General features: G+C 42.9%; 16 protein-coding genes across 34 annotated transcripts; 8 read left to right on the top strand and 8 right to left on the bottom strand.

The window, feature by feature from the left end:
- The first annotated feature begins 4,627 nt into the window (after positions 1–4,627).
- On the top strand, positions 4,628–8,024 carry fads2 (fatty acid desaturase 2). 2 transcript variants are annotated; one of them, XM_062462454.1, is made up of 12 exons: positions 4,628–4,872; positions 5,101–5,211; positions 5,399–5,596; positions 5,666–5,767; positions 5,896–6,021; positions 6,319–6,379; positions 6,499–6,551; positions 6,648–6,745; positions 6,849–6,945; positions 7,033–7,112; positions 7,370–7,495; positions 7,612–8,024. In XM_062462454.1, the coding sequence occupies exons 1-12, from the start codon at positions 4,657–4,659 to the stop codon at positions 7,661–7,663; spliced, it is 1,320 nt and encodes a 439-aa protein (XP_062318438.1). In that variant the 5' UTR covers positions 4,628–4,656; the 3' UTR covers positions 7,664–8,024. The 2 variants fall into 2 exon arrangements, with proteins under 2 accessions (XP_062318438.1, XP_062318437.1); XM_062462453.1 differs by having other exon boundaries at positions 6,475–6,551.
- A 2,449-nt stretch (positions 8,025–10,473) lies between these two features.
- Positions 10,474–27,200, bottom strand: eps8l2 (EPS8 signaling adaptor L2). 3 transcript variants are annotated; one of them, XM_062462450.1, is made up of 21 exons: positions 26,855–27,200; positions 23,306–23,356; positions 22,628–22,674; positions 17,924–17,988; positions 17,201–17,362; positions 16,535–16,684; positions 16,361–16,440; positions 16,138–16,247; positions 15,914–15,990; positions 15,633–15,759; positions 15,198–15,286; positions 15,033–15,107; positions 13,800–13,948; positions 13,466–13,628; positions 13,329–13,363; positions 13,132–13,237; positions 12,628–12,759; positions 12,382–12,445; positions 11,999–12,185; positions 11,751–11,883; positions 10,474–11,627 (listed from the first exon to the last, which is right to left on the bottom strand). In XM_062462450.1, the coding sequence occupies exons 2-21, from the start codon at positions 23,338–23,340 to the stop codon at positions 11,550–11,552; spliced, it is 2,064 nt and encodes a 687-aa protein (XP_062318434.1). In that variant the 5' UTR covers positions 23,341–23,356; positions 26,855–27,200; the 3' UTR covers positions 10,474–11,549. The 3 variants fall into 3 exon arrangements, with proteins under 3 accessions (XP_062318434.1, XP_062318433.1, XP_062318436.1); XM_062462449.1 differs by lacking the exons at positions 23,306–23,356; positions 26,855–27,200 and having other exon boundaries at positions 22,628–22,843; XM_062462452.1 differs by lacking the exons at positions 22,628–22,674; positions 23,306–23,356; positions 26,855–27,200 and adding an exon at positions 20,750–20,777.
- Positions 27,201–28,370: 1,170 nt separating this feature from the next.
- tmem216 (transmembrane protein 216) lies at positions 28,371–30,863 on the bottom strand. Of its 2 annotated transcripts, XM_062460724.1 has the most exons (6): positions 30,809–30,860; positions 30,453–30,469; positions 30,206–30,299; positions 30,019–30,111; positions 29,481–29,682; positions 28,371–28,883 (listed from the first exon to the last, which is right to left on the bottom strand). In XM_062460724.1, exons 1-6 carry the CDS (start codon positions 30,825–30,827, stop codon positions 28,871–28,873), a joined length of 438 nt encoding a protein of 145 aa, XP_062316708.1. In that variant the 5' UTR covers positions 30,828–30,860; the 3' UTR covers positions 28,371–28,870. The 2 variants fall into 2 exon arrangements, with proteins under 2 accessions (XP_062316708.1, XP_062316710.1); XM_062460726.1 differs by lacking the exon at positions 29,481–29,682 and having other exon boundaries at positions 30,809–30,863.
- Positions 30,864–32,261: 1,398 nt separating this feature from the next.
- myrf (myelin regulatory factor) lies at positions 32,262–52,716 on the top strand. 4 transcript variants are annotated; one of them, XM_062462446.1, is made up of 27 exons: positions 32,262–32,936; positions 40,658–40,748; positions 40,859–41,116; positions 41,995–42,056; positions 43,050–43,272; positions 43,613–43,713; positions 43,903–44,017; positions 44,648–44,843; positions 44,944–45,020; positions 45,119–45,229; positions 45,437–45,527; positions 46,350–46,550; positions 46,788–46,896; positions 47,095–47,204; positions 47,287–47,447; positions 47,603–47,675; positions 47,785–47,867; positions 48,031–48,099; positions 48,223–48,306; positions 48,562–48,626; positions 48,796–48,912; positions 48,989–49,219; positions 49,398–49,488; positions 49,609–49,671; positions 49,786–49,891; positions 49,997–50,071; positions 50,167–52,716. In XM_062462446.1, exons 1-27 carry the CDS (start codon positions 32,891–32,893, stop codon positions 50,254–50,256), a joined length of 3,099 nt encoding a protein of 1,032 aa, XP_062318430.1. In that variant the 5' UTR covers positions 32,262–32,890; the 3' UTR covers positions 50,257–52,716. The 4 variants fall into 4 exon arrangements, with proteins under 4 accessions (XP_062318430.1, XP_062318428.1, XP_062318432.1 ...); XM_062462444.1 differs by having other exon boundaries at positions 45,437–45,536; XM_062462447.1 differs by having other exon boundaries at positions 32,263–32,936; positions 43,613–43,692; positions 45,437–45,536.
- A 350-nt stretch (positions 52,717–53,066) lies between these two features.
- Positions 53,067–54,728, top strand: tmem258 (transmembrane protein 258). The gene is made up of 4 exons (XM_062462443.1): positions 53,067–53,276; positions 53,806–53,915; positions 54,242–54,370; positions 54,570–54,728. The coding sequence occupies exons 1-3, from the start codon at positions 53,274–53,276 to the stop codon at positions 54,366–54,368; spliced, it is 240 nt and encodes a 79-aa protein (XP_062318427.1). The 5' UTR covers positions 53,067–53,273; the 3' UTR covers positions 54,369–54,370; positions 54,570–54,728.
- A 684-nt stretch (positions 54,729–55,412) lies between these two features.
- On the bottom strand, positions 55,413–58,775 carry tmem138 (transmembrane protein 138). The gene is made up of 5 exons (XM_062462442.1): positions 58,644–58,775; positions 57,356–57,947; positions 56,767–56,938; positions 56,318–56,393; positions 55,413–56,216 (listed from the first exon to the last, which is right to left on the bottom strand). The coding sequence occupies exons 2-5, from the start codon at positions 57,481–57,483 to the stop codon at positions 56,104–56,106; spliced, it is 489 nt and encodes a 162-aa protein (XP_062318426.1). The 5' UTR covers positions 57,484–57,947; positions 58,644–58,775; the 3' UTR covers positions 55,413–56,103.
- Positions 58,776–59,243: 468 nt separating this feature from the next.
- cracr2b (calcium release activated channel regulator 2B) lies at positions 59,244–66,006 on the top strand. 2 transcript variants are annotated; one of them, XM_062462425.1, is made up of 18 exons: positions 59,244–59,292; positions 60,994–61,238; positions 61,326–61,437; positions 61,565–61,721; positions 61,877–62,023; positions 62,124–62,214; positions 62,372–62,467; positions 62,621–62,808; positions 62,902–62,973; positions 63,080–63,134; positions 63,982–64,061; positions 64,161–64,287; positions 64,469–64,595; positions 64,677–64,758; positions 64,860–64,974; positions 65,263–65,370; positions 65,475–65,551; positions 65,654–66,006. In XM_062462425.1, exons 2-18 carry the CDS (start codon positions 60,996–60,998, stop codon positions 65,739–65,741), a joined length of 1,965 nt encoding a protein of 654 aa, XP_062318409.1. In that variant the 5' UTR covers positions 59,244–59,292; positions 60,994–60,995; the 3' UTR covers positions 65,742–66,006. The 2 variants fall into 2 exon arrangements, with proteins under 2 accessions (XP_062318409.1, XP_062318410.1); XM_062462426.1 differs by having other exon boundaries at positions 59,250–59,319.
- A 144-nt stretch (positions 66,007–66,150) lies between these two features.
- On the top strand, positions 66,151–70,708 carry cd151 (CD151 molecule). 3 transcript variants are annotated; one of them, XM_062462437.1, is made up of 9 exons: positions 66,151–66,305; positions 67,519–67,600; positions 67,769–67,960; positions 68,685–68,759; positions 69,113–69,133; positions 69,502–69,606; positions 69,744–69,899; positions 69,984–70,070; positions 70,162–70,708. In XM_062462437.1, the coding sequence occupies exons 2-9, from the start codon at positions 67,520–67,522 to the stop codon at positions 70,219–70,221; spliced, it is 777 nt and encodes a 258-aa protein (XP_062318421.1). In that variant the 5' UTR covers positions 66,151–66,305; position 67,519; the 3' UTR covers positions 70,222–70,708. The 3 variants fall into 3 exon arrangements, with proteins under 3 accessions (XP_062318421.1, XP_062318422.1, XP_062318423.1); XM_062462438.1 differs by lacking the exon at positions 69,113–69,133; XM_062462439.1 differs by lacking the exons at positions 68,685–68,759; positions 69,113–69,133.
- A 136-nt stretch (positions 70,709–70,844) lies between these two features.
- Positions 70,845–73,036, top strand: gatd1 (glutamine amidotransferase class 1 domain containing 1). The gene is made up of 7 exons (XM_062462440.1): positions 70,845–71,105; positions 71,272–71,348; positions 71,457–71,562; positions 71,693–71,800; positions 71,927–72,018; positions 72,313–72,406; positions 72,497–73,036. Exons 1-7 carry the CDS (start codon positions 71,057–71,059, stop codon positions 72,610–72,612), a joined length of 642 nt encoding a protein of 213 aa, XP_062318424.1. The 5' UTR covers positions 70,845–71,056; the 3' UTR covers positions 72,613–73,036.
- Positions 72,709–76,343, bottom strand: chid1 (chitinase domain containing 1). 2 transcript variants are annotated; one of them, XM_062462436.1, is made up of 13 exons: positions 76,076–76,343; positions 75,903–75,976; positions 75,557–75,700; positions 75,222–75,354; positions 75,076–75,120; positions 74,869–74,975; positions 74,683–74,744; positions 74,509–74,598; positions 74,304–74,405; positions 74,056–74,205; positions 73,876–73,956; positions 73,677–73,719; positions 72,709–73,571 (listed from the first exon to the last, which is right to left on the bottom strand). In XM_062462436.1, exons 2-13 carry the CDS (start codon positions 75,963–75,965, stop codon positions 73,473–73,475), a joined length of 1,119 nt encoding a protein of 372 aa, XP_062318420.1. In that variant the 5' UTR covers positions 75,966–75,976; positions 76,076–76,343; the 3' UTR covers positions 72,709–73,472. The 2 variants fall into 2 exon arrangements, with proteins under 2 accessions (XP_062318420.1, XP_062318419.1); XM_062462435.1 differs by having other exon boundaries at positions 75,903–76,342.
- ighmbp2 (immunoglobulin mu DNA binding protein 2) lies at positions 76,236–81,989 on the top strand. Of its 2 annotated transcripts, none has more exons than XM_062462419.1 (16): positions 76,236–76,436; positions 76,840–76,918; positions 77,088–77,257; positions 77,398–77,593; positions 77,689–77,783; positions 77,988–78,151; positions 78,351–78,551; positions 78,677–78,824; positions 79,134–79,308; positions 79,419–79,601; positions 79,850–79,968; positions 80,109–80,203; positions 80,296–80,419; positions 80,507–81,400; positions 81,516–81,715; positions 81,795–81,989. In XM_062462419.1, exons 2-16 carry the CDS (start codon positions 76,842–76,844, stop codon positions 81,987–81,989), a joined length of 3,036 nt encoding a protein of 1,011 aa, XP_062318403.1. In that variant the 5' UTR covers positions 76,236–76,436; positions 76,840–76,841. The 2 variants fall into 2 exon arrangements, with proteins under 2 accessions (XP_062318403.1, XP_062318402.1); XM_062462418.1 differs by having other exon boundaries at positions 76,836–76,918.
- Positions 81,990–82,143: 154 nt separating this feature from the next.
- On the bottom strand, positions 82,144–84,254 carry LOC134021514 (zinc-binding protein A33-like). Its single transcript, XM_062462431.1, has 6 exons — positions 83,727–84,254; positions 83,458–83,553; positions 83,146–83,376; positions 83,027–83,049; positions 82,798–82,916; positions 82,144–82,706 (listed from the first exon to the last, which is right to left on the bottom strand). The coding sequence occupies exons 1-6, from the start codon at positions 84,126–84,128 to the stop codon at positions 82,144–82,146; spliced, it is 1,434 nt and encodes a 477-aa protein (XP_062318415.1). The 5' UTR covers positions 84,129–84,254.
- A 1,071-nt stretch (positions 84,255–85,325) lies between these two features.
- rapsn (receptor-associated protein of the synapse, 43kD) lies at positions 85,326–92,392 on the bottom strand. Of its 2 annotated transcripts, XM_062462433.1 has the most exons (9): positions 91,142–92,392; positions 90,000–90,338; positions 89,127–89,285; positions 87,726–87,824; positions 87,487–87,609; positions 87,324–87,377; positions 86,806–87,005; positions 86,535–86,583; positions 85,326–86,475 (listed from the first exon to the last, which is right to left on the bottom strand). In XM_062462433.1, the coding sequence occupies exons 1-9, from the start codon at positions 91,364–91,366 to the stop codon at positions 86,428–86,430; spliced, it is 1,296 nt and encodes a 431-aa protein (XP_062318417.1). In that variant the 5' UTR covers positions 91,367–92,392; the 3' UTR covers positions 85,326–86,427. The 2 variants fall into 2 exon arrangements, with proteins under 2 accessions (XP_062318417.1, XP_062318418.1); XM_062462434.1 differs by having other exon boundaries at positions 85,326–86,583.
- A 151-nt stretch (positions 92,393–92,543) lies between these two features.
- Positions 92,544–95,651, bottom strand: kbtbd4 (kelch repeat and BTB (POZ) domain containing 4). 3 transcript variants are annotated; one of them, XM_062462428.1, is made up of 5 exons: positions 95,602–95,651; positions 94,823–95,304; positions 94,530–94,671; positions 94,279–94,385; positions 92,544–94,030 (listed from the first exon to the last, which is right to left on the bottom strand). In XM_062462428.1, exons 2-5 carry the CDS (start codon positions 95,282–95,284, stop codon positions 93,170–93,172), a joined length of 1,572 nt encoding a protein of 523 aa, XP_062318412.1. In that variant the 5' UTR covers positions 95,285–95,304; positions 95,602–95,651; the 3' UTR covers positions 92,544–93,169. The 3 variants fall into 3 exon arrangements, with proteins under 3 accessions (XP_062318412.1, XP_062318413.1, XP_062318411.1); XM_062462429.1 differs by having other exon boundaries at positions 94,823–95,300; positions 95,602–95,647; XM_062462427.1 differs by having other exon boundaries at positions 95,462–95,602.
- A 1,299-nt stretch (positions 95,652–96,950) lies between these two features.
- On the bottom strand, positions 96,951–100,089 carry ddb2 (damage-specific DNA binding protein 2). The gene is made up of 11 exons (XM_062462430.1): positions 99,865–100,089; positions 99,599–99,721; positions 99,400–99,515; positions 99,106–99,297; positions 98,824–98,990; positions 98,550–98,649; positions 98,180–98,357; positions 97,882–98,027; positions 97,614–97,769; positions 97,485–97,530; positions 96,951–97,386 (listed from the first exon to the last, which is right to left on the bottom strand). Exons 2-11 carry the CDS (start codon positions 99,714–99,716, stop codon positions 97,130–97,132), a joined length of 1,476 nt encoding a protein of 491 aa, XP_062318414.1. The 5' UTR covers positions 99,717–99,721; positions 99,865–100,089; the 3' UTR covers positions 96,951–97,129.
- A 33-nt stretch (positions 100,090–100,122) lies between these two features.
- Positions 100,123–108,806, top strand: kif23 (kinesin family member 23). Of its 4 annotated transcripts, XM_062462420.1 has the most exons (24): positions 100,123–100,305; positions 100,538–100,604; positions 100,736–100,864; positions 100,959–101,064; positions 101,185–101,321; positions 101,420–101,532; positions 101,779–101,949; positions 102,207–102,251; positions 102,532–102,644; positions 102,760–102,881; positions 103,000–103,102; positions 103,184–103,263; positions 103,574–103,693; positions 103,818–103,977; positions 104,227–104,385; positions 104,477–104,643; positions 104,750–104,923; positions 105,451–105,636; positions 105,912–106,241; positions 106,583–106,816; positions 106,918–107,006; positions 107,918–107,999; positions 108,095–108,165; positions 108,257–108,806. In XM_062462420.1, exons 1-24 carry the CDS (start codon positions 100,292–100,294, stop codon positions 108,270–108,272), a joined length of 2,988 nt encoding a protein of 995 aa, XP_062318404.1. In that variant the 5' UTR covers positions 100,123–100,291; the 3' UTR covers positions 108,273–108,806. The 4 variants fall into 4 exon arrangements, with proteins under 4 accessions (XP_062318404.1, XP_062318405.1, XP_062318406.1 ...); XM_062462421.1 differs by lacking the exon at positions 102,207–102,251 and having other exon boundaries at positions 100,125–100,305; XM_062462422.1 differs by lacking the exon at positions 105,912–106,241 and having other exon boundaries at positions 100,130–100,305.
- The last annotated feature ends 27,731 nt before the right edge of the window (positions 108,807–136,537 follow it).

Raw genomic sequence — 136,537 nt, 5'->3', positions numbered from 1 at the left:
GTGAGGGGGTGTGTCCAGGGTGAATATCAGTGTTCAAATCCGTTGTCATCCACCAGACAGACACACCCCTCTCTCCATTGTCTGTGGATCACACACACACGCACACACACGCACACACACACACACACACACACACACACACACACACACACACACACACCCACACACACACACACACAACATAGTGGCAACTGACTATGAGCCTACAGCTGAATGTCACCATGGCACTTTATAATTATCTCCACTGTTTATGGGGGGTGTGTGTGGAGGAGATGTGTAGTGTATTTTATTGTATTCTGTGCATTGTATACACTGTATATTGTACATTGTGTTGTGTAACAGATGTGTAAATAACAATTTTTGCATCATTGTTATACTGTCATGTCACCTGGAACTGCACCCAATACTTTCACCCACTGTTGCACTTGTGCATATGGTTGAGTGACAATAATATGATTTGATTTATTTGATTTGACATTCAGGAACATTCGCATGTCTTGTCCCTGGACAATGCAACAAGTATCCCGCAAAACATTCTCGAACATTTAAAACCTGTTTCTGCAACACGTAGCTATTTGAGCAAACAAACAAAGTCCAGAAAAAAGCTTAGGATAAGTTAACTGTATACAGATATATAATAATAATCATAAAATACAGTTTCAAATACTGCTGCACATAATGTAAGTAAGTAAGACTTTATTTATATAGCACATTTCATACAAGAATTGTAGCTCAAGGTGCTTTACATAAAATCAATAAAAACAATAATACAAGTGATAAACAATTCAAACAAAAATAAAAATCCCAATAAGATCTCTGTTCAAGAGAGAAAACAACTTTAAAAAGTAGGAAAACCCTTTTGAGATAAAATTACTTAAATGCTTCTGTAAAAAGGTTGGTTTTAAGCTGTCTTTTAAAAATGTCTAGAGTGTTTGCTTCCCTAATATTTATGGGTAATTTGTTCCATAGTTTTGGGGCGTAATTGACAAAGGCCGAATCACCAATCTTCTTATGACTGCTTCTGGTGACCTCTAATAGGCCTGCATTTGATGATCGCAGTGTTCTAGCTGGTGTGTAGTTTATAAAGGAGTTAGCAATGTAGCTAGGTCCTTGTCCGTGTAGAGCTATGTATGTGAGGAAAAGGACCTTAAAGTCAATTCTGAAGGTAACAGGGAGCCAGTGTAAAGTAGCTAGGACAGAACTAATGTGTTCTCTCCTTTTAGTTTTGGTTAATAATCTAGCTGCAGAATTTTGAATGAGCTGTAGTCTTTCAGTGGTTTTCTTGGGAAGACCAGTGAAAAGTGCGTTACAGTAGTCCAGCCGGCTGGATATAAAATCATGAATTAACTTCTCTGCATCATTTTGGTTTATGAATGGTCGTACCTTTGCTATATTCCTCAGGTGAAAGAAAGCTGTTTTGGTCACTTTATTAATGTGAGAGTTGAAATTCAAATCTGAGTCCAGGATTACACCGAGACTCGTCACCTCTGGTTTAAGACAGGGGGTTAAGCCTCCAAGATTCTTAATAAGCATCTCTCTTTTGGATTTGGGGCCACATAGTAGGACTTCGGTTTTGTCTTCATTTAATTTAAGAAAGTTATCATTCATCCATTTGTTTATTGCCAACAGGCAGTTGGTAATGGAATTGATGGCCGTTGCATCGTTGGGTTCAGTGGATATATATAGTTGTGTGTCATCCGCATAGCTATGGAAATCTATGTTATGTTCTCTGATTATGTCGCCGAGTGGTAACATATAAAGAGAAAAAAGTAATGGACCTAAGCAGCTTCCTTGAGCAACCCCATAGCAGTTCTCATGTTTCTTGGACCTATGGTCACCTAAACTAACATAAAACTTCCTTCCTGTGATATATGATTTCAGCCAGTTCAATACACTATCCGTGAACCCAATAAGCTTTTCCAGTCTATTGATTAGGATGTCGTGATCAATTGTATCAAATGCTGCACTGAGATCTAACAGGATAAGGATAGAGACTTTATTTGCATCAGAGTTTAGTCTGAGGTCGCTAATTATTTTGGTGAGAGCAGTTTCAGTACTGTGATATTTCCTGAAACCTGACTGCGAGACTTCTAGGATGTTATTTTCTTCAAGAAAAGAATTTAATTGGACTAAAACTATCTTTTCCAGTACTTTACTAATAAATGGAAGGTTTGATATTGGTCTGTAATTTGCAAGTAGACTGTTATCCAATTTGGGTTTCTTTAATAGGGGCTTTACAACAGCTGTTTTGAAGGCATCTGGGAAGACGCCAGTTCTAAGGGATGTGTTTATAATCTCTAGCACCGGACCTGAGACACTATCAAACACTCGCTTAAAGAATGTTGTGGGTATAGGATCAATATCTGAGGTTGTGGAGTTAGATTCGCTGACAATTTTGGAAAGTTCACTAAGTGTGATACAGGTAAATGTGCTCATGGTTATGTTGCAGAATCTACTGATGTCAGTTTCGACCCCACTATTAATAATACTCGCTCTGATCAAAGTTATTTTGTTCTTGAAGAACAAAGCAAGCTCTTCACATTTAACTGCTGAGGATGGAGGTGGGGCAGGGACAGTGTTTAGCAGCTGGTCAATGGTGGAGAAAAGAACTCTGGAATTTCTGGCATTTTCTGTAATAATGTTGGAGAAATATTCTCTCCTTGCTAGACGGATGGTTTTGTTATAGGTGGTTAGTGTATCTTTGTAGATATTGTAGTGGATAGTGATCTTTGTTTTCCTCCATTTTCTCTCTGCTGCACGGCATTTTCTTTTCGTTTCACTAACATTTTTATTTCTCAGCCATGGGGAGGTTCTGCTTGTGCACTTCTTTTTGGTTTTCAGTGGTGCAACAGAGTCTAACACAGATAATAGTGCATCATTGAGGTTCTCTACCATTTCATTCAGAGAGCAATCATGGTTAGTCGGCTCATATAGAGCAAATTGTTCAGAAAATGTCATCATAGCTGTATCGTCTAAATATCTTCTATGGACTAAGAATTCTTGCTATTTGATGTAATAATAAAGTATTTCACAAGTATTTTTTTTATGTAATAATAAAGTATTTCACAATAACTATATCCACATGTCCTAGACATTGTAATAATCATCAAAGGCATTTTACTAACTTAAATTTGGACAAATCCAGTCCAATAAAACAAAGAGATGAGCTTGAAGGAAAGTTTGCAAGTTGTGTAAGTTCATTACCAGATGGCCTGAGATACAAGTACATCATCCAAAGGCACTGTGAGGAAAAACAATAGGACCCATTGACTATGTAAAAGTGATCTTAAAAAAAATGTACAAGACAACATGTTAAGGACTGCTGAAAGAAACTGTTGTAATTTTGCTACTGTGGGTTTACAGGGTTAATAGATAAGTCACCCCACACCAGTGCTACGGTACATCACCTCCACTATCGCCAAAACATGCCTAATATATTTCAATGACGGACAGGTGCCATGATAATGAGATAATCATTGTTATTTACTTTACCTGTCAGTGGTCATGATGTTATGGATGACTGGTGCATACAGACGTCCACTAGAGTTATTGCTAGTATCGCTACAAGTTCACATTAAATATGTTTTCCTTTTGTCCAGGACCACACCTGTCCAGCCTACTTGCCAATGCACCTGTCTATGTGTTGGTCTGCCTGCCTGTTGCCTGCCATACCCCACTGCTCTTCACTCTCTCACTCACTCTCTCTCTCTCTCTCTCTCTCTCTCTCTCTCTCTCTCTCTCTCTCTCTCTCTCTCTCACTCACTCACTCACTCACCCACTCACTATTGGAATATAGGCCTATAGTTATTGCAACAAAAATAGGTAGGCTTATTAGTATCTAATTCAAATGTCTTACTAGTACAACCGAATTAGATACAAGTTACTATTCTAAGAGTTGTAACAAAAAATAGGAACTAGTATCAAAAACAAGTAGGCAACACGTTGAGGATTAAAGATGAAAACGGATTGCCATATCATATGCAATAGCTGGCTAAAGTTTTAGAACAGCCCATCCGCGTGCTCGTGTGCATCAACTGTACAAATTCGGATGTTTTTTATAAGCCAATTGCAAATGCCAGCAGTGTTGGAAATACGCGGATTGGACCAGGGACCCTCGAATGATCCGCTTGGAATTTGGATGAACTGTCTGTGCACTGTTCACGCTATGAGACACTATGCAGAAATGTTAGTGAGAGACCGTTCTCATAGAATAGCGAGGCAAATCTTTTTGAATATTTCTTGTATATTTGTGTGTACTTTAGAGTCAACGGCGTTGTGAGAGGTGCTAATATTGTTCTGCATGTATAGCCCAAATTACAGCATTTGTATTTGTTGAAATGGTACAATATTGGCTTTTTTTCTTTTAGAACACGAATGGAGTCTTGATTGTAACGGATAGCTTGAAGATTATTTTTCATTAGGCTCTATTTTACTATTTTTACTATCTTTTTAAAAGAAGAAAGTATTGAGTTAAAAAATATCCCATCAAAATGTCGCGTCTCATTAATTGATGGATACATCAGATCACGCCATTTCATCTGATATAGGTGATCGTGCAGTCTGATATAGGTGAGACGTGCAGCTGCATCTGAAATATCTTGACTGACCTGCTGAGGACTGGTACGTTACCTCAGACCTGATCCAGTACGAGTAAGGATGGGTCTCGGGAAACATTTGAAAGACCCAGACTCCACAAACAATGACAAGCAAGGAGGTGGTAATGTCTTCACCTGGGAGGAGATACAGAGGCATACGAACAAGAATGATCAGTGGCTCGTCATTGACAGGAAAGTGTACAACATCACCAACTGGACCAAGAGGCATCCCGGCGGAATAAGGGTCATCAGTCACTATGCAGGACAGGATGCCACAGTAAATATGCTTCTTGATATTTGCAATGTTTTCCTGCTTTATGTTGTGACCTGACATAGTTGTTGGCATACAAGGTTAGAAAACAAATCTTCCATAAAACTCTTGTCCTGGTTGCACTCTTTGTAAAGATCAGTCTTTTTAGTCTGCAAATCTGTTTAGACTCATTTCAAAGCCATAGTATTTTAAACAGGATTAACCTGTGTTTTAATATATATCCCTGTTCTCTAGGAAGCATTCACGGCTTTTCATCCTGATTCAACCTTTGTGAGAAAATTTCTGAAGCCCTTGTTGGTTGGTGAGCTGTCAGCATCTGAACCCTGTCATGATCACGACAAGAGTGTGAGTCCCTGCAATGAAATACTGTAGATTCTGTACTGTATTAAACATGTGAAATTGCCCATGATTTATATCTTTAATTCTTTCTTTCTGTCATCTGTTCCTCTCCCTCCTTACCCACTTCTTAACCCCAATCTTGTTTCCTCGATCCTCACTCAAACACTTGTTTTCTTTCTTTTATTCTATGCAGGCAACTATTGTTCAGGACTTCCGTAACTTGCGTGACCATGCAGAGAAAGAGGGGCTGTTTCAAGCCAAGCCTCTTTTTTTCTGTCTCCACCTGGGGCACATATTGCTACTGGAAGTCCTGGCTTTGCTGCTTCTGTGGACCTGCGAAACCAACTGGACTTCAACACTGCTTTGCTGTGTCATTCTGGCCACGTCCCAGGTAAAATGTCTCTATTATAGTAAGTCAGTACTATAACCACAAGCCATGCTGTTAATTGATTATTTTCAGTCCCAAGCTGGATGGTTGCAGCATGATTTTGGCCACCTGTCTGTCTTCAAGAAGTCCAGATGGAATCATTTACTTCAAAAATTTACCATTGGTCACATAAAGGTAGTGAACAATGACACATTTCTTCTAATTTATGTCATGCATAAATGTTTTTTTTTATTCACCATTACCCATTAGTATTGCGTCCTCTAGCAGAGAAAATCTAGTGAACAAAACAATTGTGTTCAAAGGGAGCTTCTGCCTGCTGGTGGAACCATCGTCACTTCCAGCATCATGCCAAGCCCAATGTGATCCGTAAGGACCCTGACATCAACATGCTCCATATGTTCGTATTGGGAGACACACAGCCAGTGGAGGCAAGTATGTGATGTAATAGATTTAATAAATCTAGGAGTCAGGTGGCTGAGCGGTGAGGGAATCGGGCTAGTAATCAGAAGGTTGCTGGTTCGATCCCCGGCTCTGTCAAATGATGTTGTGTCCTTGGGCAAGGCACTTCACCCTACTTTCCTCGGTGGGAATGTCCCTGTACTTACTGTAAGTCGCTCTGGATAAGAGCGTCTGCTAAATGACTAAATGTAATAAATAGGAAAAAATGTATCCCATAATACTTGGGCAGTAGAAAACGTGACCATCTGATTCTCCTTCCACTTTAGTATGGAATAAAGAAGCTCAAGTACTTGCCTTACAACCACCAACACAAATACTTCTTTTTCGGTAACCTTCTTATGTTGATGCTGTATGATTATTTTAGTGTCAAAGATGATCAATTTAAAAAATATCAACATTCAATTGTTTTCTCTTTCTCTCAGTTGGCCCCCCTCTGCTTATTCCAGTGTTTTTCCACATTCAGAACCTAAAAACTATGTTTTCACATCGGCTCTGGGAGGTGAGATTTAATGGCAACTGATGGGGATCATCATTTTATCATAGTTAATAACTGATTTCTTATAAAAATGTATGTCTCACCTGCTCTTCTATCAAGGACGTAGCCTGGTGGATAACCTTTCAAATTCGCTACTTCCTATGCTATGTTCCCTTCTTTGGTTTTCTTGGTTCAGTCCTTCTATTAAGCGGTGTCAGGTAAAGAATAATCTGAGATGTTCCTCATAGAATATTTAATACAGAACATTTAATATAAGAAATAATTGCGATGCAGTGATGGCCACATGCTTGATGTATGCAGGTTTCTGGAGAGCCACTGGTTTGTATGGGTGACACAGATGAGCCACATTTCAAAGGACATTGAATATGACAACCATCAAGACTGGCTGACCATGCAGGTACCATTGTCAGTGAACCCCACATGTATCAGTCTAGGTACATAACTGTGCATGTACATAATGTGTGCATTTCTCTTTCTGGTGTAGTTGAATTCCACCTGCAATATTGAGCAGTCAGCCTTCAATGACTGGTTCAGTGGGCACCTTAACTTTCAGGTTGAACACCAGTAAGTGAAATGTTGTACAAATTTCCATACCAATATCAAAACTTTGCTTGAAATTAACCTTATTATGATACAGCTTGTCATGTGGATCAAACATCGTGCCCTAGGTCATATGTTGCTAATAATGTCAAATAAATAATCTTTAACCAGGTTTTGTTTATCTGGGAACCTCATACTGTAGTTATATTTAAAAACTATAGTGTGAAATGGGTGCACATTTTGGATGTCATGTGTGGTCTTACTTTGTCTTTCTCTCTTAGCCTGTTCCCCACCATGCCCCGTCACAACTTCCATCGGATTGCTCCAATGGTGCGTGCTTTGTGTAAGAAACATGGCCTTTCCTACGAGGTCAAGACATTGGGACAAGGTTTCGCGGATGTTGTGAGGTAACAGTTTTACTTTTAACATACAGTACTTATTAGATACAGTATGCTTTAACAATACATGCACAATGCGTGTTGGTCCCTTGGACTCTAATAAAACTGACCTTCTGCCCTCCCAGATCACTGAAGAAGTCTGGGAACCTCTGGCTTGATGCTTATCTACATAAATGATGAGGAAATAACCATCTGACAGACTTGAGTTGGTCACCAAAAAGTGCATTTTGTCATTCACTTGATACAGTTGATATTCTTATGCACATAAATGTGCTGTATTTTGTCCCAATATTGACAGGGTGTTGCCTTAACTTGTATCTGTGAACTATTAACAGTTACAGTATGTGTGTAATTTTGGAGATGGCAATTTTTCTGTTAGAAAATGTACTTTTGAACAGTGGTCAAAGTGCAACCAATAACATAATCCACAACATGTTATTTAGCAGAAATCGGGGAACTCCCTCTGTGTGGTTCTATGCTTCGCCTAACTTGTAGGTCTAATTGTGGGGTGGGTTCTTTCTTTTGCAAAATCGAGCCCTGGATCTACATTTTGTCATTTAGCAGACGCTCTTCTCCAGAGCGACTTACAGTAAGTACAGGGACATTCTCTCAGAGGCAAGTAGGGTGAAGTGACTTGCCCAAGGACACAACGTCATTTGGCATGACCGGGAATCGAACTAGCAACCTTCAGATTACTAGCCCGCTTCCCTCACCGCTCAGCCACCTGACGCCCCTGGCGTGGTTTTTGTACATGATATACATTTTTCTGTGCAAATGACTGAAAAAAAGATATAAAACCCATGAACATTAATACACATAAATGTACTGCTGTATGCTCTTCAAATGTGCTATTCACAGTATAACTTTTTAAGTAGCCTACACCATCATCTATTTCACCCTCTACATGAGTGTTACATTAATGAATGCCAGAGCAGTGCACGGTCTCCGAAACCTTATGCTGGGTACACACTAAAATATTTTTGTAATCTTTTTAAGATTTTCAAAATGTGAGAGACCACAAACACGAGGACCAAAAACCCTAGACTTAACCGTTTTGCTCCCCCCACACACATCAGGATTTCTGAATATTTACGATTCGCGATCGGGGCGGCTCCGACGGTCACTCTTAACACATCTCACACCAAGGGAACATCTGATAAGATAATCTGTAGAACCATCAAGATAATCGGGACATTGTCGGAAGGTGGGAAATCGTCCCGATTATCCTGTGGTGTGTCCCAGCATTAGCCAACGTCTATATTGAGCTTCAGTACTGTGTACACCCTGTGGTTGATTCACAGTCCACCATAGCAATCCATCTTTCATGAATCATAATTTGTGACATATCTTAGTATGATGAACACTGGTCCTTTAAGATGACTTCTTGGGTTGTGTACTGTACTTGGACAGAAAACATACCTGCCTGCCTGCCTAACTTCCTCTGCAATGGTGGTCTTTATCCGTTGGCTAATGACATCCACCACTTTATTGATTGTGTCTATTGACAGCAGGGTAATTAGAGGTCATCTGGCCTTTGCACCAGATTCATGCTGCTTCTTACTATTGTCTATGAAACTGTATACATGCTGTTGGAGGCAAACATCATATTTGCTAAAGAATACAATCAATTCTAGGACATTGCCATGATTAACAGCAGCGTTTTCCAAGCTATAAGAAGCCTATATTTTATCTCTCCTGTAGCTAACTTTAATGACGTCCATTGACCTCATGTTTCCTCTTTGGCTCACTATGTAATGACATTTGGTTTCTGGTGTGGAAGGAAAAAAGAACCACTCAGTGTCTTTCTCGTTTGTATCAGCACACAGTGTGGCGATAATCAGAAATCTCCGTCCAGCCTTGTGGGTGGGGAGGCTGGAACACCAGGTGCTGGAACACTTGGTCCACCTTTCCTGAGAACCACTTTAGTGGTTACACAGAACAATAGTTGTATACCGAATCTGATACACGGTGATCATAGCAGACACAAAGTCTATGTCTGTCATCTTCAAGTTCCATTAGTCCATCATAGTTCATTGAGTCAATAGGATTTTTACCTGACCTTTCATGCCTCATTTTCTGAAAGGTGGCCTAACCAAAGGTGCAAATGCCAAATAGAAAAAGATTGTTTTTTTTTCACAGTAAGTTAACTGTTTGTGGTTGGGTCCATCTTTGCTGTTGAAAACCTTTGGTATTGGAAGTTTGTTGTTTGTTGAGGATGACAAAAAACATATCTATATCCTGCGAATGAGGGAAGGCAAAGTAACTCAAACCATCAACACATGTCTTGCTTGTGGTTCAAGGGTCTGCAGCTGAGCTGTTGTTGCCAAGCTGTTGTGATCATAAGCTAACGTTATGCTAGTCATGATACTTTGCCAGACCATGGTATAAAGATGCTTAACTAACAGCATTGATAAAATATATGGTGGGCTATTACCAATAACAACTTTAGTTAATAACATGACTTGATCTTGATTGGACGAATGTCATTCCACTTGGCTGCAGTGGACTCAGTTCTCAATTGTGAACAGTCACACACCACCACCAAGTGGCTCCACTGGAACGGGCCGCGTAGGAAACATGGCCTTTCCTGGGAGGTCTAGACATTGGGAGAGGATTTTGTGGATGTTGTGAGGTAAAAGTTGACACTGATATAATATTACACAGGTTGCTACGTGCACAATAAATGTTGGTTCTTTGGACTCACACATAACTGGCATTATGCTCTCTGCTCTGTTTTGCCTGTGTAGTGGGATTATTTCTGTCTGTTAAAAGAGAACTCATTATCAAGTAGATTGTTTGTGAAAAAAATATTTTGAAATGTTACCTGTTCTAACTATAATTTGAAAAAAGCACTGAAGTTATGTCCTGCAGGAGGATTTTTGTCATCGTCTCTGTTTAAACTGTTCCAAGAATTGCTTTTTAATAAAACAGGAAGACAGAAAGGTACTATTTTCGAAAAGCAAGTATAAGAACAGTATTCATTGGTATTTTGCAAGTATATTTATTTTTTATTACGACCATTCAAACTCGATCCCTTATCTGTATTTACACAACTATGTAAACTAATTTTACATATAAATGAAAAAGACATTGGATATAACATTTATATTTTTCCAATACTGGAGTAATCATTTATTTTCTGGTTTTGTCTTAGAATTAATGAGTTTCAAACATTTATCACAAGGACAATACAGTAATATTGGTAATATGCTCTTACGGACAATTGCATTATACAAAAACTTTTATAGTATAGCCTACAGACAGTACATGCAAAGCACTGTTGTCACATTAGTGTGATTACACTGAAATATGCATATGTTTATCAGGGTTTACTAATACATATGTGTATGACATATTTGTAATTACAAAGAACATTTAATTTTGTAAATGCTTTAATCGGATTATAAAAACAAACAAAAAAATGTTGATGCAATAAACAACATTATTCATGTGCGAGGGTATGGTTGCACTTCTAGAGGGACTGTACACATTCTGTAGCATTATGAAACGGATTCATTACATATCTAAAAGAGTATTTCATAGAGTCTGGCACAGAGAATCAGATTGTTAGGCTGTTCAGGGTAAGTAAACAAGCTATCAGGTAAACAACTGTGATGAAGACATTATTGAGTGATCATACCCCTGCATGCAAGCACACATACACAGTATATACACACAATGCACTAATGAGTTCTCCAATTAAAAGACTTCTCATTCATATAGTGCACACCCCCATATTGTACACATATCCAAATGCATTGTCAGACAAAATAACCAAAAGCAACAGTTCAGAGAACAACTGAACAAGAAATTACATTTAGTCATTTAGCAGACGGTCTTATCCAAGAAATAAAAATACATATGGATTTGAAATATAAATAAATATACAATTAAAAATGCATATTACAACCTTTGAGGATAAGCCAACATTATCTTTAGATTTTCAGACATAAAGTTGCTGCTGCACTACGAGGAGGAGGGGGTGTTTCTGGATAGGCTGCTCTGGTTGGATGGTGAACAGCTATGAAGGACCGTGATTGGTTGAACGTGAGAGCAAGGACGTTCATTCCTTGCTGGATGACCCAACCTTATTTTTTCTCTGTTTCATGATCTGTTCCAGCTCTGTTTCTCCACCAGTCTTCTGTAAATGGAAATTCAATTTTGATCAGAATTATATTCTATTTAAACAACTCGAGGAGAACACAACCTTTTCCCCCATTGATGCTGTCATGTTTTCAGCTGGGCGTGTGTGTGTATGACTCACCTCTAGCTGAGCTTTCTGCACAGTGACCTGGCTGTAAACACGAGGCCCCTCGTCTGCACACACAGCCTTCAGCTCCTCCTTATTGAGAGAGAAGAGCTGAGCCCCTGTTAGGATGCCCAGACACTCCACAGTCCTACAGAACCACAGACAAACACAGAGACACATTGTAGATTCTTGAAACTACTCAAATAACAACACAGTCTGCACAGAAACACATACGCAGTGATGTGAGAATCAGAGTGACTCACGGTTTGGAAAACCCTTTGGAGTTGAGCCAGACGGTGACTTGTTGGGGATTGGAGTCAAAGGTTAGTGGCACAGTGCTGCCAGAGGGTCGCTCAACACGGAACTTACGGCCCGGAGGCTGAGTCTTGTCAGCGGTGATCATCTTCAGAAGCTCATCATTGACCTCATCCATGGGGTTATTCCAAGATGCTACAAAGCGATTCGGAGACGACAGATTGTTACCGAAGGCTGTGATAGGAGCCGGCTAGATGACAACAAAATCTGTTCACATGCACACCTTTCTGTGCTGTGCTTGTCTTAGTTAACATGAACATAAAACTCTTGGAATCGAATGTGTGACGTGCACTGATGAAATGAAGGCCGAGGTGCAGCTCGTGTCACTCACGGTGGTTTTGGCGGGCCGTGTCAAAGCTCTCCCCATGACCCAGGGAACTGGAGGGATGTCCAGGCTAGGGACACACACACACATTTATACACACGCAGGTCAACATGTGCATGCATGCACACAGGAACAAACGTAAGAAATAGGCAGGGAAGGAGAAAATGGACTATATGCCATATTCCATATCTTTAAAGACAGAGTGTGTGTGAAGGTACGTGACTGTCTCTGGCTGTGTGGTCAGAGGATCACCTGGCTGTAGAGAGGCTCCGTCATGGCGTGTGGTTCCTCGAGCTTGACCACGTCCAGCATGTTGTACGGTACATATCCTGCCTGACCGCTGCGGTTCCTCAGCTTCCACCACTGCTTGTCATCCTCGATCACCTGCAAAATGCCCCACGTAACGCCCAGGTCAGGTCTTCATCAAAGGTAATCAGCAAACGCATGCTAGTGATCCCTTGGTACAGATTCCTGTGCCTTCTGTGTGGAAATCATCAGAGTTCCTCCCCCCCCCCCCCCCCCCCCCCCCCCCCACCACCACGCTGGCCCTGCTATACCTCACATGGGAGTCAGGTGGCTGAGCGGTTAGGGAATCGGGCTAGTAATCAGAAGGTTGCTGGTTCGATTCCCCGGCCATGCAAAAATGACGGTGTGTCCTTGGGCAAGGCACTTCACCCTACTTGCCTCGGGGGGAATGTCCCTGTACTTACTGTAAGTCGCTCTGGATAAGAGCGTCTGCTAAATGACTAAATGTACCTCTAGAACCTCGTCCTGCAGTACCGACAGCTCGTTGGCGTTGCGGGCCACAAAGTGATAGCGTATCTTGGCGTATTTTCGAGAGGAGGCCAGACCGTTGTAAGACCTGTTTGAGGAAGGGAGGGTTACAAATGCTAAGGGAGGACATTTGTTATCAGCAAGCAGTGGTTGAAATAAACAATGCCATTCCCACTCACCCATTGGATGAGCTGGACGACTGAGTCCCATAGAACTAACAGAGAAAAGACACAAAGGCCATGTTACAAACCATGACGATGCTACAGCCAATGAGAAACGAGTCGAGAAACTAGAAGCCGTGTCTCCTGCCTCGCACCTCCTCTGAGGGTTTCCTGTAGCTGGGACCGGTGGGGGACATGGGGGGTCCTAAACACTCTGTCTCCCATGGCGATGTCCTGAACATCTCCGCTGGGGGCTCCCAGCCATTTCGAAACTTAGGGTAGTAAGGAGGGGCACACTGTTCCCTGGGCCAGTCCGCCCTGCACAGAGACATAGACCATATGACCTAGGCACATCCCTAAACAGACAATGCATTGACCATTCATACACAAAAGCCCTGAAGGTCCTGCATGTCCTTCTGGGCGAGACCCAATTCATACCCACACAGTCACAAAACATTTGACAGTATAACACCCGGGACCATGCGCTACCTGGGTCTGGTCCAGCCATCTCCGAGCAGCTCAAAGATGGTCATCTCTTTAGGGGAGAGGTGTCCCCTGAGGAAATCCACAGTGTCTTTGGAGAGGTGAGGGGAGATGATGGAGCGAGGCAGCTCAGGACTACCGCAGCTCTGGAGCACCTGCAGGTCACAAGCACGCACAGCATTTAAGAGTTACGGAAGATACATCGGTCGGATATTCGAATGCCAGGCCGGTTTTTAGAATGGACACTGAACAGATAGTTTTGTTTCCTCTCTGGGAAAACATCTGGGAGAGACCTACACCAGTAACAACAAGATACCTAAGATAGGGGGTCAGATGGCTGAGCGGTTAGGGAATTGGGCTGGTAATCTGAAGGTTGCTGGTTCGATTCCCCGGCTGTGCAAAATGACGTTGTGTCCTTGGGCAAGGCACTTCACCCTACTTGCCTCTGGGAGAATTTCCCTGTAGGCTACTTACTGTAAGTCGCTCTGGATAAGAGCGTCTGCTAAATGACTAAAATGTAAATGTAAGATACCAAAGAAATACCACAACAGAGGATATTAATGAAACTCACACCCAGACGGTGTTGTGATCAAGTTTGAGTTACATAAACTTACGACGAGCATTTAAGATTCCATCCCACTTCCTCCCATCCTTGCCGCCTAACTAAATGGCACCTTCTGGGGAACATTTCCAGTCACAGTGCTCAGTGTTGTGGTGATGACTTGCTATCAGCCCATGGCCAGCCTGTGGTAGGCAATTTTCTATCATCATTGTGTAAGTTTGGCTGCACCTGCAGTGGAGCTGAAAACCCACATAGCTCCGGTCTGGTTAGTGCTGAAAGCATTGTGATGACTGTGGGTGCGGTACATCATGCAAAACAATAGAGGGCATGTAGGCTATATGACGTCTGATCGGTTCTCATTCTATCAACTTCTTTTGTTGTTGATTGTTGAATGAGGAATGAAAGTATTGCAGTACCATACGCACTTTGTAAAAGGGTTAAGTCAACAAAATGATTCCCTTTTCACATTAGATGTTGTATTGCCTAACACAAACTTACCCTTTTGTAAAAAAAAAAAAAATGGACATAATTTCTAGAATCGTCATTCATTCTCATGACAATAGAAATTGTCCGTTTAGGCCGCGGGACCCAGAATATGCCTCAGTTTAATACATGGGATGTTTGAGGTCAAACACTTTGGCTGCAATGCAACATGTATGGGCCTGGTGGTGACTCACCAGCTCCAGGGGACCAAAGAGAAAGTGAACCAGCTCAGATGCACTTGGATTCTGGATGTGCTTCTTCAGTTTGGCCTGCAGAGGGAGGAAATCCAAACTAGTGTCAGAGCCAGTTCACAAGGCCCAACAGTCCACTGGGCAAGCAGCGGCATAGGGGGAACTCACCAGCAGGTTGAAGGCCAGCTTCAGTTTCTGTAGGCTATCGATGAACTCGGCCTCAGAGGGGGGCTTAGCCCTCAGGGTCAGCATGCCCTCTGTCAACAAGGAGGTCAGAGCAACAGCAATCACCACACACAGCCTCCAGAGTTACACCTCCACACACACAGCCTCCAGAGTTACACCTCCACACACTCAGCCCAGTGGGACACAATCAACCCAGTGGGAAACAGTCAGCCCAGTGGGACACAGTCTTGCACGTTTTGCGCCAAACACAAACATCCAGAAGCCTTATTCATTCAACAATCATCTGCACACATGCCAAGATGGAAAAGCGTTTAACCCTGGGGCCTGAAAGAGGATAGGTCCAAACCAAGGCAGAAACAGACAGTGGACAATAACGACTGTATTGTTCCACCACATAGAGAAGAAAGGGAGACAGACCTGCTGGTCCTTTCTTCTTATTCTTCTTACTCTTGTTGCGCTGGTTTAGCTGAGAGAACGCCTCTGCGGCTTTCTGCAGCCGCGCCACAAAGATCTCGATGTCGTCCAGGGCACTGTTGAGGATTTGCTGTTGAGGAGAGGGGGCCGAACGCAAACACAATATGGGCAACAAGCGGGAAAACCGAGAGAGAGAGAGAGAAAAAGAGACAAGCTGAGCAGCACCGATTCGGATGCACGGTGAAACCAAATAATGACGAATCGCCGAAATGGTGACAACTCACCACGTCCTTCTCAATGCGCTGAGCCAGCTTGTCATGTGACTCGGCGTCCTGCTGTGCTGAGCCTCGCCTCTCCACATCTGGGTACACAGAGCCAGCCTCAGCGGTTAACAGCTACGTAACGTGCGTTAGTCATGTTTAATAGAACCTGCGCGTTGCAACATTTGCATGTGTGCCTGTATTTAGGGGTCTTTCGGCCAGCATGTGTGCCTGGTGGATGCGCTCACCCTGCATGTTCATGGCAGCCGCTCGCCCCTTCCCCCCAGGGGGCGGGCCCTTGGGGACCGAGGGAGGGATGATAGTTTCTCGATGCCGTTTCATTTTTTCCTGGTTCATCCTGGGGGGGGGGGGGGGGGGGGGGGAGCAGCATCATATATAATTTCAACTGTATAACTGGGAGTGTGTGCACACATAAAGTAGGCAGGTCACTGTGGGAATAACGGTACTCACTTCAATGTCTGTGGACGCATTTTCTTCCCGTGCTTGTTGTCACCCAGAGCACTGTCTATGTCCGCATGAACCATCTCAGCCTGGGACGACAGAAGAAGCATTTAACACCTTCAGACAGCGAATGCCCTCCAGCGTGTCCATCTGCTCCAGGGACCCACCACCAAAGGGACTCACCTCGACCTCGTCGCAGTGGAAGAAGTGGATGTCAGGCCTGTGCTGCTCGCTGTCCTGACATAACAGCAGCAGCACGGAGGGATAGCGCGTCTGATACAACACGGTCTGACTGTGGTGAATGGTCGGGAGAGGGAAATTTTCCAACTCTTCCTAAAGAGGTAGAAAGCGGGGGCAGGAGAGCGATTGAGAGCAAAAAAGAGAGAAAAAGGACGAAGAAAGAAACAGAGAGAGAGAGAAGGTAGAACAAGGTCATGAAAGATAGAGTAATTGTACCCTTAAAGGCTAAAGGTCTAAATCTAATGCATTGGTTATAAAAACAAAGGCATTATCACAGTGTGCTGTTGGATATTATCACATTGCAATAAACCTCTATACAATCCACCTTCTTAACCTTTTGAATTGAGGTTGTATAGTGTATGTTGGAATGCAAACCTTGCAATGGCCTTTGGACCTCTGGGGTCTGAACTAGCTGTTGTCAAATGTTTGAATGGATAACCGTGCAAGTTATTCACCATCTAGTCATTTACCAGTGAGTAAGTCAGATGGGAGGGCTTTCTGAACTATCAAGAGGAATACAGCACTGGGTTCTTTATTCAAGGTTAGTAGTTGACATAGACGAGATCAAGTCATGAAGAAGCAAGGAGTAGAAAGCAGATTCAGCCTTACCTGTGTGTCACAGTCCAGCAAGCGGACAGCCTTGTCGCTGACCTGTAGCAACATTTCCTGGGTCCAGATCTTGTCTTTAGAGTCCAGGAGGGCCAGCTTTTTGATGGCGTCATCCACTGTGGCGATGGATTCCGCCTTGTCCATCATGAAGGTGGAGAGATGCTGAGAGGGGAGAGAGATGCTGAAGGGGATGGAGCATGGAGGCAGATGTACTGGTTGACACTGCATTGGTAAAACCGGGTCCCTGGGAGGCACTGAAGGCACTTAACATACAAAAGGTGCTTGTGTATATGGCTGTGTCTCTGTGTGTGTGTGTGTTCCCAGAACATTTCTATTATCTATTATTACCTGATTAGTAACAACCCTTTCACTGAAGTCTGAACATCAAGTGTGCACAGCACTAAGTTCAACCCTGCAGAGCAAAGACTTCTCTCCCTGACTCAAATCTCCCAGCCCTGGACTTCAATATATCCATGGTAATATGATCACCCGGCATCATGGCTTCTTTTTTTTTGTTTACTACACAGGCTATCTGGAGACAATTAAACATTAACCTGACCACCAACCTTTGTGTTCATGGATGCGTACTTGCATTAAACAAGTCCAAGACAGTCTAAACTTGAAATGGTAAAAGATACATGAAAGATATTCTAGCTACTATAATCTAAGTGTTTCACTTGTATTCCGTACATCATGATAGAGGAGAGAACTTAAGAGCCTTACCTCCACATGGTATTGGGACGTCTCCTGCATGATAACATTAGAGTTGGAGTATTTCTTACGCTGCTCTGTGTGGTCAAGAAGAGATAAATCTATGAGCAGCAGTTTAAACAAATGACATCCATGACATCATTTCCACAGTCCCCAAAAAAAGCATGTACAGTACGTACTACAGATTCGGAGTCCGTCCTCCAGTGCTCAGGAGAACAGATATATGAGATTAACTTGGTATGACATTATATGAACAGGAGCAGCCAAGGGCAATAAGGAAGTGATCCGAACTGCTCATGTGCACATGTCCAAGGACAGACGTGTGTGGATGCATGCACACACACACACACATACACACAGCTAGGTGTACATACACACTCAGAGAAGAAAAAACACCACACATCACTAGTCAAATGGGCATCCACTGTAACCCTAAGCAACTACAACTAATGGTCCTAAAACGGAGGTGCAGTTGGTACTTTAGAAAAGCTCTTTTGGAGGTTTGGAATGGTTTGTTAGATCTGTATCGCTAGATAGACTTCTACTGCCAACATTTTACTAATACCTTTTTCAAACTGTCCAAATCAAACATGGACATTCACCTTCCTTCAGTTGGTCCAACTTAAGAATCATTGATGTAATGTCAGTTTGAAAAAAAGAGGAGTATGACATCATGGCTAGGCTGAAGGCAGAGATCCAGTCAGTGCACTCCCCACAAAATGACATAAGGATCAAAGGTCACTTTTTATGAACATTCACTTCCTCATGCACTTTCTGATTGGTGCACCAGTATGTCAAAGGATCATTGTTTACTTTAATGGAGACTTTAAACTAAGGTGAAAGTTTCAATGATAAGCTTTGCTGGGTCAACCGTTAGGGTAGAGGAGGAGAAACAGCAACCGAAACTATGGATTTCTTTAAGTTTCCATAGCAATGGTTTCCATAGCCCTTCATGTTTTATTCTGTTAAATAAATCTGTTGCTAATAGCATCTGATAAATGTATGAAATTTAAATGTATGCCGTTACACTCAAAGAAACATTCTCATTTTGTAAATGAGCAACAGCATCAGTAATGATTACTACCGTCATAGTTGAATACTACGCAATTGAGATACAAGAAATTGAGATTCATTAAAAATAAAATTACTAAAATATACATGCATTAAAAAATTTCTTTGGTTACACCTACATACTACTGTATGCGATTGTAGGAGCTTCACTCTACCTTTCTCTCACTGCAACAGCTTAAGCTGAGGTAATTGCTTTTATATCGCCCCAATGTTAAAAGCGTGTGCCAGTGCTTGTGTGGCTCATTGACCTATTCTCCAGGTCTCCATGGTCTGCAGGTAACAATTACGGGTAAACGAGAACTTGTTCCTATCAATTCTACGGCCAGATCTCATATCACAGCTCTGGGTTCTCTCCCCATACCAACTGGATCAACATTTTTGTAGCACGCTCTGCTTCTCTTTCTGCCTCTGGTAAATAGGGGACTTTACAAAAGAGTAAAGTAAAGTAATTGAAAATAAATCATTTTTCACAAAATGTAACAAATTCTACTAATGCCTTATGAGATAACAAAGCGTTATAAAAAATAAAAAATAAACCTGACCATGCCAGTCTTCTCATTTAGTTTTCACTATGACATCTAAGGACCCTAAGACTTGAGGAGATACATTAAGTTAAACCTGTAAGTTTTACAGGATGCAAAATAGATTCCCCATCTATACCTGAGAGCAACCTATTTTAGTTGTGTGCCCATTCTCACTCCCAGAATGACACAGGAAACATGCAGATACTTTCCTGTTTCCTCAATTTCCTCTCTCTCTTTCGCTCTGCCATTCTCTATCTCTCTACCCCCCTGCTCCCTCTGTCTTGCTAGTCCTGCTTGGCTCCCTGCAGGTGAAACACAAGCACAGGTGTCTTTGTGAAAGTCGAGCTCGCTCCATGTCTTATTAATGAATGACATTTATGCCAATCAATTCACAGCGCTGTGACAGCTTGCAATGAGAGCCACTTAGCAGGCAGATGGGCAGATCCACAGACGTCTTCTGAGGCTGGGGACAATAATAAACATGGCTGGCTGGCAGAACATCAGTATCCGGATCGTTAGGAGTATTTTAAGTGGCCTGACAACAACTGCCAATTTAACAATGTCCCAGAGACTCTCAAAACACACAGAGTACGTTCTCTCTACACTTTAAATAGCCACTGCGTACTTTGTAGAAAATGTTGTAGGTCTAAAAAAAAATTACTAAGTTCCAACAGTGATACAATCTTGTCATTTATGTCTTCAGATTTCCCACACGCAAGGAATCAGATCACACGAGTGTTTAAACATTAACCGATTTTTGGCAAGCTTATGTTGCATGACTGTTGGGGCTCATTGTGTTGTCCAAAAGAGAAACCTCTACTGTTTGGCTTGGCTGTACAGCAATCAGCTGGACTGTACGGTATGCCTGAAAGAAGTGCAGCTGAATCCATGCAGATTTTTATCCAACAAAATTCTGAGCTTAATATCAGCATGAGGGATCCAAACATTTCAGTTTGATCTCAAAGGTGTTTACACTGGCCATGATTAACATAACAGATGGCATTAGATTACAAAGACAGAATGTACAAGGTAGAACAATTAAAAAAGATTACAAACTAAAAGATAATTTAGTAATAGAAAAACGTAAGGCATTACTGGCTTGAACACACATTCAAACAAATAATAAGAAAGCATGATTAAACATTGACAAATACAGAGAGTAGGAAGAGAGAGCAGCATATCATCAGCCAAGCCTCCTATAGACACACTGAGATCCCAGCTAACTTTCAATTAGTTGTAGTACCTGATAAAGACATGCTCCCCCCTTGATACCAAGTGATTTAAGAAGGTCTGTTGGTCGTCCGAAGCCCAGGGCAGCTGGGTTCTTATGTGGCCCCTATGTTTGCACCCCTTCATCCTCTATTCCGCCCTGATGCTCCTGATAACAGAGCAGGTGGGAGGAGGCCCGTTGCAGATTTGCATGACTTGTTTCCTGCCCTAAATCATGAGTGATTGGAAGATTTTTGCATGAGAGACGAAAGCGATATAAGGATGGGAGAGATTGAGACGGAACTTTTCCTGTTTCACCTCTACCCTTTAGATTCAACAGTACTACTGACACAGTATCAAAATAGCTTCAACGAGGAGAGTTCTACTGACACAATACCCCTATAGATTGACCAAGGAGAAACCAATACTGACACAATGTCCTTATAGATTAAACAAGGCATTGAACAGATATCTCTTTCTACCTCCACAGCGAGGTGAGCATGCTGTCCCTGGCCACCTCACAGTGAGACTGTCACAGTGACCATCTGCCACACAGGATAGCAGGAGCCAGGGAACATAGTTTCAGTTCCTCACACATACAGCAAGGCATATCAATACCAAATGAAAGCTGGATCCCAGTGCAATATATTGAATAGCTAGTGTACTGTTCATGCTTAACACAAGACACTATGATAGTATATCACAATACTGGCAGAATAGTAACAGGGAAAATGTTTATAATATAATACATATTATAATACATAAAGTAAACACTTAGGCTATTCTAATTTAAGATGGTTAGGCCAGATTTACATGTCATCCCTGATTTAGGCAAGTTTGTGATTTGTCCAGTCTGGTACAATGGCTCTTTATTCAGTCAAGCTGGAAGGTGGTGCTGGAGGTGACCAGTGAGCTCACGTCTGAAGGGGTGGGGTGGGGCTGTTCCAGACTGACGGGTACCAACCATGCCCCTCGCTCTCCCCTTTTCAATGCCTCTTTCATTCACCTGCAAGACCAGGCTGTCCACACCCTGTTCCAACCACACACTAAAAACAGACACACCCATCCATAGCAGCTAATGTAACATTGTATATTTGGCAACACATGGACATGGGCAAACAAGCATTGCAAGTTTACACGTTTACAAGCATTGACATTGTTTCTATTATCTTCATTCCTCTGGAGCAATAGGGATCAATAGGGACAATGTAGCACACATGCACATCTACAGCTGCATACACACACACACACACTAAAATCATCTGATTACATTTTTGACAAACCCCTAGCATGTTTCTCAACCTAACCCCTCTAGACACCCTGCAACTGGACCAGGAGGCCCTCAGATCTCTCTAGTCCCTTTCCCAGAGAGACCTGTCAAGCCTATCAGATCCAGCAGCTGCCCTGGATGGGGGTAGCTGCTGAAGCGGGACGTTCAGCAGGAGCCCTGGAACCTTGGCCCCCTCTTATCAGCGTGCGAGGGTGGGTTTGGGACAGATGTGGTCGTCCAGTGAAGCCGTGATGGGGCCACCAAACCACAGCGCCAGATAGTCATAACAGGGAGCGAGCTGTATTTCCTTGCACAGTCATTTGCCTAGCAAATTGATGATTGTTATGATTTGCCTTGATTACAATACTGTGTGAGCTTGACTTTTTTCAATGAATGGTGTTGCTGCTTAAGAGTAGTACCAATATTATGTTAAGCAATACATCCGACTAATTTATACCAGGTATCTACAGTCCTGTGACTTATCATTTTTATGAAAGCACTATGAGACCAGGTATGCACAGTGTGCATAATGACAGATAGGCATACATGGGTATAAGGAAAACATGAAACATGAAGACAGGGCCCACGTCATACACACGGACTATAAAACAATTATCTCCTCCCCACAGTTGTAGAACTTACCGTAAAGGGCCTTAGCACTTATCTTGCTGTCCGATCTGGCCACTCCACTGCAGTGAGAAGAAGAGAGGGCATGGTTATGCTGCCTTCCCTTCATATTCGCTTGGACTCCCCTATATGTCAATGTCTCACTGGACTGCAAACACTGCCAGTGCCTAAATCCTAAGCATGCACAGAGCTGAGTGTAAAATGGTAAATGTGTTCGACCGGACAGGAGAAGACAGGATGAGATTAGCCTGAGATTTGGAGCATATGGACAAGTCTGAGAGAGGAAGAGAGAGAGAGGGAGCGGGAGAGGGAGGGAGGGAGGGAGGGAGGGAGGGAGGGAGAGGGATGGAGAGAGAGAGAGAGAGAGAGAGAGAGAGAGAGAGAGAGAGAGAGAGAGAGAGAGAGAGAGAGAGAGAGAGAGAGAGAGAGGGAGAGAAAGAGAGAGGGAGAGAGAGCATGTGGCTTGAAGCACAGGGGGAGATAGAAAGACTGGAGCCAGGAACGTGGGCAAAGCAAACATTCAGCAACAGAGCAGCTCTGTACATGGGGACCCTGACCCACACCTCCTCTCTCACACGGTTAGCTATTTCCTCCCTGTTTCCCAGTGAGTAACCCAAGTGCTGGCTTAGGACCCTGGGTAATTGATGGAAAGGTAAACGTGCAAGGGGTTATGCAGTAAGGTGCACCACTTACTTGGCCTGCCTGGTCTGAGGTCCCAGGATACTCATGTTTTAAGACATGCACCTGTAAGAGAGGTATAAGATGGAAGGAGGCGGGGTTAGAGAGGGAGGGCAGGAGGAGCGACACAGTCTCACAGCACAACAAGACATGATGCATTATTTATTTCAAACTACCTATAGAAGCCAGCAGTGACAAATTAGCCACTGTTTGTTTCACTTTTCCGCCTTACCTAATTATGCATCTCTCCGTACTCTACACGGGCAAATAAGAGCAAATTAAAAGGATAACAGACAAAGTATATTGGTTCTGTACCTTAAGGTAACAAAGATATTCTAGAAGTCGCTCATCTGGTTCAGAGGAGAGTCAGGTGTTGGGCCTGTATTGTTGCTATTTAGCGGGCTGCGGAGGTACAATAGCAAACAGCAGGCTACCATGCACAGGGTAATAAGATCCAGTCTATTGAGTAAGATATGAGAATAGCTCCAATTAATTAAAATGTAAGCTGTTTTATACACAGTCTGGTTAACAATTACGTAATTACTGTGCCTCACGAAAGACATTGTCTGTGACAAACTAAGGGGTAGTAGAGCAGGGCATCGGAATCAGAAGCACGCAGATTAAAAGTCAAGAACTTTCCCAGAGGAAACTCCTACCGGACACTCAAGATATTCCCAGTTTAGGTATGGTATGTGCACTATGGCTCACTATGACGTGTTCAAGCCTCCTACACAAAAATGAAGGATTATGTCGTGAGAGAAAGAGAAAGAGTCTGTTTAAATTATGTTTAAAAGATCCCATGACAGTTGCTAGGATATTAACTGACATGAATGGTCAGTCCTGTCAGATATTGAATGATTGGTATCCTCTGTAGTTTTGGACAAAGTAAATAGAGGGATTCCTGACAAGGGGTTCAGGAATATTGTATGACAGTATATATATATTTTAGAGCAATTACATCTTGTGAATGCACACATTACATATAATGACAAAACAATGTTTCTCATTAAATTATGTTTCACTTGTAATAACCAAAACTGTCAAATTACAGTTTAGGTAGCATCAGGTGAACTGATGATAATAACTCCAAGGATTATGCTTTGTCTATCCATATCCATAACTACATAGTTAAGGCGGCAGGCGTGTGTTGCTTGGGCGACCGCCTTAACTGAAAAGTGCTGCGGGAAACCCTGCATAAATGATATCTAAATGATATCTAAGTTATACATTATATCGATAAGAGGCACATAGCTCCACATGATCTTGTAGGACAGTCATTCAGATAACCAAATCCCATCTGTGGTTCTAAAGCACGGACAGCAACAACAATAATTACAAGGTCGAAGGGGACAGGACAGTTGAATACAGCCAGGCAGCACAAATACGGCATTTCCTCTTTTGGTTCTTATCTCTCCAGCCATTTTCTCCGAACCATTGTCCTGGGCACACCTCCAGGTTTCAAGAGGAAGGTGCAACAGGAGCTGCAAAGGGTGTCATGTGTTGTCGTCCCAGTGGTGGCAATGTGTCCCCTGGACAGTTCTGAACAGGTTTGTTGTTGACTATAAACATGTCATTTGTCCGTCATTCACTGCCACACAATTGTCATGGTGAGATGATTAGTACTACCCTGGAGTCGCACGTGGTTTGCTGAGGTGGATAACAGCCTTGCGTGACTCTCAACCTCATAAACATCTATGGTCACATTAATGTCTGTGGAAAGCTATGTAAGCATCCTTAGTCATGCAGCTATAAGAGTGTAAGCAATCAATATGTAATGATAAGATAATGATTATTATGCAACTTTATTTTCTCTGACCGGTATTCAATATAGACTTTGACCCTTAACCACTGTAATTTTACATTAAAAGTTGTTAAATTAATGTATTTTTGTCAAAATAGAAGTCATAGTAGAGCATCCAAAATAAAGTTATGGTCATTTACAACCAACTAATCACACACACTAATCACAACAATGGGGGAAGATTTCTAAAGATAGACCTAGTTAAAGAATCACATAAATGGTTTTACATTATTAAAAGCACTGTTTGTATATATATTATGTATATTGTGTATATAAGCATACAAATGTACAATAACCAAAGAAAACACACACCAAACACACACGTGGACTGTACACACACCAAACACACATGGACTGTACACACACCAAACACACACATGGACTGTACACACACCAAACACACACATGGACTGTACACACACCAACGCTTTTATTGTACTGTTATTAATACTAATAGTACAGTTTAACTTTAGACTGTAGATAGACAGAAGTATATTTTCAGTATGTAAATGGTAAACCAACGGCCATCTGAACTTAGTCCTGTTTTTATGAATACACATTTTATAATAGATAAAATAAGAGTTATTTGGTTCTGTATCAAATGTAGGCCTACCTCCATTCAGACTGCAATTGTGTATTTGTGTATATAGAATGGAAAGTAACCTATGTTTGTGAATCAGGGCATAATGGCCTGATTGCCTTTACTCGATACTAGGTCACATTTCACTGGTTGGGTCAAAATGTTATTGATTTACTCAGCAGTGGCAGTAATAGTATATTTTAAACAATTAATCATTAATAAAATAATAATAAATGTTAATAAAATGTTTCATGCAATACATTAGAAGGAATATATATTTTAACCCTAACCCTATCCCTAATCCTCAGGATTAGGCAACAAGAATGAAGACCGGAATGTTGACAACAATGTTCTTATTAGACAACATTTAAAGGGACAGTAACCACAACAGTAGTCTAACAGTAGCCCTCCTAGTAGCCCCCCTCCCCCATTACACCTATAATACATGTTTTACCACTTTTTTATTAAATTCCTATATCTTCAAAATCACTGTGCCAACCAACCCCACTCAAATTTAACCCAACTTTGTGATGAAATGATGTTGGTCAGCTACCAACACTCATTACAGACTTTCACATTTTAAATGAAAATGTAAATGATTCCTATGTCTATTAACTACACGTAACACATTTCCAATATATTTATCTGACACCATTTTAGAATACATTTTAGTCCACAGACCACTTTTTTACTTTTGATACTATAAAAGTGAAATGTTTGTGACTTTCAGATGTTTTAACATAGTATATGAGTGCAGGTCAAGAAAGCAAACATTTTGATGTTACAATTTTGTTTCTGTGACTTTCAAAAGAACCAAAAAATGCTGTGTGCCAACCAATCCCTGTTGCCAACCAACTCCGGACACCCATACTGAAACACAATGTCAGTGATGTAATTCCCAAGATAAGTAAAAACATAAGGCAACAATTACCATGGCATAATGGGACAATGTTGTCAAAACCAACTGCCCCACTTGGCACATGGATAATAGTTCATCCTTGTGATACGCAAATAAGCATGAATTCAGATGGACGTAATCCTATATTGATAACCAGCCATTCAGCATTTACTGCACAACGCTGACCCAAATCTACCTTGTGAAATGCGTGAAAATAAAAAGACATAAAAATAAAAAACAACAAACACAACATCTACAACGCCGTTCAAAAGTGTTCATTCTTACCCAGCGCCGAACTCTACACCGGTGTTTTCTTAGTTTGGTGCTGGCAAGGTTACAAATGTTAAGTCCAACGAATTGACTGAAGAATCAATCTTCCATCTCACGTATCACTGTATGTTATTACTTAACTTTGACGCTAACCCTCCTAAGTCAAAACAATCCTAATAAATGGGATTCAAATAGTTCCTGTTGATTTTATCGATTCTCTTAATCGCGCGTTCGGGAGACAAGACCAGGTGCGGGTATGTAACATGTGACAGCACAGGCAACGTACACAGCCTGTAGAAAAGGGGAGAGGCAGAGGCAGTGAGAGAGTCTGCTCCTGCGACAATCTTCAAGTTTGTGAGGAATTCATCTTTTCAAAAGACACATTTTGCTGCTTTTCTTTTTCAGTGTTTCTTGATACTGTTAATTAAGACTAATAAATGTCTGTTACACCAATTATTTGACCAATGACGGCAATAAGACATCTGACTAGACGACACATATCATCCTTTTTTTGTAAAATACACAAAATATCTCAAGAAAACATCCTATAAAACTTTTCTATCAGTTGTATTACTGTGGGTGGCAACCATGAACTTTCAATTTACCAGCAATATTTTTAACCCTTGTGTTATCTTCGGGTCATTCTGACCCATCAGTCATTGTGACCCACCGTCGTATTGCGACAAATTTACCTCATACAAAAACAAAGTGAAGCATTTTCTTTTAACCGTCGGGCTGTCTCAGACCCCCCACATTGCAATGGTTAAAAGAAAATTATTTTTATTTGTTTTTGTATTGGGTAAAATTGGGTAAACACAACGATGGTTCGTTATGAACCTTTGGGTCATGTGACCCGAAGGCAGCACAAGGGTTAAGTCAACATTAGTCCACTTTGTAAATCAAGGGAGAGGCTGTTTCAATAGGGGAATGACAGGAGCAACAGTATAGAACACAGGCCTGGTTTTAATGTCCAAGACATTAGATCAAATGGTCCCTTTGGCCAATGAGCTTCCTGCTCCTAGCCAAATTCACATATACAAGGCATAGCCTACTCTCTGCCATGACATGGCACGTTATTGAAAAGTATTGTTCAGAGTGGCGGGTTTAGACAGATGCTGTCCTGTATCACCTAATCACATATCAGTCCATGTACAAAAACAAACAACCCAGGGGGCATTTTTTTCATGCTTGCTCACACACTGACTTAACCTGTGCTAGTGATGCAAGTGTACTTACAGGGATAGCTTGAATACAGGCACAGTGGATTTTAATGTGTTTAGTTAGTTACTTTGGAAACCTTGACTTTGGGCTGATCATTAACTGGACCTGTCACTGCTGAGAAATTCGTTGTTTAAAGAGAGCATTTTAGAGGGTAGCCGGGGAACATGAATAGTAAACAAAGAATAACTTCTGACACCATTTCACATCTGAAATGATCTGCCCGTTGATATCATAGTTGAGGGGTTATGCTTACCAACAAGCCCTTGAAAAACATGGTTAAATGGTGTATTTTGAGAAGATACAAACTTTGAATTTCACACCACCAATTCTAAAATTACTTTTACTTTTTAGAAAGTAAATTCATATACAATTTTACAATATCAAATCTCAGTTCCTACCATAGAAATTGTCACCGTCTCTGCCCTCTACTGGAGAAATTGTATTTTATTGTTAGACAGGCATCTGCTGTCTGTACACAGAAAGTCACAAAACAAACTTGTTCAAGTATAAAATATAAAAAGGACTCAATGTTTAATAGATCTTTCATGTTTACACTTAACTACAGTACTAAGGCATCCTCATTTTCCTGTTACTTACAGCTCAAACCTTTGTATCTTTTAATGTCACACATTTAGTAATATTGTATTCCTATCCTGTTCATTACCCTGAACATCTTCACTGATTTTCAGTCAAACACTGTTGTGGAAAAAATGACCTTCCATTGGGAACCATAGTGACAAGTGTCCTGGATGTGTCCATGGTAAAGAGTTGCTGTTATGCACACACAGAGTTGTCCTAGAAACAGCTCCCTCATGTATAGGCACTGCAAAACACAAATCAACATGGAGACACAGGTTAATGTTATACGTTTTAAATTTGAATTCACAAAACATATTCAACAAGTCTTCTCGTCCCTGCCTAATTGAAAATTCAACTTTTCCGTGAGCCATCAGATATTTTTAGCAGATTTTTCTCTGAAGGAAAATTTGCAGGCATGACAGCATTGGTCCAGGTATACAGTAACTCTTTGATGAATGAAACCCAAATCAATTATTCAAACAAGCCCTGAAGAACCTGGGCTTATTCATTCATCAACAATGGAGAAAACAAAAGGGTTGTTCAATGCAGTCAGGCCAATCAGAACAAATGTAGACGAGACCAATTACTCGGACAACTCATGTCAATATATAATCTTTTTTTGTTACAGTGTATGATAACATTCAAACATTATTCAAACTAAAACCTATAAAAGTACAAGCACCCTAGTCTTTTGAGACCCAAGTCCTCAAGACATCTCTGGACCATAAGATTGTAAATGTCCATATAGCCTAAATAATGAATGGGGATCACTATTTACAATGAAATATGATAGGAAAGGATATGATAAAGGATAGCTTTAGCTCTGGTTTGAGATTCTAACCTGGTGAAGCGGGCCAATGTGATGAAAGCCAGGAGTCCACCTAGCCCATACATACTAAGCAGCAAAGCATTGACTATGACGTCAGCTCGCAGCACGTAGGTTTGCCAGATCAAGAAGTAAACAGACAGCATGACTGTAGGCACAGTCAAAACCATGTTTATCCCGACATAGCCCTCCCTCTCCTGTAGGTTGCCCCTCATACCTGGACGAAGACAATTGACAACAACAAAAAAATAGGAGGTGGAGAAATTAAGTCATTTTCAAAGTAGTTGTAGGGCAATCTGTTCAGGGGTGTTAACTGTTTGAGATGGCATGGTTGCAGACAGGGGCGTAGCCAGAATAATCTTTTTGGGTAGGCGTAGACAAATATGGATAGGCATCTTTTCATTTTTTTTTTTTTTACTCATTTACCTTGCGATGTGCACCCGGTGCATAATTTTTCAGAAATATTTTCGTTTTTGGGTAGGCCTTAGAACTACTAGAGCTACGCCCCTGTTTGCAGATCAGATAGGTGACAAGACCCCAGTCCCTGGCTCACCAGAGTACAAGCGGAGCATCTCCAGACCAGCCATGAGGAAGAGTAGGCACACTTCTAGGGTGAGGTTGTCTCCTGGGTAGCTCAGGACACGGCCTGGAAGGAACAGGGACCAGTATATTGACAAAGGACAAGAAACTGGAGTAAAATAAGGTTGAAATTGTTACACATATAGATTGCAGGTTCTCACTTTTATAGATGAGCATGCCAAGTGTCGACAGGAAGTAGAAGACATAGTAGACTCCTGTTAGGTACAGTAGCAGCTGGAGAGGGGCAGATGAGAGCTACAGGGGCAGTTATTAAGGGATACCTGTTATGGTGTTTGACAGTGGCCACTGCTTTTGGTTTATAGTGTAGGTCCACAAGCAAGTAAGAAAACTCTTTGCGTTGTAACTGTTCAGAATGCTTGAATCCCAAAGCATGCTGTAAAAGGATACCACAATAGCTGATTTGCCTGAAAAAGAAACAAATAGACATTCACCATGACTACAAGGATAAGAGATGTTCTATTTTACGTAGCCTCCCTCTTCTTTGCATATTTTCGCACACAGAGACATACAGATTGATAGAGAGTGGTCTGGATTGCAAGCTGTACCAACAGACGTCGACGCTAGCGAGATAACGCTAACTGATTCAGAAGTTTTGTCACTCATTTCGAATTTAGCTATATAGTTAGATAGTTCTGTGGTAAAACTGTTTGTAAGGTAGTTATGAAGATAGTCAGCTCTATATCAATTTTTTATTCAAATGTACGTTCAACTAAATCCGTGTCTATGGCAACGCGTCCACCAACCTGGTCTGTTCATCGCCATCTTGATTGTCCTTCTTCTCCTCCTCTATGCACGGTCAATAAACCCGATATCAGATATTGCCACATAGTGGATTGGAATAAGAACTACAGACCGAAAGCTCGAGCGCACAGTGCAAAGGCGCACAGGCAGGCAAACACACAGATGCACACGCTCACTTTCATATTACATACCAGGCCACAACGCACTGCATATTATCAAAAGATAACATTCTGAAGTTATCTTTTGGAATGTGGTATGTCAAAAAAGCTTTAAGAGCAAAAACTAGGAGGAAAGTTAGGCTACACAGCTTAAGTCCATCGTTCTGTTGTCAGTCCTTTTGAGAATGCAAAACAAAAGAACAGAGAAAGGGATAGCCACAGTTTTATAATTTTCCGTTGTATTGCAATGTCAATCTAAATACCCACCTTAATTCACATTTCAAACAGAAGATATAGGCTACAGTAAATAGTTAAAGCCAATTTTGTCTTATAAGATGTTCGTGAAGTGTCTGTCTATCAACTCACTTATAAGCATAGGTCTATCGTGTTGTCTGTCGTTCCACAATAAAGGAACAGATATTATGGACATACAAAATACAAAATACCAAAATGAACCTCATGAACATGCCCAGCTGTTTCATTGTCACTTGCAGCCTCGATTTCTCTCTTTCTCTCGCTCTCTTGCCTGTGTCCTCGGAAACAATCTGCATAGTGTGGTTGAAATAACGGAGGCGTTGTTTGGGTTGAACAGAGGAAAAGAGGGGAAGACAGAGAAAGAGAGATGCTCCAGCTGTGGGGGGACAAGACAACAAAACAGCATCTCACACGCAGGGGGAGGGTGGGGGGGGGGTCAGAGGGGCTGCACACAGTGGCTTTGTTTGAGGGGGGTGGGTTGTAGCTGATAAGGATGAGAGAAATTGATCATCCTTTCCTCCCATGGGAGATGTTTACAAACCTTCTGGAGAGGTGCATGAGTGTTAGAACAACTGGAATTCAATAGACACACATGACCCTGTGTGTAAGTTAAATATGACTGAATGTGACACCAAGCACAGTTCCGGGGAGTTAAATTATCTACATGTCCCTCCTATTGTTAAACTTATACAATAAACCCGACTTATTCCAATGTGTGAATATCTATGGTCACTATTCAAAAGCAAAGTATAGCTGACTCTCCAATGCAATCATAAATGGAATATGTTACAAACTGTTTTTACTGTACAAATTGTCTTGCACCTCGAAGGACTTGCTTCTCATGCTAGAAAGAAAAACGATTGAATTGTTGGTGACAAAAAGTATGACTTTACCAGATACTACCAAGTAATAACGTCCTCACACAGCTTCTCAAGAGGCCAATCATTTAATGGATGTAGATGGCACGTGGGCCTAACAGCAGTTTTTTTTTGTAATACACATTTCTAAAGACAACTGATTTGGACCAGTGATTTCACTCTTAAAAAGCTGACGTGTTCACGGCGGGGTACATCTCCATCAGTGGAGGAGGTACACCTGTGCTGTCCCAACTCCTCTACTCCAAGTCCCCCGGAACACAATTTGTATGACTCAGTTGCGCGTACGTCCCATCAAAAAGGGAGAGGCGACGAAGGGAGGGAATTGGTAATAGTTAAGTCGTAATAGTCTTCCAACGAATTACTTCAGTTAAGAAACTGCGTTCAACTTAAAATATAATTAAACTCAAATACGAAATTGGATTATTAATTGATCGGAATAATGCTTGAATGGTTTTCGTACGATGTATTTGACTAAGTGTCATGATGTCAACATAACCTACCTGTTGGGTTTCAGCTAGTAAAATAGTTTTTCTAAAACACCTAACATAGGAGGCGTTTTGTTTCAACACTATTGTAGAGGACGGGAATAGTTAGCTCTAAATCGTGAAGCCTATTCAAAGGACAAGTGATCGCCGAGTAGGCTAGTGGATTTCCTTGAGATAATAATTGCACATAAGTCCAGCCACGGAGCCATTTGAATCCGGGATGTATCTGTGAGTATTTCCCCGATACGAAACTATTTCGTTCGGACAAGGGGAGACGTTCATGGATTTTTTAAGTGGGACCCGCTAGGATGGACGTGGTTGATGAAACTGAAGCGTTACAGAGATTTTTTGAAGGTAAGAAAAGTTCGTATTTCTTATCACACATTTTTACTAGGCCAATTTTATAACATTGGTAAAAGTGTGCGTTAAATACTGTTATGCGCCTGAATACACACCCTTCTCCCAGAGACTGTCAGTACATTTCAATGTTAGGAAAACGTTGTTTTCTTATGTTTAATTATTATAGAAATTATTTCGATACGTTCTTCATTATTTACAAATCACAAAATACCGGTAGGCATACTAGAGGTTGTCAATTCTGTGAATGTTCAAAAGTAATTTTTACATTCATAATTGTTTCAAAAAATGTTCTCCCTATTTGCCAACAACCATTTCATCTGCTCTCAATTGCATTTGAAAGTTGTCTTGCCATTCAAGAGTTGTAGAAGCCTGGGTTAGATTACTGTGATTTACTACTCTGGACCACAGGTGGCTATCAGCATGGATAACCACTTCAGGATCTCTGTCCATTTCTCTGTGCATGATAAGTTTATTGTTATTAAGGCATTTGACCTCTGGCCTTGATAGGACTAACAGGCTATTGGTCTGTGTTTCAGTTACACTGGGGTCACAGAAAGTTGGGGTCCCTGAAAGAATTTCTTAAATGCTGAGAAAAACAAAACGAGCGAAAAGGAGATAGGTTAACGGGTAACATGGAGCAAAAGTGATGGTGATGAGTAGCAGAGGTTGGAAGATGGAGTGACTGAGTATTCTTGCATGAATAAGAGAGTGGAGGAAAAGAAGGGGGCAGGGACAGGAATGCAAGTCAAGATAAATGGTGTGTTGTAAGGGCTATGTAGAGGTACAAGGGAGAAAGAAAAAACCTGAACCATTACAATTTTGTATTGTCCCCATACATCGGCAGTAGTGTGCATAGGTCGGACACTATTTGTGGTTGGACATCAATTGTGGTGGGTTACACAATTTGTCACCTTTGTGTGTGTTTGTGTGTATGTATGTGTGTGTGTGTGTGTGTGTGTGTGTGTGTGTGTGAACAAGTGTTCAAGTGATGGATGTAGTGAATTGGACTGTCTTGACATACCAACAGTGATGGTCTTCTTCTCTGTTTCGTCTTAAACAACCTCCAGAAAACTGTTGCTCCACAGCCGAGGCTAGTTGTGATGGTGCACGCCTGAGCTGCCATTAAAACCGATTGTTGTGGAACAAAAAAAACAAGGCACTGCCACTAACATTTACCGATTTATTTCACCAAATCATTCCCGTTCTCATTATTTAGTGCTTTGTTGTGACTTTGGATGTCAAGTGTTTAGGCAAAGTCAAGAGCACATAAAGACTGACATTGCGGCCTGCGTGAAAAAAAATGACCTGTGGTGAGACTTAACACTTTGGTATCGTATACACAAACTGTTGACTTGAATATACACAGCAGTCCATGCCTGTCAAGTGTTCTGTTCCACTCTGACAAGAATTTAGAGTGTTTACATTCTTCCTTTGGGAGTGAGAGAGATGTTCTTTCTTTGGCTTTATTTCAGCCACTCTGCCCGGACTACAACCAAGTTCGGAGACTGGCAAACGAGACAGGAGCAGTTGGTTTAGGTACTGATGTGTGCTGTTTGTTGGCGATGGATGCACCGTCCACACTTTTATTTTTGGCAGGTTTCCTTTGGTTCTTCTGAGTCCAGGAATCAGTGTCTTGATGCGCTTGTTTGTGTTTGTCTTGTGTCATCCCACCTTCATGTTTCCCATCATTTACATTTACATTTAGTCATTTAGCAGACGCTCTTATCCAGAGCGACTTAAAGTAAGTACAGGGACATTCTCCCCGAGGTAAGTAGGGTGAAGTGCCTTGCCCAAGGACACAACGTCATTTGGCACAGCCGGGAATCAAACTGACAACCTTCAGATTACTAGCCCGCTTCCCTAACCGCTCAGCCACCTGACTCCCATCATGGTGTCATGCTTCCTTCAAACCTACATATATTATTTGTTTGGGACCTCGTACTAAAAAAAGCTACCGGAAAAGCTGACCTAGATGGTCACCTATGTCCTACCACAGTCTCTGCCGGTAGGGATGGGATGCCTTACATGAACTCAGAGCTGCTCTCTTGGTTGAGAAACACTGTACATCATCAGTCAAACACCTCTCGACGAGATCACTTAGCTTAAGGTACAGTTCAGAGAACATGTATTGGCTTACTTTTCCCTAAATCCAATGTTGTAAAATATTCTGGAAAACAATTACCGAAAATCATCTAGGTTTCACATTTTGAGCAGCACCATTGTGCTTCTTGCCTGGGACACACATGCACATAAAACAGTGTCATGTATTGCACTGGCTAACAGTAGTTTGCAAGGATTAGTGAAATATATGTACACTCACGCTAATGCACGGTGAACATTCTTGGCATACCCTTTAGTGGCCGTTAAAACACAAAGAGGTGAGACTGGTGTTTTTCTCCGGGTCTTTCCCCGTCCCTGGGCGCTCTCTCTCTCTGAGTCCATTAGAGTGACAGTGTGCAGACGGGGCGAGGGGGAGAGATAGCACAGACACTCTGGGTGGAGGGAGCCTGGGCAGCGGAGAGAAACACAGCAAGCCCTGGAAAACATGACCTCTCCCTTTCTCACTTGCGTCCTCACACACGCACATGCACACTCACTCACTCACTCACTCACTACACACACACTCGTTCATTCACTCACTCACTACACACACACTCGTTCATTCACTCACTCACTCACTCACTCACTCACACACACACACATGCCTGCTCAAACACGCACCAGGCCACAATGCACTGCCTGATTATCATTACGATAGTGGCACATATCTGTCATTAGCATTGTTTTGAGAGAGACTCCGTGCTTTAAGGATGGAGTTTCCTCTTTTCAGCATCCATTCACAGGCATTTGCATCGGTGTATTTCATTGTCACAATGTCATCTGACCAAAGAGAGTTGAAACTTTGTCGAAAGCTTCATGTATGAATATTCATAATAGGCAGAGGTACATGAGCCAGCACCACAGTAGGACTGAATTACCTACACCACCCTTCAGAATGACCTACACCACCCTTCAGAATGACCTACACCACCCTTCAGAATGACCTACACCACCCTTCAGAACGACCTACACCACCCTTCAGAATGACCTACACCACCCTTCAGAACGACCTACACCACCCTTCAGAATGACCTACACCACCCTTCAGTTGAGGTGGCTGAGGGACCCCACCCACACGATGAGTAACGCTAACCCTGAAACGTTCAATGACTAAACAGGGCATAAACCGATACATCATCTTCATCATAACATGTCAGCTTGATCACTGCTGACTGCAGACGGTACTTTTCTGATTTCATGTGGACCTTTACTGTCTCCCCCACATCAGCTCATGCAACTGGATTGAGCCTTTTTTATGATAACAACAGATCTTCTGTGAGTTTCTGTAAACTCCCGGTTAAGTCCCACTGTACTCCCAGTGTGTGCTAGTGGATAGGAGATCTTTATTCCAGATGGGGAGGGGGAGACGCTCTGATGAGGAGGGGGGGGGGGGAGTTTGGTTTAGACACATGATTTACAGCTGTAACAGTGTATTGCTGTTACGGGAATGCATTGTTTTTGACCAGCCAGGCTTACGACGCTGCTCACAACGTGTTTTATTTTTCATCGTTCCGCCCTGCTCCCATCAGCACCTCATAATCCCTAGCTCACAAACGTTGTTTGTTGTTCTGTGTAAGGATGTTGGAATTTACACGGCAATGTCCTATATGGCAACTGATGTGTCTTATGTAAAGTTCTTGTTGCCCTTGTTCTGTGGAGCAGTCATTTGAGCAGCGGGTTCTACGTTATTCAGGGATCTCATGTAACCAAGTCAAGATTAAATAGGTCACATCAGAGTTTCCTTCACTAATAGTAGGGTACTCACTCTAGATATTTTAGGTTTGAGTTGCTTGATATTGTTGCTCGGCCACTACTTTGTGGCTCACATACGTATACTCTCAGTTGAAGTAATGTCAAAAACACTTTTTTCTCCTCTATAAATAATAATATTGGATGTTGATTTCTTGTTGTGTTCTTCTTACGGTAGGTCTTTACACATGTAGGCCACAGGTGATGCCTACGTTTATTCATCAGTTATTCCATCCCCTCCTCGTTCTCTTTCTTTCCCTCCTTCAACCTCCTTTTCTGGACTGCTCCCTCTCTCTCCCTCTTTCCCAACCTCTCCCCGTGTCCCAGTCCCAGCCCCATCACTCCCTATAATCTCCTGAGCTCGGTCTCTCGGTGAGGCCAGTGCTGGTGGGCGACAAGGCTGTGTGAGGTAGCCTGGTACAGCCCTGTCTCATGACTGGGGAATAATCCCCATTACAACACACACACACACACACACAACTCCACACACGCACACACGCACACCTGCTTGCACATACACAAACACACCGATCCGTAACCCCTACCGGCAATTCTCAGGTCCAAAGAAGAAAAGCATTACGGCCACAGTAGGGAAACATGTGAAAATTAGAGAGGGAATTGCTCTTCTCATCTTCTGGTTCAGGTACACCTACCTCCAGGACTTCAACATGCTGTGGCTACGTGCAGGTACTCTGTTCTGCTGTCAGCTGTCCAGTTCTTCTTCTTCCTAGATGTTTTTGTGCTCCGTATTTAACGTCTGATTTCGTGATGTCATTTCAAAGGAATTCTTCACACACATTCAAAGGATCGTTAAACGTCTTAGTATATCTCTCACTGTATCATTTTCTATATCATATGTTAAAGTTTGTAGTTGTACAATTTGGAGACATGGGATAACAAAGTAAGTCATGAATACCTTGACCTCATATTGCCACTTAAATTCATTTTTGTTGTATACTTAGTCTTTGCGTGTGTGTGTGGACACACTGTCTGCTGCTAATGGGTCTCCATGTGTGAAAGGCTTTGTGTGCACCAAAGAGTTGCCAGAGGAAATAGATAGCATGCCAGTGTGTATGTAGTAACAACTGAGCAATTCAAATGGGATTCAAATAAACAGATTATCGGTTTGTCCTACTAAAACTTACACGCAGTAGTGAACCTAATTTTCTATTTTTTATAGTTTACGTACGTGTAGTAGTAATAGATGAATAGAGACCTAGAGTCACTGAGAATTGGGCCTTAAAGGTAGCTAGCTTACCCACAGTCTTCTTAGACATCTGGTATAGCTTCTGGTCCAAAGCCCATAAGTGGCAAGAAGCATCGTTGTCCTTTTAAAGATGTTTTTATAAAGTAAATTAAATAGTATAACATAAAAAAAATCATTATTTTGGCATTGTGATGTTTTGTAGTTGCAACAACATTATTGTCATGTTGTGTTTGTATGTGTCTGTGTCGGTGTACTGTATGTGCTTTCGTTCACACCTAAGTGCATGCTGGGTCATATTTACCATTTGATAATTATATGGACTTTGTCCTATCACACAAAGTCACAAAGTGGCACTGTGAGTGTGATTAATTATTAATACACCTTCATACACACACGCAAATGCACACTTGCCCGCACACACACACACACAAAATAAACAGTTGATTCCATATTTTTTTGGGCAGCATTGGTATGTACTGTATAGTCATAAACAGATCCTTAATTGAAAATAAATGTATATCCTATGCTGTTCTCCCATGCTTAGCAAGGGCATTGGTAACTGGAACAAATTAAAAAATCATATGTGTGTGTGTGGGGAAATGTACAAATATTGGATTTGTGAACAACAATGATACCCATTAGATATACTGATATGAGTCAAACCATGATTAATGAGCATTCTGTCATACACGATCCTCTGTGTGTGTTCATCTTAGGTTATTACACTGCAGACAACTCAGGCATTGAGATGGTGGCATAACACAATCTCGTGCCCTCACCCCCTCTGCCCCCCTCACCCCTCAGTCCCTAATCTCTCAAAAGAGCAGTCTGTATTGGAGTTGGCCTGACAATCATTGTACTGTTCCCTGACGGACACAGCTGGACAGAGCAAGGCATAGGGAACAGGGATATTTACACATCCCAATACAAAGCAATTCAAACTCATATAGCTGTTAAAGTTATTCACGTTCTACACTTACTGCAGTTTAATTCATAATTAAACGACAGTCTTTTTTGTTCATAAGTATGGTTTTCCTTCCTTGCAACCTGCTTCTGTTTCCTTCAGTCTCTTTATTTCTCCTTCTATCTCCCACCCACCTCCCCCTCCTATTCTCTCTATATCTCCTCCTCTTCTCTCTGTCTTTCTCCTTCGATCTCTTACTTCCCCTCTATCCTTATCAGTCCTGCCAACCTTAATTTACTGCCTATTTGGGTGGGGTGCCGGTGCACATCTGGTCCTTATTTAAGGAGAAGCCATCCTTCTCCTCTCCTCTTGGCTCTGGCATGTGTTCACAAACCTTGGCTTGGCCAATGTTGTCTGCCTACTAGCAAGTATAGTGACCCTTGGAGCCTAGAATTATTTTGGAGGACATTGGACTTTTGGGAATAAGAGAGACTGTGGGCAAAGAAGGAAAATAAACAGAAACTTGATTGATTGATTGATAGTTTTTAAGCCACTGATTGCTACTTTTGTGATAACCTCAGCTGCATGCTGTTATTGCATTAAAATAATTTCATACAGAAGTTTATATAATATATAGTTCAACTATATGACAGAATAAGTTACATTGAAACATTTGAAGGTTGTGATCACTATGATGGACAAAGTTGCCAACCAGTTGACTTTCCAAACAGGAACATTAAAGAAAATAACAGGCAGAGAGACGGCGAAAATCCAGGTCGTAATTTCATGGACATTTTCATTTGGAATTTCAAAACGTAGAGCAAAGTTACAGAGATGAGAGAGAAAAAGAGAGTTTTTCCAACACTAACACTGGAATTCTTGGCATTCCGAACTGAGTAGCTGCTTAATCTATCAAAGAGCAGGGAGAGGTTGGAGCCTGAGTCTGGGGGTAACTTGCCCACCCACTGTATACCTCTTCCTGACCTCCTACCTAACCCCCCCCCACACCCCCACCCAGCTCAAACCCCCCCCCTGCTCCATCCCCACCTCTTCTCTCTCACACCCACTCTGGTAAACCCCCAATCTGCAGTTTTCTCTGCTCCATCCCTACGAAGAAAAAACATGCTATAATGCAGCGTACCTTAAATGTGATTTTCTAGCTAAAAAAAATGCACCCCTAGTTAACCGTTTAGGTGAATGTGTCCTAAATGTTAGTATTTCTGGAGCTTACAGGGGTCATGTGTTGGGGATTGTGGGAGCTTTGCCTGAGAAGGGGTGATGTTGGCCCAGGGGTGGAGAGCACAGAGGAAGGGGGATTACTGATTTCAAAGAACAGACATAGAATCAGAGTTGCAGCCAAAATCATGAACAATGTAAAGATTCACATGTTCAACACAGTTTTATTGCAATAGTTGACAATGATGTCGATGATAATGACTCGGATTGCTTCCTGTAAAGTCAAACTTTCCCACATTGATTGCCAACGTTTACAAGAAGGCAGTGTCACAATGTTCAAATTCAGGATAGTTTTTTACCGAACATTATGTATACTAGCCAAATGGCTCATTAAAGATGATTTCTGGATGAAACCTCCAAAACGGACATCATCCAGAATTGCCAGATAAAGTTATCCAACAGCAAACCAATACAACATGTGTTTTTGTTGAAATGAGAGCAGCTGTTATCAGAGTGGAAACGCTGAGTGTGGCTCCCACTTCCCCTCTACCCTCCTGGCCCCCTCTATCTCTATCTCAGGTCATGATATTACCAGCTCTCTGGAGCCAGCTAACATCGACACCAGTATTCTGGAGGAGTACATCAGCAAGGAGGACGACAGCACTGACATGTGAGTAGTTCCTCGAAAAACCCACATACCATAACCTTAATCAGAACATGTTACTTCACCCTTATCCAAGTGATGTGTGCCAGTAACATTCTGCCTCTGTCTATGCCCAGCTGTTTTTCAGAGGTCCACAGCGCCCCAGTACCGAATTACTCATCCCCCCAGGCCGGAGTGACCACATCTGGGGGGCTGGTGTGTGGCGTGAGCCCCCCCATCCCATTGCGCCAGGGAGCCCCTCCGCCTGGACCCACTCCCTGTCAGACCCCCTACCCCCCTCCTCCACCCCTGGGCCTGCTCCGACACAACTACCCCTGCCTGGGCCAGCAGCAGGGGCACGTCAAGCCGGAGCACAGGGGCCACTACGCCCCCGGGTGAGCAGGGTGCAGGGATGAAGGGGGATCCCCAGAGGGCTGGGGAGGATCTGGGTATCTTATACACTGACTGATGTGGAGATATGGAGAAGAGTGTGTGTGTGGTGTGTGTGTGTGTGTGTGTGTGTGTGTGTGTGTGTGTGTGTGTGTGGATGTTCATCAGGCTATCCTGTATGGTACAAATATATTTCTAGGGACTTTATGTGATACAGTACAAGCATTTAGTTTGAATGAACCAATCTGAATTTTTAAACAGGTTTTTAAACAGGGATTGGATAAGGCTCTTTAATGATGTGATAGTTATTATTTGTCACACAACAAGCATGATACACACCCAGGTCTGTGCTCAGGTCCGTGAAGCAATCAGAACTTGATTAAACAGTGCCTGATCAAATAAACACTGGCTGACTGAAGAGAGGGAGATTAAAAGCAGCTACCAGACTCAAGTTACAAGAAGCACCAACAGATAAAACCTGTAATGGACTATTACATTTGCTGAGTAAGAATACATACAAATATGAATGCATTTATATTTATCCACATGGAGAAGGAAACAAGTAAGAAATAACTTTAACTCGTTTTATGTCTATTTATGTCTTTATTTATTATAATTATTAATGTAATAATAATTTATTAGTTTAGCAGACTTTTGTTTTGAGTGGCATGCAGTACAGGTTTTTTTTTTTTGAACCTGTGACCCCTTGATCTGCAGTCAAACACTCTAAATACTTCTACTCAGTGGTTAGAGCATCTTACTATTAGTATTAATAATAATAGTAGTAGTTGCTTTAGCAGTGGTAGTAGTAGTAAAAGTAGTATTGCTATGTGCAGTCAGAAAAGATGTGCAGAATGTAACCAAAGCCTCTGTGTTGTTCCAGGACACTACCTGAGTCTCCTCCAGACTCCAGCTCAGAGCCCTATTCTCCCCAGCAAGTGAATGGTAAGTCACCCGGCCCGTCATGAGCCCACAGCGAGAGAGCGCAAACGAGACAGAGCGAAAGAGAGGGAGAGAGCTAGAGGACGAGAGAGAGAGAGCTAGAGAGTAAGGGAGAGAGAGAGAGAGAGAGAGAGAGAGAGAGAGAGAGAGAGAGAGAGAGAGAGAGAGTAAGGCAGAAAGAGAGAGTAAGGGAGAGAGAGAGAGAGCATGACAGTAATGAGTAATAACATCTGCGGTGGTTGGGACTTGCAAGACTGAAGAGTCAGACAGAGATTAAGTCGGGGAGGCCGTAAATTGGAGGAAAGGGTGACAGATATGATGTACATGACATAATCACTGAGCTTTGAGGGAAGGAGGGGGTCAGAACAGACTTTCAGATGCAGTATCCTCAAACAGGTACGTGTGCTCTTGACTTCATGACGTCCATCCATCCATCCATCCATTCTGCTCTCTGCTTTGTAGAAATCAATAGATGTTACACATTGCTTTCCAATTGAAGAGAGAATGGTAGGAAAAGCAAGGTTAATATGTAAACCATTCAATACCTTCTGTACAGTGTACATAGGAAGTAGGACCAGTTATTTATTAAGCACAAGTTCCTTAAATGTTCCTGTGCGCTGATTCAAATTTGAAAAAAGCTTAAACAGCTGCGAAAACCTCTTAATGTTTTCTATAAACGTTGACAAAAAGAGGTTTTGTGATCCTATGTCTCAGCAGTCCAATACAGTGTGTATCCACACACACAATGTCCTGTCCCTACACACCTGTGTTGGTCTTTCCCATTAGTGAGCAAGGTGTGGAATATTCTTAACTGATTGGCCTTCATCCAGTTTCAAACAATGAAAAGTACCATTAGCTAAGGGTGGAGGAAACTGAACAGATTGTGTACAGTACCAGACATTTGATAGCATGGTGAATAGCTACTAGTAATAGAACATGTAAAGTGTAAAACCCAAACACGATGAAGCCATGAATCTATACCTTCCTCTCTTCCAGACACGCACATGCTCAGGACCATGACGCCAGAAAACATGTGTCACATGACTCCCCCGCCACCCCTCCCCCCCCACGGGCACTATCCCAGCATGCACCGGGACATGTACCTGAAGCCAGAGCCCATGATATCGCAGTACCCCATTGGCCCAGCCACGAGTGGGAGTGGCGACATGCAGCAGAGTCAGATGCTTCACCAGCTACTGCAGCACCCTCCAGGCCAGGAGTGAGTGATGGAGGGAGGGAGGGAGGGAGGGAGAGAGAGAGAGAGAGAGAGAGAGAGAGAGAGAGAGAGAGAGAGAGAGAGAGAGAGAGAGAGAGAGAGAGAGAGAGAGAGGGAGGGAGGGAGGGAGGGAGGGAGGGAGGGAGGGAGGGAGGGAGTCATGCATGTCATACAAAAATACTCAGATTCTTTCTGAATGACTGTATCAGGGTTTGTCTTCACTTGGATCCAAACATCTCCATGTAAATGTTTTTCTCCTGTTGTGTGTGTGTGTGTGTGTACACACTCTTTTTAATTTCCATGTTCGACTGTGTGTTCGTGCGGTGTGTTCGCACATGTGCAGTGGCATCCCAGCCCACCAGGCCAAGAAGAGGAAGCACTCAGACTCTCCCAACAGCACCCTCAATGCCCAAATCCTCACAGGTATCATCAAACAAGAACCAGGTAGGCAGGAATCTGTCTGTCTTGATCTCTCTTGGACACACGCTGTCTCAGTTCCCACTAACTCTCACACTCTCACTACCACCTGAGACTTTCATGAGTCATGAATTATGCGCATTCTCATTGGAATGAGGTCTTCTAACCCCATCTTTTCAATGAGTTTGTGATACTCTGTATCCCTTTTTGGTGCAGGCCTGATGCAGGATGCAGAAAACAGCTACCTTGATCCCAACTACCAGTGTATAAAATGGCAGCCCCACCAGCAGAACAAGTGGACTCCTCTGTATGACTGCAACTGCAAAGAACTGTGGGTGTTGGTGTAACCAGATGAACTGAGTTTTTTTGCGGCATTGTGTGAAAAAAGCATTGTTAGAACTCTGACCACGCGTGGGCAGAGAGAAACAAGAGAGGGTAAAGATTTATAACGGGGTTGAGGGTATAGAATGATAAAGAGGCAGGAGAGAGGGAAGAGATGAGTTGTAGAGGTCCAGGAATTCCTGCGAGGTGAGCTCTGCGGAGGAGTGACTGGTTTTCAGGGTTTCGGTTAAGAAAGAGGGTGAGGGGAGGGGGGCGGACGAGAACACCTACCTTTGCACATTGCTATGCCAAACGGAGAAATATGAGTTGTATGGTCAATAGGATAGGAGAGATTCCGAGAAGCTGCGAAACATTGTATTGTAATTTTGGCTTTGTTAACGAGCCTGGCTCTCACAGTCCAAATCAGAGAAACATTATGAACTAGGTGAAGAATCTTTGACGTATTTTTTCCAGAGGATTTCATAAATTCGGCCTTGTGAGCTTTAATGTGGTCTGGGGATGCACTGTGGCTGGGGCACAAGCTCCCTCTAGTGTTTCATAGTGTAAATAAAGATCCCGCTTTTGCTTTGGATTCACATTTACTGTCCAATCCCTCTACCCCCTTCTCCCTGCCATGAAGCCCGATGCCCACCTATCGCGTTGATGCCGACAAGGGCTTTAACTTCTCCCTGGCGGATGATGCCTTCGTCTGCCAGAAGAAGAACCATTTCCAGGTCACAGTGTACATTGGCATGCTGGGCGACCCCAAGTACATCAAGACCAGCGATGGCTTACAGCCAATCGACTGCTTCTTTCTCAAACTCAACGGAGTCAAGGTGAGGGAGGAGAAGTTGAGTGACACTGTCAACGATTGACTATAACAGACTATATCAGCAGGGGTTGAGCTGACTGGAACCTGTTCTTCCTTCCTTTCAGCTGGAGGCCATGAACCAGTCCATCAACGTGGAGCAGTCTCAGTCTGACCGCAGCAAGAGGCCTTTCAAGCCTGTGCTGTGAGTCAGAGTCGATGGGGTGTCAGTAATGTCACGTGTATGACTGTACAAACACATATATGATATATGGGGGGTGTCTGGCTCGTGTTTTTTTTCAGGGTGACTGTGCCACCAGAACAAGTAACCAAGGTAACGGTAGGACGGTTACACTTTAGTGAGACCACGGCCAATAACATGAGGAAGAAGGGCAAGCCCAACCCTGACCAGAGGTACGGTATGGTGGCCTAAAACACCCAAACGCATAGTTCTGTTCACTGATGAATATACAGTCGAACAACAACAGCTTGAAAGTGTTTTGTGTGCATATGTGTGTGCTGTCTGCATGTGTCTGCGTGTGTGTGTGTGTGTGTGTGTGTGCGTGTGTGTGTGTGTGTCTGCATGTGTGTGTGTGTGTGTGTGTGTGTGTGTGTCATCAGGTACTTCATGCTGGTGGTGGCGCTGCAGGCTCAGTCCCACAGTCAGAGCTTCACGGTGGCAGCTCAGGTGTCCGAGAGGATCATCGTCAGGGTAACCTCTGTCAGTCTGGCCGTGTCTGTCTGACCGTCCTCCTCCAATGATTGCCTTTCTCATTGTGACATCATGTGTCTTTCATCTGTCATGGTCTATGTCTCTAAAGGTCCTCTCTCGAGTTCATCCTGTGTTCATTTGTCAGGATGCTTCATCTGTCCATCACTGTGTATCATTACAATCAATTGTTTTGACTGTAAACTTTAATATACAAAAGTATTTTGGATATACAGAAAATATATGTTTTTAGGAGCTTCTTTATCTGGTCAGTTTAAAGAAATATGGTAAAATGGCAATTCACTTACCTTGAATATGTGACATGAAGTGCAGAATCCCTTGACTTAATATTAATTCACATTATAGTTTATATGTTTTGTACCTGCCCTAAATACATAATAACATTATTATTACTAATTATATTAATGGTTACTTATGTAATTATTGGTTGTAAAAACTCAAACCTACCGTGTCGGCATTAATATGAAAGGCATCAATGATTACATAATCAGTACTTCTGTGCTTTATCACTAGATGAAATGCAAACCCACATTCGCACATTTTTTAGCTCTATTTAGTTGCAGTTCAATAATTTCAGAAAAATAAATCTAATACTTTTGGTAGCCAACTCCCATATTAATCTCACACATGTATTCAAAACAGCCTAGTTTCAGTTTTTGAATTAAATAAAAGATAAATAAAAGTTTGGTCCAAGTTGAATGAACTGCAACCAAACTGTTCCTATGTTGTAGCTCTCCATTCAGTCGCTGTCGTCAGTCCATCTGAATGTCTCTCTGTGTCTCTGCACCCATCTCTCCCCTCCAGGCGTCTAACCCAGGCCAGTTTGAGAGTGACAGTGAGGTCCTGTGGCAGCGAGGCCAGCTGCCAGACTCTGTCTACCATCACGGCCGGGTGGGCATCAATACTGATCGTCCAGATGAGGCTATGGTCATCCACGGCAACCTCAAAGTTATGGGTTCCCTGGTGCACCCTTCTGACATCCGGGCCAAAGAGAACGTCCAGGAGGTGTGTTTGTGTGTTTGTGTGTGTGTGTGTGTGTGTGTTTTCTCTCTGTTTTGTGTTGAATCATGAATCATAGAGTTTGCATGTTTGTCATGTCTGACCAACATTTTCAGTATCGCATAAAACCGCATATAGTTCAGTAATATGATCATTGATCATTGATTCATTCATTTCCTGGCCTTTCATGACCCTTCCCCTACACCTGCATGCGTGTCATTGTGTGTCATCCTTTGTGTGTAGGTGGACACCACTGACAATTTGAAACGGATCTCTCAGATGAGGCTGGTTCATTATCATTACAAGCCAGAGTTTGCAGCCAGCGTCGGCATAGAGAACACTGCAGAGACTGGTAACTTAAACGATAACAGAGTTGTTACTGACTGTACAGCCAATCATAGGTTCCCATCTTACCATTCATGCGTGATCTGTCTTACGGAGATCCTTTCATTGTTTGTTTCTCCATATCGAGGTGTTTCTATGTTGTATTACTGTTGTGGATGTAGACAACCTTCCTGGAGATCTTGTATGACCTATTTCCTGTCTCCAGGAGTGATAGCCCAGGAGGTTCAACAGATCCTCCCCGAGGCAGTGAAGGAGGGCGGGGACGTGGTCTTCGCCAACGGAGAGACCATCCCCAAGCTGCTGGTGGTCAACAAGGTAACATATCCCTCGTTGAGTGCCTGAACATGCAGCACATGTTGGGTGCGGGACCTGACAGCCGGGCCTCCTCTCCTTCTAGGATCGTATCTTCATGGAGAACGTGGGGGCTGTGAAGGAGCTGTGTAAGCTCACAGACAACCTGGAGACCCGCATAGACGAGCTGGAGCGCTGGAGCCGCAAGCTGGCTAAGCTTCGCCGCCTGGACAGCATGAAGAGTACTGTGAGCGGAGGGACCGTCAGGTGAGAGGAGGAGGGGGATGGAGGGATGACATGAAGGACGGAGGAGAGAGGGAGGCGGGTTGGAAAGACCCAGAGGTTACACGGGGAGAAGAGGGGGCATGAAAAGAAAAGAAAAGTTAATCACACAATTGACTTGACGTTCTTGTCTTTTGCAGCCAATCAGGAAGTCAGTTTAGCCGGACAGGAAGCGGACCACTGAAGAAGAAGATGGTTAAACCAGACAGCAAGGTCTGGGTCTCAGACCTGTAACACCGCGGAATACTCCGCTCGGAATACATGTAGCCTTGCTGTGTTGTATAGAGTGTGTTTGATCACTGTGTTTTTGGTGTGGTTGCAGAGCCCTTCTCCAGAGCAAGGTTGCATCAGCCACAGGTTCATGCAGGGCACTATCCTGGCACTGGTTATCGTGATGGCCTTCAGGTTAGAGTGGGTCAGGACGAGGGGGAAAAGCAACAAGAATCAGAAACAGTATCTTGTCTTAAAGTGCTTTAAAAATGCATTGCTCATTGCGAAATGGCAGGTACATTATGGTTGATTAAGGGAAAGGAATCGCTAGAGATGCTCTCTTTGTGTTTGTCCTCAGTGTGATTTCCATGTCCATACTGTACGTGTTGACCCTGCACCACAGAGGGGATGTCACTGAGAAAGACGGGTATATGCTCATCTAAACATACACACACACAACTGGACTCTTCTACTGTTTTCTATATTGTCTTTGTGATCTTCACTTGTCTACTTTTTGTTTCCTTTCTCTTTTTCTCCTTGTCTACTGTAGCTTTGTATCCTCCTGTTCCCTCTACATTTCCTGGATGCCTATCTTCACTGCTACTGTCACTCTCTGTCCCCCGGTCTGTCCGTGGTAGGCTTGCTCTAGGTTTTTCCGCGGTTCTCTTCGCATTTTCAGTTTCATGATCTTTCAGTCTTTCTTATCTGTGATTGAAGGATTTGTTATTAAGGTGTTTCTGTTTCTGTGGCTCAAATAAGGTCATGACTCATCTCAGCATTGAAGAATTGGGCTAGAGTTGTTGGTACATGTTAAATATTAATGCTCATCATGTGCATCACTGTCTGTCTGAAACTGTATGTTTCTCTCACTGAATTCTCTGGTTCTCAGGTCCAGAGCTGCATTGGGATCCTCTCATGAGAGTTCTTACGAGTCCACAACCTTCAGTCCACAAGGTCCGAGGACATTTTACTGTCACATAATTGTTGCATGTTTGGATAACAAACCATGTTTGTGAGGGGATATTTGTAATACAGCTAGTAATTGAGCTACATATATGTCCAAAAGAGCCCTGGCTCTCCATGTTTCTTGATGAGTATTTATCTCTGTACCTGTTCTGTCCAGACACAGTCCCTTCCTCTCCTTCCCTGTCAGATCATGGGGCCTGCTGCCCACCCACAACTGCCACAAACAACCAATCAGCTACAGTTCTGTCCCCAAGTAACAACCAATCCACATCAGGTCAGTCACTCGTCTAATAAGATGGTTAACTATTGTGAGACATCCATGATACATTACTTACTTATCTCTGCTCCAGATCTGGGCAGCATGATCCCTACACAAGGGACCATTAACAAGAAGGCCAAGTCCCGCCTGATGGATAAAGATGGTCGCAACAGGAACCGTCTGAGTCACACCTCGACTCCTCTGTACCTGGCCAAGGCTAAGAGACCTTCCCCCTCCGACCTGGGGGGAGCGGGGGCCACCAACCACCTGCCTCGGGGGCAGCAGCCCCCCCCACGCAGACAACGCAGCACACACACAGCAGGTGACTGGACATGCACAGACAGCCACAGACGTGCCATCACACCCTGTAACATAGCAACACCTTCCAGACATTTTCTAGCTTGATTATGGTCATCGCCATGGGTCCTTTGTATATTACGTGTATATGAATACTCGTAACAAATGCTCAAAATTCATCACGCATTCTGCCACTTTCACAGGGGAGAGCTTTACTCCTTCTCTTGATCTGCACATCTTGGAAAACAACCAACAGATAACAATGCAGGCCTGTCAGTCTCCTGGAAGATGCAGGTGTGGATTTATGTCATTTTTATTTTATTTGTTGCACACCACTGTGTTACCTAATGTATTAGTCCGGCCTTATGTTGTACATGTACATTCCTATAAAATGTACATATGTTTTGTTTCCAGCTACATTATATCACTTCTTGGAAACAAAAACTCTTCTTTGTCACAAATAACTCTTCACATGAGGTGAGTAGTATACATGGAATCTACTCCAGTAAAAGGGTCTGGATGCACACATGGAAGCCTCAATCATCCTCATGTTCAGTTGCAATGAAAAGTCTCACAAACTTACATCTGCAGGTCCAGTGACAGCGTGTGGGTGCGTCAGTGTGGGGCCACTAAAGGCCGCTTGTGTCCTGACCACAGCGAAACAGAACTGTATGGTGGACAGAGGAAATCTTCCAAGGTAAATTGAATTAACTGCCAGAACAACCATTCAATTATTACTGTAAATGTGTACCAGGATGAGTAGAGCTAGATTGCTTTACTGATGTATTTTCTCTCTTCAAAGGGGACAGACCACCTGTGGTCAGTACCAGTGCTCACCTTCCAGGACGTCACCTATCACTTCCGTGTCTCTCAGTCTGTGAGTAAACCTCTCTCTTTTCACTTGAAAAGGATCTTAAGCGCATTTCTCAAAAGGGTGAACTTTGAATGACCTCTCCTGTTTGGGCTTTACAGAGTGAAATGAGCTGTGTCACAGAGGGGGAGAGTGAAGCTGCGACGTCATATTCCGACTACCATTTTCTCATCAAGAGCAGCTGTGTATGAGATGGGCGCATGGGGAACACAGTAGCGTGCACTGTTCCTACTGACCAGGGCCCAAACACAACCCTTTTCTCCTCTACAGCTCCTCCACATCCCTTCTCAGAAGGGGGGCAGAAAAAGTTGTTAAGGCTCTCTTGAACTTCATTTTTAAATAGGAACACATATATATACAGCTCTTCGTGAACATCTCTTTCTATAACTGGGTTCATTGTATCCCCGCTCTATGGGTCTTGTTGATTTTATAGCACTGTCACTGAACATGGCTTGCTTGGATGCCAGTGGAAGTCATTGAAAATGACTGATGATCTATCTTACTGCTATTGTAAACAAATAATGTCCTGTGCCTTATAACTCACTGTAATGCTGATCCCAGTATGTTTGCCATGTATAACACAAACCATTACTAGATTTTTTGTAAAGTTTTATTTGTTGGGATTTTTTATTAGAGTTGGGAATGAACACAGGTTAAGGAATAGTGTAGCAATGTCCATTCTACATTATTACAATACATTATCCATACATTTAACTTTTGATCTCTACACTGTAACTATTCATTATTGACTGTAAACAGTCACTTTGGATTCAACATTTTATACACTGGAAATTGTCTCAGTTTCTATTGAAAGTTAATTATAGGTCATTGACTTATCTCAGTTTTGCACACAGTCCAGTGTATAATAGAGAACAGTGTGTACCAGGCTGCTGTAATCTATGTCAAACTGATTTACTCGCTGTCTTCAACATTCATTATGGGGGCCACTCTTTGTGGGAGTGACCAACCCTATATAAATTGTAACACAAACAGACTTGTGTGACTGCCAAACCACAAAGCAGAGATTTCAAAGGCTACATCAGTGTAAATGTATCTAAAATGCAGCAGCCATTATAGGAGGCCGCCATTTTGAATACATTAAATCTTAGTAGTGAATCCACTTAAATTCAGACTCAGTGGCTGGTCATATAAGACTGAATGTTTACTCAAATGACTGGAAATCATGTGTAAACACTGGATATAACACTGGATGCTCTCAGATGCTGCCCACTGAGTTGCTCATGTTTAACACTGACTATATTTCAAGAACACTGGAGATTTAGTTAATAAACTGTATCTTGTCCATATGTTACTTAACAAAAGCAAAAGTGTACTGTATGTGTACATCATAAACATGTCAAGTGTCCAGTCATTCCTTTCCAAAATTCCAAAGTAAATCATCTCAAGGCCAAGGCAACACATGGACTTTAATTCTGTTCATCTAACTTGTGCAGGCATCTTTTTTGGGACCTGGTCTTATGTACTTATGGGTTTAAGCCATGCACAAACTTCTGGCTCATACACTCTGGAATTTTAGCCTCACTATTTGTTGCCTTGAATCCTTTAACTCTCCTTTTGGACACCTCTACAAAGTACATGCAGACTGCACACTTTCCCAACCACATGTATAACATTTTCACAGGAAAATACTGTATTTTTTGTCTCTACTTCAACTTATTTCCCTTTCTTCGCTATCCACAGTCAGCTTCCATATGTTCCATAATTTGTGATAATTTAGTATTTTTACAAATTGCATTATTATGAAGTGATAGAGGAACATTTGTCATGATGTTTTTTAATTATTATTATTATGCCCCTTTTTGCATTCAGAATGCAAATTACTTACTTAAATGTTGTTTTTTGAAATATAGAAGTAGAGAAGGTATTAGGAAAATATCAACCCAAAGTGAATATATCTAAAATGGCGATATATGAAAACACTGTATTATACTTTCAATATGAATTATAATTTTTTTCTTAACGTGTACTGTTTTAGCTTATTTATAATGCACCAGCCAGCATAGAGAAAACAGTTTAGCACTTCTAGTTTTGCACTGTATATATGAACTGCTTTTGTTCTCTCCAGGGGATCCAACTGGTTTCAAATACTCTGGTAGGAATGCATTACATTTGACTGTATAGCTTCATTTTGTAACAATCGATGCTCCTTATTATGTTGTTTATTTTATCACATAATTTTTACTGGTACTATTGTTGTATAAATAATATGTTAACCTTGTTTTTGCAATGAAATTCTGTTCCAATCAAATGAACGAATAGGCTTTCACTTTTGTCTTTTAGAAACACATGCTTGCACACACACACACACATGCAAACACACACACACATAATCACACACACACATACTTTATTTCATCAAACCATTGTTTGTCTAATCACACCAATCTGCATAAATAAAACATTTCAGAATACTAAATAGCCTATATGAATATTTTATCAATTTGCCACCATCCACACATACAGTTACCTCGATAAACTTACTAAAGCGTCCCTTTAACAAAAACCCCTTTATACTTTAATTAGGTGATCATAACATATATTTGGTTGCCTATTTGGTCTTGTTTATTTGTGAAGAGCATGTTGTCATAATATGGGTGCATGCAATGAATAAAAAGAGTGATTCAAATGAACTTGTTTATTTTAGTATTTGAAACTACTATTACTTCACCGGTTAAAAACATGAATTCATAGGAAACAATAATATTACATGCATATACTGTGTGTGCTATAAATTATGGACCCCGAGATTAACGTAAATTGAACACGCTGTGCACCTGAATTGCTTCATCGTTGCTTTATTCCACTCCACTAGATGGTAGCAAAGGATTTACTTTAAGACCTGAGAACGTCGCATGAACAACACGGAAGCGCAACACAAAGTTAATTTGTTTTGAATGAAAGCGGAGACTATGTGTCACATGCAGGGTAAACTGCGCTATTTAAAGTAATGCATTATCGCATTCACAGAACCATTTTGGTTATGAAAACAAAAAGATTTGCGGTTTTGCTCTGTTAGATATCAAATTGTCTTTTAATCAAGATATATACGCACATTCCAAGAGTGCATTCAAAACCGGCGACGTATCCTGGTGCACCGCGGTACGGCCTCGATAACCTTAAGGAATAGACTCACAAATCAGTACGTGGCTTTTTCCTCTTGGTTCCGAAGCTGCAGGATCTCATCAAAATGGTAAGCAAGTCGCTGCGTATAATTTCATTCAAACGTTCAAACACAATACTTTGTATTGTGTTTTTGTATATCATAACTTCTAGCGCTGTCTTCAATAAAATAGCGTAGGTAAACTAGGTTACGTATTGTAAGGCAATTCAGATGGGAGTTACCTAGTCTCAACACAGTACAGCTAGCCTCTAGCTCAGTATTGCTAGCAAGTCCATGATGAACGAACTAAACCTTGACCGGTCTGTATTTCTATCAATTGTGTTTTTGGGTAACGTCATTTGCTACCTATTTCAAGTTGTTTCTTTAGCTATGGATGGTTTGAAGTTGTGAGGTAACAATTCCACCGTGCCTTACTGAAACTGTGTGTTAGTTAGCTAACAAGTACTAGCTAGTTAACAAGCAGGTGTATGTAGCTATGCAAAGAGACCAAACTATATTTTTATGTAGTAGGCCATGGCATGAGGTGTATAATGTGGCATGAAAGAGAATGGTAACGTTAAGTGTTGTGCTTACTCAATTTTATTGCAATTACCCGCAGGAGCTCGAGGCAATGACCAGATACACCAGTCCGGTGAACCCGGCTGTGTTCCCCCACCTCACTGTGGTTCTGTTGGCTATTGGAATGTTCTTCACAGCTTGGTTCTTTGTGTATCCTTTTCAATCGTGGATCTTTGAAATCATACGCTTAATTATACAATTCAGTTATGTCTTAATTTGAAGAGAGTAAATAATTAATACCAATGTGTTACAATGTTTCGTGCTTTTAAAGTTTTTGATTTTATCTGTTAAAATGTGAGGTCCGTAAATATTTGCGATTAAGAGTTTAATCATCGATAGATAAGATGTTGGTGACAGATTAAAAATGAATGTAGAAGATGCTGGTTATGTTGTTAGTATATAGGCTAATGATGGTGCAGGACTCAAGGTTGATAATGCGTTAGACTGGTGTGTTCTGGTCCCTAACGTTCCCTCAGATATGAGGTAACATCGACAAAATACACCAGAGATGTGTACAAGGAGCTTCTGATCTCTCTTGTGGCTTCACTCTTTATGGGCTTTGGTGTGCTGTTCTTGCTGCTTTGGGTCGGCATATATGTATGAGGGTAAGTGAGAAAATGTTTTGTGTTTTCAGACCAGTGTCCATTTCAGACTTTGATCTGTCAAATGCCTGAAATACTTCTTTATTGATCTTATCTACGGCAATGAATCAAGTCAAACCAAATGCACTACAAATACTTCCATGTATTTGACACTGTTCTTATAGAGTAGCCTAATAACTAATTCTGTATTTTTTATGTTTAGATTGTGATTTGAACAGATGATACAGATGAACATTCCAGTGCTACAGATTTCGTGGGCTCCATAATACAAACCTGTTTTTGGATTTATTTACTGCACTGACAAAAGGTCTCAGATTGGATTCTTCATTCACCAATAAAGATGAGTTTGTAAGAAAAGTCATTTGCCCATATGGTTTTGTATGAAGCAGTTTGAAATCTGTCTGGACTGGGAAAAGACACTGCTCAGATCACATTAAAGATTGTTTTACACATGCAGCAAATGTTGCCTAGGGAGTGCTATTTTAGTTTCCCCAGGTTAATTGATAGCACTGAATACCTAAATGAATCAATGCATATTCATTTTAAATACATTTATATAGAGAAGTAGGATTTCAACTAGCTGTCATATTTTCAACCAATCTTAATAGTACGGTCACATTCAACCTTAAATATCTTGATTTCCAGGTTGCCAAGTATTCATTTACTGTGTTTGAATGAAATGTGGCACAAGACACAGCTTTGAGACTGCATTTAAAGCCTATAGTCGATTGTGTCCATTTTCATAATGTAATTAAAGACCACTGTACATTCTAGGGAAGGTACTTGCAAGAAACACTTGCAAGCAATTTTCAGATGGTATTCTACTAGTGGTGCCTAAAACCCCAATCCCAGATTAATCTTGGTGAGTAAGAATAGAGTAGTCACACTTGTACACATCCACCTAGTGAACAGGCACACATGATCTTGCCCTGGTCTGTTGAGCTATGTAACCACCAAAAACTGGACAAACACAGTGAGGGAACAGAGCAATAACATGGTAAAACCTGGTTACAATTTCAGTGATTATCAAAAAACAAACTCATTATGTAAACAGTTTATTTGGTCTCCAGCATACAAGGCCAACTGAACTTTGACTGTTTTTTTAAGAATAAGAAACGACAATCCTTGTAATAGTATTCTGTTCTATTGTAATTGCTAGTCTAATTTCAACTCTGTTAATCTGATAACGCATCGCTATGATACAATTAACTGAATAGAAAGACATCAAATGTATAAAAAAGTTACATTCCATAGGAAGTAATATCTGCCTTTGAGGTGTCAGAATTACAGTGTAAGCACAAATGGTGTATTCCACAACTCAAAAAGGGAACATTTCCACTTATGTTTCCCTTGTAAGATGACTTGATGAATTCAGATAAACAATATATCAAACAAACATTACTTATTGTAATGTAATATGGTAAAAAACAAAAAAACGGGCAGTACAATGGTATGTATTACATCATGGGCTGCACTCAGAATTTTTGACAAATCTGTATTCTAATGGCTTCTAGCTGAGTACAGTAGTGCCCAATAGTGTTGATAATTTCCCCTTACTGTAAGAATATGTAGTGTGCCATAGAAAGTAACATTGTAGTGCAGTTTTTGATTGATGTCTATCTTGGTTAACCCCTCATAGTATTTCCTTTTTCCTCTTGGTTTAATCCTGGCCAACCTGTCCATGTGGCCTCTTTAAGCAGCACCACACCGCAGGGATGGTTCTATCATCTCCACCTTCACTGACGTGCTCGGGCAAAGGCATCACGTAGCCAGAGAGAGTCCTCATATAACCTCGGGTCTCCCAGGTATTCAGTTGTACGCTTGTAGAAGTAGTAATACAAAACGGCAGCTGCAGGAGAAAAAACAACAACATTTAGACCGTAGAAATTAGGAAACGGAATACACAACCATAATTGTTGTGATGATGAAAATGGTGAAAGTTACTTTTACCTAGTCTCTGAAAGATGAAGAGAACTTGCAGACCGCTGGTCCAAATGAATCGATTGGATTCCAGCCATCTCAGGTTCTAACAATAACAAATTATCATTGATTATTATTATCATCACAGTCTACCTACAACATTTCATGGGTGCTGCGCACCAACAACAACAATTGGCCTATTTGTCAATCAGAGCACAATTTGTCCCATTCAGTTTTGCTACAGCCAAAAGGGATCTGATGGCTGAGCGGTTATGGAATCGGGCTATTAATCAGAAGGTTGCCGGTTCGATTCCAGGCTGGCAAAATTACGTTGTGTCCTTGGGCAAGGCACTTCACCCTACTTGCCTCGGGGGGAATGTCCCTGTACTTACTGTAAGTCGCTCTGGACAAGAGCGTCTGGTAAATGACTAAATGTAATGTGTCTGTCTGGCCTGTGTGTTCAGTGTGTGAGTGCGTACCACAATCCAGCAGTGAAAGCTGATGCTGAGGGTCAGGTACACAGCAGAGAGCAGCAGGAGGGCCCTGAAGCGCTCCAGGAGAAGAGACACCAAGCCCACCTGGAACACGTAGGTGTTGAACATCATCAGCAGGATAATGATCACATTGAACAGGATGGCAATGTCCTGGATGCTGGAATCACAGCAGAGAGATAGAGCACAAGTCAATGATAGGTCCAATCCCATTGTACATGAAACTTTCATGCTATAATTTATGAACACCGATAAAATGTTAAAGAACATGACATAAGTTATAAAGAAAGGTACTAAGGGGAGGGACTAGGGAGTCAGATGGCTGAGTGGTTAGGGAATCGGGCTAGTAATCCGAAGGTTGCCAGTTCGATTCCCGGTCATGCCAACTGACGTTGTGTCCTTAGGCAAGGCACTTCACCCTACTTGCCTCGTACTTACTGTAAGTCGCTCTGGATAAGAGCGTCTGATAAATGACTAAATGTAAATGTACTAAGTAATTAGGTAATTCCAAAATCTAAAATGCACGTCATGAATTTAAGAACACATTTTCAATTACTTACATGCTACTATAACTTACATGAAAAGCACTAACTGGATGACCGGAGCGGCTCTCAGAAGTTCACTAAAGGAGTTGACAAAAAGATCATAAGCAAGCAGAGCCAGCTGGATCAACAGCACCAACGAGTAGTTATTGGTCTGGAGCATCTTAGGGAACAACTTTGTTCTCAGCCACTGGCACCAGCAAGGTTGAGCCTCACAGGCTCTTCTTGTACTCTGGCTAAACGCACTGCAATTCCCTGGTCACTTTAAATGATATAAACTCTTTATCAAAGTTAGTTAACTTGTTAGTTCCCAGTCATACGTCCTTGTCCAGAATTATGTTTGAATGGTCCGTTTTCACACTTCAGGTAGTTGATCAGGTCTAATTGATTTCAAAGTTTGAAATTGAACACTGCTTCTGCTATATGATTTGCCTGTGGAATCGTGCCTGTTAGGGAACATAGGCTGTGTTTGTTCTCAAGGAGAGCATTTCATTCCTGGTGGCAGGCATTCTTTGCTGATAAAATGTGGGTCTTCGTTTGAGCAACGAGGGCAGATGTCCTGAAGTCTCATTTCTCGAAAAGGGGCAACTCAGTCACATGATGTCATTCCTCGTCTTTAGAAATATCCTGAGAGAAAAAGGTGGTTGAATCAAAATAGTTTTAGACTGTTAATAAGTAATGTAGACAGAATGCATAAATTACAAGTATACTGAATTCCCATTTAACATTTAGCAATTTATAAATAGGTCAAATATGTTGCGGTCATCATCTTGTCGTGTTGTTGTCTGGTACAAATGCGCACAACTGGTAGCAAGTGTCTGGACAATATGGAGGCTTTTACACCGTATAATGAGCTAAGACTGTTACACATGCAAGCATGGAAAGGTCAGCCAGGCAAAGGGGATTAACTTTAGAGATTAATTCAGTGAGTTTACCCAGCTAGTAGGTAACAAGTTAGCTAACACTAGCTAGCTACACTGATAGAAAGTCTATTATAACAACCTAGCTGCTAAAAGACAAGTGAATGTCGCCTTCCCATAAAACGGACACATTTTAAAATCCGACTTGGGTGTTAGGCAAGGTAATATCGGCTGGCGAAATAACTACAGCTAGCTTTATACTTGTCAGAATTCAATATGCTGGCGTAATACGTTGTCGTAACTACCGCTCCCACCACAGTAGCTCTAGTACTACAGTACTGTAGCTACGTTGTAGCTACTAAAAACAAGTAACAAATAAGTGCAATGCTAGTCTAGTTGGCTGCCTAAGTAACTCTAGATAACAACAATCCGAGTTGAGGTTTATTATACAGCAGTTTTATACCTTGTAATATGTGTCAGCAAAGAGAAGCCTGCTGAGTGTACTTTGTTTTCATCCTGTCTTCTTAAGTCTCAATGTGCTTGTTGCTAGCTAACTAGCCAGCATGTTAATTAGCGTTGTTTCTCTGCATCCCATGGTAACATATTTTACCGCGGTTGTTCTAATACAGGACATCTAGGAACATTTGAAAATGAATTCGTGTCATTGTAGGATTGCATGACATTGAGGGTATACAATTAGATTCAGAGGCATGTATTATTAACTTATTATGTATGTTTTTGCACAATGATTACAATTTGAACTTACATTTACATTTAGTCATTTAGCAGACGCTCTTATCCAGAGCGACTTACAGTAAGTACAGGGACATTCCCCCCGAGGCAAGTAGGGTGAAGTGCCTTGCCCAAGGACACAACGTCATTTGACAAGGCCTGGAATCGATCCGGCAACCTTCTGATTAATAGGCCGATTCCGTAACCGCTCAGTCATCCGACTCTCAATTTAACAGATTTTTAATTTTTATGAATGAGCTTCTATTTCCAATAGTTCGGTAACACCACTTGCTCTTCATTGACATCTAGCGGGAGACTTTAGCTAGAAGTACAGTAATGGGGAGGTGGGTAAGGTGGTAGACGGCTGGCTCTTTCTGTTGGTGAGTTGTTCGACCTAAAATGTACAGGTATTTATCAAACCCAAACATATCCACCATCAAAGTTATATTGTAATATAGTTAAAGCTTTTCTTAAGTATATGTGTATATATTTTGCAATAACAGGTGAACTTTGTTCTGGGCAATTGCCATGCAATAATGTCATTTGTGTCCTGACCTGCGTTTTAATAATACATTGTAGCCTACATTGCTTCATACTGTCGTATCGGGTTTCCTTAACTACAAAACTGTGGTTACTCATTAACTTGGTCCTAAATGTATAGTGCATTTAAGAAATCATTGCTGTTTGAATAGAACCAGACTATATTTAAATAGAAATTTCTGATTGACACATTAAGGTGAAGCACATATTTATGGTTGAATGTGTTTGCATTTAAGGTTGTTTTGACATAGATATTATATGTTCATACATATAATTCCTTTTGTATTGGTGTTCTCTTTATATCTTACTATGAAATTCATACGACATTGATCCAGTCATATGGTTGAAAAAATATACCTAGCTGCATGGGATAACCTATCTTGCAAGATAAAGTTATTTTTAGAAGTTCTTAACTCTGGACTGTTGGTGGTATGAGAGCATCTGGCTCTGAGAACATGTTTATCTGAAAGATAGTGATGCCCTCTTCCTAAATTAGGTATTTGAGGTAGTGTTGGACAGTGAGGAGCCATTTTATCATCAGTCAGAACACCACAGCAGTCTACAATACGGCAGGTCTAGTTCTCACCATAATGTACAATGATGCCATGTAAGGGGTGTTGTATAATCCAAATTATGTTTTTTTTAATGTTAAAGTATCCAAAATCTATTTGAGAACAAACTCAAATCACTTTGCTTGTAATGTGTCCTGGATTTCTTTACACCTTAATCTCAAGCAATTGTGGTGGTTCTGTCAATGCAAAACATCTCAAATGCTGCATTTGCATTCAACTTTGCGTGTCACCTCCACTGACTGCTCACAGGGATTCTCATCACATGACACAATCCTGGTCTCCTATAATCCACATCCTGGTGCAGGTGCAGTAGCAGGGAGTGATGATGTCAGAGAGCTAAGCAAATACCTTACCAAAAAAATACCACAACTGGATTTTTGAGAGAAATTCCCATGGATGTGAACTACAAACTGTTCGTCTAAATCACTGAGCATTTTTATAATTTCAGTTTTGATGGCATAGAATTGAAAAATATAAGGCTCCTTTTATTGTTTCATGCAAAGTAAAAATAAATAAATAGAGAGGTTCTCACAGGTTACAAATCCAGTACCCTGTAATAGGACTGGATATCTGAACATGGCCAACACCTGTTGACCACCTCTTCATGCAGTCCTAGCTGAGTGTCTGTTCTCTATGTTTGTCAAGGGAGGTCCAGCGTTTTCAGCTACCTCACAGTACTACACACATGTAAACAGAGTTGTCAAATAAACCTGATATGTAATTTGAATCTGTCTAAACGTATTCAGACAGAGAATATTAATACAGGTTGACGTACACCTTTACTGGAACTTTTTTTTAAACTAAGCATCATTCAATAACTCTGAACTAGGTGACTTCTTGAAATGATTAATAAGATCAGCACAACATACTGGACAGAGAAAGACACCCTTTAATGATCAACTAAATATGTGCACAGTCCAAGTAAAAGATTCTTTATACATAAATTGCACGTTCTCTCTGTTTCTGCAGTGATGTCTAAGTGGCTGAAGAAAGAAGATGTGTTGGTGGGGAAGGGCAGTGGCGAGTCATCTCCATGCACCCCCAAGCAGAGGGGAGCCCTGGCTGGAAGTCCAAGGTCTGGCCAAGGCCGAATTACATCACCCAGAGAGGGGCTGTTGGGACTGGTTCAACCACAAACCATGGGGGAAGCCAGGGAGCTGTTTGTTCTGTGTGATAAAGAAGGAAAGGGATTCATTACCAAAAGAGACATGCAGGTGATCAACAAGAAGTGGGAATCTATTATATAAACGCACCACTGAAAATGGATCCTAAATGTCTTAGTCTTTTTTCCTGGTTGTCAGAGACTACAAGGGGAGATGCCGCTTTCTCCTGATCAGCTGGAGTCAGTGTTCGAGAGTCTTGACAGAGAAAACAATGGTTTCCTCACTCCTGTCGAGTTTAGCATGGGCCTTGGTATGTACAGCTTATTTATGTCACAATAACCTGTTTACACTTTGAGACTCGAGGGAAATTGATACAGTTTATTACCTTATTACCTCATTTCATTTGCAAGGATATTCTACCTCTCTCCATTTACTAGGTGAGTTGATGGGTGAAGAGAAGATTAAAGACAAATTCCAGGAAGAGGAAGAAAAGGAGACCATGGAAGAGGAAGCTGAGGTGGAGGATGTGGACCCAGGGGGCCTCAGATTCACCCAGACGCTATCAGAGTTAGGAGCTGATAAACTATTCAAAGAGTATGTCTATGCACTACTGAGTTTTATTGAGAAGACATACAATTCATGAATTCAAATTCATTCAAAATTCATATAAATTCAGGACTCTTAAACAAAAGGATGATCATCACAGTGGTGTCTGTAGTCTATAATAATGAACTGGTGCTGTGTGTCAGTCAGTGGGAGTTGAGTGCTCTATGGTGTGACCTCCAGCGGGAGAGGCCAGACCTGCTGAACATTCTAGAAGATGTTCTGGTCCACACCCTGTCCCAACTGCAGGACTCTCTCAAGGAGAGGGACAGTCTAGAGCAAGCACTGCGCAGGTTCACCTCTATCTCGTCCTTTTCCAAATCACTCATAGTTGCTTCATACCAAAGTCTTTCACTCAAATACAAATGTGTGTATCCCTGTGTTTGGTTTCAGACGGGAGAGTGAACACGACATGGTTGTTAGATCAATGTATGAGGAGATGGACAGTCAGGTCCGAGAGGAGAGAGAGAAACGGTTAGCCCAGGTACACAATGTACTATTTATCTAGACATAGGGATTTTTATTTCTTTTATTGAAGGAGCCATCTGAAGGGAACTAATGGGTAGTAATGTGTATGGATCAGATTAGTCTTTTCATGTATTGTAGATATGATGTAATACAGTAATTCCTGTCAACTCAAGGACAGTGTTAGACAGTGGGACAGAAGACAACAGTTACAGGAGGAGCTGAAGGCCCGGGAGCTAGAGTTGGAGAGTACACTTGTCAAGATGAGAGAGGTGAATAGAACTGGGACTGCAGTCCCACAACATAACTGTTGCTGTCTGTAGTAGATATTCACTGATGTACAATAAGTTCTTATGTAATCTTAGATGTTGTCTTATCTCGCTCTCTCGCCCTCTCTCTCTCTCTTTCTCATATTAATTTACCAGCTGGAGACGAGGATCCAGCTGCTGAGCTCTGAGCACGGGGACATCAGGGTACACAATCAGCAGCTGCAGAACCTCAACCTGCAGCTACAGGAGCAGCTGGAGGCCAGCAGGGAGGAGCTGCAGGGTGCCCTGGACCAGCTCAACTCCATCCAGGCCAACACTGCCCAGGAACACATAAGCAGACAAATGTACAAGTGATACGACGGGGAGGGGGGAGGCAGCTAGTCAAAAACTGTTGTTGGTGAAGTGAGGGTCTGATATGACCTGTCTTAATCCTCCAGAAATGTGATGAAAGTGTCCAAGAACATGCAGAAGGAGAAGGACAGCTTGACAAGACAGCTGGAGCTACTGAGGTTAGTCTGGTGTGATGGCGTCATGTGTGGAAGCTTGTATCAGTAAAGTCAATCAGTCATAAAGACAGGGTGACTGTTTAAATGTGTCTGGTGTCTCTCCTCACAGAGATATGAACCAAAGGCTGCGGGATGAGAAAGATGCACATCAGTCCCAGAAGAGGGTTAGTCAAAGGCGATCTGTGCTGTCTCCTCTCCCACTCCCGTTTCCTCAATACCTCTGTGGAGACACAAGGTCTCCCTGGACGCACTCCCTAAACCCATTCTAGCTCAACTCTCATCTCTCAAGATAAAATGTTTTTTATTGACCATTTGGAGGTTTGGTACCATTCATGTCATACTTCAACAAATTCTTGTTGTTGATGATGGTTATTGTTTGGAAGGATGATGAAGTTTATGACACTGTTTTTGGAGCATTCATTAAAATGGCAGTGTTTAAAGCAGCACTACAATACCATGTGGCTGTTCTGAATACATGTGGCTGAGGAACTGAAGAATTTTGCAGAAACTGTAGGTCAATTCTGCTGTAATGTTTCAACAAAAGGGAAATACTATTTCCAAGTGAATGGAATGCAGCGTTATTTATGGAGATTGAGTGTTTGAAGATTAATATTTTGAAAATGAGAATGTAAAATATTGATGCTGACACAATTAAGCTCAATTTGCAAGAGCTCACAAGCTTGATCTTTAATGATCAAGAAAAACGTGTTTGTTTATTATGTACAAAAAGTCTGAAAATACATAATACTATGCAATGTAGCAACAGTCATACCTTGCCGACTGAGTTTGTTAGTTTTGTTTTTAGCGAACCTAGTGATTTATCAGTATGTTTTTGAATACTAGTTTGGTGCTGAATAAACCATATCAACTGTTAATGTCGCTTTTGTTTTACACTCACCCTTCTCTCTTTCACACTCGTACTCACACTCACAGAAACAAACCGATTTGTAAACAAACAAAATGACTAATGTACAACATTTTCTGTCTCATCTCCCATTAACACTTGGATAGATTCCTAATATCAGAAAGCGCTTGCAGAAGAAAGGCTCAATAATAGGTAACTACTTACAAGAAGACAAGCCAATCAAAAGGTCTGTATAAGGGAGGATCTGTTAAGTTTCAGAGTATATTAAATGTGAAAGGTTGGTCCTATAGTAAATAACACATTTTCTGTCCCACTGATTCTAAAGACTGCTCAGTTCATCCAGTCAGTCGGAGAAGGACACATGTGACATGCCAAACACATCCAAGAGAAGACTACCAGCTCACAATATAACCGACAGCTGTCACAACGATGTACAGACTGGTGAATTGCAGGTACATTCTTTGAAACTATGATGGGACACTCCAGACTCACTAAAGCCCATGAATGAATGTCATGAATCAGATCTTGGTCTAAATTCTTTCATCAAACTTTCTTGTGTTTTGTGATGACAGTTCAACGACGTCAACTCAATAATGTACCACACCAATGTTTCTCTTGTTCCCATACAACCAGGCCAGAATCACCTGCCCTCAGCGAGTATTTAAGGTGGTCTTCTTGGGTAACTCAGGAGTGGGAAAGAGCTCCTTCATCCAACATTACTGTACAGGACAATTCTCCAACACAATGAGAGCTACTGTTGGTAAGGAACGTAATGAGAGCAGCATAGTGTGTTCACTGTTGTAGATGGACGTGATCTCATTCTGGGCTGTGCTGATCTCAGGGTTAGACTTCCAAATGAAGAGAGTGACTCTCGGCCCGTCCAGCATTGTCCTCCAGCTGTGGGATACGGCGGGACAGGAGAGGTTAGATGAACCCAATGCACCTCAGAAAGGGTCATGTGACATTTTAAGACTCTTGTCTAAAACCTTTGATGTTACACCGCTTACGTCCTTCTGTCTTTTAGGTTCCGTAGCATCACCCAGCAGTATTACCGCAGGGCTGATGGAATCCTCGCCATGTATGACGTAACCCATTTTCCCTCTTTCACGGCTGTCAGAGGGTGGCTTGACGAGGTGCAGGTTAGTGTCATGGTAGCTAGATTTAAGTAGCTAATTAATGTATGGGTATGTGTGTCCTATATATACAGTGTACTCTATATATTCCTTTTGTTTATTTACTTTAAAGTGTGTGTTTTCGTTTGGCACTTTCAAAGAAAACTGATTAAAGATAAAAATGCATAAAAACAACAACCCAATGTATTTTGGCATATTTTATAAACGTCAATTTATGAGTGTTTTTCAATTTTGAAAAATTATATTTTGTCATTATATATTCAAAACAATTCTCCCCAATTCACTCCTCTATAGGAGAAGAAGTCGGAGGGGGCTGTTGTGATGCTGCTGGGGAACAAACTGGACACAGCAGATGCTCAAAAGAGAGAGGTTAGCACCAGAGAAGGCCGGCGATTGGCGGAGGTGAGGGGGAACTCGATGAGTTTACGATTTCATTTACTGAAATACTGTGTATACACTACACTCCCTGTATCCTGTTCATCCTGTGCATGTGATGCCTCCCACAGCAGTATCAGGCAGTCTTCTATGAGTGCAGTGGCAGGAGTGGATACAACATGGAGGGGCTCATGACTCGGCTGGCTGGGTAGGGCATCCATGCACCTCTATTAAGATGCTTAATGAATCAGCTATGTGGGAAAATTCTTACATTTCTCCATGAGATAATATATACTGTTTGTTCTTTCAGGTTGTTGGCTACCCAGCAGGATCGACAGTGTCAGGACACACTTCTGCTGATCGACCCCTCAACCAGCAGAGGGGGCTGCTGTCAATAAGAAAACTCTAACTTTCAATTATTTTTATATGGACTTTTCATATTTATATAGATGCAGACACTACAGGTTAGGTTAGGTTCATATCTTAGGACCCACTTATTCTCCTTAGCCTATGAGACTATGAAAGTACAGCAATGTTATACTAACTGTATATATCTTCGTGTGTCCTTGTGATAAATGTTGGCCCTCAGCTGATTGTATAGCTCTGTGTATAAAACTGTTTGTTTTTAAATGTGCTATAGAAATAAATTTGACTTGACTTCAATCAGATCTTAACTTTCACTTGTACTTTGCTTGGCCTTACTTTCTGGTGAAAAGCCAGTTACAGTATGTACACTGTATGGCCTGCTGATGGCAGCAATGCACCAGCTTTAGCTTGTGAGACTTGTCCCACTGCTAAAATCAGAAAGCAGCCCGGGCTTGGGTCTCTGTGTCAGCAGAGAGTTCTCACTGTTGTCCATAACCTTCAGAGAGAGCAGCAGACCAAGCCCTGGGGTTCAACTGGAACCGTTACTCTGATAAGCTACGAGCTGTTAGGGGTCAGGGCCCACGCTGTGACTGCAGGTAAGGAGCTATTATTCTGGGACAGGGGGGTACAGAGGATTTTCCATGACACAACAGTGGTTTCAAGTTATATTAAGAATATGACGTAGTGAAGTCACTTTGTTTTGATTAGTAACCTCAGTCATTATTGGAAGTCTTTGCGTTATATTTTTATATTCTCTTGAACAATTCTTTTAATCTAATGTCAGACCATGATCCCTGACCAGTAACTTGTGTAACTCTTGATGTGTGTTAGAAAAACATCCAATTGTTGACTGCCATGTGTCTCCCCAGCCCACCATCTATGCTAACTCAGAGCATTAACATGAATAGATTTTTAAATAAACTGTCGGGAGGGACATAGAAAAACAATCAAACAAGCAGAATTTGACTAATCTTCAGAATTAGGACAGGTGTCCGACAGTGTGTCTTCATTTAGTATAAGTGCGTTGGGATGCCAGGTTAAGGTTACTGAGACAGCAGACATATATATATCGCTGCTGGTTGGCATATGAGACAAGTTGTAAATGTATATATTCCCCTTACAACATGCAATTTATCAGGGCTCACTCCTTTGCACAATGACAACCTTAGCATGCTTTCAAATACTTCAGATTATGTTTACGGTACTCTACTTAATGGTCATGCTGTTAGATGTTTAAAATACATTTTTATTTTCACATCTGTGTTCTTCATGTACCATAAATATTTTGCTAATGTATCTTGAAGGCTCTGAGTGTACTCTTGGTTAAAACATGGTTTCATTTTCTCATTAAAATATATCACAATGTGGATATTGTAACCCAAGAACCACCGTGACCAGATAATTAAACTATTTTAAAAAGACTTACTGTCATGTCCAGGGAGGTAGTCATGCGATCATAATCTTAACTCTACTGTGACTGAACTGGATATGGGTAGAAATGAAAGCATCACGTGTTAAGTCTCTAGAGTAGGCTTCAATATAAACTCAGGTCTGTGAACTGTATACCCAAACATGTGCCCATAGGCATACGTCTTGGGGCAGAATTAGGGTCCCTATCAGTGACCAGTCAGGGCAGGGGTCGTGTTAGCATCTAGGGTGATAAAATATATTTGCCTCAACCATCATTCAAACCAAACCTATGCCCTTGCATGTGTCTATCTTTAATTCGTTCTGTGGAACCGGACCTTCTGTATATCAGCAGGATAACCTGATTCTAGTGACTGCTTATGAACATTATCTTCCTTTCAGGATGGTGCTTGAGGAAAAAACTAACAGCTGTGGGACAATATGTCTAAAATATCTTCTGTTCACCTTTAACCTTCTTTTCTGGGTAAGTTCACTTCTCTACACACTGCCTTATGCACAGCCTTGCTCGTGTACTTTTAGTGGTGCCAGGAACTGCATGTTCCTGTTATTGCAAACTTCTCTGTGTTTTATGGTGCCTTTCTTCGATCATCTGGTTTGAATTGAACTGAGAGATGGCACTGTGTTGTGTTAGCTGGCAGGTGGTGCTGTTATGGCAGTGGGAGTGTGGACCATGGTGGAGAAGAGTGACTATATCAGTCTGCTCAGCTCCAGCTACTACTCCATTTCCGCCTACATCTTGATAGCTGCTGGGGGCATCGTTATAATGACAGGGATTATAGGGTGTTGTGCCACTCTGAAGGAGATGAAGAGTCTTCTGATAGTGGTAAGAGAGGACTCACATGACGTGTAAACTGTATATACCCCAATACTCCCCACACAACGACACATGCACAATCACATGATGAAAATCAATACAATTTAACCATCGGAAATTACAACAATTTAAAGATATGTGTGTGTGTTTATATATGAACTTATGTGTTTACATGTACACAGTCTGGTTTGAGTTGATACGTATTAAAGTTTAAGCCTTGGGGATTTTGGGATCCTTGTTGTTCAGAAGTCATTGCTGTGTTGGCTGGTACTCTTGTATACAGTACAGGTAATGCGCTCAGGTGAACACACAGCGGTGTCAGACATAACAGAGTATACTGGGTGTATCTTTAAGAGGTCAAATTTAGAAAGTGACTCAGGCCAGAGGAATGAGTGGCATCACAGGCAGGCACTAGGACTTCTGGGTGGGATCGTAAGCGACAGAAAGAGAAATAGTGATATAAATACTCCAAGCTCTCTGTGATGAATTATCTATTTTAATATTCCTCATGCCCTTTTGGTGCACATCATTTTTGCATTTTTGTCATGGTAGATACATAATCACAACTTGAAATAGTGTTCAAAATATCACTATTCTTATTACAATGCTTCAACAATGTTTTTGTACGTCATTCGAGTATGACTACTTCACTGACACAGACAAACATACAGCTGCTTGTTGATATCTGCATGTTTTATTCAGATCAGCCTGTCACTCTCTCTTTCCTTCACAGTACCTTGTTTTGTTGCTCTGTATTTTCCTGTTGGAAATTACAGCTGGGGTGCTGGCATACATCAACTACCAGGAGGTAAATAAATACAAAATCTCTCATATTCACAATAAAATGCTACATTCTGTCAAATATCACCTCACATCAACTATCACCCTATATCACTAAATATGAACGTATATAAAGGCTATATAAAATATGGATGTAATCACCTAATTCTACAATCCCTTTGATGTTTAGTACCTTAGCATGTACCTTGCATGCACAAGTAACTATGAAAAGATTATTCACTCTCACACTCTAATTCATTGAGCATGTGACCCCACAATTCAAATGTTCTCATTCCTTCTTGTATGTTTGCATGCTCTCCATTTCTCTTTGTGTTCCCTTATTTTCATTATCTTTCTTTCTTCCCCCCTTTCCTACTCCAGTGTTTCCCTCTATGCCATCAGGTAAAATAGTCTGCTGTCACCTCTTTCAACCTGGTGTCAAACTATTTCTCTGTCATATTTCTTTCTCGTTTTTTGTGTTCTGTCATTTGAAACTCTACTCAGAATGTTTATGCTTGATGAGGGGTAGGTGTGTGGGGGGGATATTTTTGTGTATATATTACCTCATATATTCTGACCCTTTTGAAGTCATTGGACAGGTATGGTGGAATGGAAAAAATAGCAACTTGACCATAAACAATATTTACAAGAGGGAAGGGAATGTTGCGTTTACTACTGGATGAAACATTCAGTGTCAGTATGCTTGTCAGTGTGTATGATGAGTCTCGTTATCAGTGGTGGTAACCGGCCCTGTGCCTGTGTCTGCATAGTTGGATGAGGAGCTGAAACAGAACCTGAAGGAAACAATGGTGATGAAATATCAGCAGCCCGGTGAAGAGAGCATCACCCAAGCAGTGGACAAGCTTCATCAAGAGGTAGAGAGTATTTCACACTGTAACGTTTTCAAATGTGAATGTTGAGACCTTAAAACTGCCTGCTTGGCATAATGTAAATGCTAACATTAATATTTAAGTTGAGATATATTCTATCCCCTCTGTCCCATGTTTCTCAGTTCAAGTGTTGTGGCAGTAACAACTCTTCTGACTGGTCAGCCAGTGTGTGGATTCAGGCAGCACCGAATGACAGGCTGGTCCCTGACAGCTGCTGCAAAACCCCTAGTGACCACTGTGGTCGCAGGGACCATCCCAGCAATATCTATAATGTGGAGGTGAGTTGACCATTTGGGATCTCTCAGGTGTTCAGCTGACTTTGAATGTCCTTTTTGACAGTTGTGATTGTTCTTAACTTTTAGGGAGGTTGCATCACCAAGTTAGAGGAATTCATCCTGAGTCAATTGCAGATCCTTGGTGCAGTGGGTATAGGAATCGCTTTTCTTCAGGTAAAATTCCATGTCTCGCTTTCACTGTTCTGTGTTGAAATGAGAGCACAATGGAATGATAACAGTGGGCATGTGTCTCTCTATCTTTCAGCTTGTTGGGATGATGTTTACTTGCTGCCTTTATCGAAATCTAAAGGAGGAGCCGTACTAAATCTGGAAACATTCAGAAGTGAAAATATTTTTGCCAAATGTTTTAGATATTTGTGCTATTGCCAACAGATGGGTTAAGATCAGCACTGCGTTCCCAGAGTGAATTCATCTCAACCCCACCCTTAACTACATAATAAAAATACTTTTATAAAATTATCAAGGTATCCCTAGCTGGCTGCTGGATAGCCAGTGTTCTATTGTGAAATACAGTAGCATTGCATGTTTTCTTTTCCAAAATGTTAGCCCCAACTATCTAATGATATTTTTCAAAGGATGACCTTATTAAAATAGCATAGTTTTGTCTTGCTCGACTCCTGTTGTTCACGAATTGTCACTAATGATTTATTGTGCAAACGCCTAGCCACAGTTTCAAGCATGCCTCCACCTCTAGCGCCTCAGCTTGAAGCAAAAGGTGGGATTGCATTTCCGATTTGGCACCTGGCCCGTTCCAGTAATGTATTTACTTTAATTTATGTTCTGTTCTTGAACCTGACTCAATTTTTTTTTTTTTTTTTGCTGAACTCTGCTGCGTTTGAAACAAATCTGTAATGGTGAAAAGCACTTAACTTTTTTTTTCCGTATGGACTACGACTTTCGTTTCTTATACTACTTCCAGTAACTTAAAAGCCACCAAAATAATTTAACTTTGTAACGACAATTATTATTAATATAGTTATTAACCCTAATCCTAACCATAGACTGTATCCTAACCCTTTAAATACTTTTATTTTGAAAGTATTCTGAAATTGTTGTATAGTCATGCGACTTCCTGTTTAGTTTCACCTCGGGGGCCTCGTTTGAACCAAGGTTTCCAAAGGGCTTGATAAAATATCAAAATGTCCTCAAAACCCACTTGCTTAATAGTAGCAAGTGCTGCAGCCCAAGGTAAGATTTGCTACGTAATACATGCATGATAAGCAATACAATACCTTGCGTGTCACTGTCCTATACTATACGCAGATCCAGCAAAACTGCTGGTTGGGTGCTTGTTCCTGGACTAAGAGATCTTGCATGTTTTATTCCTTTGATTACCATAGTTCTTTGTCTTTAGGTGTGTCAGCCCGTTCATTCCTTCAGTCATTCAGTCTTTGCAGCCCAGTTTTCAACATACAGACGGCTACACCGGGGGTGAGGACATGTCACAAAAATATTGCGTTCATTTAGCAGCCGCTTTCATCCAAGTCAACGTAAATTTATAACAATGTAACAATTAAGTATTTCTTGTCTTTGCTACAGGGGAAGCCCATTGACTTTGTTGGGGTAGATGAAAGCACAGCTAGATGGGTGCAAGACTTCAGTGCAAAGTCATACGCAACGCCAGCTAAACTAGAGTCAATAGATGGTGAGATTCTGTTGATAGGGACTAGTGCTTTAGGAAAGCGGATTTCCGGTGTTGATCATATCAATCAGCGTTAAAATAACTCAACATGGTTTTCGTATTTAGAAGTCAGTGTCCTGATGGCGTGTTTCAGGTGCCCGTTACCAAGCACTGCTGATCCCAGACTGCCCTGGGGCACTTAATGACCTGGCCCATAGTGGCTCCATGGCAAGGATCCTCACACACTTCACCTCTCAACAAAGTGAGTTTAAACACCGAACGTAACTGTAATTTTAAGATGATAGCCATTCTGTAAATCAATTACAGTTTCATAACAATAGCTGGATTCAACTACATCATGAAACTGTCCAACGTTTGTTACCTCCAGAGCCTGTGTGTGCAGTTGGACAGGGGGTATCTTCTCTTTGCTGCGCCACAGAGGGTCAGAAGTGGATCTTCAGCGACTACAGTCTCACTGGGGTTTGTGTTTATGAAATGGGTTGAATCATTCACATTATGTATTTTCATGTGATTTTGTTTTCTTTGTAAAATACAGCTGTTTTTCTAGATATTGTGCAGAACAACAAGGGTTATAATGATAATATAATGTTAAAGTGGGCCTTTCTTTTTGGCTTATTTTGTGAAACCACTGGAAATCAAACTTGAGTTTGGCGTGGAAGTTATAATAAGGAATAATTGGGGGTGCTGTTTCTCATATTTGAATTTGATAATGTCAACTATTATAACCCTTATTATTCCGTATCCTTTCCACAGCCCTCTGTGTTTGAGCTAGTGCGTAGTCCAGACTTTGCTAACCTGCCACTTATAGTGGAGGACTTTGTCAAAGACAGTGGTGGATCATACACAGGTAAGATAAAGACACTGGTGGTTTGTTTTTAACTTTGATTATAAAGTTGAATTATTATGAATATTAAAGCTCGTCTTTTCCCCCCCACAGCGAGTAAAGAAGATGCCATACATGTAGTTATAGATCGACACCTGGTAACTGGTCAGAATATTCAGTCAACATCACTTGCTGTAAATAATCTTATTCTGATCTGTAATTGCAAGTGAATTTAGTAGCAATATGTAAGGCCAGTTTTAACAGCTAAAAAGAAAGCAACGCCATCGTTACAATCCAGTCATGTGACAGACAAACATCCAGGAAGCTCCTAGGCAGGGTATATATTAAGACAGACATCATTGTTAATGGTTGCAAGCAACCCATGGAGCAGATTTGGTCACCTTTCACAACCTTTAAATAGTTAATTAAAACATTCAGCACTAAGAAAACAATGATTATAATTGCAATTTCTCATATGTTTTGAGTGATTCACAATCATATGCAGCAGCTGTATATTTTCTATTTGTCTTGTACATTTCTTCCACACATCCGGTCGCATTTTCCATGCTGACCCACATCAGCGGCAGAAGATATAGTACGCATGTCTCTGGTTGCATTAACTTTCATGAAAACAATGTTAAACCAAATTTTAAACATATTTTTGTCAGAGTAATTTTTACATCCTTTAAAGAAATGACTGTAGAGGAACTTTACATTTTTGGAAAACTTCTAGTTCTGTATTGCTCATTTATTTCCATTGTTTTCCAAAACAACTCCAAGCAGCACACTCACATTACACAGAGTACAGATCATGAACCTCTTCCATGCCACAGTATAAGAACAGCAATGTTGATTGATAATTAACTGGTCCAGCCTGTTTCTGATTCCAGAGTTCAGTTTCATCTTTTCAGTAAGGACTCCCAGCTGAGGTGCTGTATATAACTTAAGACTCCTGAGATTTTCTTCTTTGCTGATGGTTTAGTAAAAACGACTTGATAGTTGAGAAACAGTAGAACATCCACATGCTAGTGTTCAATGGACCCAGGATGTGGCCATGAACTGTGTCCATTTTGAGTACTTATCCTTTTTCTCATAGAAGGTCATAGAAATAGTCCAGTCCTTGTCCTAATTCCCACATGGAAATGCCTGTGCCTAGTTCTGTGGCCAATGCGATCCGTAGGTGGATAGACTGTAAAGAAATAGAAAAGCCATTTAAGTGCAGAAATCAAGGTGTTAATGTTGGGAGAAATTATGGAGGGGAGTGTATGTGTGTGGGGTTCAAACATAGTCCTACCTTCAGTGTTGGGTAATAGACGATATGCTTAATTCCATTGCTCCTGGAATATGTTATAAGTTTTTAGTCACATTCAATAGATATCAGAAATTGCTCGCTGTGCTTCATTACAAATGGTAATGCTACTGTTTAATAAGAAATCCAGGAATGACCATCCTGACACAACTTCTTATACGAAATGTAATGGAAGTACACACACCTCTTAAAACTGAAGTAATGCTCTCCAGCCTGCTCATCCCAAAGCAGCCTTGGCTTCAGGTCTTTCAACATGTCAATGTACCTTCGAAGCAGACAAAGGATCAAGAGTCAAATTCAGGTGAGACTTGCTCACAAGAAAAACGGCAAGGTACTACATAGTGAGGTACAAAGTTGTACTCACCTGCCCCCAAGGATAGGTTCTGCTCCTTGGCTAGAGAAGTCCAAGCCATACAAGTTGAGTCCAAGCAGAATCTTGTGTCTCCACTGGGAGCCTGGCGACAACTGGAACACACAATCTCTCATCCAGGGCAGTGGTGAACTTGGACCTGGACTAAGAGATTGAGCAAATGTTAATTTAGTTGCAATAGATTTCCAAATGCTGATATTTTAGACACTGCGTGATGTTCAGCAATGACGTGTTTCTCTTACTGGCCCGAAGGTGAGTAGTCGTAAGTCATGAGGCTGAATCCATCCACTACAGGAGCCAATTGGTCAAACTCCGCCCTACCAAACATGCCTGGCTGTCCTGAACTGATTACAGTAGTGAGATCAAACCAAGGTCAGAAATGGGAGACATGCTTTTGAAGTTCGGTTATGTTAATCAGGCTGTAACATCAGTAACGGATGGGCGTACCTTGTCACTCCAGGTGGGATGACAAGCACACAGTCTAGTTTCTTAGACTTCAAAGTCTCACATAAGTGTGTCACCAGGTGAACCAGCTCCCTGTAGGGGGATATATAGTGTTAGATGTAGACCTGTATGTTCCATAACTTATGAATAGAGGGTGATCAGAATTATGTTACATACTTCCTCTTGTTTCCACCCAATTGACTCCATAATTCAAGTGTATAGCCATCGAAGCCTTCCGTCTTCAAAAACAAAGTAATTAGGATAGCAAATAGCATGAGCACATTTTAGTAACTAGACTGTAGCATAATGGATGACTCATTCACTTGACATGTATCAACAAATGATGTCCATCTCCCTAGTTACCGTTGCCACATCCACCATTTCACTTCCAAGCTCCTCAATTTCATCCTCGCTATCTAGCACACTCATGTAGTCCTCGTACGACCAGCCATCAAACAACAGACGGGGAACTAGAGTGAGGGATAAGGAGAGCCTGAGCCAGGGGCTGAACATAGAGTAGACCACTGGTCATCGTAAGAAGTACATGAAATATCCAGAAAATCCACTTACCCATCTTGATTTTTCTATTAGACTTTTTCACTGCTTTGACCCAGCCTATGGGGTAATTGATGTAGAATATGGGGTAAGTTCCTGTTCTAGACATTAATGTTTGAAACACTGTACAGCAAAACATTGAACAACACAATATTCAATACCTGGGTCATGGTCGTGAAGGCCAGTGATATGAAAGCTTTCTGGTCCCCGGCGTCGAAGTTGTAACCAAACAGGAGAGACAGATGTAAGCTTAGAGCCAAACGTCTTTGCTAAATCATACCCATGGGAGTTCCACTGGAGGGGAGGAAAGTATAAGATACAGGGCAAACAAGTTATTTTATTTTAAATGTTATACACTATGTTGTGCAAAACGCTTTTAGACAACACACCTTGTGTGGTCATCCTCAATACAACAGTTCGGAATTCTGTTCATAACTGTCAGCTGGATGGTAAAGATTCAGGGAGTAGATATAATCAGATGTGATTACAGACTTACAGGGGTTATGAATCCAAGAACTGGTCCTTGGAATGAACGCTTAACCTGGGTACAGAATCTCTTCTCCTCCCTCACGATGTCTCTCCATTGTGCGTCTGAAACAACGAGGCCTCTTTCCAAAACTGGATACTCAGCTGTTGATGTCTACAACATAAAATACCTATATTGTTAACACAGCATTTTTCATTACGAGTAAGCTGAAACACAACTTATGGACAAGTTGGTAATGAATATGAATGGCCTAATTTTCCATTGCTGTAACCAGAGTTTGCAGCCCTATTACAGAATTAAATGCAATCAAAAAAATAAATAGTTGTGTTTAGTTTAATGTTTAGCACGACCTCACCTCTGGTTCCTGAGTTTTGGGGGGCTTCTTGGCATCCGTTTTTGACAGAGTGGCACTGACCATCAGAATCGATGCTGTAGTGTACAGAAGGATGTATGCGGCTCTCATTTCCACTATAGTCTGTGCAGTGATACAATTCGAGTAAAACTAACAGCAGCTAGCTAGCTACCAACCCAGTTCAAACCAATAATAACTTGACGTATGTGCGTAATGCAGGAATCACTTTGACAATTCGCTGACACAACCACGCAAAATAAATATTTTCGCCTTGGTAAGTTTTATGAAAGACGATATATTAAATAACGCATGACACCAAAATGGCAATGGATAAATGCATTCACAAAATCCTCGTCGGAAGAGACAGGTTGACTGTGTCACTCTTTTGACATATGCCCGATGAGCTCCAAGAAGACACTTCCTACTTCAATGACATGCTTTAGCTAGCTTTTCCACAATAAGAGTCTGCACCGTTAGAATTTAAGGACGTAACTCTGATAATCACGTAGACTACCTGTCAGAAGACCGATCTCCCAGGTAACAATTTTTCTTGCTTATGGGACAAGCAAAACCATGTGCTGTTAATCAGACTATTTTAGCTAGCTATATAATTCAGAGACTACAGATTAGCTAGCAAAACCAGCGTTGTTGTTTTCATAACATATGCTAGCTAGTACTAGCTACAAACACAGTAGCTAGCGATAAACTAGCTAGCACTAACTAGCCTGCTTTGCCCATGCACCTTATCAACTTACTTCTACGTACATTTCTTTAGCCCCGGCCACACAGACTTTATTATATTGCATTACATTGAACCGTCTACCTAGCTAACACATCTCCTTTTTTAGCCTGTCATTCAAGGTACTTGGTTTAGATGTGCAGTATCAGCAGTTGCTATTATTGTCAGATGTCAGTGATGCGTCTTATTCTTGTTAGGAAGAAATGGAAGTTGAACGTTTTGTGACAAAGACCCTTGAGCTCCTGCAGGAGGAGAGAGAAGCTGAGATCGAGGAGACAAGGTAATACCCCCCCCCCCCCCTCTCTCTCAAACACACAAACTCACACACTTTACAGTACACATTTCCATTGCCAGTCAGGTCGTTTAAAATAGATAAAATGTGTTACCACCAGAAGGTTTTATTTTCTCATAATAAAACACAAAATGATAAACCATGTTTTTATCTCAAGGCTATGGCAGGAGAGTGTCTCTCTGAAGGATCTTCAGAACAAAGGAGTGTGTCTGCTGAAACTTCACATAGGAAGTCAGTCAACGGGCCTATATGGACGGTCTCTTCTGGTGCTGGAGCCAAGGAAGCATGTTGGTAGCTCAGTTCTTCCCAGTAACAGCTTTGGGCCTGGTAAGCAAGTTGAAAACGTGTTGTCAGACATGCTTTTGTTCTTAAGATTTCAAGATATTGATTAAACTGTATCAATGTGGTAATTCTGTTAATTATGAAACAAATGCTATGTTACTAAAGTACTGACTTTAATTGTACAGGGGACATTGTGGGTTTATATGACACGAGTGGTTGCAGTCCATCCTCACAAATTGGTACTGGGGTGGTGACACGCATCAGCCAGACATCTGTTACAGTAGCTTTTGAAGATTCCCAGGATGGTCTCAACATGGACATGGATGGCCTCTATAATCTCCTGAAGCTCGCAAATGATGTCACCTACAAACGCATGAAGAAGTGAGTAAACAGTGGACCATGAATGCGTATTAACGAATGGAATATGGTTGTGGTTTTGAAAACATTACAATGACCAAAATCTGCTTTGTTTGCAGAGCCCTAAATACACTCAATGGATATGGCAGTGGACCAGCATCTAGTTTGATAGGTGTTCTCTTTGGCTACTCGGAACCTACCCAGCTACAATCCAGTAAGGCTGCCTTATCCACATACTCTGATACACCTCGTATTTCAGTTATACTATACGGTATTATTATCTCCGTAGGTATAATGTAAACTTTTTGAAGAAGAAAAAAACAACAACTAGATCTTGAGTTGCGTTGGTTACTCTCGAAAAGCCAACATTTCTAAGTGTTTTGTTCAATGGTTTAGTTCACGTCTCTCCTTTGCGCAGGTGACGTAGCTTTCTTCAACTCGGGCCTAGATGATTCTCAGCGAGAGGCAGTGTCCTTTGCGTTGTCTCAGAGGGAAGTGGCTGTGATTCATGGGCCACCAGGGACTGGGAAAACAACCACAGTGCTAGAAGTCATCCTCCAAGCTGTAAAACAGGGACAGAAGGTATAGTGGTGCATCCGCATAGGCGTTTTCTGTAAAGATTGTCCTGAATCTACAACTGTGTATCCTGATGAAATGTGTTACCTGTCGTTCAGTGCTGTGTTTGTGACGTGGGGTTGGGGGGTCGAAGGAATCTGCGGCTTTGATGGATTAACTATGTTCTAATCAGGTGTGCGTTGTTTCTCATTCTGTGTGGTTGCAGGTCCTGTGCTGTGCTTCCTCTAACGTTGCTGTGGATAACCTGGTGGAGCGCCTGGCTAAATGCAAGGCCAAGGTCCTGAGACTGGGCCACCCTGCCAGACTGCTGGAGTCCATACAGAAACACTCTCTGGATGCTGTCTTGGCCCAGAGCGACAACACTAACATCATAGCTGACATCCGCAAGGACATCGATAAAGCCTTTGTAAGTTTAGCGCTTGGACCAGCATGTGGTTTGCATTACGGAATATTCTACACTCGCAATTGCTTGTTCTTCACTGTAGTAAGGCTTTTGTTACTGACTGTGTTCTCCCTCACTGTACCATGAAGATGGGAATGAAGAAGATGCGTGACAAAGGAGAACGGTTTAATCTGAAGCGAGAAGTTGGGGAGCTAAAAAAAGAGCTGAGGACCAGGGAAGCAACAGCCATCACTCAGATACTCAAGCGCGCCGATGTTGTTTTATCAACCAACACGGGTACGTGATCGCCGCCATTGCTGAGAATGTGGGTCTTAACATGGTAGCTGTAATCGCATGAACAGGAGTGATGTCAAAGTAATTACATTTTACATTTAGTCATTTAGCAGACGCTCTTATCCAGAGCGACTTACAGTAAGTACAGGGACATTCCCCCCGAGGCAAGTAGGGTGAAGTGCCTTGCCCAAGGACACAACGTCTTCTGCATGGCCAGGAATCGAACCGGCAACCTTCTGATTAATAGCCCGATTCCCTAACCGCTTAGCCATCTGACCCCTGAAATTCTGAAGTCACTTCCTGTGTTTTCAGGTGCCTCTGCTGATGGGCCTCTGAAGTACCTACCGGTGGATCACTTTGATTGGGTGGTGATTGACGAGTGTGCCCAGGCGCTGGAGAGCAGCTGCTGGATCGCTCTGCTGAAAGCACGGAAGTGCGTTCTGGCTGGAGACTACAAGCAACTGCCGCCCACCATCAAGTCACATGCGTAAATAATACATTTTCCTCTGTTGGGACTTTTTCCTTAATCAGTTACATTTCAAATACATGTAGTCTGTTTTTGATCAAAACTGCTTTCCTTACCATTGCCTCTTATAGAGCTGCAGACAAAGGTTTGTCTGTCAGTCTTATGGAGAGGCTGATTCAGAAGTACGGGGACTCAGTTGTCCGGATGCTGACCGTGCAGTACCGCATGAACAGTGCCATCATGGAGTGGGCCTCAAAAGAGATGTACCAGGGGAAGCTAACTGCCCACTGTTCAGTTGAGAAACACTTGTTAAAGTAAGAACTTGCTCAATCAATGTACATTCAATGATGTAAATCCAGTAAGTACAATTTGATCATTTTTTCCGTAAAAAAAAATTCAGGCCGCTCAATTTCGAACTGTGAAATTCAGATCCAGATTTTTACAACGTCTGGCTCCGCCCCTGCCTACCGCCACAAATATAATCACATTCTGTGGGAAACACTATAATATTAACTAGCGTTAAATAAGATGTCAGTAATGTTGTTGTCTGGCTTCTTCTCAGGGATCTTCCTGGCGTCATCAGTAATGAAGAGACCAGCACCCCTCTTCTCCTGATCGACACTGCAGGCTGTGGCCTGAGTGAGATGGAGGTGGCCGATGAGCAATCGAAAGGCAATCAGGGTACGTTTTCCCTTCTACAACAACCCACCCCCCCTGCCCCAAACTACACAATTATGTCTCAACCGAGTACAAATCTAGCCCAGAGACCTTTCGTATCACGTTGTCAATCCTCTACCAAACTCATCTGCACGAATCCCCAGGTGAGGTGGACATTGTTGACTTGCACATAAAAGCCTTGACCACAGCTGGGTTGAAGGCCAGGGACATTGCTGTTATCGCCCCGTACAATTTACAGGTAAGTAATTGCGTTGTTAACCTCCACTCAAAAACCTATGTGGAGAAAGAGTATTGAGAAAGAGGTTCACAGTTTGGTTGCTGTTTCTACAGGTACACTTACTACGTCAGAGGCTCTCTGCCAAGCATCCTGAACTGGAGATCAAGTCTGTGGACGGCTTCCAGGGAAGAGAGAAAGAAGCTGTTGTACTTTCATTGGTGCGGTCTAACAGGAAAGGTAATCCGTCTTTTCTTAAAGCCATATTTGCATATTGCTAAAGGCTTTCTCTGATGATGCGGTTGCACTGTGTTCATTCTATCTCAGGTGAAGTTGGATTTCTCGCTGAAGACAGAAGAATCAACGTGGCTGTGACCCGGGCCAGGCGTCACCTGACTGTGGTGTGTGACACGCAGACCGTACAGAACCATGGCTTCCTCAAGTCCCTGATTGACCACATGACTGAATGTGGAGAGGTTCGGACAGCCTTCGAGTACCTCCAGGATATCGTGCCACAGAACTACACCCGTGACCACAAAGAGACCAAAACGAATGCTAACACTAATGGCTCCTCCTCTGCTAAACAGAAGGCCGGGGGTCACCCAGGGGGCCAGGTCGGGGGTCACCCAGGGGGAAAGGTCGGGGGTCACCCAGGGGGAAAGGTAGAGATGGGACACAAGAAGCCAACTGTCAGTAAAAGCAAGGGAGGAGAGGCCACCTCAGGGTCTCACACCAAGGACAGCTCTTCCACACTCACAGAGGAAGAACAGACAAAGAACAAATACACCAAGATCAAGGATCAAATCGAAGGCTTTCTGAAGGAGCCAAACCTGCCGGAACTACGATTCCCATCTTCGCTCAACTCCCATGACCGCCTCCTGGTCCACCAGATCTCTGAGGAGCTGGGGCTGAGGCACGAGAGCCAGGGGGAGGGCAGGGACAGATGCATCACTGTGTCCAGACCACCACCATCAGGACCGGGGCCTCAAGAGGGACAGGCGGGGGACAGGCCACCACACCCCACAGCGAAGGAAGTGGAGGAGAATGATCCAGAACCTATAGCCGAGTCTTCAAATAAACCCCTATTGGACCTGAAGAGTCTCCATCTGGAACGCATGAGAAGGGAGCGAGAGAGAAGGGAGGAAAACATGGAACTGAAAAAGCAGCAAGATGCTATCCGTACGATGCAAAGTCAGCCCACAAAGAAGGCAAAGTCCAAAGGTTTGTAGAATTTTGTGTATATACACACACACACACACAGTATTCATAATTCAACCATGTTCCATGCTCCATGTTCATGCTATGTTGTAAACTGTTTTATTCCTTCACCGTCAAGGGAAGAGCCATACGAAAGCAGGTGCCTCTGACATTGCAGCTGCTGCTACTGTGGAAGACGACTTCGATGCTCTCATCAGTGCTGTGGTGAAGGCAGAGAGCGTGTGCAGTTTTGTCAAATGCAAAACCTCGGTTCTTTTACTAGGACAACTCTGCCAGTTTTGTAACAGACAGTACTGTCTCAGCCACCACATACCTGAGGTAAAACATTGATTCTTCTAGGTGTGAATATCTTTAATACCTACGACTGATCTCATTCCTGATACGTCTGGTTATTCAGGTTCATGGCTGTGGGGACAAAGCCAAGTCTCATGCCCGGATGAGGATAAGCAAAGAGGGCGTGCTTTATGCTGGCAGTGGACAAAAGGACAAGTCGGTGGATCCTAACAAGAAGGCCTATCTGCACAGGAAACTGGATTCCAGACTTAAAGACATGGCAACTCAGAGGAAAACAAAACCAAAAGAGAAGGAATGAGTTTTTAATTCAAATGTCTAAATCACTACAATGTTCAACAGTAATAATCATACTTGAGCCACAGTAAATAATTATTTCTTGCTGAATGAAATGCATCTTTCATTGTTACACTGTCGCTGCGTCAACACAGTCATACTGAGCGTAAGACACCGACTCAGTGAGTTTTGGCCCATTGTACTCGAGATATCGTCAGCGGACATATTCTCATTGAGATGCAGCTTTTTCCGCACTCGCTCATGCCGGGTGACAGGTAGGGGAACATCCTCTCAGTGAACTTGTCCTTGAAAGTATGTATTGAAGTGAGGTCTGCAGCGTTGAGGAACACCACTCTGCCTTTATCATAGTCCAGCTCCACAATGATGCGTTGAGGCCTGTTCTTAACAGACAGCCGGGTCCGTGCCGAGGTCTGAGCCCAGTACTTGTCTCCATTGCACAAGCCTATCACCCAGAATCCCTCTGATGGGCTCATAAAAACTGTGCTCTTGCGTTTGATGGACTCCCGGGCCACCCCTATGTACCAGTCACTGCTGGGCCCCACCTCTACAGTCCAGCTGTGTTTACCAGAGGTGAACCCCTTGGCGGCCAGCACTGCAATTCGGTGGGTATGACGTTCCGGGTTGTCTGGAAGGACTTGTCTAGAGCAGTACTCCACACTGGTGAACTCTTCAGAGAAGGTCAGATTGGCCTGTGCTGTGTTAGGGTCCAAAGTGATTGGATCTGTAAAAATGAACGTATTTATTAGTGTTTCTGGGTATTTTGGTTGTTTCTGTTTGATGGAAAGGAGATTCTGTAAAAGATGTGAACTCACAACACTGCACAATATCTTTCATTTTTCTCCAAGTTTGAAACTTGAGGGATCCGACATGTCCAGCTACATCTATCAGAATATCTCTCAAGCACTCTGGATTCCTCAAGGTGTATTTGCTCCTAAAACATGGTGAAAAGAATAATCCAAACTTAGATTTTGTAATTATATTTTTTAGATTGTAAAACTAGAAAATCTGAATTTTTCATTCATTGGACTATACTGCACACACCTGGTCTTAGTCTGCTTGTAGTCCTGTAAATGGAATACGGGTACCAAATCAAAGTAAATAAATATGTTTAAGTATTTTTCTAAACATTTTAAAGATCAAATTTTGAGCAAAAGACACACCTTTAGAAAAAGCAAGTCATTTTTTCTCCAAGTCTTCTCCAAATCAGCTATGATGCCTGATAGGTCTGCTATCTGCTTCTCAATGAACTCCAGCTTCCCACAAATCAGAGTGGTCTTCAATTCCTCCTCCTTTCTCAGCTTTACCAGCTTAGCCTTCTCCTCCGTCCATAGAAACTGGTGTAACTTTGCAAACTCTTCATTGATCTGCTTCTCAGTTTGGTCTGCTTGAGTCTGCAGATTCAAAGTAGAATTAGCTATTTTATTTTGTTGTGATTGTTCCCATTATATACCTGATGAATTAAAAATACATACCTTGATGTACAGTTTGGTATGCCCCCAATCTTCTTTAGTCATTTTCAGTATTTTTAGATGTTTGTGAAAGGAATCAAGCTTTGCAGAGACATCTTTCTGAAATATTAGTTAAAAAAAAGTCTTTATGACGATGATTTAAGCTGTGGGCAGAGGCCTTTGCTGAAGGGATGCAGGTATCAAAATGTGTTGCTAAATGTCCACACCTGCTGGTCAGTATATGGCCTGTTGCTTGTTTTCCTAACCACCAAAGTGAACCGTTTTTGACTTACCTTTTTATCCAGAGCATACTCCCCCACAGGGAAACATTCATGAACTTTATGCTGCGTCGATGACTTACAAAACAAACAGACTAACTCTTCATCATTGTGACAAAACAGCTGCAGTTCCTCTTTGTGAAGAAGGCAAAGTTCTACTGTGTTCTTGTATGTCCTTTGCTCCTGAAAAGATTCTGAGGCTATCTTTAGTGCTAAGTTGATAGGAGGCTTTCCTACCAATGACACAGTGCGACACACAGGGCATTCCCGAGATCCTTTCCGTGCCCAGAGTTTCTCTAGACAAGCTTTGCAAGAGAAATGTCCACAACGTAGTTCAACTGGGACATTGAACACCTCACAGCACACTGGACAAAGAAGGTCCTCCTCAGAAAGTGAAGGCTCCAGGTAGTCCGCCATTAGTATGACTAGTCTCTGTAGTCTCTTCTTTGACACATGCTTTGCTCTTACTGATAATTAAGTAGGGTTTGGTTCATGCTGACATTCAAGTTGAACTGGTTCATAACCAATTTCTCGTCAGAGTATATTTTCCTCATTGTTTGGACTTGCTGCTTTGTTTTCTCACAGCTGTGACGATACAATCGTTAACATTGAAGATTTAAATTCTTGTAAAAGTAATTTTAAAAAGTACTTTTCCTTTATCTATGGTGGTATTCAGAAGAAAACAGCACGCACTTGTTTTATCGATTAAATTAAAATGCAAATAAACTCAGCCTTTTATTTCAACAATCCATAGAAAATAAGCATTTACAGTACATATGAGTTTCACAAGTCATATATTGACTACATAACTATTAGCTCATTTAGATGCTTAGGTGTTCTTTACAATGTGATGCTGGCCACATTAAGATTTGGACTATTATGTAAAAAAAACTAATAACCTGTGTACAAGGTGAAAGTGTACATTACCACAAGGACTTGGTTGACCTTGTATTTGCACAGCATAACTCTTATAAGGCAAAGAATGGATTAACATGCCGAGGTAGTTAAACCACTGAAAGACAGCTTTTGCACTGTTATAAACGTACTACACTAGATTATTTTATCCATTGTTTTAGGCAAAGCAGGGAAATATGACATATTTTACACTGAATATCAACATCTCAGAGACGACAACAATATCTAGCATATTAGTTTCAGCAATCGAGTTGAACATTTACAAATCATACTAAAGGTAGACGGACAACAAAAGGAAAAAAGGTGAAAGCTATACTTGGCAATACTTGATAAAGTGATGGTGATAATGCAATACACAAATTGTGATTTAATGGATTTTAACATACAAAGTTGCACTGTCATTATTTTGATATAACTCGGGGAATACCCTAAGCAAAATTGTATGTACAGTAAATCTACAGTTTGATTTCAAATCACATAAAGTACAGTGTGCTGAATGATAAATTCATGCTGAAAACTACATTTAGCATTTAGTCATCAAAACTAGGATTAACACCACCTAGAAAACATGTTTGTACTTCTCACAGTATGAAATACATTGCTTCTTCTCAATAAATGAATGTTAAAATCTGCCTTAACATTTACTTAAACATGTACAAAATATTGATATAAATAAATAAACAGTCATCATGTTTGTACAGTTTCACTTTGATCAGCTGACAGTTGCTCTACATGCTAAAGGAAGCATGCAATAACAAGTGTTGAGTTATTGCTCTTTTTAGTATCACTTCCATACGAGAAGTTCTTTGAATTTCAACATCTTAAGTCAATCCGGCTGTTGTCCTCAAAACAGTAAACATTCATTAAGCTAACTAAAGTACCAGTCATATTTACACATAGCTACAAGAGCACCACCAGAGAAGTAGATTCATAAAATAAATAGCTTTACAGAGTATTGTTCATGCAAATGATTGGTCAGGTAAGATCGTTTCCCAATAACATGAGGTTTCCCTTCTTAACAATCTTTTGACTTCAATCACAACACATTTCTGTTAGTGTTAAACACAAGGGGAACTTTTCTCCAGAAATAAATGCTGGACAGGAATTTCTATGAATAACACAATGTGTGTTGAACAATTCCTCATCACTTAGAATAAGGAAAAGAGCTGCTTAACCATGTTTTTTTGTAAAGACATACTAGTATTTGTTTTCTTAAGATTAGTTAGTTTGACCTAAATACAATTTACAGTTTAAATCAAGACAATTGTAACAGATAAAGGTACTGTAAAGTATTAACATCAGTATAAGCTGAGGTAACCAATTAAAAGCCTTAATGTTATCGTGTCTACCGGGATATGACAATATGCACCAAACTACAAAAAAGAATATGTCTAAATACAGTATATAGTATTATTAGAATTAAACAGTGATATTAAAATCAGAATCAGCTGGTCATTATACGCTGATATCTGAATGCCATATGTTGTGGCCAGAGATTTGAACAAAAGTTGAATAATTGTCATTGAACATAATTCTCTGTCACATACTTGCAATGTTATTTCAAACTATATAATGTTAAATAATCATGAGGTTATTCGAAAGGTCTTCGAAGTTGGTTTCTTTTCACAAAAAAAAGTAACTTGTCAGTTTGCAGTTTTCCCTTATCTCGGCCAGGACAGACATAATGTCTGTCCAGAACCAGTCATGACAGCAGTATCCACAGTACTAGGGTCCCCGTCCTGGTAGAGTCAGAGCTGGCGATCTGCTCAGCGTTCTGCACCTCCAGAGGCAACCTGCTTTCTTACTTACACCAGGAGTCCAGAGGTTGAGGAGGGGCATCCAGTAGAGTCCTGCAGATCCCAAGCAGGCACATGTCTTAGACCCTCACACAAACCCAGGCTTCATAGAGGACCGACGGCATTTAGGACAGCCCTTTGTCCCATTAGTCTGCAGGCACCTTCGAAGATAAAACATGAACTAACGTCAAATGCTCTATTGAACTCTGAAGCTTTAGAACAGACAGTTATATGTGAGCTATTACAAAGTATTCAATCACTCTCCAGACGTCGGCATCTTTTAATACACAAATACACTGAAAAAAAAATTTAAATGAAGAAAAATGTAAAAAAAAAAAAAAAACTGACAGTTTCAAGGTACAGATAAGAGCAAGAGCACCTACTTGAGGTGGAAGATGTGGGAGCACGGTAAAGCCTGCAGCTGTTGGTCCTTCTCCCCGATGGACTCGCCGCACATCCCACAGTACAGCTCCAGCTCCTCCACACACTGCAGGAACTTCACCACCTGCTCCCTCAGTTCCTCCTGCTGTTCCTTACTGCGAAAGATCCCCTCGCTCAGGCAGTGCACCTTCAACGAACACAGCTGAGGGGAACGTCATGCACAGTAAAGTAAGTCAGTACAGTCTATTTGTAAAGCACCTCTCACAGATCAAAAATCACAAAGTGCTTCACAGCAAAATGCAATACAACACCACAAATTAAGATACAAGAACAATTTAAATAGCATAACAAATAACATAACCATAAAGTTGGAAGTTAGAAACCACACAGTGACACTCAACAAGGGGGCACTGTTAATACTTAAAATTCAGACAGATGTATCTTCATGTTTGATAACTGAATGCATGTGTTGCCCATGTGTCAGGGTCATTTAAAGAAAGTAGGAATTATCTGCACAAACCTTGTTTCCTAAAGCCTCAGCCAACTCCTGTGTTCGCTGCAAAGACTCGATTGCCTGGTAGAGGAAAACACACATTTGTCATCAGGAATGTATCCCACCAGACATCTGTAACATTCTTGAGGGAAGGAAACTGGGAAGGAAAAGTTGGAAAGGTAATATCTACCCTGTCTAGTTCTTTCTGTTGGAGCCAACACTTTGCTACGCCCAGGTAGACTTGTGCTTGTCCAAGGCGATTTCCAATCTCTGTCATGATGCACATTGAGGATTCGTAGCGAGGGAGTGCTTTCTGGAGACAGAAAGATTTCAAAGGGAATATTCACTGTAGCTTTAAAACACAATCAATTTAAGATGAACACTTAACATCTAATAATACACGTTCCTAACTTAGCAATGGCACCTTACATCAACGTCATTTCTGCAGCGATGAATGTCAGCAAAGTTTAGTAAGCACAGTGCCTGAAGAGGACGGTCCCCATGTTGCAGTGCAATCTTCATGGACTCCTGGAAACAAATTACGTTGAGTTGTTCATACAACGTACAATATAGACTAGAAAATACACACGCTTAACCCTTGTGCTGCCGTCAGGTCACATGACCCAAAGGTTCATAACAAACCATCGTTGTGTTTACCCAATTTTACCCAATACAAAAACAAATAAAAATTATTTACTTTTAACCTTCGCAATGTGGGGGGTCTGAGACAGCCATACAGTTAAAAGAAAATGCTTCACTTTGTTTTTGTATGCGGTAAAGTTGTCGCAAGACGACGGTGGGTCACAACGACTGATGGGTCAGAATGACCCGAAGATAACACAAGGGTTACACCATCACCAAACTCTCATCTTTTTTCTTTTAAACGTCATTGTTGTTGCATGGCTTCAGTAACTTCTAATTCTAACTGACCTTTAGTATTGGAGCAAGAAAGTACATAAACCACTGTGAAATCCTCGCTGGTGTGGGCATAGGTAGTTGTTTAATGAAAATATCAATTATGTCAAGAGCATGGACAATGTTTTGCCTACCCATCCCCTTCAGTATGTTCAAGTCCTCCAATCGCAGTGATGTATGATGATGTCTACTAGATACAGTAGGCTTTTGCTACAGATGGAAATACTGTGACATTGTCGCCACTGATTTAACTCCAGGATTTTGTATGTGTACAATGGCATTCTAGGTATGACAGGATGAATGAATTGTGCGGCTAAATGTATTCTGCAGAAGTAATAAATCTGAAAAGTACCTCTCTGCCCTGCTAATACACTAAGTCCTCCTGCCGTCCGAAGCAATGACATCAAGTTATTTTCTGAACAGTACATAATTAGAACAGAGTTAAGACTAAAGCCACTCTCTTCATTAACACCTTAAACCACCACCTAACAGAGCATATTTTTGTCAGGGTCTAAGGTCCAGTACAACAGATCAACTGCCAGCTGCACCTGTCAGTATCACAGTGGTCTATCTCCAGCCTAAATATCCCACTCTGGGATCCAGACACTTCAAGGTGGTTGGTGTCAGAATTATCTTGATATTACATTTACATTTAGTCATTTAGCAGATGCTCTTATCCAGAGCGACTTACAGTAAGTACAGGGACATTCCCCCCGAAGCAAGTAGGGTGAAGTGCCTTGCCCAAGGACACAACGTCATTTTGGCACGGCCGGGAATCAAACTGGCAACCTTCAGATTACTAGCCCGACTCCCTCACCACTCAGCCATCTGACTTCCTGATATGATGATTACAATACTTTTCACACTGACAAACTTAAGTTCCGGGCTTGTCTGTAGGACACTAATAGACAATACCTCACAGCATTCCATGGCATCTGGCAGGCGATCCAGTTTCCTGTAGGCCACTGACATATGGTACTGGCTCATGGCGCGGTACTTCAGGCTCCAGCCCTTGCCATAGTCGTTGACCAGCTCCGCCGCTTTGCAAGGGAAGAAGAGGGCTTTCTCATAGTCCTGCCAGGAGATGGGGAGAATGGTTTAGTGAGGCCTAATTCATCTCCTGTAAGAAACATATAAAAACAGAAACGTCCTTATGTATTGTATATCTCATCAATATTGTGGTATTAGTATCAGCTTTAGGGTATTGTCATGCTTGAGCATTCCTACTTTGGGTGTAGTCTTGAACAACTTGCCTGTACTGTATGAACGGAAGATTCTAGACTGTAGTAACAAAGAAGCTGCCAGTGTTTGTTGACTGTGAAAGCTTTTCTATTTTGTTTCACGAAAGAACTCAACATGCGGGTACATTCTTTGAACACCACCTCATCACAAACTCATTGAAACCAATCCTCCCTGGGAAGCCAGAGGATTACTCTTACAAATCTCTAGTGTCAAGGGTACTGCGTGTGCCTGCGACAAGCCTGCCTTTCTCTGTCATTCTATGTTGTAGACACATAGTATAGATACAATCCTGGACTTAAGTCATGTCCAGTCAACCTCTGGATACAGTGGTCATGTAAAACAGAACAGCTTTAAATGAAACGCAATGATAAAAGTACATTTATGAAATTAGCTCTTCGATTATTTCAATCTAACCATTAGCTAAAACAATTGACTATTTTCTGTCATGCAATGTGTGTTTTCAGTTTAAGACAATTTCATGGAAGCAGTTTACATTCTGCAGGCTTATTGAACTAATAATCTCAAGCTGGGTTCCTGAAACCATACCTTGAGCTGTACGTAGAAGTTTCCGAGACTGCAACACACCCTGCACTCCAGCATCTTGTCATCGTTATTGTGTGCGTAACGAAGGGCTTTCTCATAGCTTTCCAGGGCTTTCTGGAAAACACTGAGGCCCAGGAAGGCATTGCCCATGCTCAGACACACCTGGCCATTGAGCTGTAAGCTCACTGTGGTGCCCTGCATGTTCAAGCAGGTTTTGCAATAAGAGACCGTTTTCTGGAAATCACATAACTTCTCATTGCTTCGTGCCAGGTTGAGGTAGCCCTCGGTCAGGAAGTCTGGATCCTCCATCTCTCTGGCTGTATCAATCTGGGCCAAAGCATACTGAAGAAGGGAAGGTAGTGTGAGGTGAGGAGCATGACTAAAACACAATGCCTCTGTAGTGGCTAAAACACATTAAAATTGTGTATTTCATTGAAAATTTAATTTATAGGTTTAGGATTTAAACCTAGCTTATTCATCATATAGACACGTTTTTCCCCTCCATTGACACAGGGTTTTTGAATTGCACGGAAGATGGTGGTTCTCTAGTTTCTGGGGCTTGGTAAGTTGTTAATGAAGTCTTCACTAAGCTGTGTGTGAGTAAGGGAGGTTTGTGTCAACAAGGAGCGCTGCATTGAAGCTCCGGTTGCAAGGCACTCACTTTGTCCTGTATCCCACGGAAGCCACAAATTAACCAACCAGTAGTCCTCAAGATTCAACCAAGAAGACCCTAATAAAAACATGTTCCACAGTCCTATTCCCTAGTTACTTGGCCAAAGTTGAAAAGCTGTAAAGGTTAAACAGTAAAACAGGAGACCTACAAAAAGGTACTTAATATTTGTCCCTGACAAATTTGATGACACGTTAAATTAATGAGAGCCCTAGCACCCACCTCATCAGATTCCTTATATGTTAACTTCCCCCCAGACTTCAAAATTGTTCTGTTTTCCTATTGTCTCCAACTCATGATCTACTTCACACACAGATTAGAGCAGCTTATCATTTTCAAAATCGTTTTCGCCACCCATCAACAGAACTGACATCATCCATTACAAATGATAGTTTCCCTGAACAAACTTCATTACCTAATTTGTATAGGTACAAGATCACTGGGCAGTATTCAGACAGCATGTTAGTAGGCTTACCTTGAGCATCTCTTTATACTTTCCCATCTCTGAGTGGGCAGTAATCAGACATCCCAAAACCCGAAACTTCCCTCCAGGATCCGAGGTCTTTTCCAGCACCTTGGTCCAGACGTGGAGAGCTTTGTCTGTGTGGTTGGACTGATACAGCTTAAGGCCCTTTTCTATCTGCTGCTTGGTTTGGTCCTGGCCCATCTCTGCTGCAAGGTGCCTCATAAAAATATTCATCCGCTGAGGTGTTTTTTACGCTTTCAGAGGGAGAGCAAAAGCGTATACCCTTGCCATGCACAGGTTAAGTCACAAAAGATCCTGTAAAGACGATCCTCTGAGAGTTCCGTGCCAAAAGGCTTCCTAGATCCAGACCTTTCAGCTCCGGGTGTGCTGGGACAGAAAGGAAACTGAATCCACCACATTAAAGGGCCAACAAACCAAGACCTTCATTGCCCATCCATATCTTTAGTGAAATCTTTAGAGGACAACAAACTTCCCTCAATCCAAAGATCCAATTCACCTTTTAGGTGTTTACAAGTTCTCCCTTGAAATTCTGGTGTAAAAAACGCCAAAAGGAATACCTCTCCGTTCGAAGTGCTTGCAGTGGTATCCCAAAATATCTACTCCCTCCACACCCCAGCGAAGGAATTCTCAGTGCCCCTGTGTCCACCCCCCCCCCCCTTCCCAGAGCTGGCGCTAGAGCAGATGGCCTTGTCACTCTGGACCATGTGTCCCTGTAGGAATCTTGCTATACCCTTTGAAAAGTCCTAAGGTCACTGCATATCTTACACATCTACCCTCACACAAATGCACAAGACAAACACCAAACCCTGGAGTAAAAATGCAAAACTCTTTAGAAGGTGTTTTTTTTTTTTTTTTGTATACTACAAAATCCAAAAGAATCTGACCTAAGTCTGTCACAAGGGTCGGTGTGCCCTGAGAAGGTCCCATAAACAAGAGTTATTTCACAACATTGGCAATCTGCGAGTCCATCACTGCTTGTAGTGGCTGGCTATTCTAGTTGGCTGGCACATATGTGCCGCCCACAACCCCCACCTCTCACCTTAGCGTCAGCATCTGAAGCTCAGAATAGTTCACAAAGTTAGACATGTTACTGGGCTTAGGTTTCACCTCCGCAGCCTCCTGAAAAACATCAATGGGATCGCAGCACTGGCCTCCCTAGTGAGGCCGTCTCTCCCCTCGTACCCCTTTACCCTCTACTGAGATACAAATAGGTGCTTTTTATCGCCTTGCCATTCCCAAGGTGGGACACCTTTCCCAGGTTATAGGTCACGTCTACGTCACTGCATAACCCCTTGTTTTAATGCAAAGCATCATCTGGGAACAATACTAATTTGGTATTAATGTGGAGTTAATATTAAACATGGTCAACATCCAAAATGATACAGACAGGCTTTACACTAGGCTCGTAATGAAGCACGCAAAACAATTTTAAACTAAGATACAGCTGGTAGTCCTTCGTGTGTGAATTATAACACCCAGCATCAACATACAGTACCAGTCAAAAGTTTGGACACGTGTCCAAACTTTTGACTGGTACTGTATATTCAAAATGTACAATAATACTGAGTTATTTCATGCACAAATACAGCAAGAAAATGTATAGATACAAAGAGCAGCAAAACAATCTAAAGCATGACAATGTACAATAACAATATAGCTTTTCGGTAAGACAACCTACACACTGCTGTGAGAACTTACCGGAACAAACACGGGTGAAGCAATAATAACACAGGCGAAGATTGGATCTTCTGGATCTTCCACAGTAAGGATGCTGTGTATTGTAGACAATGGTTGAAATATATTATTGGGTGGCAAACTAAAACCGTCCGTGCATAATACAAAACAAAACCACCCGCCTGTGACTTGTTCAGAAAAAGGAACTGCAGCGTCATAAAAACATTTACAGGCACAAATCAACAAGTCTCACAATGTGGTCAAAATGAGTCCATCCTTGAACCTTCCAATTCCATCGTCTCGAATGATTTCAAACAGTGAGTCGGCGTCCGGGGAAAGAGTTTAGGCCAACACAAACTGCCAGTTGGTCAGGAGGATTTTAATGCCACTGATAACAGAGACGACAGAGGTGGCAGGGTTGAACTTCAATGTGGCGGCGTCGCCTTTTTTACACTTGTCCCTGAAAACGTAGATGCAGCCGTTACAGCTGGCCACCTTCCAGAGGGACGGAACACAGCTCCACATCTCCGGGAAGCGCAGACGGGTGAAGCTATCCAGCAGGGGGTTGTAGCAGACCAGGGAATCCCCCTCGGCCACGATGAACATCACGTCCATGTGGGTGGCGGCGTGCATGCAGCCCGCGAACGGGAGAACGTAGGGCTTGATCCGGCACTTCTGATTGGCCGTGTCGAAGCACTGGATGAGGCGGGACGGCTTGGTGAAGAAGTCCATGTCGTTCTCCTCCCCCCCCAGCAGGTAGATGGTACCTCCCAGGTTGACCCCGGCAGCCCCCGACACAGCTGTGTCCAGCTGGCTGGTCTCTGTCCACATGTTGTCTTTGACAGTGTAGAAGATGACGGCGTTGGACAGGGTGTCCTGCAGGGTCTTGCCCCCCAGGGAGTACACGGCGTCCTCGCTCAGGACAGACACCATGGTGTGATGGAGGCGGTCTCTGGGCAGAGGGGCGCAGCGCTCCCAGTCCATGGTGTGCATGTTACACTTCCACATGCGGCGAGGGATGGAGCCGCCCACCACGTAGAGGTCTCCTCCGTGCTTACAGGCTGCGGTGATCTGGTGACACAAGCTGTTCTGACCGCTCACGCTGACGGTGTCGTCCTCGTCACAGTGGAGCGACACAGCCAGGGAGTGCGTCCGGGCCTCCTCCTTCCCGATCAGGTAGATGTGGACCTTCTCACCGATTTCCTGTGGAGACCGAAAAATATTTGTTTCCATTTGTGCTGCAAAAACTGTGTGCACGCGTCACAGGTGTCATTGCGCCGTTCGAGAGTATCGTTGACGTACTGCTGTTTAAATTGGCGTTTCTGTAAGGATGTCGTAGCGTTCAAAGGTCACAGGACCTGAGTTCGAAACCCGGTGTGGGGAAGAACAGTAGGAAGCATTACTGACGGGCGTCGCAGCTACCCCTGTAACAAATCTAATCACAAACATACCTTAAGGTTCTCCTTGAGCAGACCGGAAAACTCCTCTCTCTCTACCTTGTTGTGGTTAATCCAAGAATCAATGGCCACTGTTGGATTCTGGGAGCTAAGAACACCATCTGCAGTGGAGAAGCAGTGAGAAAATACTCTGAGAGAAGATGCCACTGCTTATATTCACTTCACCGCACAATCATTCCTATTCATATACACATAGTGACTGTGTGTTTAAACAACCAGCCAAGAAAAGCCCTGAAAAGCCATACCTTTGACAATATCCAGGAGCAGGCCGAGGGGAAGATTGAGGAATTCATCCGTCTGATGCAGCTGAACCAGGTGAATTTTAGCACAGTGTTTAGCAGCTGTGTACAGTTCCTGATCGCTGTGTCTGTCTGCCAGCCACATCACCTGAGAGGAAGTAAAAGTAACAAAACACAATTAACTTGTGGATGTTACATGATGTCAGTCCTTTGTATTCAGAGCTCAAGTGGCACGTACAAATTAATGGCCTCAGGTATTAGCATTTGCTCTGCTGGTCCATAACATGTAAACATGTTACCTGGAGACAGTTCTTGACCTCCACTGTGCGTGACAGGAAGCGGGAGCATTCTTCAAAAAGAGCGGTCAGCTGGTACATGTCTGCCATCTCGTAGGTGTCCTGCAGGTCCTCAACCATCAGTTTGATGGTACCATGGTAGATGTAGTCCACCAGCAACTGAAAGACCTTTGCGCTCACATCCTTCAGTTCTATACAGCGGTTATGTGACTCTTTTAGGTTAGAGGTAAACATGGATCGGAAGAAGCTGCTCTGGGCTGAGAGCACCAGGCGATGCAGGTTGAACTCTTTTCCATCAACGTTGATGGTGACATCGGCAAACAGGCCATCCTCCAGGCAGAGGTCCATGATGCTCTTCACAACGCGGCTGGAGTGGGAGCGGTCAGTGAAAGTGTATCCCAGGAAATAGTTTTCTTCTCCTTCAGAGCCACGTGCACCGAGCCCCCCCTCTTCACTGGACTCCATTTCATCTGTTAGTTACCTGTCTGGAAAGCAAAATACATGTGAATCATGAGAACTTTGTGATACAAGAGTGCAATCGATTTGTTGTTGTAAGAACTGGCCTAATCTCATTGAGATAATTCCGTTGAATAAGGTTATGAAACTATTAACCTAAAATGTTACAGTACTGTTAACGCTAACCTATCAATACTGCATGGTTGCAATCGGGCAGAGAGAAGCTATTTAGAGGCGGCCGGTTTATGCGACTCTTCGTTGCATAGCCGGTTTGTGACCATGTGAAACTACGTGAGTTTTGTAAACAAAACTACTGAAGAAATTACCTTTCAACTATATTTTCATGCGATCGGTCACGTCAGACTGTTCTCCGGAAGTAAACAAACTTTTTCATTGGCTAACAGTCAGAGGATATACAATCTTGAATTTGTGCTACTGCCACCATGTGGTTAAGGTACACTACTGCACAATACTTGGATCACTCTTTGGATCACTTTCATTATAGTCGAAAGAGGTAAGCAGCAAATAGAAAAAAAGGATCCTCTTGGCACTAAAAGTACCGATACACACAAATCAGCCAACTGGCCCGTGTACTTTTTCCAAGTTGGAAAATTGTATGGTATTTCAGCGTTCACTCTGTCTGATCTTTTTCAGAAGTAGTTTAGGTGAACCTCGAGATAGAAGTAATGCGCCACAGATATAAGTATAAGAAAAGAATGGCAACAAAACTGCAGTTTGGAATCCTCATCCATATGCTTTTGGGGCTCTTTACAGGCAAGTTAAATTATACTGTAGTAAAGTTTAATTACCTGAATGCCATGCTATGAGACCGAAGTGGAAATACAGTGCTTGCATGTGATACTTTACATTCATTATGCATGTTGATTGGTATCTGTACTGTCTGCTCTCTTAAGTGAATACCAAGCCTATAATGCATGAATACCAAAGTCCAAATACATCTTTCACAGAGGAAGCAGCTGCTCAGCATGGTGGGCTTGCTTCTCATGGATTTAAATCTACCATTGAGGACACAAACCTGATGTTTGAGGTACTACATATTAACACATTCTAAAATATATATTCAAAGACAAAGCTAATTTAATCTACACCCAAGCACTGATGAACTGATCTTCCCCTGAATATGCAGCTTTTGTTAGGTGGATTGGAGATTGACCAGGATAGCAACATCAGGTTGCTTGACCAGGAGATGGCATCTATGAGACAAGGACGAGCATTCCTGGCCTTGGTGAATGACAACGTACCCAAAACCCTGCTTTCCATGGAACAGTTGCTGGACACACTTGAAGGTCAGAAGAAGCCACTCCCTACAGCCAGCTTCCAGAGCCTGGTCATGGGAATGATCTACACAGCTCATCAGACCAAGCAGCAGGAGAGGGAAGATAAGCAGCAAGCTTGGGGCAGTGTGCTGTTTCGCCTTGCTAATGTTACAGTCAATGCTCTACGCAGACGGGATCATTCATAGAATCTTTTGCATTTACATTTATTTGCTTTCTATTGTTTTCATTCATGGGCTGTAAGCCAGTTAAACAACTTTGATAATACATAAAAAATAGTTTTGGGATCCCTCTCTAGTCAAATGAATAATGAAAACTATATATGGTTTGTAATTAGTAGATGAGAGTAGCATGATTAATACAAAACAACACTTGATAGGTACCAGACTCAAGCAAGCATAAAGATGTTTATTGAAATATATAAAAGTGTAAAAAAAAAACAGAAAAAATAGGTACTTTAATACAACAACAAAAACGTACATACAACAGTTAGAGGTTTGAGTGACCCATCATGACTATTTTAACATGGTCTAGTTTTTCAATTTGTTTGCCATTTAGATCACTTCTTTTTGCCTTTCTGTGTCTTGCCATTCTCCAATGGCTTGGACTTGGTCTTGGCTCCTGGTGACTCCAGGGACGCCAGTTTTTTCTTCAGCTTTGCATCCTCAGCTACTCCTCTCCTCTCTCTGCTGAAACGCTGCAGACGAGTCCTGGGCTGGCCTCTGAAGCGTCCTCCATCACCTCCCGCCTGCTCCTGTGGATCTTCCTGCTCCCTGCCAAGCATGTTGTTAGAAGTCCACATCAGGATGTTGACTCCTGCAATTGAACAAAGACAACTTTATTACATTAACATTATTTCAAAATCTGTAATAATCAAGCTCTCCCGTTCACTCATTTCCACAATGAGAACTCACCCATTCCAGATCCTAAAACATCTCCCATCGGATTGAATTTATTGACCTAGACAAAACAGATTTCCAGATTTGAACACGTTTGTTTTTTCATGAACCTCCAAAAACAACGACCCTTCCAAAACTACTTACAGATATGATGCCAGGAGCACTGGCATCATGCAGCTGACACACAAGCTGTGCAGAGTTGGCATCATAGATGTCTATGGTTCTCGTGTCACCAGTACACACATTATCATCAGGATACCGACCAGCCACTATGAGGTCATACATGGGGTGCCAGGTGGCCTGAAGACAAAAAGACAATGTAAAGACTCAAGTCAAGGAGAAATGCATCAAATGCATACTTCCCTTGTTACACATACAGTAGACATGAAGATTAATACGAATGATCACCCACCTTAATGGGTGTAAGGTGCTGAAACTGTCTGTGTGGGTGTTGAATGATATGTTGAGGGCTTGACCAGTCAGCGGAGGAATACACTCTGATTTGGTCATACTGGTCTGTGGTTAGCAGCTTAGAGCAATCCAAAGGGTTGAAATAGGCTGTGTTCCAGGAACAAAAACACATGTTCCAAATACATCAATTAGGAAGCACATATCTTTCAAATAGGTCAAACAGAGCCCTTTGACACATTTGGTTTTAAAAGAACAGGCAAGTCCAACCACAAACAATAACTGATGCAGTTAAAAATTACCTGAGTTGACTGCTTTGTCATGAGGCATATTATGGAAAAAGCTGCTCTTATCTTTGATGTTACGCAGATCCCATAGCTTGACTGTGTGATCGACAGATGCTGTTGCCAACAACCAATCACACCGAGGGTTAAATTCTGCATGTGTCACTTTTGCCTTGTGCAACTTCTCACTGAAGATCTGTTGGGGAAAATACAAAATATATATATAAATGATATGCAATGTAAGCTAACTGCTGTTGTGTTACAATAAAAAATAAAAACATTATGATATACTATAAGTATATGTTACAGTATAGAAAGATGTATGTATATTGTTTGCTGAATAAAATTTTTAAAAATTATGCTGGAAGAAACAAGTTCAAACCCAAACCTTATGGCCATCAATGCCCAGCAATTGGACATTTCCCATATTGTCCCCTGTCACAAGCATCTGTCTGCTCACTGACACATCCACACAGCAGTACCAAAAACTGGAGGGAAAAAAATAACCATACAAGAGTATTACCGAAAGTAAAATGTGCAAATCATACCCCAAAAAAAGGAACAAGCAATGTTCATAACTACATCCAAAAAGTCTAGAATTTCATGGAACATTGGATTACATGCTATACTGCCACATTCATTCCCTCAGCATGCTTACTCACCAAAGACTATGGTGGCCGTGACCACAGTCTGGGGTTGTGGACAGAGTGGTGGCCTGATGGCCCTCAAAGCTCTGGACGGCCAGTGAGCCGTCTCCAGAGACAGTGTAGATTTTTGACAGGTCGGTCGGACAAAACTTGATCCCTCCTATGAAATCCCCGGCTCCTTTCTGCGAGTACAAATACAAATGCAATGCAACAATTAGGTAACATTAACTGTACTGTTAGTATTGGGTACAGTATACACACATACAGATGATTGGAAATGACAACTTCCATTCTCACCCCTTGAATGAAGCTCATCTTGTTGGCCCTATTGTAGTCCCACAAGACTATGTCTCCACCCTTGGATCCAATGGCCAGTGAGGTGGTATGGGTCGGATGCCATTCTATGCAAGTGATGCGGCGGTTGAATAGGGATGTAGTGCGATGGAGTTTATATGTGGCAAGAGAGCGAAGAAAAGGTTGCTGGAGACACTGGAGTAACAAAACAAAAATATTTACAGTTTAGCAGCTGGGCTGTGTCAAGTGTGTTCTGGGAATCTAATGCAAAAACACTTGCTTCGAAAATGCCCACACCTGTCTCATTTGTGAATGAAAACTTTGGCCCAGACTACATTTGTAGATAAAATGCAAGATACTTTCGCGTCCATTTCTGTTATGAATTCGAGTGAATATCCGAGGCTGGTTGGTACCTGAAAAGGACAGAAATTAGTTATAAAAGCATTACACAATGCATCCGATGTAACGTTATATCCCAAAATGTGACCAGACAGACATGTTTTCAATGATGTGCTCCCTTCCATCGTATCCTGCGACTTTTTGGAGGTCGTTCGCCTAGAAGTTTTCCCATTTTGTTTCTTGGCTGCATCCACGACTGCCTTGGCCTTTGCCATTTGACCTGTGAATCACAAGATAGTCTAGTTACTGACAAACTTTTCTGCAAAACTCGTAATGCACTTTGACACTAGCTAACTAGTTAGCTATCGGTATTATACAACAAAATAATCTTAGTCTAGACAACAAACAGTGACATCCACTTACCGTATTGGACGCAGTTAGCAAGTGTTGGATTTCAGTCTTACGCTCCGTTTTTTTATTATGTCTGGCTGGCTATAATAGCTTCATTTCCACGTGCATGAATACACAAATCATGAAATGCATGAAACACAAATCTACCTCTAGACAAAACTGGTCCACGTGACAAATGTTTTGTAACGTTCTGTTAGGCTACAGCTTGACAGTAGGTGTCAGCATCGCCGTCTGTACGCAGATGTGGCTTTTATTTTGAAAGGTGTGGTTGGACCGGAACAGGAAAAAAATATAGACTCGATGGCGCTTTCTTTGTTCTGATTGGCCCATTTGAAAAATCCGTTGTCCTCGAGACCGGAGGGAAAGTTCGAACTTGGAACTGAGGAGAAGGATCTCAGAAAACAAGAGTTGAAATAATAACAAACAACAACAATTCACCATGATAAGACCTACGTGAGTACTCATTCCAAAAAGACAATTGTAGATGTACACTATTTGTAATTAACTGATACATTTGTTACATTAGCTTACTAAGTAAATGGCTACCTGACGGCTGGAGTGGAGAGAAGTAGCTCTAGCTAGCTGACTACAGTAGGTTGTTAGCTCTAGCTATCTACTGTACTCCAGCCGGACTCGTTAGCCACCTGTGTAGCTAACCGTGTTGTTACGTCTTGTTATTTTTAAGTAAGGGCAAAACCCCACGTAGACCTGCTCCCAAGAAGCCACCCAGCAACCAGAAAGACCCGGTTGGGGTGAGTATCTAACAGTATTGTAACCAACGTTAGGGTACTACTGAAGCTTTATACAGTATACTGTACTGTAGGTAGCTACTGTAGCTACGCTACGTAGCTCTATCTTACTCATTATCTTTGATTCTCGTCAGGTGTACTGCCGTGTACGACCCCTGGGTGTAGAAGATGAGGAGTGTTGTATCGAAGTTATCAGCAACACCACCATTCAGTTGCATGCTCCTGATGGGCTAAAAGCCAACAGGAATGGGGAGTTCAAAGAGGTAATTGTGAAATACCACCACAATCTTTCTTTCTTTCACAGGCTTTCAGCATTGTCCAAAGTACTTATTTGACAACATCAAATTTCCTTTACAGACACAGTATTCTTTCAAGAAGGTGTTTGGAATTAGCACATCCCAGATGGAATTGTTTGAGGATGTTGCCAAACCTCTTGTGGATGACCTCATTCATAGTAAAAATGGTGAGAACAGGAGAGACTGGTTTTGTTTGATATTCCCAGGTTAACCCATGAGTACGCAGAAAGATTTTCTCATCCTGTGTTTTGTAATGCTAAATTGTTTCCTTTTTTTTGTATTGGCAGGCCTATTGTTTACTTATGGTGTCACAGGAAGTGGGAAGACTTTTACAATGACTGGTTCTCCAGGGCAGGGTGGTCTTCTCCCCCGGTCTCTTGACATGATCTTCAACAGCATAGGTCCATACCAGGCTAAGAGATTTGTAAGACACTCATTTCGGCTTGATTTTAGCCTTGCATCAAATTTTCATCTACCGGTTGTTGTCTCAGTTGTAAGTAACAGTCGATTGTGTATGTCAAGGTTTTCAAGACAGATGACAAGAATGGTATGGAGGTCCAGACTCAGGTTGACGCTCTGCTTGAAAGGCAAAGGAGGGAAAACCAGTCATCTGTTCCCAAAACCCCCTCCTCCAAGTACGTTTCAGTCCCACTTTCAGTTATTTCAAATAAATTAATTATAATATGCCAAGCTATTATTAAAGGGATAGTTCACCCCCAAATCCAAAAATACAAATTTTTCCTCTTATCATTTATCAGTCCAGATTGACAATGTATAACATTAGCTAGCAGTGAGCAAGATAGGTTTCAAATGTCTTCCTCGTAGTCTGACATTGCTAGCTTGTGGAGCTTTCATGATTGGCTTTGTTGTAATGTTTGTAGACAAAGGCTGGATCCAGAGTTCGCCGACATGATCAATCCAGAGGAGGCCTGCAAAGCTGAAGGTGTTGATGAGGATAGCAGCTACAGTGTGTTTGTGTCCTACATTGAGATCTACAATAACTACATCTATGATCTTCTGGAAGAAGCTCCATTTGAGCCAATCAGACCAAAGTAAGCTCAAGAAAATCAAACCAGTTACAAATGCAAGAATTTCCTAATGTGTTCACTGTGTACATTAATGGATAATATATTATGAACGGATTCCCAACAGTTTGTACCTCATCCTCTTAATGTATCACAATCTGGTTTTATTTGAACTAAGAAGCCACTGTTCATGCAGGATAGCCTACTGACTGATATTCTGTGGAACTTTGTTTGGAGTCACTGTAGAGTAGGTTGCAGATCAAATGTTTGTGTTCCTTTGCTAGGTGGAATGGTGCAGGCACTCCTCTGAGGCAGAACACTGAGTTCATGTGCGTGGCCAGTGAGAGTAGCTTACATAAGCACATTGTCTTACAGTTGCATTTGGCTGTTGTATAGTTGACTAGTTCTGTTAGATGCTTTTATGTGCTTTGTATTGGCACAGCTGTTTAATGCTTTGTTTGCGTTGTCATGGTTATCTAATAGCATTTTGTGTCCGGAATGCATTCACCCAACACTAACAGAAATGGTCCTTGCTGTAATTGTATGCTCTCTTTCATTGTCATCGTTGCACTTTATTTCACTACTTACTTGTGTATTATGCGTCTGTAGACCTCCGCAATCCAAAATCCTCAGAGAGGACCAGAACCATAACATGTATGTGGCCGGATGCACAGAGGTTGAGGTGAAGTCCACAGAGGAAGCGTTTGAGGTTTTCTGGAGAGGTAAGCCTTGTTAAAAGCTACAAATCAACCAGTACTTCAGACGTCACCTCTCTTGTTTTTTTTAACTGATTGTCAGTTTCAGTTTGCTAAACACTTTTAAACGTGTTTGTTGCAGGCCAAAAGAAAAGGAGGATTGCCAACACTCAGCTAAACAGAGAATCCAGTCGTTCCCACAGTGTGTTCATCATCAAACTAGCACAGGCCCCCCTGGATGCAGACGGAGATAACATCCTGCAGGTCAGACTACTCTATGACCCACAGCCAAATCTCAAGGGTACTGCACTTCAATGGGTGAAAAACTCAAGTTTATTTATGAGATGTGTAAAGTTGTATATGTTTGACTGTTGGTTGTTAGGATAAGAGCCAGGTGAATGTGAGCCAGCTGTGTCTGGTGGACCTGGCAGGTAGCGAGCGCACCAGCAGGACTCGGGCCGAGGGCAGCCGCCTGAGAGAAGCAGGTCTGAGAGCTCTAGACTGTCACCTCTGTAGGGTCACCTTCCACCTGGAGCTGAGGCTTTAACAACAATCTGTGATTGCAGGTAACATCAACCAGTCCTTGATGACTCTGAGGACTTGTATTGAGGTTCTCAGGGAGAACCAGATGTGTGGCACAAACAAGGTAGGTTTTTACATTTTAGTCGTTGATCAGACGCTCTTATCCAGAGCGACTTACAGTAAGTACAGGGACATTCCCCCGTGGCAAGTAGCGTGAAGTGCCTTGCCCAAGGACACAACATCATTTGGCACGGCTGGGAATCGAACCAGCAACCTTCTGATTAATTGCCTGTTTCCCTAACCGCTCAGCCATCTGACCCCTGTTTTTAATCATTGTTCTATTTTGTTGTTATTGCCCTTTTGTACCTTCTGGCCGGTACAAAAGGGCAATAAAAGGGAAAAAAAGTGCAATAAACGTTCTCCACCTTTTACAGATGGTTCCCTATAGAGATTCAAAAGTGACACACCTGTTCAAGAACTACTTTGATGGAGAGGGAAAAGTCCGGATGGTGGTCTGTGTCAATCCCAAAGCTGATGACTATGAGGAAACCATGGTATGTCAGCTTGTTTGGGTTTTTAATGCCAGTGTAAATCAAAAACCATTCACCATCAGTCGAAGGCCATGAGAAAGGCTCGCCCCGGTGCTGTACTCATGAAAAACCGTTTTTGCGTGTGCAGCTGGTGATGCGGTTCGCCGAGATGACTCAGGAAGTGGAGGTGGCGCGGCCGGTGGACAGACCCATCTGTGGCTTTGCTGCCGGGCGGCGCCAGAAGAACCAGGCCTTTAAGGATGAGCTCTCCCGGCGCCTGGAGGAGAGGGGCGGCCCTGTAGACGGAGGTGACTTGTCTTGTCTGCGCCACAACAGAGACAAACCCAGAGCCTTTATACAACATCAACGATCAGGGGGTTGATCAATGGGGCTGGCACCAGCAGTTTAATATAATACATTCTCCTTTCATACGAGCAATGTACTCGTATTGTGTTTTTTCTCTACTTTGGTACCAGATGGAAATGTCATACATGTTAATGGCAGTCATTTGAGATGCATGTATCCTCTGTCATCTTTGACTTCCTGTTCCTCTGAAGCTCCCTCTGTGATGAACGAGCTGCTGCAGAGCTTCCCCCCGCTGCCCGCCTGCGAGCTGCTGGACCCCCACGATGACGTCACCCTGCCCAGGATCATCCAGGTTCTGGAACAGAGGCAGCGGATCAGGCACAGGATGACCGAGGAGTACCACAAAGCCGGTGAGACTGGGCCTCCTAGTTCAAGCCTCGCCTGTTGCCCTGGGTCGGAATTCAGTGGGTCATACCTTTTTTAACCCTTGTTCTGTTCCAGCCAAAATGATGAAGTCCATGCTGCAGGAGTTGGACAGCAACCTTGTCACCAAAGACAACTTCATCCATGATCAGAGGGGCAAACTGGGAGAGAAAGACAAAATCATCCAGAACCAGAAGGCTGAGATGGAGCGTCTGGAGAAGAAGGCCAAGATGCTGGAGTACAAGGTAAAGACATCCCCCAAGTCCAGTTAGTCAACCTCTGGACTGTTATAGTGTACTGCAACTGACATGGCCGTAATGCTCCTGTGTGTGTGTGTGTGTGTGTGTCCAGATCGACATCCTTCAGAAGACCACCAACATTTACGAGGAGGACAAGCGCTCGCTGCAGCAGGAGCTGGAGAGCCGTGAGCAGAAGTTCCTGAGGGAGCTGTCTGAGAAGAAGCGCATGGAGGCCCGCATGCAGGGCATGGTGTCAGACACCAAGCAGAAATGGGAGAAGGAATGCGTGAGTGGCCCTTCTACGAACTGTACAGACACGCACACACACACGCATGCCAGTGTTTCCCCTAGGGTTACAGCTTTTGGGGGGGGGGAGGGGGGGGGGGGTGGCGACCATGTAGAGACATTGTCACCTGACCATGTAGAGACATTGTCACCTGACCATGTAGAGACATTGTCACCTGACCATGTAGAGACATTGTCACCTGACCATGTAGAGACATTGTCACCTGACCATGTAGAGACAGAAATGACATGCCGTCGTGTAAATAAGATAAATAACAGAAGACCATTTAGTTTGTTTAATAAAAGAGCAAGCTATAGACCTGTTTTATAGGAATGGTAACATTAAATGACTTATTTTGTGATCTTGTGCATATAAAATTTATTTTTTATTTTGATTAACTTGACCTTCCAGGGGGGGGCGGGGCGCCCCCCTAATATACTGGTAGGGGAAACACTGCATGCACAACCTTCACTGACCCCGCATGAGGGTGTGTGGGTCTTAACGCCAGGGTCTGGTCTGTGCAACAGGAGAGGCGTGTGAACGCCAAGCAGCTGGAGATGCAGAACAAGCTGTGGGTGAAGGATGAGAAACTGAAGCAGCTCAAGGCCATCGTGACCGAGAGCAAGTCTGAGAGACCTGAGGCGCCCCAGCGGCCCTCCCGGGAGAAGGACCGACTTCCTGCCAAGAGATCTGCGTCGCCCTCCCCTGTTCCTGTACGTTACGCCGACATGCGCTTCTAGAGCCAGCTGTCCTTCCTCCTTCACTAACCTACTGACCCGCTTCTTAGGACCGGATAACTTATAGCATGGTGTTTTTTTGTTGTATTTCTATCCTGTCGAACCAGTGTCTAAAACGGAATGCTACTGCCTCTAATATTGACTAATGCCTCCATAGAAAATTCACCTCATTGCTCTTTACCCATAGCCAGTCTTGTGGTTAATGTTTGTGTACATGCTGCGATGTGTGACTAACTGGGTGTTGTGTGCAGTCTCTGTACTCTGCTCCTCAGCCGTGCCCCCCCAGCCAGGCCCCTGTGTACTACCCCTCCCAGCTCAGGCCAGGGCCCTCCTCCCCCACTCCTAGCGCTAGCTCCCTGTCTGTAGCCTCCTGCATCTCAGACTGGGAGCTGAGGGCCTCCCAGGACAGCTTCGGGCAGGATAGCCACTCCCCCTTTGCCCCAGACCCAGCCTATCAGACTAGAGGTCTAGACCAGGTCCAGGCCGCCAGGCTGGACAGGAGAAGAGGCAGGTGCTGGGTCAGGGAGGCAGAGGCCCGCCCCCAGCCATGTGACCTAGACGTAGGCGAGGAAGCGTACAGGGTCAGTGAAGCTGGAGGTGGTAACAATGTGCGAGGAATCACACAAACATCTCAGGGTGACCTAAGGTCTTGTATTGTTCTAGTGGAGTTTTCAAATGTGGGTTTGAATGGCTGTAGGGGAAAATGCTTTAAAATATATTTCCCCTTGTATATGTTCTTGTTTTTTTGCACTTTAGACATAAATAAATGGATTTTCTTACTAACAACATGATCCTCTTCAATAACACCTGACTGATCATGGATTGTATCCTATCTGTTTCGAACGGGCCTCGCGTGGATCTGATTGGTCACCAGCCACACAGACCCCCCTCTGACTTGTCGCCGACTCCTCCTTTTGAGCAGACCGCAGCGCCGGTGCGTCCGCTGCACAGGCGCTCCCACTCTGCTGGAGGGGAGAGGTGGGTGGACCACAAGCCCTCCTCCAACGTGGAGCTGGACACGGTCATGCAGCCCATCCTCCACAACGCCATCACGGTGTCCACCCCCAGCGAGAAGGCCCTGTCCAAGTGTGACAAGTATGTGCTGACTCACCAGGAAGTGGCGTCCGATGGAGAAATCCAGACCAAGCTGATCAAGGTACCCCCGCAGACTCGCTTGACACACACACACCACGCATCGATAGTCTTTTCTGGAGGGTGCGTGTCTGATTTTGGGGTGGGTTATTTCTTTTCATTCAGGGCGAGGTGTTCAAAACCAGAGGCGGAGGACAAGCAGTCCAGTTCACTGACATTGAAACTCTGAAACAGGAACTCCCCTCTGGCCCCAGGTAGGTGTTTATCTAACCTGGTGTCCACTACACACTCTGGGGGGAAATTAAGTCTGCACTCCTCCTAACCAGGCTTGGTTCCCCTCTTCAAATGGCCAAAAAAAGTTTTATATTTGAGTTTTTATTTAAATGTGGGTGTGAATGAAGGACAGGATCCTCTCCACTCCCACCCCCCAATATGTGCAAGAGAACACAATGTCTGAGAGGGTCAAAGCAGCAAACCACACGGTCTGTGCGTCAGGTCACATGGTCTGTGCGTCAGGTCATACAGTCTGTGCGTCAGGTCACATGGTCTGTGCGTCAGGTCACATGGTCTGTGCGTCAGGTCATACAGTCTGTGCGTCAGGTCACATGGTCTGTGCGTCAGGTCACATGGTCTGTGCGTCAGGTCACACAGTCTGTGCGTCAGGTCACACAGTCTGTGCGTCAGGTCACATGAGGTGTGTTCGACTTCATGCAGCGGCGAAGCTGAGAATGCCATTGGTTGCTTCAAGTCAGCCGGGCTGCAGGCGACGCCGGCGCTGCATAAAGTTGAACGCACCTAATGTCTGTGCATCAGGTCACATGGTCTGTGTGTCAGGTCACATGGTCTGTGCATCAGGTCACATGGTCTGTGCGTCAGGTCACATGGTCTGTGCGTCAGGTCACATGGTCTGTGCATCAGGTCACATGGTCTGTGCGTCAGGTCACATGGTCTGCATCAGGTCACATGGTCTGTGCGTCAGGTCACATGGTCTGTGCGTCAGGTCACATGGTCTGCGTCAGGTCACATGGTCTGTGCGTCAGGTCACATGGTCTGTGCGTCAGGTCACATGGTCTGTGCGTCAGGTCTCCTGAGATGCGTTCACCATTGCTCACTCTGTCATCTATCATCCACCTTTAAACGGAGGACTGTTTGTGTCTCCATGCAGTCGCAAGAGGAGGTCGTCTGAGGGCAAACCTGCCCAGGAGAATGAGCATGCGGAGGGAGACTGGACGGATGTGGAGACCAGGGTGAGAGCACAACCAGCCTGGGTGTACATGTGGGGTTTAAGACCTTAGGTTAATCTAGCTGTCCTCACACTGTCCCCCTCTCTCTCCTCCCCCAGTGCTCTGTCGCTCTGGAGATGAGAGCCGGGTCGAACATGGGGCCAGGATACCAGCACCACGGGTATCCTAAGTGAGTTCTACCTTGTTACTTCACGCAAAAAAAAGTGTTTTGTGAAGTTGATGTTTGATTGGGTTTTCTAATAAATTCATTTGTATTGCAGGCGCAGGAAGCCTTAAACAGCCTGGCCAAGTTTCTGCAACACACTCCATGCCTGACTTCCCACGTGCAATACCACACATTTAACTTTGAAATATTGCTGTAGTATCACTATTTAAACAATTTTCTATGCTTTTATATAAAAATGTATATATTGTTCACTGACACTATTTTGTCAAATGTTTTATAGTTTGGTGTGGTCACAAAAGTGTTAATGTATCATGATTCAGCCAAAGACTTGTTAAGTTGTATTGCCCAGTGACAAACAAAACGTTTTGCATTTGTATACTTGTGTGTAATTTTAGGGTTGGCAACCTAACATGGTTGCATGGCACATAAGTAGAGTGGAAGGGAGGTCAATAAGATGACCCCTTTGTTTTAGTGTGTTATTATATTCTCCTTGTGTCAAAATTAATGTTCAGGTTCACTTTTTGAATCAGCAGGTGTTTCTTTTTTACATTGAATCTTCCCACATGAACAGAGAAAATCTTAAGAGCTGAGCTGCACAGCCTTTACTGTACTCTACTGTAGGAATTCAATAAATTCCTTTTGTATCACCAGTTTTAGTTGTCATTATACATTTGCTCAATTAACTTTGAACGTTAGGTGTCAGCAATGTACTATAATTGGTATCAATAGGGTTCCCGCAGAGTCTTAAAAAGTCTACAATTCTGAACTTTAAATTTAAGGCCTTAAAACGTCTTGGAAACGGCCAGATTTTCATTTGCGGTCTTAAATTTCATTTAGTCAGGTGTAAAAAAGGTTTCACCCTCGTTCATTTCCAGAAACGCTGGCCGCAGAAATGTATTACAAAGTAGCAAAACAGTATTGAGTCGTAGCCTACACAGTGGAGCTCTAGAGTTTTTTTTTTTGGGGGGGGGGGGTTTGACCCCTCTAATTAAGACTTGGACCCCCCCAGAATTTCAATCTTTATGGTCTTAAAATGTCTTAAAAAGGTCTTAAATTTGACTAACTGAAACCTGCAGGAACCCTGTATCAACTAATATTCTAATGTTGAAAGAGGAACACACCTTGAAGCTCAGAGGACCAGATCAACTGTCAACATCCGATGCATTTATTCTGCAACGAGAGAAACCATCAATATTTCAACTCAACAGCTTCTCCCTCTGATGCACGCAGAAATATTTGTGTAAGAAACATACGATTGTAGATTAATAAGCCCTTCATTTCACATTCAGTAAAGTTTCTCTTTTCCGCCCGTTTTTTTAGTTGCCTTTCTCGTCAAGAATCATTCATTGTTCAGAATGGAGAAAATATTGCGAAACCTGACAAATGATGTGCGTTTCAACAACCCACTGTGTTGTAGTATCCAGTGCAGCATCACCAGCTCAGAAGTGGAGCCCTACACCCCTCTTTATCATCACAACTCACGTTAGCCATCGTAGCACCACGGCTCGAGGCCATCCAATCAGTGATCAGCAGTAACCAGACTTCCACTCATTCATTCAGGCTTGAGCAGAGAGTTAAAATCTCATCCACCACCAGTCTGGCTCTGTTTCAATTTGAGAGCACTGGTGAGTGACTAACACAGAAGCTCTTGGAAAGGGTCAAGGGGCTGGAGCAGCAAGCTGCCATTAAACTCACTCCTGTGTGATATTGAGTGCTCTGCGTTTTGACTGGTCTCTCCTACTCACGCCCAGGCCTCTCCAAGCCGGGGAGATCTGGGGCTGTGTTGTGATTGCTTTTTCACAGGATCATCATTTCACAAGTGATGGAACATCGTGATGGCGTTTTTAAACCTCTTCATACCTGCATATCATACTAACATCCTGCCATTTCTGTTGGATGAATCGGACGCTCAAAACAGGTGCACAATTTTTGTGTATAGTGCATATACTATTCTGTCATAACGACTGGCTAAAAGCAGAGATGGTTATACAAAGTGGAAGTGTCAGTAACAGGTACATTAATAAACATGGATTCATTATTAAATGTAATTACTATGAGTTTATTGTCTGCTAAAACTCAACCAGTGGGCACTCAATCACTGTAAACATTGCATAAGCACAGCTTTAGGTCCTTCCAAAAACGTCTCAATATGTCAAAACTGTGACGGTCTGACAGCCTGAAGTGTCAGTCAATCACCATCCAGCCCATCTCCCTGCCTTCTGGAAATGAACCAGGGTATGTGGGCTTCTCTCCAAAGTTTTTTCCCATCTGGCTCCTCTGCCTTAATGCATACTAGCGTGCTGAGTGAATGCAGGTCTGAGCTGAATCTTAAAGGATAAGGCCAGACGAGCGTCTCTCACTGGTGTGGTTGTGACGAGGAAATGGGTCAAGGAATCACGGACAGGAAGTGAGTCCCCAGGTGAACTGTGTGTGGATGTGATTGGTTGCGACCATGAAGCTCAGGTCCTTCCTGTCAGCCACAGACACAGAGGAAGAACGCTAGCCCGGCAACTCTTTCTCACAGCTGTCTCACAGGTGTTGTTTTACATTTACATTTAGTCATTTAGCAGACGCTCTTATCCAGAGCGACTTACAGTAAGTACAGGGACATTCCCCCGAGGCAAGTAGGGTGAAGTGCCTTACCCAAGGACACAACGTCATCTGGCAGAGCCGGGGATCGAACCAGCAACCATCTGATTACAAGCCCGCTTCCCTAACCGCTCTGCCACCTGACTCCCCTTGTTCTCACGATTTTGTATTTCCAACCAGAAGAGGGCAGCATGTTTCAGTGTATGAGATACTTCAACAATACTGCTTCTGCATATAATTTTTTCATGCTACCAAGTGGCTTATAATATGTCTACCATGTATTTGTTGTGGTTTACGTGATGGTGTTCAATACATGGTATTTCACATGTATGAAACTAAATTTTTCAAGTCAGTTTCTCCCCGATCAGATACAAAGAATCCACTTACCTGCTGAGCTGTCACTGCATAGATAACTGCCTTAATATCCTTGGATGTTATTCTGATTAGTCCTATCAGTTGAATGAATGGACAAAAGCAATTCGTGCCATGTGTAATTTTCACGGAAAATATTGGAAGTCATTGTTGTGTACACTCATTATAGCCAGAGTGGGCAGGATTGTGTTTTCTCCCCTGGTTTTTGTTCCTGGCAGCCGTCTAAGTGTTTGCAGCTGTCAGTTGTGTTCTTTCTCTAAGCTCATTGTATGTGGCTTGGCCACACTTTAACTGGCGGTGTCCTCACTGTGGTGACAGTATGCCATGACGGATTTCCACCGACTCCCTTTCACTGCAACCACAATGTGTCGCTCGTGGAAACACCCAAGTCCCTTTTTACAAGTGGTTGATCTCATCCAGTTATTGTTGTGGCAGACCTTGGCTTTGTGTGCAGTTGGCTCGTTGTTCTAGTGGTGCTCTGAGACGGTTGCAGAATGCAGGGAAGCAGGGACATTTCCAGATCATACTGTGCTGTAAAGATTATAATCGCAGAAACAATTCTAATCAAAACATGACCGCTGCTCTTTTAAACTATTTGGACTCGACCATGTGTTGTACAGTACAAATTCTGTTATGTTATGATAGTGAGACTATCTTCAATAACCTGCAGTATACTCAGACCAATAAACAAAGTGATAGCAACTGTTATTTTAACCCTCTGGACATTGGCATTTGTCCGGATATAACACAGGATGAGATAGCAGAACCCTCCGTGCTTTGAAGCCACACAAGCTTTCATATGCAAACAAGCAAAACCAACAGTGGAACCTCAAAGTTTTAAAATTAGCAAAATCTGGGTTGGCATTTAAAGTGGGTGAAATGGCCCCACGTGATTTTCATAAGTACATAAAGCTTAGCTTGCTCACTACACACACAGACACACACATTCACAAACAAAGCCGACTGTGCACACAGTCTATCAATAGTTTATCTTGAAATAGTCTTGTGTTGGCACTTTTCACTCATTAAAGCACAGTTGTCTTTGTACATTGCACTTTGTAAACAGTAGGCAGTCAGTCCAGGGTTACAGGAAGGGGTTATGTAATTTTATGATTTGAATGGTTAACCTTGTTTCTTTCTAGTTACTTTTTGAATGAAGATGAAAAGCTTCTATTCCACAGAACCAGTTGAATTAAGGGTGGATATTAAGATTGAATCATTCAGATTTTTTTTTACAAATCACATGAATATTATTAAATACATGAACTAATCCTGTCATTCAAAGGTGATGGACTGTAAGCAAACAAGATCATAGTTTTAGACCAGGCAGTGTAATAAACAGTTCTACACTTCCATTTGAATCCTATCAGTCCTATGTTCATACTGGAGCCATACTCTAGCCATGATTTATGACTGGTTTGATTTGCATTGAGCATTACCTATGAAGCGCATATCTGCATCAGCTTTATTGACTGCTAATGACCCGACACAGGGCTGATAAACTGAAGACAGAATTCAAATGAGGCTCAACCTTCCTCCGAGGCTGGTTTAAGCAAACACCATGGCAGCTGGCAGAGAAATCATTGTGACTAATGGTCTCAGTGTGAGACAGAAGCAAGACTGTGGGAGGCTGTTCTACTCTGTTAGGAGCCAACTTTGTTTATCTTTCTTCAGACTACAGTGTGACGATGTGATTCCGCTGGTGGCTGTATTTGTTTGCTTTGCCTTGTTGTCAATGTGCCACAACACCACCAATAATCACTTAATAGGCAGTCGTTTCCTAGCATACGGTTGAGACAACAATGTAATGACAACATGTTTCAATTCCTTAGAAGAAATTCCAGAGTTGACCTGCTTGCACATTGTCGGTCGTGTGTAGGTGTGGCTGCTACTCATGTCTTTAGGACATGCTAGTCTGCTGCTTGAACACGTCTCACCGTTCGGTTTCTCAGTAATGCTACCATGGTCATAGTTAATAGATGCTCTGGGACGTTACCAAGAAAGACAAATGTCATTTTGTCTTTCGCTTCATCCATATTTATTGTTTCACCTTGGTGATATTTCACAGTCTCCCCATTATCATCCCTCCCTCCCACTCCTCAGCATGACCAATATGCACATCAAAGAGTGAGTGGAGGCTGCAGCATTCTTTGAAGCGTGTTTGTGAAGCTGGATTTGCTGAGCTAACATGGTCTACAGAACCCCCCCTTGAATCCGTTTGTTTGGCTAGCATCCTCATTGTTTGCTGAGGACCTGAGCAGATTCTAATGGAGAACTAGGTAGGCCTCTTCCTGGTCTTCCTTCTGTCTTTGAGCAGTTTAACGCATCAGTAGTGCCAATGCGTTTACTCATCTGACATATGCTTCACTGCGTGCCAGCGCAAATATTTATCTAATATTAAATTGGCTGGAACATTTGGATGCGGTAAAAAGCCAGGAAATGTTTTCTCAACATAACACAAGGACAAAATAACATGGGGCCATGTTGTGCCGTGCCAAACACCAAATAAGTAGGGTAATAAATGAATAAAGGGAGATAGGGAGTGAAGATAACAAACAGTGAAACTATTGTTAATGGGTTACTTTGTGTCATGTTGTTCTGAGAACACGGGGACAAGAGTTTCCAGCGGTGATTACATTCTACACATAAAACACTGGCCATGTCCCTGGAAAGTCATTAACTATTTACACAAGCACTTTCCATCTACAAAATAGCAACTGTGCGTTTGAGACAGCGGGCTGACAGAGTGTGGGGGAGGGGAGGGGCAAAGAGGGTGAAGTACACATAATGATCTCGCAGTCAGCAGTGTTGTATTGTCACTCCACACTCATACAAAGTCTTGACCTGCGCATGCAGGATGTATTTCATTCAAAGGGGATCATAAAATCTTGAACATGGCCATCTCCTTGAAAGTATCGAACGCTTTCCAAGTTGAATGGATAAACACTGTGCATCTGTTAATCGCACGGTGAAGCTGGAGAAGTGGTTTCGACCCGTCAGTGAGCTCTAGACTGTTTCAAATTTAAATGGGAATTATATTATTCCACTCCCCTTCCTTCTCACTCTCTCCCTCTCTCTGTCTCTCTCTCCCTCTCTCTTTATACATATGGATGGTTAATTTAGCCTACACGAGTCAGTGAATACATAACTTAGAGACATTCAAAACACAGCGAGGGCCCACAGGGATGGAATGAGACCACAAATGCAGAGGACGTTGCTGCAGTAACCCCTCCATGTGTTTAGCATCCAAACTACCTCTCTGCAAGTCGGCTTGAATGACGTGCAGCTAACATGACCTCAGTGTGAACTCAATGCACCAACTTTACAGTGTGAATGATCCTGAAACTGCCCCACAGACCAAGATGTTAAATAGCGTGACCTGAATAAATAAATAAACACCTCACAAGTGCTTGTTGTGATGCCTTGGTCGTAAAAAAAAAAAGGTCCTAGCTTGACTACGAGAGCAGTGTGGAGACTTGTGTTCTGTCTGCCTGACGCCTACCTTCATCCTACTGAAGCTGTCAGTCCTCCCCTCCTGTTCTGCTTTTCATTAGCACCATACCATCATCATGGACAGGTCCATGGCTGTTATCTCAATGATGTTCTAATGCTAGTCAAACAGCGCTGTGTTTGACTCAATAGAGGCCGTGTTAGTCAGGAGAGTCAATATTAGCTGAGCACACAGAGCTGGTCTGGAGGAAGGAGAGGAAGGGAGGGGGGTTACAGATGCTGTGTGGGGAGTCACATTTATAGTGTGCTCTGTTGGTGAACCTTGACCAGTCTGCTCAGCAACAATAATAAAGATGATAGGAGATAGCAGACTCTTGCTCGCTGTTGCCTTAGGAGCTTCCTTGTTTGACAAGAGTGACATTTCTTTTATTGTCAGCCTTTTTATGTGAATGTTGTTGTTGGACTTGAAGTTCGGCTATTCTCTCTCTCTCTTTTCTTCTCTCGCCCAGACGTGCCCTGCCTCATCTCCAGGCCCTGCAGGACTTGTTCAAATGCTATTGTGCAAACTTCGGGTTTCAAGGGAAGGTTGCATTCCTGACAAACATTCCTGAAGAACTAGGCACTTCTATTTGTGGTCAGCTTCTTTTCAACCTACAAAATAGCTGAAAATATCCACACCTTAGTTGACATCATAACAACGCAATCGCTCATGCACACAAACAATACGTCTGTGTTTTTTCATTCACTGAACCGAGTGAAAACAGATTAGTTACGAGATTGAAAAAGAGAAGTAAATTGGTTGATCAGGTTGTGATCGTTCAGGAGAAATAGAATTTCAACCAAAGGAGGAAGTAGCCCACTGCCTCATCTGAGAGTCTGAAGTGAGACGCCAAGATTAAGGGATCAGTTGGCGGAGTCTTGTTTGCTTAAGGCTCGGTCTGGCCTGTTGAATCCATATATTGCTCTTGGAAGCCACCAGAGATATTGACTGTCTGTGCATCTGCAAAACACAGATGCATTAGAACATACCGCCATCGGGGTTAATTTATCGTGTGGGAAAGGTGGGTACATTTGTTTCTGTGATTTACTTACTACAATGATAATGCATTCCGTGGACTACTTTCAAGGTACTACGCAGATTAGTTTGCCTAGTAAATCACACATCTACAATGCTTGATTAAGACAACAGGTTTACAAGCTCTACCAGGGAGGAACAAACCAAAGAGGACAGGAACACTTTGAGGTCACCGCGAAACATAAACTGAAACCTTCTAGTCAGCACAACAGAATACCTCTGATGCTACAACATACTCATCCCATTCACATCTGCTGACAGGTGAAAAAGCAGCATTAGCTAATGCACTACTTAAAGACCATAATCGCTCTTTCCCCTACTGTTAATGAACGCTAATTAGAAGTCTGGGGCTTTTTTTTTTTCTGGGTGTGTGCTGCTTCTCCTTTAATGTGTTGTATTGTTCCTGTTCTTGTTCCAGCTCAGTGCTAATGCTGCTGTGGCGGCTTTTAAAGCCAGATTATCCATCCATCTTTAGCATCTATTGCCAGCTAAAAACCCATTAATAGCTGAGCCACAAAATTGCATATTTTCTTGATGTTTTTTTGTCGTGCTGTTCTCGAGCTGGAAAATGTGTGCGCTGAAGTGGTTGAACAGACAAGCTTAGAAACTGCCAGTGCTGCTGAAGTATGTGAAGCCATCCTTTCTTTAACCTTCTTCAGTGGCCTCTCCCCTAACCCAAACATTTACATTTATTCATTTAGCAGACGCTTTTATCCAAAGCGACTTCCAAGAGAGAGCTTTACAAAGTGCATAGGTCACTGATCATAACAACGAGATAGCCACAAAACATTGCGAGTAGCCAAAACATGAAGCACACATTGTGAACAACCAAAATAAGTGCCAAAGGGAAGAACCATAAGAGCATGTAGTTAAACAAGTTACAATTAAACAACACGAGCTGCTATAAGTGCAAGTGTACCTGTGGAAAAAAAGCAAGCAACAATAATAAAACAATATATCACAGCGAGCACAGCGAGCACAACCAAACACCACCAAACACCAAACAACCACAAACACCACTTCCTCTGGAGAACAGCCTGCGCTTCACCTGCATGGGAACTAGTTGGCTGCCTCTACAACCCGCCTCTCCCAAAGCCTGAGTCAACATGCATAGTTTTAGTCACATAAGCTTCCATTTTCACTGTACCCCAAATACAACACAATAAGAACCTGATTTAATATGTCTTGTTATTGTATATCTAGGGCAGAAACCTAAAACATAGTATTGACCAGCTAGATCCTGCTAAGACGTTCTTTGTCAAGCCTATTTTCAGAATGATAAAGAAAGTAATAGTGTAGTCTCAATCAGTCGAATGGGCTTTGTAATAGTAAGGTTAAGATTGGTTAGGTTTGTTACAGTGAGGTCAAGGTTCACTGTTATTCACTGTTAGCAGTGTTACCTGTGTGTCCATGTGTTACTTTTCTAAAATCAGACTTTTCACTCCAATAATCCCAAGCAAGTAATTTCAAGACCAGATAGACCATTCCTCCAAATTGCTGTCACCCTTCTAACGAGATCCTCAATGAAAGCATTGTGGAGCTCTATTGGTTGGTGCCTTGAAGGTCAGACTTCCAATTCTGCCAATTATCTCTCACATAGAATATTCTGGATTCCCAGGGCTGCGGAACAAGCTCATGAACATTCTCTCCTTTGATTGAATCTAAGAAAAGGGTGAGATGTCCCAAGGACTGCTAGGTTAGCAACCTGAGAGTGGGCTTCATCTTGTTAACTAGACTCATCCCTAGAATCAAGTAGACTTTCAAGGCTGTAGAAACCTCAGGCAAAGTTAACAATTTCCAATTTCCGTTTCAGCAGTTTCTTTTCCCACATTTTCAACTCTCACTTGTGTAGAGGCAGATTTTGAAAGCTTTTGCTACTGAAACTGAATCCATGGACATATATGTTAGGAATTGAGTGTTGATATAAAGTGCACCCAATATATAACTTTCCTACTGTTTTCAGATTTTCTGACACATCGCTGTACAAGGGATGTTATTGAACCTTGCTTCAATGTCTCCTTGTTTTCTTAACAGCACAGAAAATAATGGGATGATGATCAACAGGCTCCTTACACAAGTATGTAACGTGATACGCAAACCATATTTAACAACCATATTGAATGAAGATTCAACTGCGTCTGTCACTGAGGAAAATGATGGAAGGACCCCAGACAGAGGTTGTATTTTCTGGTTGAGTAACCGTGCTCTTAGGCATGAGCATGTGGGAGAGATTAAGTAGTAATGTTAAAACCATTCATCATGTCATTCTGACAGATATGGAGCCTGGCTTTGCATGTCCCCTGACGCCTGTTGGCTGATGCTCTAAACAGATGATCCCATTGTTGCTGAATGACGCTCTTTCATCTGTCAATAGCACCGTTTAACTGGCGAAACCACGTCACAATCTCCTTGGCAGCCATATCATCTTGAAATGTTACATTGAATGTTTATTGACCTTATTATTACAGCTGCTTGGTTCTTGCCAGGGGCCACCAGGCATACCACAGACAAATTAAACCCTTCAACATGTGATTTACAGTAATGGTTGGTTGCAAAACAGGAAAAAAGCAGTCAGAGGACACAGTGCCCATTTTGAGGGATTTCACACCCATGGTTTCTGAATGATGTGTTGGCGCAGGTGGTAGGCTCGGGTTGCTGTGTTCTTTCATGGCGACCTCTTGCACAAACCGCAGGTTTATTGACGTCAGTCAACCCCACACCCTGTACTTGGCTTAGCCTTTGGTTCTATGAGCTAATGTCCCTCTTCACAGCATCTCTTTAGGCTTGTGAAGGGGACTTGTGGTGATGTCGCCAGAGTATAACAGAGTATAACGAAGAATAGCAGTGGACACCTCTGGTTTAACATTCAGCGACACGTACAGCTTCTCTCCCCTTGGCAGCTGTGTGCACCCGAGGCTATTCTCGTATTTGTTGATTGTTCAACCTTGATTGCCTTTCATCTTGCACAAACCTGTAAGATGTTAATGACCCCACATTGCTGTTGCAATATTTCCATAGGCTAGATGACAACAGTGCACATGCTGGAGGCAGTTTTCCTCCCTGCCCTCCTCATGACCCCTGTCTGTCACTCGTCTCCACAGCCATGGGGGAGATTACCGTGACAGCAGAGTCTCTAACAGCAGCTCCTAAATCATGAACCTGATGTTTCTGGCCTGAAAAAAACACACCAAATGCCTGGAGAATAATCCTATTTTCTCCCGACACAAATACTGTAATCAAAACGGCAAACAGACCACAAGCATCCCAGTCTCGCAGGGTGGGTGTGGGGCTAGGAGGGTCACACAGGGGAATCCTGTTCGATCCTGTGCTTTCCTAAGCTCCTGATTGGCAGCGTGGCTCTGAACAAACACACACACACACAAACAGACAATGTCTGTAACAGAGTCAACCCACACTTCTAATACAAGAGACAAGGGTGTGTGGTGGAATGCTGCCATTGGCTGAACCAGACAGGGAACGTGCTGTAATAAAACTCCAAGACCCTGGGGAGGATGGACACCAGCACCTCTCACAAGACTTCTCCTCCTTATTATCATTCCTGCTTTTTTTTTTTACACTCCCCTTTCTCAGGTAGTTGGGCTGTCGCAAAAACAACAGCTTGTAATCTCACCCAGTAATCAGCTCACTCTAGCAGAAGGCTTGGCCCCGCTGGCTTCCCACACCAGGCTCATGTTTATGGGAAGTGTCGCAGGTGTGAGCCCTCCCTGACAGACTTGAGAGGACCGCAAACAATGAGCCTGGGAAACCCATCTGGACGTCCAGCCACACCTTGTAGAGCCAAGTTGGGAACATTCATCCGTAAATAGGACATCCACTTACGCTGTTCCTAGGCCTTTGTACTGCTGTTTGTTTTATTCATCATTGTAGTTCACTGTAAATTATGACTTACTCACTGTTAAACAGTAATTACGAATGATAACTGCTCTTGAAGGAGTACAAACAAGTTGAACTTGAACCGGTTTTCCAGAAAGCTATTTCAACAGTTACATTCAAGACACAAATGACACCTTAGTAATACTCTGACAAGGAAAATTCAATGGCTTGTTACACCTCTGGAAGGATTAATCACTACCTGTCACAGGTTGGGAATGTTTCATTTACGAGGCTTGTAATAGCTGCAGGCATCATTCTTCATTGTGGTGCAACTCTCATCTACCCAGGGGGTTGATGACTGATACGGCAGATGAGAGATAAGAGAAATAACCCTGTGTGGGTTGAGAGAAAAGAAGATGAACTTAGCCGACCAGTATCCGTGGGGTCAGGATGATGGAACAGATAAGAGGCCAGTGCTGTGGGGGATGGAGGTCAGTCAGGAGCATAATCAGAGGAGCCGGAAGTGGAGGGGAAGGTGAAGGGGGAGGGAGGGAGGGACCTACTGGAGTGGGACCTCCAGACCTGACAGATGTTCCCAGAGATGCACACTAGGGCCCAGTCCTTGTCTAAGTGGCAAAAACAATGTCCTGTTTTGTATTTGGTGTCAGACGCCCATCTCTCTCTCTCTCTCTCTCTCTCTCTCTCTCTCTCTCTCTCTCTCTCTCTCTCTCTCTCTCCCTCTCTCCCCCTCTCCCCCTCTCCCCCTCTCCCCCTCTCAGCTCATCCCAGGACTTCAGAGGTGAGTGATTTACAAGGCAGCTGTTCCCCTGTGTGTCATTCAGAATGCCCGTGCCCCATGTTTAACAGCTGACAAACACATGCTTTTTCTGTCACGGCAGTTTTTACGGCCCCACACACACAATTCTATTAGTGCAACCTCTACCATACATGGTTATAAAGAGTTCTGATTATCATCCTACATCCCTGTGTATGTCAAACAGTGAGAGGGCGCAGTATCAGTAACTTACTGAATGGATCAAATCAATGAATGAGACCAAAATTCCTGCACGTGGGAAATATTTCAGAGGAGAACAGGTCTCAGAAGAGTTTTCCAGTGTTGCCTGATATTTGAAACCTCTCCATTAAACCACAGGAGCACACTGAGAGAGTGTAACCTTATTTCATGCTGGCTCTCAAATAGTGCGGGGAATTTGCGAGGCAGTTAGTGTCCGTCATTAATAACCGCCCGGGCTGGGCTGACAGCTGCTGATTGGAATGAAGAGCCACGGTAGAGCAGACAGCTACAAATTTCCCTGACAGCCAGGCCACCATTACTGGGAGTCAGCTGCCAAAACAGCAGTAATGAGAGAGGGAGAGTGGAGAGAAAACATGCTTTCTCTGTCTTGCCACCTTCCTCACCCCCCCCCCCCCCCCCTCACACACACCACACACATCACTTCTTTTTGTTCCTCAGTGTTAGATAAAGCCTCCTCCGGCCTCTCTTCCCCAGCTGAGGGTTTTGGTTTCTCGGGGGAACATGAAAGAGTTGAGCCGTGCGGTACGGCGGGGGCCTGTAATTTCAGTACCTGTGTTAGCGAGGGTGCTTGTGGCCTCATCCACAACTGCGGGGATATAGAGTGAAAGTCTCTGGCCTTGGACAGTTTGATCCCTGTAATGACAGAGGGCTTTGGTAGGGGTCACCCTGTAAGCACACAGTCATCTTTGCACCAGCTCCAGCGCTCAAACGGTGTGACGTACGCATAGCAGTGGACCTGAGAACAGGGCCGTCGCATGCTGTCACCCGGCGAGCCGGCGGGCAGGGGTGTGGGGCCCTCCGGATGGACGGCCCCACACACAGGGCCAGTGAGGAACTGTAGCTGCTTACTCACGTCATGTGATTGATATTGCTTTAATTAGGACTGATTGAGATCGCTTACAATCTTTGTTGATATGTTGCTTCTTTCTGTTTTTATAGACGGGGCTCACTGGCTCATTGTGACGAAATATTTGGGTCACTTAATTTTAGCCAAAACTCTGTCAGCCCTAAAAACAGATGTGACAGCACATTAAAATGAATGATCCTTCAGGCTCACCTCACTGATCCTATACACGCATAAACTACTGTGCACTTTGCGGTTGGGGTATGGGATACAGGGATATTAGGTGTCAGGGCCACATAGCTTACAGCAACGCATGCCCAGAATTATCTCTGATGAGTTTTTCATTTCAGGGGCTCAGCTCCAGTTCTCACACCCCAAACACACACAGACAACACACACACCCCAAACACACACACACACCACACACACCCCAAACACACACACACACCACACACACCCCAAACACACACCACACGCACCCCAAACACACACACACACCACACACACCCCAAACACACAAACACACCACACACACACACAGACACCACACACACCCCAAACACACACAGACACCACACACACACACGCACGCACGCACACACACACACACACACACACACACACACACACACACACACACACACACACACACACACACACACACAGCACACACACACACACACACACACACAGACACCACACACACACACCACACACACCACACACACACACAGACACCACACACACATGTAAACATGCCCACATCGAACAGTAATACAATCTCAAGCAAATGCACATGCATAACAATTGCCGTGCTTTTACAGAAGGCAATAGGGAGTTGGAGGCTTCAGTTTACAGCTGCCTCTCCCCTGACAGTGTTACTCCTGACAGCAATAAAACACTCCATAATAAAAGGCAGCATCCCGAAGCACTTCCAAGACTGCGGCTAAGATAATCCAGTTGGATCACAACTCACATAGCTTTTGCATTTCTGGCCCCTACATCTTATTCTACATGGTTATCTCAATGTTCTCCAGTCTGGAAATGCAGCACCAGGCAGCAAACAGCTTGTCAGATCAACAGGAACAGGGCAACATCACAACCTCAGTTGCAGAGGAAGTTGGAGAAGATTTTTTTTTTTCCACAGCAACCAAACAGAACTTATTAGTTAACAGATGGATGAAGCAGACAGGAATTGAGGGATTCTGAATTTAATGAATCAAGAGGGATAAGATGGTAACACTAGAATGTCATTTTAAAATGTTTCGTCAAGCTAGGAATAACAACAGAGGATTTTCCTGGTCACAACACTCTGCCAATGTACTAATACAATGTTGCATGCATTGTATGTATGCCTACAAAACCAACATGTACGTACATGCAACCTTCACATGCTGTTACATATATCTTTACTGACAGATTTGTTTACAAGTGTTCTTGCTATAGACCACTGAGAGCATAAACCAATATCTATTTCCATCCAGTTATGTGGTGAAGGATGGCTACACAAGGAAATAGGGAATGATATGCCATTCATGGGCAAAACTCCAGACATTAGCTACATGGTTCTATGAAATACCCTCCCCCATTTATAAATCATTCAGCAAGATTTATGTTCCTGCTTGTAAATCATTAGTCAAGGTTATTACAAAACATAGTATAAATAGCCAGGGCCATTATTATGAGTGCAATTCACACAATATTTATGACACAGGATGTCCCACCTGCAGGCACTTCCTGTCTGTCGGCCTCTAACAGGAAGTGCTGCCTGGCGTCAGAGATGGCAAAAGTACACACATCCTTCACTCACGTAGAAGTACAAATACTCATGTTTAAAAAGACTTGGGTAAAAGTTGAAGTACTGACTGCACTTTTTCACTCAAGTAAAGAAGTATGGGCTCTGACATATACTTAAGTCAAAAGTAGTAATAACAATGTAACAACAGTGTAACCGTGTAATAACAGTGTTACAACTATGTTACAACTGTGTTATAACAGTGTTACAACTATGTTGCAACTGTGTCACAACAGCGTTACAACAGTGTTATAACAGTGTTACAACTATGTTACAACTGTGTCACAACAGTGTTACAACAGTGTTAAAACAGTGTTACAACAGTGTTAAAACAGTGTTACAACAGTGTAATACTAGTTTAATAACAGTGTAATGATAGTGTAATAACATAATAACAGTGTAACAACAGTGTAATCAGAATCAGAAATTGGTTTTATTCTCCATGTAGGTTTACACAAACACGGAATTTACTGTGGCCGGAAGGTGCAAACAACAAACATATAAACATATACGGATCTTCAATCAAAAAGTATAAAAGTACAGTAGTCTAACTAATCCGAGGAACTAACAATCTAAAACAATAAAACAATTTAAAATGTAAATTCTAAAATACAAATACAATATATATACAAATAAGAATAAGAAAATGAATATGATGATATCACCGTCATCAACCTCAACTCCTCAACACTAACTCAGTTCAATATTTGCACATTCTCCAGTCCTGTGTGTCTGTTGAGTGTGAGTAAACAGTGTGAGAGGAAGATGTCTGCATCTCTCCAGGAAGATTCTAGATTGTCATGAGGAGACAAGTATAGAATCAATCCTGTGTTCCCTACATCACAGAACAGTGTGTGGAGGGACTGGTGTTGGCCTGAGACACTCAACACCACGGTAACGGACCTGGCTTAACACACCGTGAAACTGCCGTTTGTCATAGATCGCCATGACAGCCACTCTCATTATCACTACCTGGATATGTATGGTATGGTTGTCAGAGCAACACAGGAACAGGGGACAACCATACCAGATCAACACAAATCAAGCGTGAGATGGAGGTCTGATCATTCTGATAAATCACGATATTTCCAGAAAAGATTGCCCCCAGGGGTAGACACTTCAATGTTAATATGGACTGGCTTTTTTTTGCAGATAATACAGAAATAAGCTCTCAGAGATACAGCGCATCATCCATTGCTACATTTATTTAGTCACCAATACACCAAACCAATACATTTATTTCGTAAATTGAAACTGAATTTATGAGATAATCCACGGTTGTAGCGGACCAGCAGTTAATTTGGTAAATCCTCTACATATAACAATGAGACTGTTTGCTCTCTGTCTCTCTCCTGAAAGGGCTATCTGTGTGCATCCCTACTCCTCATCATCACCAGTCTCCCTACTAAATGCAGTTTAGGTCCAAAACTGGTAGAGCAGGAAACAATCGAGTATCGGATGATGTCATGCATTTTTTATTCTGCTGAACACTGGATTGGATACAGTGATTGGGCATCTGCTATGAGCGATATTCCCTTTGAAAGTAGAACTCTGACTCTCAGTTAAATAACAGGATGACAGGATTCCCTCCGGTGTTGAATACTGTCAGTGATGTGGAGGGTTTGTCTGTCAGGTGTTCCCGTGTCCGCCCCCCGCCCCCTGCTGCTCTCCACTGAGGGCTCGAGGGCTGCAGGTGCAGGGCCAGTCTGCCCGCTACAGGTGCCCTCTCCTGAGGCGACAGACCTGCCATCTCTAACCCCTCAACTCATTAAAACCCCCCAGCTGTCTCTGCTCTCCACACCTCCCTCGCCACCGCAGCCTCATTCCCCCACACTCATCACCCCCTCCAGCCCCATGTCTGCACCAGACACTCCTCCTCCTCGTGTCTACAGAGACTCTGACCAACTTCCCCGATGCCCCTCAGATCCGCCCCTCAAATTTGGTCGCACGACCAAAGCATGGTCATTTGCTGGCAGCATCCTGCCAAACAGGAGCCAATCGGTGTTGGGGAAGGTTTGCCAAGCCATACAGCCTTCCTTCCCCTTGGCAGCGGTCCCTGTGGTGGCTCTGATCACAGTGTGGTGTTAACAACACGTGGCCTGGTCTCCCAGCCCACAGTAATTGAGGTTACATCCCAGGCGATACCTTGATGAATAATTAAAAGGCCAGAAAACAGAAACAGAACTCAAAGTGACTTAGCCAGCGCCCTGGGGTATAATCACGCGCTTGGATTGTATTAGGTAATCTATCCACTGGTGCCAGTGTCACCCCCCCCCCCCCACACACACACACACACACACACACACATGCAGCCTCAGAAGCACATAACAAACAAAGTAAAGACAAGAGAACAGCATCAGTCAATGTCCGGTCAGTGTGGATGGGGGTGAAGGCCCAGCTAAAACAAATGAAGACATTGTTCATTATTTCCCTTCAGAGTGTTATTCAGCCTGGAGTATGTGTCACTGAACACAAGTCTGAACAAAAATGGTATTGTCCATCATGTGTTATTCAACAACATAAACAATGTTAATTTCACAGAAAGCCCAGAAACAAATTTGAACTTGTGGTTACGATAACATTGTGAACCAGATGGTCACAGTTACATTATGGAAATAATATTTCCTTTTTAAGAAAGTTAAAACATTGAAACATTTGGTGTTTGGTGTGTCTGTATGTGATTGGTTCCTGTTTTTTACCACAACTGGAACCAGACTGTGGTCCAGCCTAGGGCCTGTGGAGTTGTTGCCATGACGCTCTGATGGTGATAAAGTAGCTCCTCCCTCTTCTACAGCCTCCCTCACAGGCTACCAGGAGCCATTCCTGCCATGTTAGAACATCCCCTGTTTCCTTACGTACACGCAGAGTTGAGGCAGAACATTTTTTGTTTACTTGTTGCTTTTGACAGTCAGAGAACAAATAAGTCTACAGGACACAGCCTACCCGTTTGCTTGCAGGTTTCTGATTTAAGATGATTCTTTGGGTGGCAGAGACTCTAACTGGTTCTGCCACTCCATGGCTCTGTCCAGCCTGTTAGAGAGAACAGCGGGGGCCTTCCCTGTCCTGGGGTCTGGTGTGTCTGGGCCCCTGCAGGGCGCAGAGGGGAACTGCCACAGAGACATAATGAAGACCTCTGTGAAGTGACAGGGTCTCTGGGAGGTATGCAGCACAGCAAAGCTCCCTCTGCTCAGCTGCTTCCTCTGTGAGCTGTCACGCCCGCCGCGTATTTATAGCAGCACGCCGCGGCGCGGAGAGGCGCTCTCTCCCAGACAGATGTCACCTTGAAGCCGTCGTCTCCGGGGGTTAAACTCAGAGCTCTCAGCAGCCTAACGAGAGCCGCCGGAGAGGAGAATCAACACAAACAACTGGAAAATGAGGAGCGAATCAACAGCCTGCCTGTGCCGGGTGGACAGGGTGGATAAACAGTCCTGCCTCCCAGGTGGATGAGGGGACTTGACGTTACAGCACAAGGCTGCGACATCAGGGGGGGGGGCTTTCTTGACGTTCCTCCCGGGCCCCGGGCCGGAGGGACTGTTGGAGCTGGGGAGGTTGGTTGTCGTGCAGCAAAAAAAAGAATTGAATCCCATTACTTATGTAGTGGCCTCTGGTATCGTGGTGTGGCTTTGAAAGACAAAGCCACACCACGATACCAGAGGCCACAAACATCCCCCAACGTTTGCTGTAAATAATTCATCTTGATGCAGATGGTTTTGGACAGAACTATGAGTCTTTTCATTCAGTGTCATACATAAGTAATGGGATTCAATTCTTTTTTAATATTTGGAAATTGCAAGTTGGCCAAACGTCTCCCGGCAGCATACAATAAAAAGATTGTGGTTTATAAACGCACTCTGTTCCTAAAAATTGAAAGCCAAAAATAACATTTTGATGATATGTGAGAAAATGTGAATAACTGCGTGTGTGTGTGTGTGTAATTCAGCTGACTGTGAATGTGTCTCTGCAGACAGAGGAGATGAGCAGGAGAACCTCTGAAATGTAACCCTGTGTGGCTGAATGTGTTGACATTGCTTTAATTCAGCCTGCTACCAGACACCAGTAGTCTGTCTGGCCCTCAGACCAAGGGTGGTTTCAACCTCTCAGAGATCCTCAAAATACACAAACACTGGGCAGTACTGGCTGGGGGGGATTCAAATAACTTTTACGAGTGCTTATATACTGTTATTTCCACACTAGGCTTAACTCGGGAATACAACTTACTTCGACATAGTAAAGACAGACCGGGTCTGATAATGAACAAACATTTCAGGTGTGTGTTACAGTTGATACGTGACTGCAGATGTGAGTATCTATGAGACACTGTGCTATTTTTGCTATTGAAGGAGCCATAAAGTTTGATGAACGGGAACAAACACATAAAACACCTTGTACCCAGTAACATATGTAATTTATGACAGTGCCTCTAGGCTAATCCTTTAACCCTAGCCAGATTGCTAATGTGTCAGAATATCTGTCCAGTGGTGTGTTCTGGAGGGATGGGTAGCACACTCTGAGCTCTTGGGTGAAGTGTTGGTTACTCAATATGAGCGTGTCACGCAGGTCATAAGGCTGTCAGAGCCAGAGAAGGGTCATTTTACTGCCTCACTGGCGATAATCAGCTGATACTGGCTGTCAGGGGCCAGAGGACAGACGGGGGGGCACAGACACAGAGGACACACGATCCCCCCGCTGACAAGTGCCACCAGCCCCAGCTGCTCTGCCTGCTCCTCTCTGACGAGAGAGGGGGACAGGGGGAGGGAGGGCAGGGTGGGGGGAAGGGGCAGGGAGGAGGACGGGGGGGGGGGGGGGGGAGGTGACAACAGGGCCCTGCTGAAAAGGGGAGAGGGAGAGAGTCTCATGAGAGTACAAATTTCAGCACCCCTACATTCCGGTATGCCTGCCCCCCAGCATGCCAGGGCCCCTGGCTGCAGTGCCGGGCTACCGCCCCATGCCTGTTGGACACACAGACCCTGGGATAGTGTTCTTTAACCACAGGCTCCGGGATAAGCCAACAATCAGGTGCTACATTGTTAAAGTGAGTTAGCTTACATTAGACAGCCATTGTTAAAAGTCACAATATCTTCCCAAGTATTCATCCCAGATTGCAATCTGTTCATTTTATTGTCATGTTATTTTTACTTTGATTTACTTTTATCTGGACTGCTGCAACGCTGCAATTTCCCCTTGGGATGTATGTACCTACCTACGTGCCTAGAACCACAGCGACAAACAAACTGTGCATAATCTTGGAGCTCTTTAAAGGTACATGTAACGGGCTGTCATAATTCAAAAACAACTGTTCTCTGTGATCAGGTGACAGTTTTTGTTTGGATTCTGCAAGGTGAGGTTTTGGACAACGTTTCTCTCCATAAATAACCTACATCCACTCCTTAATTTAGAACTGGGTTCTGAAAATGCATGCTTTGGAACGTTAATTAGTGTAAACTTAACCGTGCTTCTTTGCAGAAAAAACGCCCTGGCTACATGTCAGTTAATACTCTGACATGCTCAAATGATCTTACATCAACACACTTCATCTTGAGCCACACACACAGGGTTCAGTGAGGCAAGTCTGTGTGTGAGAACTGTTACCCAAGAGGGCTGACCCCTGTCCTGTTTGATTGACATGGAGATGGCCCAACGGGCTTCGCTCAGGACACATCCTCCCAGGAAATGTGCTTCTGTCTGTCAGAGTTAAAAGCAGCTGGCAGAACTGAAGACTGGGGGTCATGTCAGCCTCAAGTGTTAGAATAAGATCCTTCTGGCACTCTATTTAACAGCACACCAGCAGAAGCCTGGAGTACAGAGGCCCATTAGTGACCGACACCCCACGAAGGGTCTAGTTACACTTACATTCTTGCACTGTGAATGACTACTGGTCACAGGCATGCTCTTGAACCTGAAAGCTTCTCAATTGATTTAAACAATGCAACTTTGAAGTTGAGCGTTCTGCCTCGAGGCCCTTAGGATTTTGTGCTTGCCAAGATTGGATTGACAGACAGTAAATTACAGTTTGGGTACGGCCACAAATTTTTTCACACATCGGCAACTGCAATCTTGTTATCTAATCTCTCGTCACTACCCGTCTCTTACACGGTGGAGGATAAAAATCTCATTTTGAGGCGTCCCTGTACAGACTTAATGGAATCTCTTCTGCAGAGCTGAAACCCCGCTCTCGTTGTGGAGGTAGAGAGGGTTGAGGTGCGTTGAGAGTGTTGATGTATGCATCCTCTCACGTATGGCAGTTGAATTGCCAGTGAAGAGCACTGCAGAGCTGCTCCTCCCCTCACTCTCTCGCTCACTCTCTCGCTCACTCTCTCGCTCCCTCTCTCGCTCACTCTCTCGCTCACTCTCTCGCTCACTCTCTCGCTCCCCTGCCACACTCACACGCCACCTCTGATTAAAGAAAGCTCATCTTGGAGAGATTTGTAATCATTTGTGTGTAATGAAATTGTAAAGCCCTCATCCACAATTAGCTATGATCACTACTGCGTTCAGACTGAGAGAGGTTGAGACAAAGAGAGCAAAAGCATATTACAAACATTAGTCTAGCTGATAATTGTTAGATACATGTGTTCTATTTTCATCTTGTGGACTGTAATTTTACTTATTGCAAAGTATTGAATGTACCATATCTAGTATTATTCTGCAGTACAATGAAATTTGTCATGACAAGGTTCAGGTTTGCTCTGGATAAGAGCGTCTGCTAAATGACTAAATGCAATACCAGTTGCACAGCAAGATCTGACAAATGTTGCATATCCGCCAACTGTACATTACAAATGTACATTCACTTCTCGACTACAACCTTCCTCTTTCAGTATATGAACGTCTAGATATTAGAGGGTACCTACTTACCAAGTAACCACACCTTAGATCCGCAAACTTTCCTATAACCTTAATCTATCACCTCCATCGTCCTGTATGATTAATTAAAGTCCTTAAATAACCCGTGCGGGCGTGATTAATCGAAGGGGGCGAGGTGTTGAGGTCTGGTCCTACGGTGAATGTGCCGAGCCAGCATGGGCATTCTGCTGCTGTGACCACTGCCATCTGTCTCCCTCTGGGACCTCCTTCTCCACCGTGCCCCCCGCGCCCACAACACTTCGCTGTGTGTTGCCTCTCTCCGGCTTGGATCTCTCCGGCACCTCTCCCCTCAGATTCACGTGTTAAAAGCATCACACAGTTCGGAGTAGAAGATGACTGTCAATAAATAGCTGCTACGCTAGGCACGACGAGAAAACATGCAATCAGTCGACGTATCGTCTTCCGTGTTTAGACTTAGGTGTGGAGTGTGGTTTCACTAATGGCTCCTCCAGGACTGTGGTCCTGGTGGCAGAGCCAATCTGACAGGTGGCACACATTTGGCCCGGGCACATCCAGGCTGGGCCGGCAGAGAGCGGGCTCAGTTCCCTGCCGCAGCTGTAAATGTCAGCTAATATGCCTTTCACTCTGAGGGCTAGCGGAGGAACGAGACCCCAGAGGGGGCTGGGAACAAGAGGGTTTCCAGTGCAGAGGCACTGCGCTCCCCAGGGTGCCGCCTGTGTCTGAGTGTGGGCAGATTCTGGGCTGCTGCAGGACATCCAGGCGGCAGGGTGCGGAGAGCAGCCAGGAATGTCGCCAACGCACACGTCCTCTCCACACCGGATCCTTCTGATGATGAGTGAGCGTGCTGAGCACATTACTCAGCAGTCAGGTGGTCCTGTTCCGTGGAGAAAGTGGGGTTTTGTGTGTGTGTGTGTGTGTCTGTTAGTGTGTGTATGCTTATGTGTGTGTTTTCATGTGCCTGTCCTAGATGAGATCTGACTAACAAACAACACTCCAGGCAGGAAGTGAACTTAGACTCAGTCTGGCCTGTGACTGTCTGCTTGTCATGTGTGACTGTGCACCCCAAAAGGTCATGGACACACATTCACACACACGTCCAAACTTACACACTGGTCATTATTGCCTATTTCTAATCATCTTTAATACTAAATGTTATTATACATTTTCTAGCACTCACACTAAATCTCTTCCAAATGTTTTTCATCACAATTCTTAAATTGAGGGTGACAATCATATTCACAATAATATCTACAAATAGCTGGACAGTTAAATCATTGAAGTCCTTGTCGAGTAGCACCAGTCAAAATAAATCATTGTATTAATTTACTGTTAAATGTTCCACCCCGCTGATAATGAAACTTCTTATTAATCTAATGACATCATAAACAGCGGAGCGCAATTCTATGGCTGCAAACATAACCACAGAGATGTTTGGAACTTGTCACATTAATTACACACTCTTCGCTTACATGAAGAGAGACTGTCAGAGACATGCTCCTAGGGTGATCTAGAGTGCGCTCCCTATGACAAGTGGACCAATTACAATGATTCAAAACAATCACTAACTGACAGTCTCTGCTGTCCAGGCTGTTTTGTTCAGTACTTTGTGCCTGGCTGGTCATGCGTGGTGGACTTGGAACATTCTGACGGCTTCTCTCACAGTAACAGGGACAGACTTGGTCCATTTCCATCAATCCCCAGGCTACAGTTGCTTGCAGTGACAAAGACAAGACAAGCTGGAGTAGATATGAAAACAGAGATTCCTTACGACTGTATTGGCCTGGCTAGCCACAGCCTTCCTTAGACAGCAAACATCATCATCTATCGTATATTTTTTTACAATATGTGATAAGAGAAAAGGTATGACTGAAAAAGGTTCCTTTAAATATTTTTTCTCTTATATTTTCTTTATCAAATGAAAGAATCCTGTTTCATTTCTGAGGTAGGGGTAATAACCCTGGGAGGTAATAACAAACTAAACAGAATTTAAAAACAAATCCCAAAACAAATGCTTAAATAAAGAAAGAAAGAAAATATCTTCAAAATAAACTAAGCCTTTGCCTGTGTTCCTAGTTTGGATTTTGAATTGAAGCTAGAGTTATGTCAACAATGGAGAGAGGAATAAAATATGAGTGTTGTCATCCCTTCAGCTACACAACATTGATAAAGGCATACCTTAGACCATAGATTCAGTACATAACCTTGACTTGTGGTCAGTATGATGTTAGCTGTCAGAGTGCAGCAGAAAGGAGAGATGAGAAGGCAGTGGAATGAGAGCGAGAGAAAGAGAGACATAGAAAGAAGACTGTTAACTGACAACTGAACACTGAGTGAGGAGGATAATGAACCTGCTTTGGTCTGGTCATGGTGAGGGCTGTATCAGTGCTGGAGCAGGATTTGAGTTATAATTGACCATGAGATGAGCAGCTGTAGTCGTTCTGACTGTGACGCCGGAGCCTTTCCCTGTTCTCTAAGAAAATCAGCTCAAGATTCTAAGCCTCGGGAGGAATATTACACGTCAGAACCGACAATGACGGCTAATTTGAATCCATGTAGGCTCTATCTCTCCTCCCCTAATCCCCCTTCTTTTCCCTCCCTCTTCTTTTTTGCTGTCTTTCTTGCTCTCTCTCTCTATTTCTCTCCAACAACTCACTCATCCCAAAAATCAGTCTTTCAGTCGCCCCCTCCCCCCACACACCATTAGTTCCCCTCCCTCTCCTCCCCCCCCCCCCCTCCACCCCCCAAGTGCCCTTGCGGCCAAATGCATTTCCTAGATTTGCTCTGGCGACCCCTTGTTATCCTGGAGCTAATGTTTTAAATTCAATTGGAGCGATCCATAAACTACCCGATTGTCTGTCCTCCTTTTGGAAAAGGGTCCCTCCCAGCACAGGCCGTACAGAGCATGTCTGCTGAGCAGAGATAAAAGTAGCCCACTTCCCCATATGTGGACAGCACATACTGCACCCCGACGATCCACGTCCAATGGAAACCGACCCATGTTGATGCCTAATCCATACATGTACCTAGTAATGATATGCCCGCGCACGTCCATGCACGCACTCACTCCTGCCCGTTTCCTTCACGCTGCCGGGAAAACACCGGCAATGGCTATTAATGTTTCACAACATACAGTATCTGTGTCTGTCTCTTTCTCCCTTCCAAGGGGCAGGCTGCCAGAGGCGTAGCATGGGAGGAGATGGCGGAGGGGTTAGTGTGTTCAGACACACAATATTTTCCCCCCACATCTCTCGTGCATCAATGCTTCAGCGCTCGCCAGACTCAATCACATGTGTGGTGTGCTTTCATGAATTAATAACAGGCACTTTGGGGGCCTGGCAGGGACATGGTGACCACACGCTGATGGAAGTTTAATGAGCAGCGCAGGGAGCCCGCTGCCATGGCACCGGCAGCTCTCTCTCTGCACACCATGTTGTGTCCCTGGCCTCCCCACAGAGCCGCAGTGTTTGGGCTCTCATTACCTAGATAAATATGTCTGCCCCCTGGATCAGCCCACAGGCCCCCCCACCCCCCCCACCTCACCCCAGAGATGCTATCAGAGCCCTGATTACTCCGCCCTGCCCCTGGGACAATGGCCTGGCTCACATCACCATAACACAAACATCACTCTCAGTTCGCTCCACTGCTAACTATCAGGCCCAGCCGAGGGAGCAGACTGCAGGTAGGCAGGCCCGAGTGGGAGTGGGGGTTCAGCAGGCCTCGGACAGAGACCACTCAGGGCGATGATTGGAGTAGGGGTCCATGGTGTTTCCAATAGGCAATTATCTCAATCGGATCCCATTTGGATTCAGGAGGCAGCCCCGGGTAATTATGGAGGTCAGTAGCTAAGAGTATGTCGCCCTCCCTCCCTCCCTCCCTCCCTATCTCTCTCTCTCCCTCCCTATCTCCCTCCCTCCCTCCCTCTTTTTCATTCTCTGTCTATCTCCCTCCCTATCTCTCTCTCTCCCTCTCTCTCTCTCTCTCTCTATATACCATCCGCTCCGCTGCTCAGGCTCTCTGGGGGCTTCCACTGATGAGTCTCTGAGATGTTACACACTCATCGATTTCAGCCCCGCCACATGCATTGATTTGAAATGGCTGAGGTAGCAGGCACAGAGAGCCCTGCCTCTGCTAATGACCAAATCAAATGCCTCACGCCTCCTCAACTGCCTGTTTCCATACCGACTAGGTTTCAGCCCCAACACGGCCACACGGCTGACACCAATACAGATATCTGAATTTACACTTCTGATGTTGGTTTTGTTTTTTGTTTTTTTGTGTTCAGACAAAGTAGGGATTTTATCGTTTTTCCAAATGCTCCAGAATGATAGGTTTTCCATGCGACACATCGATCGTTCACATAACACCAATATATTTGAGTGGTCCGTATCGTTTGTATTCAAACTGTCACAGATGGGTGTAGATGCAGGTGTAATATGCACTTGTAATATAATGGAAGGTCTTCTTCAATTCCACACTGTGGAGAGGCCCCTTAGTTTTCCTGTCTCTTGCACCTTTTGCTCCCATGTTTATATAACAGCATAGTCTCAATCATTCTCTCCGGTTGGTTGAAGGTTACCGGGGGGCAAGAGGGGTAACAAATGGGCTCTGCGCACCATCTGAGAGCAGGCAGTCTGAAGGCTAGATAATGGCCTGTCATAATGGACAATATAGGCAGAACCCTCCGGAGACCAGGAAACCAAAGAACAAGTAGGCTGAATTATTCATGGTTACCATGGCGGCCCGCACAGCTGCATTACATTACGCTCTTCATTAGCCTGCGCTGTATTCTATGAAAAGCTGGAATCTAAAATATGACCAATATTTCCCATTGAAGGAGAACATTATCATAAGCTCTCGAGGGGGTTTAGTCCTGCTTAAATGTGCCTGAGTGCTGACCTTCCTCGCCGCACTAATAATGTGGCGGGGATTAAAATGTGATTCCATCGACGACAAGAGCTTCTCATGCTTATTCTAATGATGGCCGCCATGTGACAGCTCCAGCTACTCGGATCCAGCCTTCATTTAGCCTTAATAAGACACTTAACACAGCACTTTTCTCTCCTCTCCTCTCTCTCTTTCTCCTGCATGTTGAAACGAGATAAAGATATTCTGCCGGATGTTAGTCTGTTATGGTGCCCTTGGCAGGGATTTCGTGGCGTCATACTGTCCACCTACATTTCCTGATTTCCGAAAGAAAACAACGTTGCAGACAGTTCGTTCATGGGGTTCGAACATCCTGAGTTAATTATTCGCGACAAATATTTTTTCCAAACGTTTCTTCGCTGCCCCAGTTGCAACTTGTGACTTTTCATGAAATCCTCACCCACTTATTGTGGGTGTTTTCTGCCTGTCTCTCCACAGTTTCTCCTTGTTTTCTTGTTTCCATCAAACACAATTGTCTCCCATGAAGCCAGGCATGGGGATGTGGTAGCCTGCTGTCTCTCCTGCTATTCCAGTCAGGTTACTGCAGGTCTGTACCAGCACATCACACAGCCCATCATTTATTTATTTAGTGCAGTCAGCCAGAACAGGGTGAGTTGCTCTGCGCTCTATCTCTAAACCTGCACATCACTGCCAGCTGGCTTGGCAGATGCTGCAGGTTTGTATGACCAGACCATGATCCCTCGCCACCACCTCACCTATTTGCTGTTAAATATTAAACCGCATCATGGAATTACAGGAATCTTATCCATGAGTAACAGGAATATTTGACTTAAAAAAGGTCATATCTTCACTTCAATTTCTTAAAAGGTCACACAGAGAGGCAAGCATGTGTGCACAAAGGCACGCACACACACACACACACACACGCACACAGACACACGCACACACACACACACAATGGTTAAGGATCCCTTTTCACGGCAAAGGCAAAAGTGATTAGTGATGCTGAAACATGAGCAGTTATTAAAAAGTCAATACATTGTCATTATACACAAAGATTGTTCTCTCAGAGTGGAGCTATTGATCTGTTCATGTGCTTACTGGCCATCGACCTGGCCAGTAATTTGCTTCCAAACAGATGTGAAGTATGAGGTTTCTCTGCCATGATGGCTTTCTGTTGCTGCTTCAGAATTACTCAGCCGGCATTACATTAATTACATAGAGCTGGGCTGTGTGGGCAGGCCAGGACATTCACTACGTCTGAAATTATTCTCCGCTTTGTGATCCTGTATCAAAGTGAATAAAAAAAAGAGAATAAATCACAGTAACGTAGCACGGTTATCCTTTCAACTGCAACATCCAACTCCTGAGACATAATGATCATGTGATCAAAGTTTCTGGAGATGTTTCATATCAAAGCTGAGGGGATCGGAGAGGCCTTAGTCTCCTGTGATTTCACTCCGGATCTCGGATGAGCTGTTTGTTTCAACAATAATGCATTATTTAACAGAAAATACTAAGAGGCAATTTAAGAACAGCAGCCTTGAAGATTTCTGTTTGCCTAATCCTTGTGTTTTGTATGCTATGTTACAATTCAGCGCACAAGCAAAACCTAGTTATTTTGGGGGGAAAAAATGCCCTCTTTAATATTAATAATCTCTTTGGAACTGT

This window comes from Osmerus eperlanus, chromosome 5, assembly GCF_963692335.1.
Source record: "Osmerus eperlanus chromosome 5, fOsmEpe2.1, whole genome shotgun sequence".
NCBI classification, from domain to species: Eukaryota; Metazoa; Chordata; class Actinopteri; order Osmeriformes; family Osmeridae; genus Osmerus; species Osmerus eperlanus.
Note: the sequence above shows the minus strand (reverse complement) of the source record. Positions and strands in the feature narration are given on the sequence as shown.

Coding starts and splice junctions, on each gene's coding strand:
- rapsn (XM_062462433.1), bottom strand. CDS start 91,366: ATGAATATTTTTATGAGGCACCTTGCAGCAGAGATGGGCCAGGACCAA. Junction 90,339..91,141: donor AGTATAAAGAGATGCTCAAG/GTAAGCCTACTA, acceptor TCCCTTCTTCAG/TATGCTTTGGCCCAGATTGA. Junction 87,610..87,725: donor GCTGCAGAAATGACGTTGAT/GTAAGGTGCCAT, acceptor TTCTGTCTCCAG/AAAGCACTCCCTCGCTACGA.
- chid1 (XM_062462435.1), bottom strand. CDS start 76,010: ATGAGAGCCGCATACATCCTTCTGTACACTACAGCATCGATTCTGATG. Junction 74,599..74,682: donor TTGGGTGGAAACAAGAGGAA/GTATGTAACATA, acceptor ATCCCCCTACAG/GGAGCTGGTTCACCTGGTGA. Junction 74,206..74,303: donor GACTACTCACCTTCGGGCCA/GTAAGAGAAACA, acceptor TCAATCTCTTAG/TCCAGGTCCAAGTTCACCAC.
- myrf (XM_062462444.1), top strand. CDS start 32,891: ATGGACGTGGTTGATGAAACTGAAGCGTTACAGAGATTTTTTGAAG. Junction 47,868..48,030: donor GTTATCGTGATGGCCTTCAG/GTTAGAGTGGGT, acceptor GTTTGTCCTCAG/TGTGATTTCCATGTCCATAC. Junction 49,489..49,608: donor CAGTCTCCTGGAAGATGCAG/GTGTGGATTTAT, acceptor TTTTGTTTCCAG/CTACATTATATCACTTCTTG.
- gatd1 (XM_062462440.1), top strand. CDS start 71,057: ATGTCCTCAAAACCCACTTGCTTAATAGTAGCAAGTGCTGCAGCCCAA. Junction 71,563..71,692: donor TAAACTAGAGTCAATAGATG/GTGAGATTCTGT, acceptor GGCGTGTTTCAG/GTGCCCGTTACCAAGCACTG. Junction 71,801..71,926: donor ACACTTCACCTCTCAACAAA/GTGAGTTTAAAC, acceptor TGTTACCTCCAG/AGCCTGTGTGTGCAGTTGGA.
- cd151 (XM_062462437.1), top strand. CDS start 67,520: ATGGTGCTTGAGGAAAAAACTAACAGCTGTGGGACAATATGTCTAAAA. Junction 67,601..67,768: donor CCTTTAACCTTCTTTTCTGG/GTAAGTTCACTT, acceptor GTGTTGTGTTAG/CTGGCAGGTGGTGCTGTTAT. Junction 69,607..69,743: donor TGGACAAGCTTCATCAAGAG/GTAGAGAGTATT, acceptor CATGTTTCTCAG/TTCAAGTGTTGTGGCAGTAA.
- tmem138 (XM_062462442.1), bottom strand. CDS start 57,483: ATGCTCCAGACCAATAACTACTCGTTGGTGCTGTTGATCCAGCTGGCT. Junction 56,939..57,355: donor ATCCAGTTAGTGCTTTTCAT/GTAAGTTATAGT, acceptor CTGTGATTCCAG/CATCCAGGACATTGCCATCC. Junction 56,217..56,317: donor CTTCATCTTTCAGAGACTAG/GTAAAAGTAACT, acceptor TTTCTCCTGCAG/CTGCCGTTTTGTATTACTAC.
- eps8l2 (XM_062462449.1), bottom strand. CDS start 22,721: ATGAAGGGAAGGCAGCATAACCATGCCCTCTCTTCTTCTCACTGCAGT. Junction 12,446..12,627: donor CGGAGCCTCTCTACAGCCAG/GTGATCCTCTGA, acceptor GTGTGTCCCTAG/CCTGGACATCCCTCCAGTTC. Junction 11,628..11,750: donor TGCAGAAAGCTCAGCTAGAG/GTGAGTCATACA, acceptor TTCCATTTACAG/AAGACTGGTGGAGAAACAGA.
- LOC134021514 (XM_062462431.1), bottom strand. CDS start 84,128: ATGGCGGACTACCTGGAGCCTTCACTTTCTGAGGAGGACCTTCTTTGT. Junction 83,377..83,457: donor ATACCAAACTGTACATCAAG/GTATGTATTTTT, acceptor TTGAATCTGCAG/ACTCAAGCAGACCAAACTGA. Junction 82,707..82,797: donor GAAAGATATTGTGCAGTGTT/GTGAGTTCACAT, acceptor TCATTTTTACAG/ATCCAATCACTTTGGACCCT.
- kif23 (XM_062462420.1), top strand. Junction 101,533..101,778: donor CCCAAAACCCCCTCCTCCAA/GTACGTTTCAGT, acceptor TAATGTTTGTAG/ACAAAGGCTGGATCCAGAGT. Junction 104,644..104,749: donor CCAAGATGCTGGAGTACAAG/GTAAAGACATCC, acceptor GTGTGTGTCCAG/ATCGACATCCTTCAGAAGAC.
- tmem216 (XM_062460724.1), bottom strand. Junction 30,112..30,205: donor TGGCATGCTCATCTATAAAA/GTGAGAACCTGC, acceptor TGTTCCTTCCAG/GCCGTGTCCTGAGCTACCCA. Junction 29,683..30,018: donor GATGCTCCGCTTGTACTCTG/GTGAGCCAGGGA, acceptor GTCTTCGTCCAG/GTATGAGGGGCAACCTACAG.
- kbtbd4 (XM_062462428.1), bottom strand. CDS start 95,284: ATGGAGTCCAGTGAAGAGGGGGGGCTCGGTGCACGTGGCTCTGAAGGA. Junction 94,672..94,822: donor AGGTCAAGAACTGTCTCCAG/GTAACATGTTTA, acceptor ACTTCCTCTCAG/GTGATGTGGCTGGCAGACAG. Junction 94,031..94,278: donor TGCTCAAGGAGAACCTTAAG/GTATGTTTGTGA, acceptor CGGTCTCCACAG/GAAATCGGTGAGAAGGTCCA.
- fads2 (XM_062462453.1), top strand. CDS start 4,657: ATGGGTCTCGGGAAACATTTGAAAGACCCAGACTCCACAAACAATGAC. Junction 4,873..5,100: donor ATGCAGGACAGGATGCCACA/GTAAATATGCTT, acceptor CCTGTTCTCTAG/GAAGCATTCACGGCTTTTCA. Junction 5,768..5,895: donor TTACCATTGGTCACATAAAG/GTAGTGAACAAT, acceptor TTGTGTTCAAAG/GGAGCTTCTGCCTGCTGGTG.
- ighmbp2 (XM_062462419.1), top strand. CDS start 76,842: ATGGAAGTTGAACGTTTTGTGACAAAGACCCTTGAGCTCCTGCAGGAG. Junction 77,594..77,688: donor ACCTACAAACGCATGAAGAA/GTGAGTAAACAG, acceptor CTTTGTTTGCAG/AGCCCTAAATACACTCAATG. Junction 78,825..79,133: donor TGTTTTATCAACCAACACGG/GTACGTGATCGC, acceptor CTGTGTTTTCAG/GTGCCTCTGCTGATGGGCCT.
- ddb2 (XM_062462430.1), bottom strand. CDS start 99,716: ATGGCAAAGGCCAAGGCAGTCGTGGATGCAGCCAAGAAACAAAATGGG. Junction 98,991..99,105: donor AGATGAGCTTCATTCAAGGG/GTGAGAATGGAA, acceptor TTGTACTCGCAG/AAAGGAGCCGGGGATTTCAT. Junction 97,531..97,613: donor GTGCTCCTGGCATCATATCT/GTAAGTAGTTTT, acceptor TGTTTTGTCTAG/GTCAATAAATTCAATCCGAT.
- tmem258 (XM_062462443.1), top strand. Junction 53,916..54,241: donor TTCACAGCTTGGTTCTTTGT/GTATCCTTTTCA, acceptor ACGTTCCCTCAG/ATATGAGGTAACATCGACAA.
- cracr2b (XM_062462425.1), top strand. CDS start 60,996: ATGTCTAAGTGGCTGAAGAAAGAAGATGTGTTGGTGGGGAAGGGCAGT. Junction 62,809..62,901: donor GAACACATAAGCAGACAAAT/GTACAAGTGATA, acceptor TTAATCCTCCAG/AAATGTGATGAAAGTGTCCA. Junction 64,759..64,859: donor GATACGGCGGGACAGGAGAG/GTTAGATGAACC, acceptor TCTGTCTTTTAG/GTTCCGTAGCATCACCCAGC.